A 144,179-nucleotide genomic window follows, 5' to 3' on the forward strand; every position below is an offset into this window, starting at 1 on the left:
TGATTATAATAATATTGTGCCAAGCGGGACGGAACGGAGACAGACGTCAGGGTATCGGGGAATACGGGTTTAATTACAGGTAAGGCAGGCAAAACGCAGACTGACAATACAATGACCGGACTGGGGAAACAAACTGAAATGCAGACGAAATACAGAGAACTAATGACAACAACCAGAAACAGCTGATCACACGGGGATTCCACATGGGGTTAACGAGGGGGCGTGGCACACGGAAGGAGCTGACGATCTGGGCAGGACACATTATTTGGATACATTTATTTTCTTACTTTACAAATTACTGTTTTGGTAAATGTGCTTAGATGTGTTTAGTACAGTATATGCTCTTCTTGTTTTATCCAGTTCATTTTGTGTTTAAATGGTAAAAAAAAAAAAAAAACTATTTTGTGTAATTTTTGGGGGCTGGGAACCAATTAATTGGTTTTCCATTATTTCTTATGGAGGAAATTTGATCACAACTCGAACTTTTTAGTATTCGATCCGTAGTTCTGAACGGATTAAATTAGAGTTCTGAGGTACCACTGTGTGTGTATATATATACAGTATATATATATATATATGTGTGTGTGTGTGTGTGTGTGTGTGTGTGTGTCATCAATTTATTGTGTCTGCCACATAACACCAATAATATGAAAAATAGCAATCGCGACAAAATAATGCCACGCTTCTTGGAGTGGTGAACAGATGAACTTTTAGCTATGACACTGCATTTTGTGAAAGACGCTCCATCTGTAATTACATTGGTATATATACACACACAGTGGTACTTCAGAACTCCAACTTAATTGTTCAGAACTCCGGATCGAATCCTAAAAAGTTCGAGTTGTGATCGAATTTTCCCCATAAGAAATAATGGAAAACCAATTAATTGGTTCCTGGCCCCAAAACATTACATCTAAATATGTTTTTTTTTTTAGCCTTTAAACACAAAATGAACCAGATAAAACAAGAAGAGCATATACTGTACTAAACACATCTAAGCACATTTATCAAAACAGTAATTTGTAAAGTAAGAAAATAAATGTATCCAAACAATGTGTCCTGCCCCGATCGTCCACTCCTTCCGTGTGCCACGCCCCCTCGTCAACCCCGTGTGGAATCCCCGTGTGATCAGCTGTTTCTGGTTGTTGCCATTAGTCCTCTGTATTTTGTCTGTGTTTCAGTTTGTTTCCCCAGTCCGGTCATTGTATTGTCAGTCTGCGTTTTGCCTGCCTTACCTGTAATTAAACCCCGTATTCCCGATACCCTGATGTCTGCGTCTTTGTCTCCGTTTCGTCCCTGGTCGGCAGGAGATTATTATAATCAAATGTATTAATGGTTTATTATTAATATTAAAATAATGAATAAGAAATCTTTATTTTTAAATGTATTTTATTATATAATAATAATTACTGTTACTGTCTATCATTGTCTAAATATATTTTTACTGTCTAAATATATGTATTCAGCTAGTGTAAACATGCACGATGCTATCACAGGGAATGCGAGGCTGAGACTGAAGCTTTACCCTACGACTTTTAAGAAATTCGAGTTCTAATGAGTTTGAGAACTGAGGTTCCACTGTGTGTGTGTGTGTGTGTATATATATATATATATACACATACACACACACACACACACACACACACACAGTGGTGTGTGTGTGTGTGTGTGATTATTATATGTTTATAATATTTGTACCCGACTGGCTGTGAAAGTAGTTTGTTAGTTGCTGCGCATGGCTCGCCGTCAGTCTGACCAATCAGCACTGGAACCACTGTATAGTTCCAACTACGGAAGTCCCAACTAACTAACGTGGCTCTAACTACTTGTGGTACGACGGTTTTGGGAAACAGCCATTGTTCGGATGTTGGTTAGTTTGAACTACCACAGTACGATGCACCGTTAATGCTAACTTCCGTCGTTGTTTTTGAAACGCAGGACATATTGTTTTTTTAACTTTACACATTGTTTGGATACATTTGTTTTCTTACTTTTTCAAATTACTGTTTTGATAAATGTGCTTAGATGTGTTCAGTACAGTATATGCTCTTCTTTTTTTATCCGGTTCATTTTGTGTTTAAATGTAAAAAAAACATATTTAGGTGTAATTCTTTGGTGCTGGGAACCAATTGGCTTTCCATTAGGCTATTTGTTATGGGGAAAATTCGATCACAACTCGAACTTTTTAGGATTCGATCCGGAGTTTTGAACGGATTAAATTCGACTTCTGAGATACCACTGTATTTATAAAAAGGCATAACACATTATAACTATGGTTATTATTCATTATGAATGCTCTATGAAGCTCACATCTATCGTGCACTGTAAATACATTCACAATGCATTGTAATGACTTATACTGACCGCTATTCTTCTGTAATTTACTTTTGAGATCATTACTTTTTTTTTTTTGGATATTTGGGATCCAGAGAAATAGGATAAACCCATTGGATGTGGTCTGGATTTGTTTGTCTGCACAATTAAGCTAATTTAATCGTCAGTTTATGTTGTGTTAGAATAGAATAGAATAGAATAGAATAGAATTTCGTTATTGACATTGTACTGGTGTATAAAACGAAATTCAAGGGCACTAACTAAGCGGAGCTCTTAATAAAGTACACAGTAAAATGAACAAATAGGCTATACAGTATTTGTGTATCTTTTCACTTGAGTATAATTTATATAATGTTAACTTGAGTGTTGACTGAGTTTTTTTAACGTAGGCCTAATGTTCAGCTGAGTAGCAAATTGTATTAATAGACTAACATTAATAGTTAAGGGTATACCTTGATAACTTTTGTTAAATTAAGTAAATAAAGATTGAGTTAAGACTTACCTTTTGCACACGGCTAAACTTGTGAATGAGCGCACAGTTGTAGCCCGTCGCGAAGGCAATTAATCAGGTATGTCGTTTTAATTTATTTTTAACTCGATCACTTATGATCTTATACATCTTGCAATATATATATATATATATTGGAATTGTATTAATCTGTGTTTCAGTTGCAACGTATTTACTTGACTGCACAGAGGGATGCTTATAGTAGAAATTTTGAGTTCTATTGCAAAAGAAAGAAGAAAACATCCATTGCGGCTGCAGATATGTGTAACTCGGATAGAAACTATCGTACTGTTCCACCCCGCTGCGGAGAGCTCGAGACATACCCGCCGCTTCCTCCGCCACTGTCCCCAGTGTCTACGCATGTGCCACCAGAGGCACGTGTGAAACATCTACAGACCGAGGAGGGTAGGTTAGGAAATAAAGATCCCAATAAAATAAGAACGATATAAATAAACATTGTAAAGATGTCTCGTAAACTGCATGTCGCTTTCCAAATTTCTGTCAGCGTGCGGTTATGTCTATAATAAACCACGCATAAAACATTAGTTTAAAGGCACATGATATATACAATTGAGGATGCCAGTCATGCCAACTCATTTGGCATGATATGATCATTATGGAACTTTATAATTTTGCCTATACTGTATGGATAAACTACGATTAGGCTTAAATGTGATAGTAATAATACGACCTTATCATTGTTTTCAGAATGATGCAGCGACCTGGCCTTTGTATGGAAATGATTAGGTATTATTTAACTGGAGAAATAACGACTATGTTTCCTTTCTAGCAGATCCGGGGGTCGGCGAGCAGTTGCTCAATCGAATGGAAGGCAAACCTATGGTAGAGAAGACAGAATTTCCAAAGCTACCAAACGTAGAGAATTCAGTGAGGCTTATATGGCTTTACTGTTATACACCAATTTACGACACAGACAAAATCTCAGCGGTGCATGCACGTTTTATACTTAAAATGTAGTTGAACTTGTACTTAAGCAGTACCGGTCCTAGCCGATGTGGCGCCCTAGGCGAGCATCACTGCAGGCGTCCCCCGGCCGAGGCATAGTTGAATTGCCTAGCAAATCGGCGCCCGTCAGAAACTGGAGCCCTTGGCCATATGTTACCTATACGGTTTACCGCTCCTGTACTTAAGTATACATACGTTGTTCATTTATTGTGCATGATAAAAATCTTTGGGTACTTAGGTAGGCTAATTGTTCTGCATGAGATATTTGTTGTAGACTTCACTGATTATGAGCAACAGTAAAATGATACATCGTATAGGCACAGCATATGAGAAGACAGCAGGATTGAATCACTAAAAAGTATTTATTCAATTAACCGCAAGCTCAAGTGTCCGTGTCACCACTTATGGAACCACTTTTATTACCAATGAAACGTTTTTTCCCCCCAACTTTTCCCAAACGCCTTTACGATAATGAATCAAAACCGATTCATGTGAGTTTTAGTTGAATTATGCCTGTATGCCACCTCCAGGATTTTAGTTGTTACTACATTGTTAGCTATTTATTTAGGAAGGAAATTTTATTTTTTTTTGTTTATTTTTATTTGTTTAATGACAGGCTTTTGTCAGAAACGGGACTATCTGCTTTGAATGACGTGTTTAGGAAAATTACATTCAAAGGCACAGGACACGAGGCAAGTCATATCTGAATGAAGAGAAACAGCAAATACTGGAGATGGGATTTTTGATTTATACAAAACATTTGAAGCGCGTAGGATAGTAAAGCTTTCACAGTTTAAACTATACGACATGCTCCTACCTAATTGGAACCGATGCAGTCAGTTTACTTTATGTATAACTCACTTGTTATATACGAAGCAACATCGAGAGGTAGATCTCTGGAAACAGGACGTTTTAACCAGCTGTTTCACCAGATATGGAAGACAGGGTGTTGGTCATCGGAAGCAACAGGTGCGATTCACAACCGATCAGTCAGAAATCGCGATATATACTGTTGATGCAATATGTACGCTGTAAATTATTGATTTTTTTGGCACCCTATGAGCTCCATCACCTTGAAATGCCGTCCACTTGGTTCGCGGGTGCTTCAAAGAGAGACATTCAGCAAGAAATTTTGTTTGGCGAACGTAGCGCCACCTTGTGTCCGTCAGTCACATTACAACGACACGTTTTCAGTTTGTCCAGTTTAGAGGCGTATTACGTATCAATCGGTCATGCCCTCAGTCGCTGATCCCTTGGTTCAGTGTAGTGTACTACATAATACTATGGATGGATGCTGTACACTTAAACGGAACAAGTCCCCTAGTGCGTAACCAAGCATGTATTAGAAGTTATGAACGTGAAATAATCCGTTGAGACCTTGTCGCAGCCGGCTGTGCATTAAACTTCCTATGCAAAAAAAGAGGTGAAACCTGTGGCCTGTACTACGAAGCGGGGTTACTGCCTTATCGGGGTAACTTGTCGGATTTAAGTTCATAGTACAGGCCACTGCTCAGCTGATGCCAAAATAAAAGTAACCTCACGTGGTTTTATGGGATTACAGAAAGCCCCAGAACTGGCTTAAAATAGTGCTCTGTTGGATAGTGTGATAATTTTACATCTCTGTGGTGCGTTGAGGCTTAGCACATAATAACCAGAGGTCAGTTTTAGCAAAGACCGTATGACACACAGGGGCTAATAGAGGCGTATTATTAAGTCATTTATTATCTGTAAAGGATGTTTGTGTCACCGGTAACACTGTATTGTTGTCACTAACCCTAAAGTGGATTAGTTTATATATAGCACATCTGTATGATAGTACAGATTAGCTGATAGATGTGTTGAATATGCAGTGCTCATGGGAGGTGGGACCAAGACATCTGTTTTGGTTAGTCCCACCTCCTCTAGTTGCTTGGACCCACCTCCTCTACAATCTGACTGGCTGTCTCTCTGAACCAATCATTTTTCCTTCTGCCCTCCGAACATTTTTGTGTAAGTAAAACTCTCACAAGCATATGCAGTGCATATATCCAGAAATGCAAACTTCCATCCATTTTCCACCTGCTTATACAGGGCAGGGTTGCACAAGGAAACGGAAGGGATGCCACTCCATTGCGGAGCACACACACAATGACACTTTATGGGCAAATCAGGGACGTCATGTAATCTAACTGGACTTCTTTTTAACAGTATTATCCAGAAGCTTCCATGCTGTCCAAATACGAAGATGCATTTGATCAGTAAAAAGTTGCTTGTATTTAACTGCTGTCAGAGAAATGTTACACATTCTGGCACAGTTTACTTTTGAATGTACTATGTGGTAGAATGAACTTCATTGGGTGTCTTCAAATGATAACTAAAGACCTACATCTTTTGGAAGTACTTGGATTAGCTTTCCAGTATTATATTCTTATTTTAAAAACTGCATTACTTTTCGACAGAGTTTTTAGACTGATGGTATCCTTAGCCCGGTTTCTATTGAACCAGGATCAAAATGTATTCACCGATGCGACTTCTAAGCACTGCCAGATGCCGTAAATGTAAATGTAAAATATTGAAATGTTTAAATGTGTAAATTAATATGTAATATGCAAATGAATGCAGATATTTGGCCAATCAAAGCTAAATTGGGAGAGACTTCATGGAAACATGGCTATAGCGCATAACCCAGTCAAGCTCTTCCTTTAGGAAGTGGACCTTGAAGTGCTTCTGGAGGGTCTCCAGGGCTGGTCAGGTGAAATCTTCCCCCACCTTGATTTTGAGGATCTGGTTGCAAACTTAGAGCAGTTTGGAGACCCGTACAGAATCCAAGTGTCGCTTTTTCCTGTTCTTTCTTAGCCATGTTGTAATGTAATACATCATGTGGTTATCGGTGGTGGCTAATGATCTGCGTTTGTTATCAAGGAAACTTACCATCTAAGTTCCTTAGCTTCTCTATTGCACCTTTGATCTAGATAGACACTCTGTTTGGTCTCTGTTTAATGTCTAGCAACCTATTCTGGAAATATTATAGACCTTCAAGCGTTTATTGAATGAAAGTGTATGCTACATAAGAATCACAATAGAGCCTTAATATTATTGTTAGTCATTGATTTTGTCATGACTTGCTGCGGACATGTCGAGCAGGGAACCACCATAGGTCCATAGGTACTAGGGAAACTCGGGTTTATTGGGGAGAAACAGCACAAACGGGAAGGACTGGCAGCAACGACGAAGGACGTTAATGACAGGACAGGGGAAACATACTCTAACGTGGACTGAAATACATAGGACTAATTGGAAATAACAGAAAACAGCTGGTGACATTGGGATTTGACTCGAGGTTAACGAGGGGGGCGTGGCACATGGGAGGATCGGACGGGCAGGGTGTAACAGGTTTAAGGGTTAAAAGGGGACACTGCTTTCTGCAGTGAAAGTTATTTGTCCTGGTCCAAAATTTCAGGTCACAATTTTGTTATAACATTTATGGGATCCCTTATCATACTAAGTCTGTGATGATTGTTTAAAGATTTTACAGTTACATAATTAGAAATTAGAGTTTATTAGTGCATATACATTTTTGTGTATAATTTCAAAATTAGTCAAAATATAAAATGCAAGTTCAACAAGTACAGCCAGGATGGAAATCAAACCTGCAGCCTTGGAGATGTGGCACCACAATGTTCCCAATGAGCCACCAAGCCACTCTGCTGCATTTGCATTGACAGCAGATCTTTCAGAAAATTAGAATATAGATGAGTAGCAATGTGTTTATTGTACTTCTATTGTACTTAAGTGCATTTTTTCTTTCATTTTGTCTTATTGGTTATTGTTTCTTGACTCATAGACTTGTTTGAAGGCGGGGTCCAATCACATGCAGGCAGGACGTGATGAGTGCCCAGAAACAGGTGAGTGGAGCCTCTTCCACTGGGTGGAGCCACAAAAGTGCTGGGAAAATCTTAACCACCAGGGGCAGTGCTCTGTTACTTGGTTTGTCAACACACACCAGACCGGCGAATGACATGTGACTGAGGTTTATTTTTCCAAATTAATACATTTAAAATGAAGATTTTAACTGTTTTGAAGACTTAAAAGTGGATTATATTGCACTTCTGTATCAAAAGGTTAGCATTACATGTAGCAAAAGAATACATAATTTATGTCTTGGATCAATAAAGTTAATCTTAAAACAAATTACATTCATGTAGCTTTCAACCTTATTTTGATGTTCTTTGTTATTCTTTTTATAATAATGCTTTGTATAAGAAAGAAAAAAAATTAACTTGTATATAATATGGTTGCACTGCTTGATGTTGTTATCCTGTTGGTTTGTTTCAGTTTTATTCTAAAACACTGAGAAGTAATGTTCATGAGAAATATTAGATTTTTATAATTTTTTAAAGAGTAATAAATCACAGTGGCATGAGGCCATTAAAGTAGGTGTAATCTAATCATAATCTTTTATGTCTCAAAAGAAAATTTACAATTTTTATATTTTAATATACAGTCTCACTATATACATTAATTCATTTCACAGTTACTGTTAATTATAAGTATTAACTGAAGAAATGGAACAGAACAGTGAAATGCTATTAGAAGGCAAGGACACAAAGAGCTTATCATACATATGAGGATGGTTTTTCCTTTTCTAACAGATAGTGGTGCTGAGTCTGATGCTGGCAGAGTAGAGCACCTCATTTAAGGTGTGAGTTGCCTTCTTTCCTTTGATTTTACCCTCCAACTTGGACAGCACTTACCACAGCACCTCCACCACAACTGCAGCTGTTGTGATCATTTTCTCTCTTTCATGACAGTTGTCTGCTTATGGATGACAAGTCCCCTCAACAAGAAAACTCTGGCCTGGAAATGAGGATGAAGGCATAGCACACTGGCTGTTTCTGAGCTGGGGCCGAGTCATTTAACTCATCTTCCAACAAGACATTTCCTCTGTAATGTATTTAGAAAGAGAAAACTCATCCCAAATGTATTACTAAAATTAGAGTTACATAAACATTTAATATACAGTGGTGTGAAAAACTATTTGCCCCTTCCTGATTTCTTATTGTTTTGCATGTGTGTCACACAAAATGTTTCTGATCATCAAAAACCGTTACCTATTAGTCAAAGATAACACAAGTAAACACAAAATGCAGTTCTTAAATGAAGGTTTTTATTATTCAGGGAGAAAAAATATCCAAACCTACATGGCCCTGTGTGAAAAAGTAATTGCCCCCTGAACCTAATAACTGGTTGGGCCACCCTTAGCAGCAATAACTGCAATCAAGCGTTTGCGATAACTTGCAACGAGTCTTCTACAGCGCTCTGGAGGAATTTTGGCCCACTCATCTTTGCAGAATTGTTGTAATTCAGCTTTATTTGAGGGTTTTCTAGCATGAACCGCCTTTTTAAGGTCATGCCACAGCATCTCAATAGGATTCAGGTCAGGACTTTGACTAGGCCACTCCAAAGTCTTCATTTTGTTTTTCTTCAGCCATTCAGAGGTGGATTTGCTGGTGTGTTTTGGGTCATTGTCCTGCTGCAGCACCCAAGATCGCTTCAGCTTGAGTTGACGAACTTGAGTTGACTAATAGGTAACGGTTTTTGATGATCAGAAACATTTTGTGTGACACACATGCAAAAGAATAAGAAATCAGGAAGGGGGCAAATAGTTTTTCACACCACTGTAGTTTCAAGTAGGTATTGTCATAATAGTATATTTGTTTGTTTATTTTTTTTTATTTTTTTTATAAAGAGTCTTAAATAAACAATACATTTCCATATCTTGATTGAGCAAATGGTTTCAACAGTCAAGGTCATTGATGTAGTAAGTATGTGATCCCTCATATTTAGTAACTAGGTGGAGCTTCTTGTCAGTAACTTCAACCAAAACTGATTCAGTTCACGTGTATTTTTAGGATGTCTTGCTTAAATAGCCTTTCAGATCACACCGCAGCATTTCAGTGTCACTGAGGTCAGGACTCTGACCACTGGAATCAGAATTTCTTCTGTCTGAGCCGCTCTGGTGTTGATTTACTCCTGTGTTTCAGATCATTGTCATGCCGTAAGACGCAGCTTCTTTTGTGTTTTAGCTGTAGAAATTTCTGATACATCTTGGAATCCATTGGGCCCTCAATGGTTGCAAGTCATCCAGGCCCTGAGGCAGCATCATGCTTTCATTCTTCCATTTGTGAATCTGCCTGACTGTGGACTAAAGTTCTTGTCATTATTCACAGAATTTCTTTGGGAAGAACAGCTAACTAAAATTGTGTTTGTTTCATCCATCCATCCATCCATCCATCCATTTCCTGTACCCGCTTATCCTAGTCAGGGTTGTGGGGGGTCTGGAGCCTTTGTTTTTTTTTTTTATTATTTTCATTTTTGGTATGGCAGGGTTGACCAAATCCACACCTGAACTGAATGGAACAACTGGCTTATTTTCTGTAGGTCATTATCCCAGAGGTTCATGTACTTTTTCCATCAATGACCTTGATTGTTTAACGAAGATATGTAATACTTGTGGTTTGTTAAATAAGACTGTCTGTGATAAGACTGTGATGAGGTCAGATCATTTTATAAGTAATTTATATAGAAATCCAGATTATTTAAATGTGGCCACAAATGTAATTTGTAACTGTAATGTGTTTGTAGTACATTTAAGACATAATTTTAATTTTGATAAGTTGCATTTCATCTGTTTTTCTGCACATTTGTATCATTAAAAAGTAAGTTCATTTGTTTCACGCAAATTTCCTTCACTCCCACTAGAACAGGAGTGTCAAACTTCAGTCCTGGAGGGCCAGAGCCCTGCACATTTTTGGGTTTCCCCTCATTTAACACACCTGATTCACCTCCTTGTGCTAATTACCACACAGCTCTTGAGCTGAATTATTTGTGGTGGAACAGGGAAAGAACTAAGTTACACAGAGCTCCGGCCCCGCAGGACTGGAGTTTGACACCCCTGCACTAGATAATTTTTAACTTTATTGGCTGTGAAAAGGCGGCGCGTTTGAAAACTCTCTGGGGTTCTAAGGAAATTTGAATACTAGATGGCGCCAAAATCCACAAATTACTTACGCAGGACACTTTTTGTCCTCGAAGTTCTGAAGGAGATGCTTTTCCTAACTGGATTTCACACTCACATCACTCAGTTATTTATTATATCGATTCGTATAGTTAAAAGTACCATATTTTATACTCTTAGTATATTTTTTAGAACTTTACTCAAAATAGCTTTACTCTATTTTGTACTTGTTTAATTGTAAGACCGGTTAAGATTTATTATCGACAATTCGCTATTATCAAAATTAAAATGTATCATCAACAAATTAAAAATTTACTATGATAAACATTTTTCGAATACATTTTAAAAATCGATGTTTATGTTGCTTTTTTCAGTTAACGTGATGCCCGCTCTGATTGGCTGAGAACTCGATGAGGTCACAGCGAGAGTCGCTCGTGGGTTCTTGTGTTGGGGCAAATTGCTGCTCACCATCGTTCACTTGTTGGGGTGTGTGAGATGCAAAACTCAACGCAACTTGACTAAGTGGTATCAACCTCTCTTAGACTCGAACGTTTTTTCACCTTTTGTTGGCGGATGCGTGTCAGTTCCGCATTAGTAAGAATATCACAGGTGTGAGATCCCACGGGAAAACTTTTTCCCCTCATGATCATATGTGGATGAACTTCAAATTGCTAAAAGTGCCGTAGACAGTGGATCCATGAGCCTGAAGAGGATTCAGACCCTTGCATGAACTAGGTAAATGTTTATAATTATTTTCTCTGCACGTTTGGTATTTGCTTTTTTGTCCATACCGATGCAATGCGATGAAAGAAAATAAACAACAATTAACATGCAAATTCCTGTAACTTTTCCCGAGCTGTATAATTAAGTTAACTGTTTTTGCAATTGCAAACGATCAAAGAAGAGAAAATAAAAACAATTAGAAACAAAAGACGTATTTAACGGTAAAAACTATTCCTAGAAAATAAAATTGACGTTGTTACATGCACGATAAAACGCGTCAGACGTACCGCTGTTTAACAAAATCTATTTTGGAATATTTTTTACGTAATGTAATATTGTGTTATGTTTAAAAATATCGTTTGCCATGTGCCGTAAATTTTACAGTGAATCTTAAAAAGCATGTTACCATGACCGTATCCTGTGTTATATTTGACTGGGTTCATGTCTGATATGACACTCTTTCTCCAACTTTTACCAACTGAACTGAAATTCACTCCAGTGAAAATGTAACTGCATTAGTTAAGGTGTAAAAGGAAACTTTAGTACCATGTTGTCTTCAAAGAACAGCAGTGATTCGTCGTGAAATGCATATCTCTGTTGAACTCCATACATTGGTATGATATGTGGTGTTAATGGTATGTCACTTGCCACTACCGAATTTCTCCCATGTTTAAACACCAAAGCAAAAAATCTCAGTGAAAGAGCTAAACAAAACTATTCATCCTCCAGTCCGTCACACTGATGCCCCCCACAGGCTGTAGCGAGACAGAATAGTAAAAAACAAATCTATAGTAAACACTGTTCACTAAACCGCAAAGACTAGAAGGAAAACCTATTCAAAAATGACCCAAAATACAGAGTGAAAGGCATGGCTGTTTGATGAAAGTCGTCTTGCTGACGGCACTAAAATGTTTTAACTGAATAAAATCGAGAGTGTGAGGAAAGAAGTGGACTTGACGTATATGTGAGATTTGAAAGGAGGGAGCACATGGAGGTTTGAGAAAGAGCGTGACGGCTCATTAATCAAAGCCGTGTCGGCGCGGGCCGCGGACAGGACGGTCTCTCCGAGGTCGTCTCCTTGCCAGTGTCCTCAGGCAGCGACGGGACAGAGAAAGGCAGCCTTTTTTGGAGTTGGGGCTGCCTCTGCTGCCATTGTTCCTCTGCCTCTGTCATGTGACACTTGAAGGCTAAAGGGCTGGAGCTCTAAACACTGACAAAAAAAAAAAAACACTTTTCACCCCAGTCTGCTGTCTGAGTGGACAGGGACTTCGGTCACTTGATGAAGGAATTGGGTGAACTGGTGCATAAGACCATTGGCTAGTTCATTTTTAAATAGTATTTTTAAATAGATATTTTGCCCGTGTTTTTCTTTACACCTTCATTAGCTGTTTGTACATTTAGTATATTTTGCTAGGACGTTTGAGGCCAGCAAGGTTCTACATGACTGCTGATGGGACACAAGTTGGATGTCCCTGTTTTTTGGGCATTACACTTACTTCTTAGGCAAACATTCACTGATGGGGGGGGTCTGCCTCCAGCAGGTTCCGTCTGTGGTATGGAAAGCTTAGTTGGTTTGCCTCTAACCCTCAAACCGGGGCCCTCGGAATTTCCGATGGAACATGCTGGAAAGCAGGCCATTCAGTGGAGGTGTCAGTCATGGTGGCGTTTTCGGAACTGGGAGACTGTGGCTGTGTTATTATTGTGATATACCCCTGATTGTTTTTGGGAGTGGCAAGCAGCCCCAGATGGTAGCAGTAAAACATTATTTCTCATTATAATTAAAGGGTTAGCGATGGACACGGCATGCACAGAACCGACGGATAAAAATAAGCGAGACTGTCGCAGATGTTTCAGCATTTCTATGTGGCCCATTTTCTAAAAAACCAATGCGCTTTGGTGCTGTTCCCTCATTGCCTACTGAGCATGTGCGAGAACTTCAGAGTAGGTCTGCACATTAGTAAGGATATCACAGTAGATTTGAGTAGATTTAGAGTGGAATTGCTTTAGTCAAAAGCAATGTATCTAATAAAGGCACAGAGATCTCTCCTCAGTGTGGACCCCGTCCAGAGGGACTGTCTTGCGTCTCTTCTTGGGTGCAGCTGTATGTGAAGATATAGGAGCCAGAGAGACTCACTAAAGATAATGTGCTCTCTGGCTCCCCTAGGGGCTGATCCAGAGCCATGCTCTGATTGACAGCGCCTCCTGTTTCTGTTCCTTGGCTGGGCAGAGGATGAAGGCGAGGTGTTCTGTGAGAGGGTTTTGGGAAGGTGTTGGGACCCTAGAAGGTTTGAGTTGGCCTGGTCAGTCATGTCTAGTACCATGGGGCCAAGCACGTTCGTGCTGCCACCCCCACCCCCCCCAACGGCTTCCCCCGCCGGCTGGGCATCTGCAGATGTTGTCCAAAGAGCCAGTTTGGGATTTCAGATGCAGTGGAGATGGTATGACTAATGGAGGAGTGGATTTCCTCAGATCTTCTTCTGGTAGTCGCTGGCATACCTTGTGACCCTGTTAAGGAGATGATGCCAGCCACACCCTCCCAACAAGCAAACGGCGTTCAGTAAATCACTGCGGTGAGCGAGTCTGCAGCCTGTTTGCCTGGGATTTCAAGTAAGAACATAAGAACATAAGAACATAAGAACTATACAAACGAGAGGAGGCCATTCGGCCCATCGAGCTCGCTTGGGGAGAACTTAACTAATAGCTCAGAGTTGTTAAAATCTTATCTAGCTCTGATTTAAAGGAACCCAAGGATTCAGCTTGCACTACGTTATCAGGAAGACTATTCCATACTCTGACTACACGCTGTGTAAAGAAGTGCTTCCTTAAATCCAGTTTGAAATGTTCTCCCGCTAATTTCCACCTATGGCCACGAGTTCTTGTATTTGAACTAATGCTGAAGTAACTATTCGGTTGAACAGCATCCAAACCTGTTAGAATCTTATAGACCTGGATCATGTCCCCCCTCAGTCTCCTTTGCTTGAGGCTGAACAGATTTAGCTCAAATAACCTTTCCTCGTATGACATTCCTCTAAGACCAGGAATCATTCTTGTGGCCCTACGCTGCACCTTTTCTAAGGCCGCTATGTCCTTTTTAAGATATGGTGACCAAACCTGTACACAATATTCTAGGTGAGGTCTCACCAAGGAATTGTATAATCTTAGCATTACCTCCCTTGACTTAAACTCCACACACCTGGAGATGTACCCCAACATCCTATTGGCCTTTTTTATTGCTTCCCCACACTGGCGAGAATGAGACATGGAAGCATCAACATACACACCAAGGTCTTTCTCATAATCAGCTACCTTTATTTCAGTAGGTCCCATAAAATACCTGTACTTTATATTTCTGCTCCCTACATGGAGTACCTTACATTTGTCTATGTTAAATTTCATCTGCCAGGTGTCAGCCCAGTCACTAATTAAATTAAGATCCCGCTGTAGCTGCTGAGCCGCTAGTTCAGTATCTGCTACACCACCCACCTTGGTGTCATCTGCAAATTTCACCAGTTTACTGTATATATTGGTGTCTATATCATTTATGTAAATTAGGAACAAAAGTGGTCCTAAAATTGAACCCTGCGGTACCCCACTATGAACGCAGGCCCACTGTGACATCGAGCCTCTTATAACTACTCGCTGCTTCCTATCCGTTAACCAGTTATCAATCCAAGTCGCTACAGTTCCTAAAATACCTGTCGCTTTGAGTTTAAGTGAGAGCCTCTTGTGGGGAACAACATCAAAAGCCTTTTGGAAATCTAAATAGATGACATCATAGGCCTTCTTATCATCAACTTCCCGAGTAGCTTCCTCAAAAAACTCCAACAGATTTGTTAAACAGGATCTACCTCTCCTAAATCCATGCTGGCTATCCCTCAAAATGTTATTTGAGTCCAGGTAATCTACCATTTTCTCTTTGATTATAGCCTCCATAACTTTACCAGTTATACAAGTTAGACTGATTGGCCTATAGTTTGACAAATTACTTCTATCCCCTTTTTTGAAAATGGGCGTTATGTTGGCATGCTTCCAATCAGAAGGTACCACACCTTCAGATAAGGATTTTTGAAACAGTAATGTTAAGGGTCGGCAAATAATATCCCTCATCTCTTTTAACACTATAGGTAAGATGCCATCAGGGCCCTGTGATTTATTTATTTTGAGCTTAGCTAGGCTTTGCAAAACATCAGCTTCAGTTATATATATATTAGTTATAGACGATGTTGAATTAGTAATAAGAACTGGTAAGTTACTAGTGTCCTCGACAGTGAATACCCGTGCAAAACTATCATTGAACTCATTTACTATGTCAATGTCGTTTTCAATTATAAGACCCTTACTATCCTGCAGATTAGTAATTTCAGCTTTTAGAGCTCTTTTAGAGTTAAAATACTGGAAGAAACTTTTAACGTCATCCTTAGCCTCCAATGCGATCTTCCTTTCGACATTCCTTTTAGCTCGTCTAATGTCATTTTTTAATTCAGCCTGTAGATTTAGATACTCTTGCTTTATTATGTCATCATCAGTTTTTTTCCATCTCTGGAACAAAGCCCTTTTCCTCCTTACTTTATACTTTATGTCCCTATTAAACCACCTAGGTTGCAATTTCCTAGATTTATTCTTGCTAGAAACAGGTATGAAGTCCTCTTGTACTTGCAATAATGTGCTTTTAAAAAATTCCCATGCCTCTTCAACAGTTTTGTTATTTAACTCCATCCAGTTCACGGTTTCTAGTTTTAATCTCATACAATTGAAGTTAGCCTTCCTAACATTATATATTTTTGATTTGGACTTTGCTCTTCGGGCACTAAACTTAACCTCAAATTTAACCATGTTATGATCGCTACTGTCAAGTGGTTCTAAAACATCTAATTTACCAATCCTGTCCTGGTTATTAGACAAAACAAGATCAAGAATGGCATCTCCCCTGGTAGGGGTGTTAACAAACTGAGTAAAAAAACAATCCTGTACTAATTCCACCATCTCAAGTTCATTTTCAGAAGAGCCAGCAACAATGTCCCACTGTATCCCCGGTAGATTAAAATCACCCATAACTACCACATCATTTTTATTGCTCATAATCCTAATATCACTGTATAACAATCTGCTTTCCTCAGCAGCTACATTGGGTGCTCTGTAACAAACACCGACAATTAGGCTATTTGAGTTTGTAGCATCTAATTTTACCCATATAGCTTCCGTACTTTTACTTATATCAGTAAGCTCCCTTGCCTGCAAGATTTCCTTTACATATACTGCAACACCACCTCCCTTCTTACCTATACGGTCTTTACGGAACAATGTGTAACCATCCATATTATATTCTTGTCCATCCTTATCACTCAACCACGTTTCAGTTATTGCTATAATATCATAAGAGTCCGATGAGATAAGAGCCTCTAAATCATGAATTTTATTCCTAATACTCCTGGCGTTTAAATACAGACAACAAAGGGTAGGCTTATTACAGTGCCTATTTATAATATGATTTTTGTGGGCTTTCCGTTTCACCCCAGTTACACACTTAACTAACCTCCCTGCCCCCCCAGTCCCTAGTTTAAACATTCCTCAACTACTCTACAAATACGCCTTCCCAGTACACTGGTTCCCCTCCGGTTCAGATGCAACCCATCCGGCTTGAACAGGTCCCACCTGTTCCAGAAGGTCCTCCAGTGCCCCATAAACCTAAACCCCTCTTTCCTACACCATCCTTTTAGCCACGCATTTAATCTCCTTATCTCAGCTAACTTAGCCTCACTTGCGCGTGGCACGGGGAGTATTTCGGAAAATACCACCATGGACGTTCTGCTTCTAAGCTTATTGGCGACTTCTATAAATTTATCCTGCAGAACAGCCCTTCTACCCTTGCCTATGTCGTTGGTGCCAACATGCACCACGACAACTGGATCCACCCCAGCTGGGGCCAAAAGCTTGTCCACACGATCTGGAAGGTCTCCTACCTGGGCACCAGGCAGGCAAGACACCGTACGGGACCCTCTATCACGCGTGCACACATAACTGTCTACTCCCCTAATAATTGAATCCCCCACTACCACAACCTCCCTCTTTCTGGGGGGAGGGGGCTCCTCAGTGCCCAAGGGCCCACCTGCTTCCCCAGTCCCTTCCGGCTCTAAAGCTGGAAGCACCTGAAACCTGTTAGACACAGACACCTCAGGTGATGCCGCCTCTGTAACGTGTGTACGCCTTTTCCTGCGTCTACGACCTACGGTCACCCAGCTCTCTCGACCTCTCTGCTCTTCATTCTCCCTCCCCCCCGTTAGTGGCGTACACACCGTCTCCCTAAACGGCGTATCAACTAGCTCATCTAACTCACTGTTGCATTGGATGCGAGCCAGTTGCTCCTCAAGGTCGCGAACCTTGACCATGAGTGAGTCCACTAGCTTACATCGCTCGCAGATGAAGTCCGACTGGACACTAACGTCCAGAAGGGCAAACATCTTGCAAACGCAACACTGAGCTGGCCCCATAATTAACTAACTCACTATGACCCCGTACTCCCAGCCCAGTAAATTTATATAGTGTATTTAACTATAAAGATTAATTTGCGTAACAATAAATGCAGTAACGTGCGGAGTACACTAAAATAAGTTATTACTTGTGTTAAAACGGAACTTAATTATTATTTTATTAAAAATTTTAAACCTGATAAACTTACTACTACTTACCAGAAGAACTTCTGCCTGAACCAAGTATGAACTAAAAACAAGGCGAAATCGAAGTTGCTCTTGGGAGGTCGAAAAACCACAAAAACCCCCTCACAGCAGGCTACTGCCGGAGCGGGAAAAAAGTGGAAAATGTCCTCCCGGCCCCGACTGGCGACCGAGCGAAGCTCAGGAGCAACTGTCCTTTTCCGACGCTTGGTAGCGATACCGACGTTAGATGTTATTAGTTATAATCGCCCCGCGGGTGTTTGTTACGGAGTTTAAACGCGGACAGAAAAACGCCGCGCACGCGACACCCGCAGCTCTCTGTCGGTAATAATCGCGCTGTTGATTAACAGACAGGACAGACAAGCACTCACGCTGACCGAAATAAGAACAATAAATAGAAATAAACAGCCACCCACGTAAACAGGTAAAGCACACAAACACTCAAAACACTCCAAAAAAACAATCCCAAACAATCGCTGCAGCTCAACACCACTCTCTCGCAGCAATCCCAGCAATCCTCGCAGCAATCCCAGCAATCCCAATAAAGCGGACTGACTCACTGCTAATATTCCATCGTATTGCTAAAATGACGTTGATTCTGTCAATTACGTTTGAAGGGTACGGACAAGAGACAGATGATTTACAGCATTTACTGTTGTTTATGTACATTAACATTTAAATTCTAGCAAAAAACACTGGGCCGATACAGTATATAATAGCATCTGTGTCAGATACTTTATTTTAAAAACCTGCAGTCTTTTTTCTAGTTTTATCCTTCGGAGATGCCATTTAAATTGAGTGTTGGGATGGTAACATGTGTAGCCCCACACAAGTGATGTCATCATAAATCCTTAATTCTTCTCTTTAAGGAACAGGATTTAATGGCGTGGCATGTATAGTATGAGACATATGAGCAAAATCAGAATGTTCTCTATAGGACAAAAATGAATTGCTGAAATTCAGGAAGTTATTGAAGCTTTTGATTTATTCATATATTTCATTTCAATCAATACCTTTTTCTGCTTCGTCCACAAAATGTTGCTAATATACAAATATTACTGATACACAAAAAACATGCACCTAAAGAAATGCTGGTCCTAGACCTGTTATGGGGGTTTCTTAAGCCTGCATGGTGTGACCACACTGCTGCACAGACCCACTGCCTCCGCTCTGATTCGCCTTGAGAGCTTCTCCAAGAGAGTGTAACGCTAGACGAGGGAATCCTTACTTTGTTCCCCACATCAAAAGGAAGTTATAAAATATTAGGCCTGAATCACCAATCAAGCCAAACACTAGGCTGTCTCTCTCTTTATACCTCTGCCAAAGATTGCTGGGGAAAAAAAAACCTTCCCTGTAGGACGATCTGCCTCTGTGACCACATCCAACAGTGAGCAAAAAAAAAACAACAACAACAAAGTGTGACTCTAATGTTCAGTAGCAATAATCCCATGACTCATTTCATAACATCAACATTTGCAGCCCAGATATAAAGTTACCTAATTAAATGTCAAAATGTCATGTGTCTTGACTGAGCCTCGAACTGGGAGGCTTTTTTTTTTCCCGTCACGTGTGTTAGCTAAACCTGGTCAGTGGCTGAAGAGATTCCAGTTGCAATAGATCGTACGGTGCTCCACCCTGTTACATATTGTTCTATAAGGGCGCTTTGCCTGAGAAGGCTGCACCCCGGGGGACTGGCATGCTAACATGCAACCGAGGAAACACCCCGGAGTCACGCTAGATTATACGGGCCAGACGCGTGCCAGCATAGTGTGGCAGATGTCGGCTCAGACTCATGGAAAGTGCCCACTAAATTGGCAGGGCTTGGCCGGCATCCGAAAAGGGACTGGATGTTTTAATATCTGGTCGTTTTACTTGTCATGTTCCTTTGGATGAAGACCACCTGACCCTGATTATTGACAGTACCATGTATGGGTAGCATGCAGAGAATTGGGAGTCTCCACTCACATCCTGGTTTTAGTAAGAGTTTTTCCAAATGGTCTGACATCAATGTCACACCCCAGAATAAGAACTGTCTTCCTTTCTCACCCAGAAATTCGGTCTCATTCCCGTTACGGTCACACCTCTCATCCCAAAAGACCCTCATAGAAATTAAATGTGCTTATGCTCTTCTATTACAACAGTCCATTATAAAACAGGCCTGATTCAACTCTTTAAATGCTAATAGGTCTTTAAATGGTTGGGGGAGTCTGATAGCTCCCTGGGTTTTTTTGCAGACTCTTTGTTGTGGGTGGATATATTTCTTTGTTCTTTTTTTGAATAGTAACTATGCAAAACCGGGTTGTAATAAATACTCTGTCAGAGAGAAGGAGTCCCATGATATCACACAATATGCCCAGTATATTTATGTATCCTGTTACTCTTTTTTGAAATCGTATTTTTCTCTAGACTGGAAGCAGTAAGTATATGACAGGCGTGCTGCTATCTGCTGTGCCACCAGCTTTGGCCCAGCTGACTGGCGTGAGATTTACAATTTGACACACTCATTTAGATGTATGTTACAGTTTTATTAACTTGTAAATACTCTGTAAGCTTTGCAAACTACCCCAATGCTTTTGATGCAGATAATTTTAGTTGTATAATTGAATAATATAAATTTCCCTGTAATATTCCTCGCGTGAACGCGAGAGTCTGAAAGCGTGAGTTGGCAGCCCTGTATCTGTGGGAGGCCAGTATGGTGAAACTTCTCTATTGAACATGACAAATGCACAGTGCTTTACATCCAAAAAAAACCCCAGGATAAAGGGTACCTTTCATCCCAGATTGTTCCTGCCCGGAGGCGTCCTGTGACGCAGGGTGAGCATGAGCCTGGGGTAAGGGGGGGCACCGGGGACGCCATTATGACTCCGTCCCAGTGACGAGAGTCGACATAAGGACGCGTGTGAGATGTGGAAGCAGGGCGATAAGTGTTTACAGCAGGGATTCACGTGGAGGTTTTGCAGAGAGGCCACCTGTCTTACTGGCCAGCTGCACACAGAAATCCCCTGCCGGCCCCACTGTCGCCACCTTCAGTTCATTGTGATGCACTGTATCGCCTTGTCATCAGCACATAACTCTGACGGCTTGCAGCCTGTAACCTTGTTGCAATTTTTAATACAGATTTGTCATTTAATTCTCATATGCGCACAACATGCTTCTTACAGCTTAGAAACATTGCTAAACAGTTTTTTTTCTAACCTTAAGCTCTCAGTGCGCATTGATCACACACTGTTTGTGCATTAAAAAATCGCAACTAATAGGAGTAAATATGACCACAATGCACCTATTCTGATGTTTCTCACTGGCATCCAGTTAAATACAGGACAGACTATATAATTGTTCTGCGTCCTGACCCTGCACTAAAGGGTCAGGCCCCCACTAACCTAACAGAACTGATCAATGTGTATGAATCCAGAATGTTCACTGAGAGCAGAGAATGCGGACCTTCCTGCCCTTCCTCTCATAAATAAAATGAGAGCTGGTGGCTGAGCCTTTGGCTACAGGGCTCCTGGTCTGTGGAACAGTCTGCCAGCGTGCCTAAGCAATGCCCCCTTGCTCTCTGTATTTATATACAGTCTGAAGACCGACTACTTTGGCTTAACTTGCTGTAAATAAAGCCACGTGCGCTGCTGTACGCGCTGCTGTACACGCTGCTGTGTTTCTGCGTGTTTCTGCTTTTGCTATTAACCTGTGAGCCTTTCGTTAAACTTAGACATTGACTAAGTTTATGCCATGGAGGTAACAGAGCACAGGCAGGGCTACTGGCCAGTAGAGGTATGCAGGCTGGTCTGCAGAGGGCTGAAGAGAGAGTTGACCTGTAGATGGTGATGATACACAGACAGGGTGCATACAGATGATGGCACCATATGAACCTACTAGCCTGTTTATTGCCCACATACCTAAGAAGGGTTGGGCAGCCTTTTGGCTTTGGGTCCCCAGAGGTTTTCCATAAAACCCTGGAGTTTTGTTACCTCTCCTCCATTGTCTTCTGGCTCTCACATTCTCAGAAAAAAAGGGTAAAATTGTATACCTTTGCTTGTCACTGGGGCTGTACCCTTTTAGTTGTACCTTTTAAGGTACAGAAATTGACTCTGAGGAACATTCCAAAGGTACAGACAGCTTTCAATGGTACAGAAATCTTCCTCATAGTCCATTACCTACAGCTAGGGTACGATTGGCAGACACTTGAAGGTACAGCCCCAGTGACAAGCAAAGGTACCATTTTTTGTGTATTCACTGTCCATTTGGAATGCTGTTACCCTAAACTGTAGCACATCAGGAAGTGCCAGTGCTTAAGTGCTTTGGGCCAAACATGCTGCGAAAGGTATTATACAAACATAAATTCAATCAGTTGAATTGAAAAATGGGGGAACTGGAAGATTAATTTCATCAGATTATGTTCTCCAACTTGGCATATATCTGCCGGAAGAGTGAGTGGGATTTGTTCCTTTTCTTCCTGTATGCTGTAGAGGTTTTGTGTGAAGAGCAAATTAGCACAGACTTTTTTTATTTCGGGTCGCTGTTCTGGTAAGTAAACAGAAGCAAAACTCCCCGGGGAAGGAGGCACTTAGGCAGTCTGGTTCTGGGCAGTGGGGCAGAACCCCGTGACTCCACTTGGGGGGACGGCCATTTCCGCTGGGCACCGGGCCCCGGGCCCTGGCTGAGAGAGCCATGCGAGGAGACCTTCTCGGGGTGCTGATAGGATTGCGGCTCCCCCTCTCTCACCGGCCAGCCATCCGCCATTCAGCCGCCCCCATTCTGTTTGAATAAACCGGCTCAAAGCACAAGCCCTGCCATTTTGTTAATAACATTTCCAGAGTCTGCCCCTCGACATTCTCTGCGGGGTATGCATGCAAATGAGCAGAGGAAGCGGAGGATTGTTTTGATTGGTCCGAGCAGGAAACTGGCAAACGAGGCAGCCAACCTGCAACTCCAATCACAGCCCCAGCATTAACCTTTTGCGGAGGACTTGATCTCGAAAGCAGACAAACCCGGGCCGTTGTGACGCCAGCCGTGCGTGTGTGTGTCTCTTTAAGGCTGCAGGTTCTCCCATGGTTATGTATATGTTGGTAGGGTTCCCCCCCCCCCCCCCCAAAAAAATGACCGAACCTGTCTGAACGGAGCAGCAGAATAGGTTAAGCCCATTTCCCAAAGCGACCCGAACCGGCCCTGGCATATTTTCGCGCGGCGATGAAAGGAGCCATGCTTCGGAGGCGGAATCCGGAGGTCTGAATGACCTGCTCCTGCTGGGCCCCAGCGAGCCAATACAATTTACAGAACTGCAGTGAAGATAGCAGACGGCATTCAGGCTCTCTGTGAACTTCCCCGCTTCTCATTAGAGATGCAAAGTGTGCATGACCCAGAATGTGGAATTCACCAATCCGCCGGTATCTAAAAGGAATATATGTTTTTTTCGATATAAATAAAATGTGATATCAGATGGAACTTCTCCTGCACTTACAGCAAAATATACTGGGATGGAAATGAAGTTTTCACAACCAAGACATTTACAGCAAGGTGCCAAACCGAACGGCACATTAGAGAGGTTCTGGTGACTCCTGTGTGGATAATGAAAATCAGTTATTGTTGAGAACAGTTGTCTGTCTGAGCAGGGGAATGGGGTGGGGGGGGGGCACACGTGTGTAAGGAAACAGCACACTCTGGGGCTGGCCCCCCTGGCACATTTGGAGGGACTTCAGTCGGGGCCAGAGCAGGGGTCCGGTCTGCAAATGGAGTCGACGGCCGAGTGTGGTCTATCAAAGCTCTGCGGTCGCCCATAATCCCTCACAGGACCCCCCTCCCCCGTGTGTAGGGGCTGTTTCACAGTCACAGCAGCCCCCTTGTCTGAGCAGCACAGCAGTTGTCGGTGACTTTGCCATGCAGCTGTGCTCCAGTTAGCCCAGTGAAATCGGAACCCGGGGTCCCGGTGCCCCCATTGACCGCCCGCGCGGCCGCCAGCGGCAGCAGCCTGCCTCCCTCCTCTTCCGCCCCGACTCGTGTTTCCCGAGGTCACAGCATTGGGACGGTGACGGCTTTGTGGCAGATCCTTTGAGGGAGGGTGCTGTAGACCGGGGCGCCACTAGAAATTTTGGAGCCCATTAAGGCATATCATATTGGGCCTCCAGCCCAGACAAATCCAATTATGTCACTCTTGGGCTCTTGGAATCATGCTAATTTTCCACCACTTAACCTTGTCCCTGGCTGTAGACACACACACACACACACACACACGTTTGTACTCATAACTTTGTGGGGACTCTCCATTCATTTTTCTGGGACAAACCCTAATCCCAACAATGACATCCTTAACCCCTACCCAGCCCGAACCTTAACCATAAGTAACCAAAGAAAATACAAGGCTTCTACCATTAGTTTTGATCACAGTCACAATATATTTTATAAAATTGGTCCCCACAACATCAAAATACCAGGTTTTTATCACATTGTGGGTTTTTGATTTGTTGTCCGTGACACAGAAAAACCATATTTACATGCAAATTTGCATGTGAAATCGGCAAAACAATTTCCTTTAGTTGTTATGCTTTGCATCTCCAAGTTTGTCCTATACGTGTTGAGAAAGTACTAGACACCTAGTGCTATGTTTGAGAAGCCATCGAGGGGAAAATGTCTGAACTGTTTCCCTAGGATGTATGAGTAATACTTGTTGGAAAGATCCCATGTTTTGTCTTCCAAGCAGCGCCGAGAATATTACGGAGATCCCACTTGCATGGCGCTCACATCAGTCACAGGTCACTGGTTCATAGTCCCACTGCTCAGCGAAAGATCTTCCAACATCTGTCAAGCCATCACCGCTCTTTTTGGTCCTTATGCAGGAACACAGCCCAGAGGCTGAGCTGGTGACGTGCAGAATTAACAACGTTTATGGTTCCAGCAGGGACAGAAGAATTTTGGCAGGAAGCACCGACTGCAATGATAGACCAAGAATCAATACAATCAGAATTTCTGCTGAAAAACGTCCAACATCTACAATGATTTGGCTGTATACTGATTTCATAGTTACAATGTTTAATTCTAGAGCTTAGGTCTCAGTAAAATCTTGGCTGACTGGGTTCCTGCTTGCCAGACCCTACCATGGCTAAGGTGCCAGATTAGTACAAAATGATGTGATACTTCACTTTACATTAATTTATTTTAGAAGATACTTTTCTCTGAAGCAATGACAAGGAGCTATCAAGGAGCCAAGCAGATATAAGTGCAGATAGGCACAGATGAGTGCCCAGTGACAGCTGCATTACATGAACAATAACTATACAAAACACTGCAGCTCCTATCATCAGAAAAACCATATAAGGAAGTAACACCAAAAGAATCTGGTAGGATCTAAATCTAAGTGTAAAATACAACAGAACATGCAGTAGTGCCAAGTGAAATCTTATTGACGGAGCAGTCAACGAAAACTGTGAGTTGGTGAGAGTTAGTGTTAGGGTGAGGTTAGCTGAAGTGTTCCTAGAGCAGATGGGTCCTATCTTTCTTGAAGAACGGTCTTGAAGATCGGATGTGATAGAGTGGGTTGTTCCACTATGGAGGAACCACGCATGAACCACATCTAGTATGACACTTTAATGCCGTAGAATGAGAAGGCAGTATCTGTTGGCTGATCATAATGGGCAAGATGGAATATGGCTCCTGGTAAATGACTTGATCTAGGTAGGTGTCATTCCTTAAAGCTCTGAAGCGAAGCACCAAAGACCTCTAGCGTGATGAGAGGTTTAGCATGAGAGTGTTTCGGCTGCATTCTGATTCCTCTGCAGTGATTTCACAGCACATACGGGCAGCCCTGCCAGTAAAGACTTATTTCTCATGATATTTGTCTTGATTTTCTCTTCTGTTTCTCTTAACATGCAGTTGAAAAAAATAAACATTTCAGGTTATCTTAAAAAATAGACTGGGTGGGTTGTCAGTTTGTCTGATCTCCAGTAAGCAGTCTGAAAGTTATTTCTTATTAGTTGCTTATAGAAAAATTTAGACCACAGTTATTTTGCTGTGTTTTTTGGAAAAAACAAACAAACAAAAATACTTCAGGAGGTGCTATCAACATTTATGCATTTTTAGGGTCACAACACTGCAACATTTAGTGAATAATAGCTTATAACGACCAACTGGTCTTATCGAAATGGCTTTGCAGTAGAATTAACAGAATGGCCATGAGACATAATTGGCAATGTTGATTTATCAGTGTCTGAGAGATTGACGTGTGTGATGGTGCTGTAAATATTCTACATCAACATTAGTAGAGTCCCTCACAGTCACAGAACAAACTCACTGACCTTCTTTGTGCTACATACTGGCCATAGGCAGTGATGTAAATTTTGTCTTGATCCAAGCACAGACAAAAATAAGCTTTTTGGAAATCGAACGTTAATAATGTCAGGAATCTGCATTCAGCAGGATGGTGCACCCACCGTTTCCACATACCTCCAGGGCTGAGGGTTCCAGCCCTGCCCTGTATGCGTCGAATCTGCACATTGTCCCCGTGTTGCATGACATTCTTCCTGCGATCGCAAGGCATGCAGTTAGGTAAAGTGGCACCTCTAAATTGCTCAGAGTGTTAAGCTGCGTGTTCTGCGACGGGCTGGCGTTCTGCCTGGGCTGCTCTCCTGCCTCGTGTCCCACACAGCTTGGCATCAGCTCCAGACCCCCCGTGACCCTGTATTGGGTAAGTGTCTGGATGATGGATGAGCTGAATTTTTATTGTAGGTCTAGTATTTATCTAGATAAAAGAATAATACAAATATATGAATTTTAATCAATTTGATTTGGTTTAAAATGTTTAGACTGCCTGTATTTTGGTTGGGTTACAGCAGAACTTTTTGGCCTAGTTAAGACTCCGTGCCTTACTACACAGCGAGAAAAATGAAACAGTTTGCGGTATGTTTGTATTGGGTCATGTGTCCCAACAAAACCAAGTGTAGTTTTTGTCAAACCACTGAAGTCAAGCATGTCTTTATGAAATTATTTAGAGTAAGCAATGTTCTACCAGCAAATGTGCCAACGTACTGTAGATGTAACAAAGACTGATGTCAGTACCAGTTCAGAGAGCATAAATCATATTAAAAAAAAATGCTGATTCCCTTCCCCCGGCCTTTATAATTATATACAGAGACATTTCAGGTCCAGGACCAGACCAACATCTACAATGACTTAGCTATGCACTGATTTTATAGTTACAATGTTTAATTATAGAGCTGATGTCTCAGTAATATCTTGGCTCACTGTCACTCTTTATACCCAACTGGATGGTCGAAAAAAAATCTTGGTCTGGATTTTTACTTTCTGGACCTGAAATGTCCATCTCTGATTATTTACAGTGTATAACAATGTAAACAGCAGTTCTGACTGCCCAGCATCTATATGTGCTTCATATTTTAATGACATGGGTCTATCCAGAATGTCATAGAAAATGAAGGTACTGTGGATGTCAGTTTTAAATGTGTGGCACAGTAGTGTATTAAAAGCTACACAGCACCTGGAGAAAGTTTTGTTTGCCTTACCATGGTTATAGAATGTATTCTAGGTGCTTGGTCAGAGAATATGGCAATCCATTATTGCATCAATATGTCAGTTACAGGAAATGGTGCCTGAAATGGGGAAGAGGGAAAGAGAGGATGGCAGAAGATAACAGAGAACAGGAACCAAAAAGCCCAGAGTATGGAGAAAATAAATCTCTGCAGGTCCGAGGTCATGTGGTCGCCCAGCCCCTCCCCCCACATTGATAAAAGCACAGTGTAAGGGCCAAAATAAAACAGCTAAAATTGTTAATGACAATTTCATATTAATTTTTGCCCACTTTTACCTAAGTTACAAATATATAAATACACTAAGAAGTTTGCATTTGGAATGAGATTGTATTGACATGATGTCACGGTTCAGTTGGGAGTACGTTACTGTAGGAGCAGCACAATTTCTCAACTGTGCACTTGGCAATGTAACTTTAAGTTTTTAAGTAAACAGTTTAAAAGAATCTTGCTTTATCCTGTCGTTCGTGTTATTCAAGAGTCTGCTCGTCCGACAAGTGGTACAAGGGGGGCTTAAAAAGGTGTGACTATATAGAGTGTAAAGCGCGGTCATTTATGAATGGTAAGAAACAGCAGAAAAGCCAATCCCAATAGTGCAGGTATCCTTAATGGTGGTGGCGGGGGTAGGAGAGGCAGCGATTCAGAATAATGAACTGGAGACCGTATTGGATTTGCACTCTTTTAGATGGCAAACACTTGTTTTTGTCATGGGCTGTAAAGTTTACCTTGGGAACCCCGCCCCCCCACCAGTGATACGTGATCACATTAGCAACTAAGAGCCAAGGATCATGGAGGATTTTTAATATCTTTCTCGCTTCCACTTGAATAGAGCATAAACCGGATGATGATGATACTGACATTTGTTCAATTTATGGTGCATTTCTCCAGACCACTTGTGACATCTCCACAGACCCCAAGTTGGAGATCCTGAGTTAGAGGGTCCGTCAGGGACATTGTGTTTTTATTTCAATTTGCCGTTTGGCGTATAGTGATTAAGCGGCAGGACCCAAACATGGGGTCTAATGCTGGTCCGCTGTAGCGTCAGGAAGTCTGGGGAAGGGGGTAAGTCCAACTGCTGGGCTGTGAGCTCCGCAGTGTGAGGAAGCGGTCTGGTCACTATGTCGGACAAATTGGTCATGTGGGACACAAATGGGATGCAGCCCCGTAACCTAAGTGGAAAGAGGAGCTCAGAAAGGGCTCTGTGAGTCAGACTAAACAGCCAGACTGCCTTGATGACTTGCCTGGCACCCTCACCCATTGTTGGCCTGCCGTCCGATTCCCGCACACCCGCCTGTCAATCAAAGGGGAGGCGGGCAAGGGGGCAGAGCCCCCTCCCCAAGTCACCCTTCTATACTTTCTGAAATGTTGCTGTTTTTTTTTTTTTTTTTTTTTGGAAAGTCCTGTACTGGAAATGGTTAATTTGAACAAAAACAACAATGTCAAACTTCACACAAAAGAAAGCCTGAGCTTTTGTGCAGTTTGGTTTAGGTTCATTTTGGGCATTTCACACCCAGACTTTTAAACTCCCTACAGAGCAGCCACCTGGCGTAATTAAAGCGATTGATTGTGATGGCCCATGTCATTTGCCTTTGGCGCCATTTACTTATGGAGACCGCTTCAGCGCCATTGAAAATCTGAAGCCTGTCTGAAAATCTGAAGGTTGTGTCAGAGCGCAGGCTGAGAGCTCCTGACGTGCCTCATGGACGGCTCCAGCTGTCTCCGGCGCTTGCCGCTGCCTTTCTGCATTGCCTCTGGAGCCCCCTGCCCTGAGTTGAGCTGTGTGAACTGGCAGCTGGCACCGGTCCTGGACTGTGTGCTCACCACAATGCCCCCCCCCCTCCCCAAACCCTTTTCAGTCTCTGCTTCTCATTCAGACAGGACAGTGAGTGATTCTGGCCTCCCAGATGTTGGGATTGTAACCCTGTTCTATAAGCCTTTGTATCTTTTTGGGTGGTAAATAAGTCAAATGTAGGGAAAGATATTCCCGCTTAAATCTGCAGATGTTTGCTGTTTTCGAACAACATGCACAACGCGGTTCCAATGTCACCCCTTGTCAAGAAACCCCTCCACTAATCATCTGGTTAGTTGCATGCGTTTGGCTGCCTCAGACTCAGTCGATCCAGATGCCAGTTTGGGTTTATCTAGTTGCTAAAAATGCTGACTCATTAGGCTCGGTGTGTATGTGTCGGGGTGCGGAGGTGGAATATATACCAAGAGTAATCTGCTACTTGCTGTGGAAATGGTGCCTGTGATGTTCTGCGAGATGTCCTGCAAGGGTTGCCAGTTATTTTTCAGTTCAAATGGCTCTTCAAATTGAGGTGTGGGCAGCGGTATGGGGTTTAGAGAGCTGGGTAAAAATACGGTAATATGCTTACCTTATGTATGTGAAATTATCATATATGTCGCATTAGCCCAAATCAGCTCAAATCGTTATGGCTGCAACATTAACTGTACTACAGACGGCAAATAAATGAGAAGTTTTCAACGTTTGATAATCCCAGAGAAAATGTGATTAATTTCTTGGAAGGTAAGCATGTCTTCTTATCGCTAGTCAGGCTTTGTGATCAGATATTGTTCAGCAGGGGGAACCGTAATTTGAGAATTTGCTCTGCACGACCTTTGGAGAGCCAATAATTATATTGGGTAAAAAAAAAGCCATTTTTGGGAACTACCACACAGACTGCCCACCAAGGGGGAGCTGGGGATGAATGACAAACAAAGGCGAGGTCTCGCCAAGGCCTGTGGCCAATGCAGCTTCTTCAAATGCGAAATCCACACAATGCTATTTGAGCTGTCAGCTGGCAGCTCCCAGATCCCAGCTCGGGTTACCGAGGAAGTTTCGCCCATTCCCAAGGGTCCCGTGTAGCTTGAAGGTTTCCTGAGCAGCGCCGACCGCGCCCCAGCCACACCTCCACAGCATGAACTGGGAATGCTGCTTGTGGCAAGTTCTTAAACTCATCCTACAGCTTTTTTTTTTGTTTTTTTTTTTTTTGCATGTGGAGAAGTCGTATTTACATACCTGTGAAAGGGATTAGAGTGGGAAGCTGCTGCAGTTTGAAACAAGTGATTTTTACTGGGGTGAAGGTGGAACCTTTGCATAAATCAGCCTCTGATATCTGCCAGTTTCCTATGCAGGAAGAGAATACCAGCATTTATGACAAATTGAAAAGTGCAGCATTTTTACATTCCTGCTGCTACCGGAACTAGTGATCGACCTAAATACAAACCTGCAGCACAGACTGCGCTCTATCGTTGCACAAAGTTGCCTTTAATCCTGATTAATCAGGAGTATCTAAGTCTACAGATTGAGTTAAAAAATAACATTAGACTCTCTAAGAGGAAAGTAGAAAGAAAAATTGCATTGGAGGCTAAGGATGACAATAAAAGGTTCCAATATTTTAACTCCAAAAGAGCTCTAAAAGCTGAAATCACTAATTTGCAGGGTATTAAGGGCCTTATAATTGAAAATGAAATTGATATAGTAAATGAGTTTAATGATTATTTTACATGGGTGTTCAGAGTAGAGAACTTACCACCATTTAGTACAGCGTTGTCTATGACCAATATATGTATAACTGAGGCTGATGTGGTACTAAGCCTAGCTAAGCTCAAAATAAATAAATCGCAGGGCCCTGATGGCATCTTACCTATAGTTTTAAAAGAGATGAGGGATATTATTAGCCAACCTTTAAATTTAACATTCCAGAAATCGTTATCTGCAGCAAGTAGTTATTAGAGGCACAATGTCACAGTGGGCCTGCGTTCATAGTGGGGTACCGCAGGGTTCAATTTTAGGACCACTATTGTTCTTAATTTACATTAATGATATTGACACCAATACATACAGTAAACTGGTTAAATTTGCAGACGACACCAAGGTGGGTGGTGTAGCAGATACTGATCTAGCAGCACAGAGGCTACAATGGGATCTGAATTTAATTAGCGATGGGGCTGATACCTGGCAGATGAAATTTAACATAGATCAATGTAAGGTACTCCATGCAGGGAGCAGAAATATAAAGTGCAGATATTTTATGGGTTCCACTGAAATAAAGATTCTGATTACGAGAAAGATCTCGGTGTGTATGTTGATGCTTCCATGTCCCACTCTCGCCAGTGTGGGGAAGCAATAAAAAAGGCCAATAGAATGTTGGGTTACATCTCTAGGTGTGTGGAGTTTAAGTCAAGGGAGGTGATGCTACGATTATATAATTCCTTGGTAAGACCCCACCTAGAATATTGTGTGCAGGTTTGGTCACCATACCTTAAGAAGGACATTGCTGCCTTGGAAAGGGTGCAACATAGGGCTACAAGAATGATTCCTGGTCTTAGAGGAATGTCTTATGAGGAGAGGTTAGCTGAGCTGAATCTGTTCAGCCTCCCGCAGATGAGATTAAGGGGGGACATGATCCAGGTATATAAGATTCTTACAGGTCTGGATGCTGTTCAGCCAAATGGCTATTTCAATATTAGTTTAAATACTAGAACTCGTGGCCATAGGTGGAAATTAGCGGGAGAACATTTCAAACTGAATTTGAGGAAGCACTTCATTACACAGCGTGTAGTTAGAGTATGGAATAGTCTTCCTGTTAGTGTAGTGCAAGCTAAAACCCTGGGTTCCTTTAAATCAGAGCTAGATAAGATTTTAACAACTGAGCTATTAAGTTCTCCCCAGACGAGCTTGATGGACCGAATGGCCTCCTCTCGTTTGTAAATTTATGTTCTTAATATGTTACAGTACAACATACATATAAAGCCATCAACAGGAAAAGAAATAAGCTAAACTGTGTCTTTCTTATTGTACTGAGACAAATCACATCAAAACTGAAACAGCGTCGCATAGTGGTAGCAAAGAGAAGGGCAGCTTCAGATCAAGTGCACCTGATTAGATTGAGACACAAAGTTGGGCTTTTAATAAGGATTTTTTGGAGAGGTGGGGAGAGTATGTAAGGTTCGTAGAGATGGGGGTGTGGTAGGTGGGGGGGGGGGGGGGGGGGGGTGACAGAGCAGCAGCATCTAATTTATTGTGTTTTATAGATATGCTAGTGTTTCCCATTGCACTGCCTGACGCTTTATGCCAATAAAATACAAATGATGTCAGTTTGCAGTGTTGGGGAAGTTACTCACAAAAGTAATCCATTACAGACAGAGGTGGACAGTACAACTAGTACAAATCCAGACCAAGGTTTTGTTTCAACTAACTGGCTGAGTACTCTGTGACTGTGACTCTTTATACTCAATGGGTTGGTTGAAACAAAACCTTGGTCTGGATTTGTATTTTCTGGGCCTGAACTTTTCACCTCTGTCTGTGATGGATTACTTTTGCAAGTGACTTCCCCCACACCGTCAGTATGTAGGGCAACACGGAGGCTTGGGGGGAGCAGTGTTGCTGACAGCTGCAGGACTAGGTGTGTGGAGTGTTTCCCTCGTGTTGCTTGGGTTTCATGCTCCAGTCCAAGTGAATTGCCTATGGTGTGTCTTATGATGGACTGGTGTCCCACCTGGGCTGTTTCCTACCCTGGGCTGTCTGGAATAATGTCCAGCCCCCCCCCCCCCCCTCCACACACACACACACACACACACCTCACCATACTGGAGAACTGGTTGCAAGATGGATGGACGTGTTTACACGGAAGTGGCTAACAAGCTGGCTTTCTAAACTGAGCTGTTTGACGAACGTTAAATGTCTTTTTTTGTTAATGTAAAACAGATCCCTGTGACCTCTGTTGGCCGTTAACAGAAGCTGTATGCGTGGTTTATTGAATTACGTTTGTTAGCAAACACGAACAGAAACAAAATCGATGACCAGCTGAGTGTAATTCGGTTTCTTTAAAAAGTAAACAAGGCCAGAAGATGATTGCATTTTTTGCCCGGGCTGCCGCACGCTTTCGGTGTGGCGTCACGCCAGGAGACCGTGATTTATGCCAGAATGAGAGGAAGCAGGAAAAACTGCCCATCAAACAAGCAATTGTTTTAACAGACTTCGGTGTTTTCATGGGTGTCTAAGGGGCCCTGTTATGTTGTCAGTCGCTCTATGCTTCTGTGGGTTACGCGCTGTCAGGCAAGTTGAGATTTATGGTTAATCTGCTTGGTTGTGTTTGTCTATGCACCTCACCTGTTTCAGGCTGATGTCCAGGGACTGAAACAAGTGGGCACTTGTGTGCCTGTTTATCACCTGTTTGCCTGGTGTGTTGTTTTTAAAACAAATGTGTATTTTTTTTTCGCCTGAGTTTAAAAACTTCTTATGAATGGAATATGTGCTCAGCCAACATCTTTGCTTGGGGTCTGATTTTCAGAATGATAAACACTCACTAGGTGACAGAAGTCATTTATGAGTTGTTAGTATTCATTTCATCTTCTACATTAACATAAAATATGAAATTCTCATCACATACCCTTTTGTGCACTGATTGTAATGCAGTGACCTTTATGACCATCTTTTTTTAAAGCAGTGACCGGTGACAACGGCTGTGTCATTCAGCTTGCTGTTCCCCTCTCTGGATACTCTGGATGCCTTTTTGCTGCAATTATGAAGCGTGTTGAGAGTCTCGTTATCTCTGTGATGGCGTCTTTCGACACCACCAGACAAGGGCGCTGTCAGAGCTGATGACGGGCACATTGTCACCTGTGACCTTCGTAGCTCTCCGTTTCGTGTAGCGAGTGCCTTTCCTGTCAGGGACCTGAACCAATAACCTTTTTGGCCACTGGCACTTTCAGAATCAGAATCAGAATCAGAATACCTTTTTATCCCAGAGGAAATTGCTTGTAATTACAGACTGCACAGTACACAACACAAAAGGATAAGAATAGACAGTCCACAGCTGTACATATGACAATTTCTAACTAAGAATAAATACATTGGAAAATTGGGGACAGTAATAAGTGGGTGAATATAACCATAAATACAGTACTATGGTGAAACATGTACAAAATTTACAAATAAAATACCACACGTAGAAAGATAATTAAATAGATATTGATTAAAATAGGAGGTATTGCACATGTACCCTGAGTGATTTAGCGGTTGAACCATCCCTGGGGTTTTTCTCAAAACTTTCTGAGCTTAATATGTGCTGTACTTGCCCGTCCAGTGTCAGGGAGTGGCATACCTGTCAGCATTGCTGTGGTGGTGCCATGTGGATGGAACGGCGTGTGTAAATGTGTTGTGGGTCCTCCCTGTAATGAGGACACTAGCTGTCCCTCAGGTCTCCAATGGCTCTGTGTTGCAGGTGCTGTAATTCTGCGGAGAACAATGATCGCGGCCCGCTGTCACTTTGGGCTCGTCCTGATGGGCTGCCTGATGAGGGCCACCTCTTCCCTCAACCAAGACGATCCCAACGTCTGCAGCCACTGGGAAAGGTGGGGACCTGGGAATTCTTCAGAAGGGATCATCTGCTGTTTTTTTCCCATTCCGTTTCATTCAGGTTGCAAGTCCTACATATGTTAGTGGCCAAAACTGTGGAAATACCTAGCATTTTTGGCAGTACGCTTTAAAAATTCCTACCGGAATATTGCCGGTGATGTCTATAAACAATCAAAGATTGTTTACAAATATCATACAGTGGATGATTATATACTGTACGTAACTGCGGTAACTGGAATAAAGTTCTGCAATCTCTAAAAATTGGAAGTGTTTCCACATTTTGGCCACTGGTTTAGAACACAGCTTTACTATGCATGTAAATACAAGGCTGACTTAGAGATCTGTAATCCTACTAACACTGGCCAACTCAGCCTGCAACTGCCATCTTAGTCCTATTGCTGTTGCATGCTACAGTACACTTATGGATTTTAATGCACATTTCTTTTTAATGGTGTTTACACATCGGTCAGATTGTGTTAAGACACTTATTTACACAAGAAGCAGAACATATGCCGCCCCAGTTCAGACCCCTGTATTGTAAAGTTTCTTCAGTTGAGCTGTTAGCTGTAGATTGTGGTAGTGAAATATGGACATAAACACAGTAGTTTCTTGCAGCTCATTGTGGGTATTTTGAAATCCCTGAAGCTGCCACTCGGAAAACATACAAAGTTTTAATCTGCAAAATATTTCCTGTACTAAATAAAGGCACAGCTAGAAAATCCATTAAAGCGCTTTCAGAAGAACAAAGCGGGGGCTGCTTTCCCAGCTAGATTCACTTTCAGCAGATAATGTGTGAAAACAGCTGCGGCTCTTAACGGGCCGTGGAGGGGGCGGGGGTCTCGGCGCGGTGGGAGGGGGGGGCGGAGGCTCTGTGTGGCAGCTCCGTACCTGCCCATCATGGAGACCCCGCCCCCTCGCATCCTTACATTTCAATCGGGTTCACGCACAACAACTGCTACAGTTGGTGTGTTTACATCATTAGTCCGATATCCCCACCCCCCTCCATCTCAACCCCCCCCCCAACCTCCACTTTCCCTTACTACTGTTTTTCCTGACAACTGAGAAGCTGCACCTCTATCGGAAAACCAAACATTTGTGTTTTCCAAGTTAGACCTGAAACTATTCAATGACTTCATTAAATTGCCATAGCAATCAGAGATGTAGCACTTCTCAATATTTTTAAAAGCAATTCCAGCTGTCTTTTTAGAAGAACTTTCTTAATCTAATTTTAATTCTAGCTGCTGAAAATTCACTGCAAAATAATTACTGATATAAACTTCTTGTGACCTTTAGATGGTATGTAAACTGTAAACCAGGGCAAGACGAATACTCATAAACACCAATTGTGATGAAGGGTTTAAAAAAAAAAAGTACTTGATCTTTAATCCCCTCGATGGCGCCCTAGCGGCCGGCATGTCAAGCCACTTAAGGGTCCCATCATTAGGCCCTTGTGGCTGAGTGAATCATGAGTGAATGGCTTACGGCCCAGCCCACCCTGATCCCCCCCCGCTTCTCCTTTTCCAGCTACTCCGTGACGGTGCAGGAGTCCTACGCCCACCCCTTCGACCAAATTTATTACACCAGTTGCACGGACATCCTCAACTGGTTCAAGTGCACGCGGCACAGGTAAGAGGACCGGCAAACATGGCAGGGAGGAGGGCTTGGGGTTCAGAAAACACGGTCACCCTAGAAACACACACAAGACACGCACATCTAGAGGTTAGAGCAAAACTTGGGTGTCCATGCCATCCATAGCATTTTTCATGGGGTTAAGGACTTTGCTCCAGGGCTCAGCGGAGATGTGGCTACGCTTCTAAGCACGAGATTTGAACCAGCAACCCTCTGACCACAGGCACTGTGGCCTAACCTGCTGAAGCACACGTCAGTGGACCACCTCGTCCACGAAGTAATGCACTGAATTTCAGAAGTAGATTCTGAGTTCTGCATAGCTGAAACTAGCCTCTTGTTTCACTCTGTCTGTTGATGTGTGACTGTCTAGGGTGAGCTACAGGGCGGCATATCGCCGGGGAGAGAAGACCATGTACCGCCGGAAGTCCCAGTGCTGCCCCGGCTTCTATGAGAACCTGGAGATGTGTGTCCGTGAGTATCCTTGTCGCGGTGTGCACACAGGCCCTGGATGTTTTATGTCACCTCCTCGATGGAGGATATCACCCTATGCAGTGACCATCTTTAAAAGTCTGTTCGATATTATTTCTGTGTTGTGCTGGGAGTGGTTGGGAGTGGTCTTCCCAGAACGCATTGTGTCAATGAGGACAGTGCCCCGTTCACCCATTAGAGATGATGTGGGCCTGCGTGAGTCACATGACCACGTTTTGGTGATTGCCGAGAGCAGGTGCCGGGGGTCCCAATGGGTGTGGAGCTCACACTAGGTTCCAGTGTTGAGGAACAGGTGTGCTGCAGACTGATAGCAGAAGATCCCGACCCAGAGTCCGGTTCCTCAGTGGGGCTTATTGTTCGACGCAGAACACATGCAGTTCTCACATTTGTTTGTGGATCACTCCCAACCAAAACAATCCTTCAATTCAACTAAAAAACAGCTTGCGTCAGGTCATCTGTATTTACTATTACCAGCAAGTTATTGGTTGTCACGATAAATTCACTGGCCTGAACTTATCTTTAGGCCTACCCCTTAGTATAAAGTGCTAAATAATTTGTTGTTCAATGAAACGGATGTGTTCATTGAAGGATTGAGAGCACTCCTTATCTCTGATTAATCGACTTTTATATGAGTGGTTGTGAAACCACTTGGATACAACAATTCTTTCTTTAGCTCCTTTGAAGGCCCTGTCTTGAGCTCCCATCACATGAGTCTTCTGCGTATTTCCAATTTCCTCCAAGCTAACAGAAGCGCTGTCTGATATTTTTGCCTTATCTTAAATGTCAGCCACCTAACCATGAAATATGATGAGTTGTGCCCCCTGTAAATTTCAGATCAGTTTGGTGAATGGTGTATTTTGATTTTGAAACCTTTCCCTTTGTGTGCTGAGGGTAGGGGTAAAGGAGGGGCGGGGGACAGTATCACTGCTCACGAGATGATGTCCTTAAAAATCCAAATTTTAAAATGTTTGCTCCTAGGTAGACTTTAAAGTGCACCATAAGGTTGCTGGTTTAGATCCTTAAACCTTTGACAAAACTATGTTTTAAGCAGAATTATAGATGCGGATGGTATAGCATCCCGTTAATCCATAACTCTTTGGTCAAGATATTGGGCGCCAATAGAGAACATGAACGAGGCGGCTTGGTTAGGTGCCGAGCAAATATGTCTTAGTTAATAATTACCACCTAGATCATAAAATAATATTACCATGTGGAAATTCCCCCCATTGTGTTTTACTGTTTTGCTCTTAAACAACAGGCATTTGGTTGATTCACACTTAACCCATTTCAAGGGAGGGAGGGGGGGGGGGGGTGTGTTTAACATCCCCAAGTTTGTGTGGATTGACCAGTGCTATTGGAGTCTGATAAATAAAAGGTAATTGACGTCTGTCACAATTTTAAGGTGGTTTTCTAAAATGCCCTTAATTAGATTCTGATTCCAATTTGAGGAATTATCTTTCGTTTCATTCTCATTCAGAGATGTAGGGTGTTCCCTTGCTGTGCCCCCCTCCCTCCCCCCCTTACTCTGAGTGTGAGGCTCATTTTGCCTGAGAAATCCCCCCCCCCCCCCCCGACTGAGTAGCGTTTGTAAGACAAAATGAAATCTGACCTCACTTTCCCTTGTTTTCTTTCCTCCACTGTGACCCCCCCCCCCCTGTTCCCCCGGCCCACCAGCCCACTGCGCCGAGAAATGCGTCCACGGTCGCTGCGTGGCCCCCAACACCTGTCAGTGTGAGCCAGGCTGGGGGGGGGCAAACTGCTCCAGCGGTAAGTCCTCCAGCTGTGGCCGTCCATCTCGCGGCCGTGTCCCCGTCCTCCGCTGGGACGGCCCCACCGCCGGTGTCCTCCCAGCAGGCCATTCACTGATCACGTGAAAGGAGATGACATTCCACTAGCTTCTGTGTTTTATGTTCTGAGATTTTCTCAGTTAAAATTGGTAGCTTGTGACTATTTGAGAGCACGTAAAGGTCTGTCTTTGTCTTTTACACAATGTTATGCTGTGTGCACTGTTACTAGCAACCCCCCCTCACCCCACTGTCATACATACAGTACCACAGTGACACACACCCAACGTGAGCAGAATAAAACAGATAAACCATAATGGGGTCTGAACTCGGGCGGCATATGTTCTTAATTGTCAGTGATCCAGCATCGGTGTAGCGCAGATGTGTTGCATGGCCAACAAACTGATGAGATGGTGGGCCTGTAACTTGCCTGTAACTTGCCTGTAACTTGCCAGATTTAAGGTAGTCTGGGCTAAATAGACCTTAGTTTCATCAACTTACATTTAGCCCAGACTACCTTAAATCTGGCAAGTTATCTGGCTAAGCAAGAAATCCTGCTTTGTGAAACAGACCCGGTGTGGTGTTAGCACGATAAATATGGATGTAAATATACAGTCCCATAAACTTGGTGTCCACTCCCCTGATTGGACCTGAGGGCTGTGTTCGGGTAACCCCCCCTCTTTGATTTCCCTGAGGATCCCGCCGCCGTCTGAAGTGAGTTTATCTCACCACGTCGAGGTAAGATAAACTTTTAGGCAAACAGGGCAGAGGCCATGGCCTCTGGGAAGCCCTGGTTATTGTTGTGTCTGGGATAGCGGCCTCAAGGGGGAGTGACTCGCCGGGTAGGTCCCCCTGACTGGGAGGGATCAGACCTGCGTGGATGTCGCTAATCTGGCAGGGTTCAACAGTAAGGTGATCTTTTTTGGCGCAGCCTGCTAGCCGCATGTTTCTCTTCGTGCTTTTCTGCCATTGCGAGTCCTGCTAGTCGGCGTTTATTTATACGCCATAAACTGTGAAATGCCTTCTGCATTGTGACGCCTTGCTCCTTCAATCCGAGTGTCATTCAATATACGTGAGAACCTGCCAGTTTGTGTGTAGTACTAGACGTGTATTTTTACAAAACAACAGAAGACATCACTGAAGCTATTTCTAATAAAACTGCTCTAGTGTTTTTATGTATTCCTGCAGAAGTAATCATTTGATTCTGTCCTCCAGGAAATAAAAAATGACAGGAGGATATTTGATGGGAAATTTGTAGCGAGGAGTCAGAGATGCACGTTTTGAGGTCATTTTGAGGCAGGTCTATTTGATGAGAATGGAGAATCTAACCTAACTACAGTCCTGTTAAAAAATGCTAGCAAACGGCAATACAAATATAAATATTCACATTTAAGATAGATAGATAGATCTTTAGTGTTACTATTACAGAAACAGTGAAAAACAGTTTAGCAGCTCTCAGTTTAGCAGCATAAGTAATAAAGAAGAGATAAGAACAACACACAAAAAGAGACAGCCATCCTATTACAGTATGAGTGTCTGAGTACAATGTGTACAATATGTCAATCGAGGTAGTGTGTGCTTAATGCCCTAAGCATAGAGTTGCATAGAACAGGGTTTCTCAACCTGGTCCTACGCAATTGGGAGAGAGCAAAAACGTGGACCGTCTGGTGGTCCCCGAGGACTGGGTTGAGAAACCTTGGCATAGAAGACAGTCATGCCATAACAATGGGCATGCAGGAGACCCTGCTCAGCCGAGAGTGATCCCTGAGTTGCGTATGTCATTTGGTTTGAAGACCTGGAACATTGAACAATTGAAGTAAATTAGCTTAGCACGTATTAGCTTAGCGTGTATTACCTTAGCGTGAATTAGCTTAGCGTGTATTATTTTAGAGTGTATTAGCTTAGCGTGAATTAGCTTAGTGTGAATTAGCGTAGCACAATGGGCGATGCTGGATACCTGACCTGTTAAGCTGTTTAGTGTTTATTAAATGTAAATCTGAGTGAGTTTACATTTTCTCTTGGGTGGGGCATTCTTATTTTGACTGAGGGTTATTTTTTTTCCCCCTGACTGCTCCTGTTTCATTTTGCAAAGGGAGGTCCTGTTCACCAGGCCTCAAGAGTAATATGACTGTTCATTTCCTCCAAGGCCTGAATGCTCATTGTCGCCTCCCTTTTACGGGTCAAAGAAGCTGGACAATGTGTTTGAGGATCATTTCAGGTCTAAGAAAAGGAGCGAACAAAGTCTCAGATTCTTTGCCTGGTTCTTTGCCTGGGTATGTAGGCGGGAAGCGGGGGAGGAAACGACCCAGGAGTGTGACACATCTCATTTTAATGTGAGCTTCAGCGGGTGGGTGAAGGGGGCGGAGCTTTTCGAGCAGGAGTCCTCTGCTACTTTAGATATTAGAATGCTAAACTTGGGGGGGGGGGGGGGGGTTTGATCAAATGTGGTCTGAGAGTCATCATCACGGTCTGCAGCTCGATGGTTATGTCACTAGTGACATGGCGCCTGTCTGCAGTGCTGGTCAGGCTCCGTGGTTTCGCCCTGGCGTGGGACCATCCGGCCACAGAGACATCTTTAAAATTAACGCCGTCGCCAGCTGTCGCCAGGATCCTGTTTCCGATGACGACCCCCGGCACTTGCCGAGCCTCCTCCCCTGTTAGAAGCAGGACGTTACTGCTTTCCTGGGATCGGCATGGGGCCCCTGTGTCTGCCTCCAGCACGATACGGCTGATCCCTTTGCCGGATTGTGTGAATTCGGGGGCCTGGGTTGCATTTTATGCCCCTGTTGGCCTGGGCAGAGAGGGTTCGAGTGAGGGACAGGTGGGCCTCACTGCAGAGACTGGATTTGCACCCAGGCGGTGATGGTCTGGGTCTCACTCAGACATCACGGTTCAGCCTCTGCCTTTGGTCGTCCTTGTAGACGAGACCCTTGCTTTGCAACTCGTGTTAGACTTGCACACACTCGCCTGTTTCTAGAGCGGTTCCAGTTAAGCACTCTGTGTTCAGCTGCTTGGTCCTGGTAACCAGTCAATCCACATGAACCCATTGCCTTTTTAGTAACAAGCCGGTTTAACACATCCAGTCATCAGACTCCCTCTCCACTTTCAAGAAACATCTCTGGGTTATGCAAGACCCATCTTTTGCAGAAATTCCTCCACTAGCCTGATGCCTCTCTGTGTTTCCTGAATGTTGTTATGCTGCATTCTGAATAGTCTTATTAGGTTCTTGGTTTGTTAGAAGCTGTTGTGTAGCTCCTGCTCCAAAACTTCTTATACTTGTACCTGGGCATTCATTGGAAGCTCAGCCTTAACTGCACTTATGCCTAGTCGACTATGACAGCATGTATGTGTGTAATGTGCAATTTACCTCACTTTCACATCACTTTGCACAAATGTGTCTACTAAATATGTAAATGTGACATGTTGACTCTTGTGAGCTAGGAAATCATGAGGAACGTTTTCCAGCAGATTGTGAAGAGGTGTGAGGAACCCTTTGCAACATAGTCCTTTTCATCCATCCATCCATCAACCCTTTGTATCCAATCATTACTACTTATCTAGTACAGGGTGTGAGTAGGCTTGGAATCTATCCAAGGAAGTACAGGGGTTGAGTCAGGCTACACCTGTGAGTGGAAGTCAGTCCAGGGTTAAACCACAACTAAACAGCATTAAAGTAGACGACCGTAATGATTTTCATGCCTTGGCAGTGCCGTGTGTGTCTACTGCAGTGACGGCTGTTGATTGAAAATAATTTGTTTGGTGGAGAGTTAAGTTTTTAGGAACCATACAATGAACCTAAATAAAACATCAGTTCTAAAATACCAGCTTTGTAACAACCGTGAAATTGAACAGTGAATCACAGGGCACTAATGACATTTGAAAGCTGGTGCTCTACACATTTTTGTGAAATCTTTAACAGGGTCTGTTCCCCTGCCGAATATAAGATGCAGTCTGAGAAGCTCTGCTTTGATGGACTTTACCAGCTCGAGTTCCTGGAAGCACACATACACAGACCTGTACTCATATCTTTGTGGGGACCATCCATTCATTTCTATGGGCAAAACCCTAATCCCAACAATGACATCCTTAACCCCTACCCAGCCCGAACCTTAAACATAAGTAACCAAACAAAATACAAGACTTTTGGCATTTTTAGTTGTTTGATTGCAGTCACAGATTTTTATAAAATTGAATTTGTACGTATGGGGACCGAATAAATGGTCTCCACAATGTGAAAATAACAGGTTTTTATCACATTGTGGGGACATTTGTTGTACCTGGACCATACGCACACACACACATACATATGCACACGCATACACATGCAAAAGCACACACATGCACACACACATGCACACGCATACACACACACACATATGTGCATGCACACATGCACGCACGCATACACACAAACACGCATACACATGCATACGTACACACACATGCATACGCACACACACATGCATACGCACACACACATGCATACGCACACACACACGCATACGCACACACACATGCATACGCACACACATGCATACGCACACACATGCATACGCACATTCGCTTGCTGACAAATAAAGACAAGCAACGTTCCAAAAGCATCATTCAGATGCTGCTGCTATAGACACTCGCCCTGCCCTAATGGCCGGAACTCAGGCGAAAACCTCTGCTTTCCCATGATCCTCTGGGGATTCCATGTGTCAGTGCGGGTGATAACAAATGAATGGAAAAGGCCTGGTTGCCCCCTCCCTGTGTCGGCAGCTGATTGAGCACCAACCGGGACCTGACAGCTGCCCAGCGGAATGACGGAATTTTTTGTGAAATAACTCGCACTTTCCTTCCCATGGCTCTGGCCGATCCCGTCTGAGGCCTTGCCGAGTCCAGCTGTGTCGTCCCACGTTCCCCTCTGTATTCCCGAAGCCACACCCATCCAGCTCTGCCCGATTTAATCCCGCTGGCCGCTGAGTACTGTCCATCCCTCTCCCTCCAGCTGCCCCCCCCCCAGAGCCCCACCTCTGACACCCACCGCAAACATCGCAGACGATGAGCTGAAGGTCACGTTCAGGGAGCCTTACACGAAACAGATGCTTCCCTCACGATCAGGCCTTGGGAATATTTATAAACATGGAATGATTTTGGAACTTCACAGACTATTTTAATGCGGGTTTTAAAATTTGAGTTATATACGAATGATAGACCCAGATGCCGTGTCATTCCCTTTTCACAGATTCCCACATTTAATTGCACACCCCTCCCCTTACGTGATAACTTTTGTGAGTATGGGCCTGTGTAACGTGTATTCCCCTTTCAGTTTAGTCCACTGGGATCAGGTCCTTTTCCCTGCCTGACCTATATTCATGCATGTTATGCTGAAACAGCGAAAGGTCACTGATTTTGATCACACACTGTAATTTTAAGATTCTTGCCACCGTGACATTCTGGCAGATGGGTTCATCATTGTTCCAAAGACATTAAATGGAAAAAAAAAAACGGTAAAATAAAAATGTTTTCCTTGTCTTGGAGAGTGCAAGAAGAGTAGTAAAGTGGCCGGTCGGTCTGCATTCATTTATTTTGTTTCATTCTGTTTAAATTTTGTTTATTTAGCCTATATTCTCCCGCAATTCAGGGAAAAAATATTATTATCACTTTTTTACATAAATTAAGTGTTGGGATGGTAATGGTATATGCTTGTCCTCCCTCCCCCCCTTAAAACCCTGACTGTCTTCTTTAAGGCACAATAGGACTTCATAGAGTCCAATTTCATGTTCAGTTCAATTCAGTTAATTTATCTTTTACAACAGAGTTGTCCCAAGGCACATGCATTTATGTATAGGAGAGGTATGAGCAAAAACATTACGTTCTCTACAGTGGAGGAAAACTAATTGCTGAGTCTCAAGAGGTTATGAAATCTTTAAGTCTATAACCTGGTTCAGGTGTGCAGTTATTCTCATGACTTTTTTGTGTTAATTGTTTGCTGATCTGCGTTTTGAAGCCATAGATCAGACAGCTTGCATTGTGACATCACTGCAAGACAATGGCCAAAGACTCCCTTCATCTTGCATTTCTGTAGATTAATGGAAAGGCCTTTGTTGAGGATGCCGTGTTTAAGGTTAGCCTGTCTAGTGCTCTGCACGGGAGATTAAACCTCAATAGGGTGAGTCTTTTAAGGGTTATGTGGTCAAAACGGCACATGATGTGTTGATTCAAAATGTAGTCTTGAACAATGAGAGGCAAAGCAGAGATGAGTAGCAGGACCCACGTACCTGGATTGCTGTCTATCTCGTTTTTCTCAGCTCAGCTGTGAGTTATGCTGAGTGACTGAACGAAGGGGAACAGTTGGTCAGAGGACTGCATGGCGAGAGGCCGCAGGCCCATTCCCAGTCTCTGTTATTTAGGTCAGGTTCCACAAAAGGTACCGATGATGGGGGCCAGGGGCACTCACTGCCTGCCTGTTCTTAGTCTGCTTGATATTCATCTCGAGTGCATGGAGATGCTCCCCGTACTTTATTTTTAACCAGGGTGCAGGTATGCAGGGGTCTGTCCTGTGTGAGGGAAAAAATAAAGCTTTTAAACTGAGGGACAGCCAGGAGTGCAGCTTGGATGCAGCTGGGACACAATCAGTATGCAGGCAGGGTTCAGGTAGAATTCAGGCAGAACGCAACTGGGAAGCATTCAGAATGCAGGCAGGACGCAGACGGGATGCAGGCGGGATGCAGCTGGGACACATTGAGAATGCAGGCGGGATGCAGCTGGTATGAATTCAGGATGCAGGCAGGACACATACTGAATGAAGCTGCGATGCATTCATGATGTAGGCAGGACACAGACTGGACGCAGCTGCGACACATTCAGGATACAGGCAGGACGCAAACGGGACGCAGGCGAGACACAGTTGGTACGCATTCAGGATGCAGGCAGGACGCAGATTGGACGCAGCTGCGACATTCATGATGTAGGCAGGGCGCAGATGGGACACATTCAGGATGCAGGCAGGATACAGAGGGGATGCAGGAGGGACACAGTCGGGATGTAGCTGGAATGCATTCAGGCTGCAGGCAGGACGCAGACGGCACGCAGCCGGGATGCATTTGGGATGCAGCCGGGACGAATTTGTGACTCAGCCGGGGTCCATCAAAGTTCTGCTGCCGTTCGCGCTCCTATTGTGTGTCCCGCCCACCACATGAGTGTCACATTGCAGAGTTCAGAGCGGGGTGGGGGAACAGCGGCCACACCGCCCTCCCTTCCTCCCATCCAACAGAGAAGTAATTAATTTGCTCCCATCTGAGAGCAGCCCGCGGGCCCTGGGCGCAGCTCGCTGGCGCCTGCTACACGCCGGGATGTGCCCACCAGCGGCGCACACGCCTGGGGTACCAAGTCACGGTCTGGAGTGACACAGCCGGTCCTGCTGCCACACCGAGGCCACCACAGTAGCTGAGGGTTTTCTGATGGGGACGCGTGTGATCCAGTTTTCTGGCATGGCCGATTTGCTAACCATATTTGTATGTTGTTGTATGTATTTGTAAATACTGTAATCAGACATGACTACCTTTGGATGTCATCTTAAAGCCCTAACTGTCCTCTTTAAGGAACTACAGGACTAATAGAGTGGCATTTATAGTATGAAATATGAGCAAAAACATTATGTCCTACCCAGAGGTCAACAATGAATTGCTGGACATTTCGCTTAGCTGTTGGGCCACTTTCCCGGTTAGTGGTGCAGAAGAACTGGGCCCTTCCTGGCACGGGAGCCCAGAACCTTCCGTTTATGAGAGAGCCGATGGCGCCTGTCGATTAAAAGTGACTAAATGAGGGAGTGGGGGGGGGCACGGAGGTACAGCTGGGCACCGTGACGTTAGCGGGCGCGACCCCCGTGTTGCCCGGCGGATGACGTGACAGGCGAGGCAGGCGCGCAAGCGGATTAGCGGCCTCCTCTCATTACGGCGCCCCGGCTGTAATCGCGGCCGCGGTTACCCCTGTGATACCAGCCCACCTTTACTGCCGCGCCACTTGTGTGACGGGGGAAGCTGCCAGTTAATCTGCACCAGATGCGTTTTACTACAGGCGGGTTTTACACCATGGCCCAGCTGTTAGACGCTGTCCTCAGAACATCCAGAGCTAAGCTACCTAGATCAGTGGTTCTCAACCTTTTTGCACCGCGACCCAATTTTTACTGTGCCAGCTCAGTCGCCACCCTATATTAAGTATAGGTCTTAATTAACGCTGTGATCAAGCGCGCAGTGCACTCTGCAATTTACACCAATCAATGCCTGTCGCACAAATCTGATTGGATGTGCCAGTGAATTTTAAATTAAGCATCTGTGTGGCTTCCTCAATTGGTTGAGGGTTCACTAGTTTTGTGCTAAGCATTTGCAGACCCAAAACCATGTTTATATCGGTTAATTCTAGGACTGGGACTGGGAAATCTGATCGTGGATCAGCATAGGAGCTTGCTGGTTTTCTAACTCCGCCTCATAACCCTTTCAGAACTTGCCGTGACCCATGCTGCTCTAGATGACAGTCTTCCAATTAGATGATGGGTTTTTAGTGGTTTTCTGTCTCTTGTTAGTGTCGATTGTTTGCAGGGGTGTACTGGATGGTAAATACCGGTTACGCACCTACACACCTTAATTACAAAACAGCATTTTTTTCTTCTCCTTATAACTGTTAACCCCCCTATAATAAGGTTGAAAATAGTAAACAGACCAAGTGCTTCTTCGTTTTTAGTTTTATTTATTTTTATTGTTCGTTAATTAGTTATCATCGAATACCATAGCCTGCAGAGAGACTTTGTTTCCAATGAAGCTAGCTGGCTAATAGAAATATGTTGGTGATGATGATGATGATGATTTTGGTTTCAGTGGTAGTGCAGCTCTCCATAGATGTTAATTAGTTTATCTGCCTTTCTGTTATGGGACATAAGGGTGTATAGTCAGAGTTGGGTCATTCAAATCCAGAGAGTAAAAGTCCAGACCGGGATTTTGTTTCAACCAACCAGCTGAGTACCCTGTGACTGTGACTCTTTATACTCAACTGCTTGGTTGAAACAAAATCTTGGTCTGAACCTGAATTACCCAACTCTGTGCATAGTTTATCCACCATTTTTTTACCACTGCACCACTGATTATTTGTACACAAAAATAATCAAGATAAATGATGTTCCACATAGAAAATTACCCATAATTGCATCATGTGATCAGTTTTTAAATCACGTGTTATTATTGTAAATAAGAACTTTGATGTGTGTTTGTCTCAGGGATTGTATTGGTGGTCTGTGCATGTTTGTGCGATGACTGACGCCGCACGGTGCCTCTGTAAAACACCTTTTTGTCCCCATTCATTTGGGGTTGAACACTATGTTCCCAGGCTGCTGATTACACAGCTTTACACAAAGTCTCTTCTAACTGTGGGAACATTGCAGTTAAAGAGGGCTCACTTTTTGCCGAAAACCTCAGCTTATATAAGCTAAAGGAGGGTTTCCTCAATGTAAACGTTATTTTCTTTCATATTTTTCCATAAATAATTTTGGTGGGGGGTGCGTGGGGAGGTAGTTTACATGGAAACACACATTATAAAAGATGAAAAACATGAGTAAAGTTGAGGTCAGGAGGGCAGGGGCGGGGACGTGTGTGTCAGAGCCCGGGGGGGGGGGGAGCCTCCACAGCGATCAGAATGCCCTCCAATAATCCATCCAATGCTTTGGCAGGCACTATTTTTGCACACTTATTTGGAACACTGTCGTTTTCCACAGGGGTGTTGCTGCTTGTGTTGCCTCAGTGTGTTATTACCTCTGCGGCGTAAGTGTTTGGTGATTGGCAGCAGTACACAGTGGTGAAGGGGTGGGCAGGGCAGCCTTTTTTGATCAGGATATTGGTGGCACGCCCCAGCTTGCTGTAAACAGCTGGCAGTGGACTCGTGTTTGGGTTACCCGCGGGGCCTGCCATGACCGAGGATGCAGAGGAACGGCACACGTGTGCCCGTAGGTGCCAGTGACACAGGACACATGGGCAATTAGGACTGTCCTGACAGTAATCTGCATAATTGGTGTGCCTGCCCTCAGCACGTCTTTATAATACAAGGCAAACTGCACAGGAAGTCATGAATCCCAAGATTCTCTTGTGTGGCTCTGCTGGTGTTGGTGATTGGTGTTTCTCAATACCACGAATGCAAAGATCGTACTTGTGGTCTTGGCATGACTAGTCTCCTGTGTCCTTGATATTTGGGGTGGAGCAAGAACGACATTCGGAGATTTTTACCATCCTGTGTATTTCTGTTGCTGAACATTGGAATCGATCTTCGACAATAGAAGATGACGTAAAATGGGTGCACAAGAACACAAGTATGTTCAAGTACACATATTGAGTCATACCCCTGGGGAGGTGGACAGTAACCCATCATACTCACTGACTCTGCTTCAATGGCCTAGAGGGACCCAGTCGAGCTGTTGGGTGATTAATGTCCCCTGGCCTCAGCCTGAACCCCCTCGCTCTCCCCTGATTTCCTGACTGACGGTTGACCCTCTCTCCACTTCCTCCCATCAGCGTGCGACAGCAGGCACTGGGGGCCCCACTGCAGCAACAGGTGCCAGTGCAAGAATGGCGCTCTATGCAACCCCATCACGGGCTCCTGCTTGTGTGTGCCGGGCTACCGCGGATGGCGCTGCGAGGAGCGCTGTGAGCCGGGCTCCTACGGCAGCGGCTGCCAGCAGCACTGCCAGTGCCAGAACGGGGCTACTTGCAACCATGTGACGGGGGAGTGCCGCTGCCCACCGGGCTATACCGGAGCCTTGTGAGTCCATTACCTTGCTAATGGTGGCAGCTAACAACACTGGTTAACAGCAGAAGCTAATGGTGCTGGCTAACAGTGTCAGCTAACAGCTGAAGCTAATGGTGCTGGCTAACTGCGTCAGCTAACAGTGCCAGTTAGTGATGCTGGCTGACAGCAGAAGTAAATTGTGCCGGTTAACTGCAGCGGCTAACAGTGCCGGCTTACAGCGGAAGTTGACAATGCCGGCTATATGCGGTAGCTAGCAGTGCCATTTAACAGTGCTGGCCAATACAGCAGCGGCTTATAGCACCGGTTAACAGCAGAAGCTAACAGTGCTGGCTAACAATGCTGGCTAACAGTGCCGGCTAACAGTGCCGGCTAACCAAAACCCATCCAGGCCTCCTGCACACAAACTGCAGGAAAACCCTGCTTGATAGTAAATATAATAAATATTTGAGCCATCACAATTCTCAATTTTATTTGAATATGTTTTTTAAGTGGTCATCATTATTTCTCTTGAAAGATGAAACAGAAAAACACAATTAAACCTAACAGTTATAAAAAAAAAAGCTGTGCAGAACAACAATAACAACAACATAACAATAACATTTGCTCACACGAGAGGATTTAAGCCTGTCACTGTACCTTTCTCCTGTAACTGACAGTACACATCCCGTTTCTTTGTGATAATCATGCTTTTGAGCTGGTGGTGCGATGTTTGTAGAGGTCAGACCTGCACCGTTACTCATAAGAATAAGCAGGACACCATACAGGACTTTGTGTCACATGACATGGACTCTGATTCACCCTTCTCCCTCTCTCACTCCCAGTTGCGAGGAGCTGTGTCCACCAGGCAAACATGGACAACAGTGTGAGGAGCACTGTCCCTGCCAGAATGGGGGTGTGTGCCACCACGTGACTGGGGAGTGTACCTGCCCCCCAGGGTGGATGGTAGGGCCCCCCCCCCACGCACTCCTCCACATATGACCTGCTTTCCGTTACCGATGATGGTGAAATCACTTGAGTGATAAACACAAATAAGAACTCCTCGTAGTGCCTCTTTGCCCTTACATTCTTGCCCTCATTTTCATTGTGCCGTCATGAATGCTCTGGATACTATCACATTTCTGTCACACGTATTTGCTTTTTTTTTGTCCTGTGTTATGTTTTCGCCCCTCTGGCAAATCCGGGTGAAAGCAGCATTTGGATGTAGAGACACAAGGGCTCATTGTCCAAACTGCAGTCTGTCTTCCTGGCCTTTTTTGCAGTGTTTGCTTCTGTGCGACGGCTCACCCACATGGCTTCTCCGTCTCCGCAGGGCGCCGTGTGCGGGCAGCCGTGCCCGGAGGGTCGCTACGGGAGGAACTGCACGCAGGAATGCCAGTGTCACAACGGGGGCATGTGCATGTCGTCCACGGGGCAGTGCCAGTGCAGCCCCGGCTACATCGGGGAGAGGTGAGTCAGGGCCCTGCAGTGACAGAACTCAGCCAACAGGTGGGGCAGTCGTTAAGGCCTTGTACTTTTGACCTATGGGTGGCCTGCTTAAGTCACAACATGGGATTCGTTGTTGTACCCCATTCCTGTTAGTCGTCCCAAAAAAATTTCCGTTGTGACATCCTTCTGGACATAAGCCTCTGGCTCCACAGCTGTCTATTATGATGACGCAGAGATGGAAATACAGTAGAATATAAATTTTCTCAGACAATAGCAAAATTAAATTAGCACAAAAAATCTATGGTTAGGAGTTAGAAAAGTTTCCCTTAAGTGCGTTAAAAACTTTGGCGGAACAGTGATTACTGTGGATGTGATTATGTAATGCACGATGATTAAATTATCGAGTGAAATTTCAGTGCTGTCCTGTGATCAATATACATATAAAGAACAAGAATTGCTGAAATGTTCGTGATAAGGAGGCAGGCGAGATTTCAGGCATTAGCAGTGCTGTCGATGGTAGCTCTCCCTATGCGGGGAAACACTGGACTTTTGACCTGAATACTTGAATGAAATGTGAACAGGCCGACAGCGTGAAGGAAAAGCAAGAGAACAGATCGATTCCCCTCCCAGAATGGCAGCAAGGTCACAAGCTCTCATTATTTGGTGAAGCCAACTGTTCTTAATAGGGATCTGTGCTGTAAATAATAATCACAGCGCTGTCATCGGGACACGCTCTCCCCTCCCGCTTCTGCCAAAACAGAACAGGGATAATGTGGGTGTGAAGCATCTGCAGGTCGACACCTCACGTGCAAACAAAACAAAACTGCCAGCTTGTGCTGAATATATTTGCATTTATTTAGTAGATGTCTTCGTCCAGAGCGACGTGTTTTTTTAATTTGAGAAAATCGCATCAGCCAGTCCCTAAAGTAACTGGGGGCCAAGGGCCTTGCTCAGGAACTCAGTGGTGAAATCACTTTTTCAACCTTGGGATTTGGACCAGCAACCTTCCGATGACAGGCACAGTGCCCTAAGTCGATGAGCCATAATACTATAAATTGCAAAATGTGACGCAATGCTGCATAGTCACAATGTATAAGTGGCAGATTCAATAAATATGCCCACAGAGTGTCTACAGAATAGTTCCATCCATCCATCCATCCATCCATTTTCTGAAACTGCTTGTCCTATTCAGGGTCGTGGGGGGTCCGGTGCCGATCCCGGAGGCTACAGGCGCAAGGCAGAGAAGGGGAGCCGCCTATTGCAGGGCACAGTGACACACCATTCACACCATTTTCACACCATTAATCTGCCAGGCACCTTTCTGGATTATAGGGACACCCAGCTGCTGCCTAAACGCATTATGTCGCTCCTTCATTTAGTCGCAGTATAGCAGCGACGCTCCCTCCTGCAAGTGGATGCAATGTAAACTGCATTGCTGCAACCGCTGAGGACAGCGTGACCCTAACCCTCACGGTGACAGTAGTGTGATGACGAGTCGCGAACTGAGAGCACAGGGAACAGGATTTGATCACCTTTGCCCCGCCTGGGTCTGTGACACAGCCTTTATCGTGCGCTTTTATGGATTTTACATGACATTATCTTACTTAGTGCATTAAAGTTACCACAGCATGTAGACTGGTGTTATGTACAGTCAGTCCTGCTACAATGCAGTGAGTGGCCCAGTGGGCTAAGTCTCTGTGACTGTGATCAGAAGGTTGTTGGTTTGAGCCCCAGCCTTGGCAGCACAGTCACATATCTGTGGGCCTTTAAACAAAGCCCTTAACCTCCAGCTCTCGGGGTTCACCACACATGGGCTGACCCTGCACTGTGACCCCCAAGCTGCGGACAGCAAGATGGGATCGGCAAAGAGAATCATTCCAATATACCTGTTCTTGGCAAATAAAGCTTGTTTTTGTTTAATGAGACTGATATGTTTAGATTTTTAGAATATAAGACTTTGACCTGTGCAATGTGTGGATGTACAACAAGTTTGATAGCTGTGCCTGTCTTCAAATAGTGTTTCTGGTTTGCGTTGAAGCACCAGTAGTGCTTTCTCTCCAACTGAAGATCCCGCAAATACAAATGTGACATCAGTAACACCTGATCCATAGTGCAATATCACGTGTTGTAGCAGTACTGACTGTAGCCAGATTTCTCTCTGGGTGTGAATCCGGTGCGCTAGAGTCGTAACTCATAATGGATGAGCTGGCTAGTGCTTATGACTGAGAGGAAAAAATCCCAAAAGTATAGACCCCCCCACCCCACCCCACCCCCCATCCAGCCTACAGGCCTGTCATTTGATTTAATGAGAGCAAACCCAGATTGACACAGTAAACAGCGTGGTGGTGAGGCTGACTCCAGAATTAGCCTGTGTTTGCCCCCCTCCCCCACATGTAATCCTGTTGGTTGGAGGGGTACAGCATGAGGCTGGACCAGGCTCCTTTGGGGGAGGGGCGTTTAAAACAAACAAAATCCACAAGGACTGTCTAGTACTTGTATCAGGCACAAGAAACAACTGCCATTTTTAATCAGCATCCTTGATGAGCAGTACAAGGGAGCACAAAGCCCCCCCAGCTGACAGTGTTTCTGTTATAAGCAGAGTCCTTAAGAGACATTCCAGTCACGATATGATGAAGTACCGTTCCCAAGGCTGTGAAGACTCCGCGGAGCTGCGCGTTTAATTAAATGCTTAACTGGACTTTCCATGCACAGGAGTCAACGAGAAGCTTCCAGGATCCCTGCCAGCTGTTTTGTGCGAGTGCTTAAAGAATAATAAAGTTAATTATCAGTATTATAAGTTCATATGAAGGCAGAGAGGACAAAGTATAGCAGAAAGAGTCACCCCCCCCCCTAAAAAAAAATGAGACAGCTGTGAGATGTCTGGCAGAGGAGCAGGAAATCACTGAAAATATCCTGGGGTGAAAACGCGACCAGCAGACCGTGGACAGCTTCCAGGTCGGGCCAGAGGATGCGTCCCGTGGTCTGCAGCAGATCAGGCCGCAGCCCACTGGAATGGCCCCAGAGGCCTCCCCGCCTCCCCCCCTGGATACCACACCATGGTCCTCGGCGTAACCGTAATTCTTGAATAGCAGGGCTGGAATCTTCGGAGGGACACTGCTGCTGTCCTGTTGAGTAACCTGCTGTCCTCAGCTGGTTTGTCTCAGTTGGCATTAAAGTGACTCCCAATTTGCTGTCTGATATGAATTACGGATTGAACACTTCAGACTGATATTACCCATATATATATGTTGTTGTTTTGGATGGTTTTAAATGCTGATCAGGACTGTGTCTCTAAAGCAGATCCAGTGCTGACAGTGACCCCCCCTACAGGGGCGCAGGGGTCGGTGCTTGTCACAGTGTGCGAGGAAACGGGCCGATGTTTCGGCACACCCCAGCTGCTTGGCCTGGTGGCTTCCGGCAGGCTGGGACGTCAGCCCAGTGGCCCATAATTACCAGAATCAGGAGGAGCGTGCACCATATACTTATCCAGCCAATGAACCTACAAGAATAGAAATACAAGTGTGCTTTTATGAGTTAATAAGGGCTTCTGGAAGCGCAGACGTCACAGCTGACTCTGGCTAGGCCAGGCCGCCATGTCTGGCCACACCCGCTGGGTTGGAAAATAGTCAAGGCGCAGCCCAGTGTGGTGAGACGGCAGAGCAGAGCGTGCAGAACGTGAGACTGGGGGTGGATCTGCACCGGCAGCACCTGTCCAGCAGGGTGTGTCGTTGGCCGGCGACCGAGGGTCACATTATCTGTACTAATCCTGAAAGAAGCCATTTTCACATTCGAGGCAAGAGATTAAACAGCCATTAAGGTCATAGGTGAGACACTGCTGACTGGCAGCCAGCCAAACTTGGACTGGCTCGCTGTCATTCAGGTGACAGATTGGAGAAGATGACAACAAGTGATGCAGATTTACACTTTTCCAGTTGTACTGATTCTTTCAGATGCCTTTGCATCATTAAACCAGTTGCTGGTGAAAGAGAGGGTATTCCGATTGTGAATGAACTGAACGATGAATCACTCATTGAATGAACTAAACAATTAATCACTCACTGAATGAACTGAACAATGACTCACTCACTGAATGACTGAACAAACTGAACAATTAATCACTCATCGAACAAACTGAAGAATGAATCACTCACTGAATTAACTGAACAATGCCTCACTGGCTGAATGAACTGAACAAACGGAACAATAAATCAGTCATCAAATGAGCTGAACATACGGGAACATTTCGTGCTTAAATATCTCCTCCGAAAAGCATGAATTGTTCTTGAACTAGAGTCGCTTCATAGTAACCATGTAGGTTTCACAGTATAAGCTGTCAGGTTTCTTCGCGTTTCTGATCTTTCTCCCCATTATATAGGCGGACAGCTTCGGGGGCTGTTAGGTATCAGGCCACATTCTGGGCTTGCTGTGACCGACATGTGGCAGCAAGGTGGTGTGCGGGGGGGTGGACTGGGCCCCGGATCTGGCTCCTGAGTGTGACGCGGAAGGTGTGGCCTGGGGCGGGAAGCGACACGGTGCTGCGACGGGGCCCCATCTGTTCGCGCGGCACTCGGAGGGGGTGAGCGAGTGGGAATAAGCAGATAGCATGACGACCGTCAGCGTCCCTGGAACCCAAGGATGGGAGAACCAACTGTGCCTTCATCAGAACTGCAAAGTGAAGCCAGGTCTGCCCAGTACCAGGTCCTTACTGAGATACTGCTCAATTACAGCAGCTCTGTCACCAGGAATGGGCAACAATCCCAGCAAAATACTGAGAGACGCTTGCGGACAGCTACCCTAAGCGTTTGATACAAGTTAAGCAATTGAAAGGCAATATCACCATATAGTAACAAAGTGTTTTTGAATTTTTGATCCACTGTAAATCTGGCATAGTGACTAAAAGCAGGTAGATTTGTGGAGTGCGGGGTGCTGGAGGTAGAATTTGCCGGGAATGGCGCTACCGGGCGGCGCTAAGATTTACCGACCTGGTGGGACAGGGTTGTCGTGGTACAAGTTCTTGACAGCAAATTTTATCGCCGCTGGATAGCGAAATGACAGATTTCTGGGACATCTTCTGCGGGGGTCAGGGAGCTGCTGTCAATTTGAGGGAGACTCCCGGACTTCCGGTGGGATGTCTGAGTGTAGCTGCCAGGCGATACGGTAGCAGGACGCTTCAGAATAATCCAGCAAGGTCACACAGCCTTACCAGGGACGTGAAAGCGGCATGTTTGGTGACACTCTGCTCCCTCGGTCCCCCTCGCCTCCCAGGTGCCAGGAGGAGTGCCCCGTCGGCACCTACGGTGTGGCCTGCAGCCAGACTTGCCTCTGTGCCAATGGCGCCAAGTGCTACCACATCAGCGGGGCGTGCCAATGTGAGGCAGGCTACACCGGGGGGCGCTGCGAGGTGCGCCTCTGTCCCGACGGCATCTACGGCCTCAAGTGTGATCGCCACTGCCCCTGCCACGCCCACAACACCCTCAGGTGAGACAGCGCCCCCTACTGGAGGCATTATCAGCATGCAGCTGTACATTTTTAATCTGCCATATTTCTATGTATTTAATATATTCTGTTGACTTTGTACTAATCAGAATTAAGACATTTTAATGTTGTTAGTGTTCGTTTTCATCAGTTAATATGATGCAATGATATACACTCACCTAAAGGATTATTAGGAACACCTGTTCAATTTCTCATTAATGCAATTATCTAATCAACCAATCACATAGCAGTTGCTTCAATGCATTTAGGGGTGTGGTCCTGGTCAAGACAATCTCCTGAACTCCAAACTGAATGTCAGAATGGGAAAGAAAGGTGATTTAAGCAATTTTGAGCGTGGCATGGTTGTTGGTGTCAGACGGGCCGGTCTGAGTATTTCACAATCTGCTCAGTTACTGGGATTTTCACGCACAACCATTTCTAGAGTTTACAAAGAATGGTGTGCAAAGGGAAAAACATCCAGTATGCGGCAGTCCTGTGGGCGAAAATGCCTTGTTGATGCTAGAGGTCAGAGGAGAATGGGCCGACTGATTCAAGCTGATAGAAGAGCAACTTTGACTGAAATAACCACTCGTTACAACCGAGGTATGCAGCAAAGCATTTGTGAAGCCACAACACGCACAACCTTGAGGCGGATGGGCTACAACAGCAGAAGACCCCACCGGGTACCACTCATCTCCACTACAAATAGGAAAAAGAGGCTACAATTTGCACGAGCTCACCAAAATTGGACAGTTGAAGACTGGAAAAATGTTGCCTGGTCTGATGAGTCTCGATTTCTGTTGAGACATTCAAATGGTAGAGTCAGAATTTGGCGTAAACAGAATGAGAACATGGATCCATCATGCCTTGTTACCACTGTGCAGGCTGGTGGTGGTGGTGTAATGGTGTGGGGGATGTTTTCTTGGCACACTTTAGGCCCCTTAGTGCCAATTGGGCATCGTTTAAATGCCACGGCCTACCTGAGCATTGTTTCTGACCATGTCCATCCCTTTATGACCACCATGTACCCATCCTCTGATGGCTACTTCCAGCAGGATAATGCACCATGTCACAAAGCTTGAATCATTTCAAATTGGTTTCTTGAACATGACAATGAGTTCACTGTACTAAAATGGCCCCACAGTCACCAGATCTCAACCCAATAGAGCATCTTTGGGATGTGGTGGAACGGGAGCTTCGTGCCCTCGATGTGCATCCCACAAATCTCCATCAACTGCAAGATACTATCCTATCAATATGGGCCAACATTTCTAAAGAATGCTTTCAGCACCTTGTTGAATCAATGCCACGTAGAATTAAGGCAGTTCTGAAGGCGAAAGGGGGTCAAACACCGTATTAGTATGGTGTTCCTAATAATCCTTTAGGTGAGTGTATAATATCATTATAATTATAATTAATGTTTCCATTAAAAGGGATTATATATTCTTCATTGAAAACTTATGATAAATAAGTTTGATTCAAATATCTAATAGTTAAATTGAAAATAGTAAAATATAAACACAACAAAAACGCGAAGTCACTGAAGCTCAGTAAAATTGACATTAATTTTTATGCGACCTCACACAGCACAGTTGCCCTAAGCCACTTAACAAGAGTTCAGTTCAGTTATATAATTATATAATTCATCATCAGAAAACGGTTTTGTTATGCGAGCCCTAAACACAAGGGAGCGTGACTGATAACGCTGAGAAGAGTCACAGCTGTAAAAGCCAGTGTCACCAGCGGCAGCTGCTGTGGCCGCACACCAAAGGCCCGTTTGGACAGTGCAGCCCGGCCGTGTCCTCGGGTCACACAGCTGCCATTGTGGCCCAGACCACACGGCACAGCTGACGGAGGGGTGCGTGTCACACGCGCGTGCGTGCAGACAGCTGGGGGGCCCGTGCCTCAACGGGGCCGCTGTTTCAGGTGAAGGCAGCTGCCACATTCCGCAGCCTCACTCTCACACCACAGACTGAGGCTCTGCCAGAGACTCCCTCCACAGGTGGATAGTTCAGGTCCAGGAAGTAAAAATCCAGACCGAGATTTTGTTTCAGCCAACCAGTATAAAGAGGCTCTCAGGGGGGGCATTTTGACGCAGTGGTTAGCAGCTCAAGTCGCCGTCATGGCTCCATGTGTGTGGAGTTTGCATGTTCGTCCCGTGTCATTGTGGGCTTTCCCCCAGCTACTCCAATGTCCCCCCACAGTGGAAAAACATGCTGAGGCTAATTGGAGTGAATGAATGAGTGAATGGTGTTGGTGAGCTCTGTGTGAGTGAATGGTGGTGAGCCCGGCGTGAGTGAATGGTGGTGGTGAGCCCTGCGTGTGTGAATGGTGGTGGTGAGCCCTGCGTGAGTGAATGGTGGTGGTGAGCCCTGCGTGTGTGAATGGTGAGCCCTGCGTGAGTGAATGGTGTTGGTGAGCCCTGCGTGAGTGAATGGTGTTGGTGAGCCCTGCGTGAGTGAATGGTGGTGGTGAGCCCTGTGTGAGTGAATGGTGGTGGTGAGCCCTGCGTGAGTGAATGGTGTTGGTGAGCTCTGTGTGAGTGAATGGTGGTGAGCCCGGCGTGAGTGAATGGTGGTGGTGAGCCCTGCGTGAGTGAATGGTGGTGGTGAGCCCTGTGTGAGTGAATGGTGCTGGTGAGCCCTGCGTGAGTGAATGGTGCTGGTGAGCCCTGCGTGAGTGAATGGTGGTGGTGAGCCCTGCGTGAGTGAATGGTGGTGGTGAGCCCTGCGTGAGTGAATGGTGGTGGTGAGCCCTGCGTGAGTGAATGGTGGTGGTGAGCCCTGCGTGAGTGAATGGTGGTGGTGAGCCCTGTGTCTCGGTGGATTACAGTCAGGTCTTTTGGGACAGTTTCCATCATGCTTAGACTCTGTGGCCTGATACCTAACACTGCAACCCTGACCAGGATAAGTGGTTAGAACAGGGTTCCTCAAACTATGGCTCCAGCCATTTAACTGGCCCTTTAACCAGCATCAGTGATGCATATAGTCTGGGCCGCTACACATTGTTTCAAAGTAATATGCATTGATGTGTAATGAAAAATGCAGCAAACGCAAGCAAATGTGGCCAGTTTCTGTAGAAACATTCAAAATCACTCAAACTGCTACATAATGGCATAAATGCGTATCTGTTATTCAGACCTCCTGCCTCTCCCAGAAATTGACAGCAGCTTCCTGACTGATGTGCAATATCCCAAAAATCTGTTGTTCCCAGAGAGAACTTTTATTACCACAATCTGTGTCCCATCTGTTTGGCAAATTTTACCTCCTCCCGCCCCCCCCCCCACACACTTGGAGAGTGTCTGATTTTTAATACGTCATACTGTGGAGTCCGGAATTTTAAAAGGAAGTACTCTTCTGGGTTATACCCAAATCTCAGACGCCATGCGCTCAAAATGACAACTTTTTGGTAGCATGTACATCTGTAATCAGACCTTTTCGAGATTGAAACATCTCAGATCTCCAGCCAGATTTAGACTCACTGACATACACTTGCATCACCTATTTCACAGTGACAGACATGGTACCTTGTCAGTCAAAAGCAAGCCCACAGCTGAAAATAACTGAAATAATGCTGTGCATGGTTGGTTAAAAATCTTTATTTTACATAATGCTTTATTTAGTCTTGTATTTGATTAAAAAAAAAACAATAAATTTGTGGTAAATCAAAAATAACGGTCAGTAACGTGTGGAACTAGTGTCCATAGAAAGGTAACATTGATTTTTTTCTTTTTCACCCACTGTCTGACCCCCTGAACGTTTGAACATCCTTTGGCTAAAAGTTTGTGGACCCCTGAGGTAGAGGATGGCTAGATTGCTGGGTGGGTGGATGGATAGACGGTTGGGTTCCCCTTTCAGGTGTAGAAAACAGCAGGCCCATTTTCTCGGTTGCTTGTGTGTGTAAAGCATATTTTTTCTTTGCCATGGAATTTTAGAAATCCTAGAAGTGTCTTTATGTGGGATGGGCATGTGTCCGTCTATCTGAAGCTGATGTCAGAAAGGAGGTGAATCCAGCATATTGCTGACGTTCTAAAACACCAGCAACTGCACGTGTGACACGTTCTGTATTTGTCCTCTATAACTGGTCCAAAAAAACCCAACCTTTTCTCTTATCCGTTTTGGTTTGATGCATGTGAAGTTGGTGTCCCCACAAACCTGTGAGGAGTGACAGACATGAAGAGGGTTTCTGCAGCCCAGGGGGGCTTCCCACGGCGATTCGGGTCCCTTTTAAGCACCTGCCTCTTCTCTCCCCCTCCCCCCAGTTGCCACCCCATGTCTGGCGAGTGTACCTGCCGGCCCGGCTGGTCGGGGCTCTACTGCAACGAGACGTGCGCCCCGGGCTTTTTTGGGGAGTCCTGTCAGCAGGTGTGCCAGTGCCAGAACGGGGCAGACTGCCACAGCGTCAGCGGCGAGTGCGTCTGTGCCCCGGGATTCAAGGTAACGTGCTGGGCACGGTGACCCCGACCGCACGGTGACCCCGACCGCACGGTGGCCCCGACCGCACGGTGGCCCCGACCGCACGGCCTGATGCAGGACACACACTGTCCCTACGCCGTCCTGCTGGACATGGGGTTGTAAATCAGGCCCATTTGTCCGGTGTGTGTCGTGATGAGGGCTTGCCGTTCCGGCCACAGCCGGCTCACAGCAGGGCCCAAACTTCCTTAGCGTTTTGTTGAGGCTCATGCTGGGTAGAGGTGATTTCGGAGACAGACTTTTAAATGCTTCCTCTATCAGCAACATTCCCACTGCAGGGATCCAGCAGCCTAACTTCCCCTTACCCTGACTGGGGGGGGCGGGGGGTGATTGCTGTCAAACCCACAATGAGTGATATGACCCTTCCATGGACTTGATACTATGATACACTCAAGCATTTCTGTGCAATGACACTACACCCAGTGAGGTGCCCCCAGTATTTAATTTGGCTTCATTCACAACAATAAATAGATCTTTGGATTTAAATTATTAACTTGTGCCCCCCCCCCCTGCTATCATGCCCCATTGTCTATAACTCACTGTAGACTTGTAATTATCTATCTATCTATCTATCTGTCTGTCTGTCTGTCTGTCTGTCTGTATATATATGATGTTGATAGTCGGCTCTGTGTGGCTGCAGGGTGCCGACTGCTCCACGCCATGCCCGGCAGGGACCCACGGGGTGAACTGCTCCTCGCCCTGCAGCTGTAAGAACGACGCTGTCTGCTCTCCGGTGGATGGTTCCTGCGCCTGCAAAGCAGGTGTGTATCTGGGGGATCGTCTGGGGGACAGCCAGCATCTTCCCTGAGCAGCGGCAAGACGTCGACATTAAGGCAGTGGCGATGGGGGGGATGAGAAGCTAAGAAAGCTCAGGGCTGCAGAGGCTCACCTTTTACACTGGTGAGCTTTTAGATAAACCTGAAAAGATAAAGCTGAAGCTCTGCATCCAAGCCGGAAGCACTCTGAAAATGGCTGCATAGGCTGATTCTATTCTCAAAACAGGATTATTATTTTTTACAGAAACACAATGCAATTGTTTTAGTTCATACCCAATTCTAGATTATCTGCACATCGACAGATACTGATGAAACATTTGCTTCAGGATTTAATCAGGTTTAATTGAGATGAACCTGCAGAAAATCCCAAACTTTCAGAAACGCTTCTTAATGGGGGTAAAACCTCCATCCGCATGCGGGGCAGCGTGTGACTCAGTGGGCTAAGCCGTGTGCCTGTAATCACAAGGTCGCTGGTCTACTTGAGCAAGACCCTCATCCCCCAGCTCCCTGGGCGCCGCTACACGGACAGCTTGCTCTACAAAGAGCAAGTTGAGGGAGGCGTAAAAAGAATTTCCCCACGGGGATTAATAAAAGTGTCAATTTTAAACCAACGCCAGTGTCAGGACAAGAGGCCAGAAAGCTTAAAGTGTTTATTAGCTTAGCCATTTAGCTTAGTGCTGAACAGGCCTGTACAGGTGACACAGTGAGGTGCCAGAGGGGGGTGTTTCATACCCCAGGGTTGTGGGTTCGAATCTGGCTTCAGCTTCCTCCTACAATCCACCCCCCCAGAGGACAGTGGTGTGAGAGTGTCCCCCATGACAGACTGGCATCCCGTCCAGTGTGTACCCTGTTTGGGCCGATGCCCTCTTGCAATAGACAGTTTTTGAAATGAGTTGGCTGGACACAGCTAGCTATTTAAGAGGGGCACCCCATGTATCTTCCTCTGGATATAAGTCTTATTAGGTTCTTGCTTTGTTTGTTGGTGTGTCTCTTGCTCCAGTACTGCTTTCTTTCACTGGAAGCTCAGTGTAGCACTTATGCCTAGTCGACACAACAGCACATATGTTTATAATGGGCAATTTGCTGTATCACTTTGACAAAAGGTCCAACAGCTGGATACCTCTGTTGATCACAGGCCAAAATCCATGTTTCCTGTTGAGGAACAGCTGGTCTGATGTTCCCCTGTTTTCTCTGTTGTGGATGTTCAGGTTGGCATGGTGTAGACTGTTCCATTAACTGCCCCAGCGGCACCTGGGGTCTGGGCTGCAACCTGACGTGCCGCTGCGGTGACGGCGGGGCCTGCGACGCGCTCAGCGGCACATGCACATGCGCACCCGGGTGGAGAGGCGAGAAATGCGACTTCCACTGTGAGGTGAGGCACAGGCAGCGGTGATGTGGCCAAATGCTCTTAGTCAGTTCTGAAAACAAACCTTCTGGCTTTTGGTGACCTGTCAGGATGCTGTGCTTGTGTTTGGAAGGTTGCTGGCTCAAGACCTAGACATGGCAGACTGATTTTCTCGCTGGGTTCTTGAGCAAAGCCTTTAACCCACAACTGCTCCAGAGAATGTCTGAACCTGCTCCCTCAAAAATGTGTGTTGCTTAGGATCAAAGTGTCTGCTGAATAAAAAAGAATGTAAGATGCATTGGGATTGCTAGTGCCAATTAGCTGGGGACCTACCCAAACTACCTTTGTTTAAGCCTCTAACAAGCACATTGATGTTTGGATTAACAGGGGCCAGAATTCCTTTGGTCCACTGTTGTACTAATTGCCCGCCTAATCTGCTTTCCTCTAAAATCTTTGGAATTGGAAAGTCAGGAAACTCAAGTTTACTGTGCTATAGTTGTACCGTGATTGGAAAGCAGAGATTCTCGGTATGTGATTACAGCATCGTAATGGATCAGCAGAAGGTTATTAAAGAGGTGACAACAAACGCCCCAGACAAATATGACAAGCACAAAGTAATCACTGTATTATTACAGAATTTGCATAATTGCATTGTAATGTGGGGGAATCACTGCTCCCTAGTGAATACTTATTTCTTTATGCAAAGGAATCACTGTCATTTTAATAAGGCCAGAGACAGTGAAGCATTCTGGGAAATGTACAGCATGGAATGTGAGCCATACTGTGAATTTCTAGGAAGGGAAGTATGGAATGGACTGCAAGCAGGAGTGTGACTGCAGCCACGCCGAAGGGTGTCACCCTGCCACTGGGTACTGCCACTGCCAGGCGGGCTGGACAGGTGAGTGAGCGGCAGAGGGCGGAGTCCACATCACCGGCTCTGTGGCCAGGACCTTGGGCAGACAGACATGCTTAAGATTCTGGAACATTCACACTACTGTGTATCTTACCAGCCTGGAATTAGTGGAATTTGTCCATCCACCCATCCATCCATTTTCTGAAAGCGCTTATCCTATTCAGGGTCACGGGAGGTCCAGAGCCTATCCCGGAGGCTACGGGCGGGAGGCAGGCAACAACCCAGGGCACACACACACACACACACACACACACACACACACACACACACACACACACACACACACACACACACACACACACACCATTCACTCACATAAGCGGAATTTATCCTTGTGGGATTTATGGCGCTACTAAGTAGAGTCTTTATGGCGTTTGGATCACTTAAGCACGTGGATTGTTTGCTTTACTTCAGAATCACTCAAAAGTGTTTTGGCCATTTCTATGAAAAAACTTAGAAAGATGGACATTTAAATTTAGCTACAGAGCAGCAAACGTGAACATTGTGTTCACCATCAGTAAATCCCTGTCATCTATGGCACAGCTTGTTAAAGGCTCAGAACATCATTAAACAAACTGCTCCTTTACACGTGTTGATAAACCACCTCATCAGAGTGACTTTAGGGCAGGGGTCCCCAACCACCGGGCCACGGCGAACGGATAACAGAGGCTGTTTTACTTTGGAAAACACTTCCATCTGTGGCTTATAGGTGGCGATAAGGCAACACACTTGGTGATTACAGTAAAATTCCATTATAGTGAACTTGTTTATAACGGAATATCGTCTATAACGGACGAGGTACGCTAGTCCCGGCCGTGTGCCTTTAAGAACATGCAGAAAAAGCATCGGATATAGCGGACTTGCATATAACAGAATTTCGCTTATAACGGACAAACAATTCGGTCCAATGGGCCGCTTTTGGCTGTAGTTTTGTTGCATTTGTTTACAGTTGGATGTTGTTTTTGATACAAAGGCCTGCAATGATGCCTCTTCCCTTGTAAACTGGAAGTCAGTTGCTTCACTGTCTTCTGTGGGTTATTTCAGAGTTATCTGCCTTATCATGCAAGGTAATTAGGCATCAAAGTCAATGGGCTCAAATGAAATATAAACACCAATTGGTTTTCTATTCTTTCTTTTCATTTTTTCTTTTCATGTCATTCTTTACAAACTGGAAGAAAATGCCTTTATGCCAGGGGTATTCAACTAAAATTTAAAGAGGTCCAGTTAGAGAAAAATTCTTGAAGCAAAGGTCCGGAAGATCATAATGTCTGACTATTTAATAGTGTGATATATATTTAAGTAGCCTATTAGTTGCATCAACATTGTATGTAATCAGTACCTGACTGTCAATCAAATTAATTCAGTACAATTCAAAAACGTTTTGACATTATTTATTGTCACGTGACATAGAACTTCGGCCAGCTGGCTGGAGTGAGATTTTCAATTCGAGATGTCTGCACACATGTAACAGTTCTTACCTTGTAAATAGTCTGCTTTTGTATTTAACCGTGTAAATACACTTTTGTTAATTTTAGGTTTTATAATGGAATAATATAGATTTGCCGTAAGATTTCTAGCATGAGTCTGAAAGCGTGTCATGCCAGATGCTTGAGATTTGGCAACCCTGAAAACGTACATTTTTTGTTTCACATGAGTTTATTTATATAACAGATAACATTACTTTATACATATGTTAAAATGCAGAAGCTTCAACGAACATGTAATCAACAATAAACTACGTCTATTTATCCAATGTGTTATATAATACATATTGTATTTGAAAACTTTTCAGCGTTACGATTTCAGGAGAGCGTAGCCACTCTGTTAGGAACATTACGCTTTTTGTTTGCGGGTGTTAGCTTCGCTGCTGCTATTAACACTAATGGCACATTAGCGCAGACAAAGGCTGCATACGCCGAACTATATGTCTTGCTTGGCGGTCAAAGGCGTTTGACGTTCATTGGCGTGGGAAATGCCGGTTCTACTGCTAAACCACTACTAAAAGACTACAAACGCTGCGCCGGTTAAAATAAAAGCGCCCCGTCAGGTTTTAAATAATAACTAAATGTTTTGGCTGTCAGTCCGGGTCCGTATGGGACAGCTTCTGGGTCCGGACCCGGACCGCGGTCCGCCTGTTAGTGACCGCTGCTTTATGCCATTAGCAAAATGCCAGCCTGTAGTCCCTTGATAATATCACAATTCCCAGCCCACGTCCATCACAAATCAGTAGTCCCGCCTTTATTACATGTTTTCACACGTCATATCACATCACATTATTTCCCATCATGCTGATATTTCTTCACTTTCCTTTGGGATCATTAAAAGTTCTATGTATCTGTCTGTGTGTGTGTCTGTTCTAAACTTGCAGATCCAACAGCGACACTATACTGCGCTATAATTAAGAGTGAATGGCCATTTAAAAACGGAGGTAGAGGACCTCACTGATTGAGGCAGATTTCTTTAAAACGCTCCAGCACTTGGATGCTTCCTTTAGTGAGTCTTAGCTTCGAATGGGCACAATTACCATATACCATTAGTAACCGCAAAGGAAGGCCCTGTCTTCCAGAGTAAATACACCGATAGCCCAATCCCATCAGCCCCACAGGCAGCTTTGATTTGGCTCTAGTCGCAGGTTAGCCTGGGATGCGCTGGTGAGTTTGTCCCACTCCGGTCCAGATGCGGCCAGAATACCGATGGCTCCACACAAGGCACCGGGCCTCGGAATACCGCGGCATTTCTCTAGACCTCCTTAAGTGGAGTTTATCGCCAGCATTCCGCCGTCGCCTAGCAACGCGCGCAGCCTTTCAAAGGGCCCTTTGTCCCGCATCCTGGCACGGCGCTCCATCACAATGCCGCTTATTGGCTAACAGAGGGCCAAAACGGCGCAGTGAGACGGCGGCTAACTTTTAATAAAGAGGCGGAATTATATGGTTTAAGGCGTGGGGCCGCTTAAATGCTAGATGACTGTCAGTCAGAGGGAACGATTCCTTGTGGTGCTGCTGTAGGTATCGTAACTGTTCAGAGTCAGCGGCGCTCAAGTACATTTTCAGCGATTCTCCCACGAGTCACCCGCTTTGTTTCCACCTCAATGGGAAAGTGTAACTGAGAAAAGCAGAACACTTTCAATTGTGTCTAATCTCCACATCGAAAATACCCCCCAACCGCAAAAGAATTCTAGGACCACAGCGTCCCCAAAGATGTCTCAGTATTCTTTGTATGAATGTTCCGAAAATGTTTTTACTTCGGTATATAGGAGTAATTCTTGTCCTGGAGTCAATAAATCTAATGCTTAATACTTCTCCTTCAGGGTCTGTTGATAAACATTTCTCATGTTTGACTGTGCAATGTGTCTTCCCATATTAATATTCCATATCAAATTGATAACAGGGCATGGGAACAATGTAGCCACACAGACAGTGGTCTACCGCCTGCCAGATTTCCTAGGCAAAGTAAATCGCATTACTCATTTCTCACAGAGTGTTACCCGAAAAGAAAAGGAATCGTTTTGAGAAGGCAGTCGAATTACTGACTTGATTTAACACTATAATGAGAGAGGAAAATCATTAAGAATCATTACTTAAACATAATGCGTATTTAAAATAGATTTTTCATTTTATCTTTAAAAACAAAAAACAAGAAGGGAATGAATTAATGGCGTGTGATTCTGCTAGCTCGTGTTACGTGCGGCACAGAACACTCTCCACTTTGGCTTTAATGCCCGGTTGAGCCAGATAAGGCCGATTTTGACACCTACTGGATTAGATCAGCTCTGCACATTGACATTCTCTGGCCAGCGTCTGGTATACAAGCCACGGCAGTCAGGAAACGTATCATGCTAATGAGCGGATTAGGCGTTCCGGTGAGTCTCCCTGTAGCCACTCAAGCTTGTTGCCTTTTCAGGATCAATGATTTTTTTAGAGCAAAAGAACAAGCATGTGATTTAAATAAATTTTTCTGTATTTTTCCTTAATCTTCTTGCCTTTTGTTCCACATTTTTGCAATGGAATGAGACTATTGTGCTGACCTAGTTCTCCTTCAAGGGAGATTAGATCAAGAAAGGGTCTTAAGACTTTTTAACTATATCATTTAGTCTGCTGAAAGGAGGACATTATTCACTACATATAGCTTTAGTAAAGTGTTTTTTTCCCTTCTTTTTATGTTTAGGGTTCGTGCCTGTAAAAAACAGAATTCAATGCTGATAAACAAATAATTAGTTTGGTTTTATGGCACAGAACATGCTGGTGTTAGAATTAGTCTGTGCTTCTCTAGTTTCTTAGAAGGATTTCAGATGAAGTTTCAAATGGACGTTTGGACAATTGAAGTTGTCCACTAGTATGTAGCTGTAACCAGTAGAAGTACAGATAATCTATTGCTGAAGTAGTGCAGAGTATCAAACTAACAGACAATCGATTGGGGTCTGCTGGTTTCAGCTGTACTTTCCACAGTAATCAAGCCAGTAAAATGCCTATATGTACCCGGTCAGTTAATTGAGGATATATTGCATTCTGGGTAATTATGCAGTACCTGTGCCACACAGTTGTGTATACATTAGTGCAATGTACCGTGGTATTAATGGAATGCCAAGAAAGGTGTTATAAACTACTTTACATCTATATATCCAGTGTTAATTCTGATTGTTTCTGTTTGTTTATGGGTGATTAAACATGCAGCACATATGGACTGGATCTGACCTGATTGGCTGCTTGCTTGTCTTCCCAGGAATCCATTGTGACAGTGTCTGCACTGAGGGCCGCTGGGGCCTCAACTGCACGCTACCCTGTAACTGCAAGAATGGGGCATCCTGCTCCCCTGACGAGGGCACGTGCGAGTGTGCCCCCGGGTACCGGGGAGCCATCTGCCAGCGTAGTGAGTGCACCTTGGCACCGTTGTCGGCCATACCCAAAACACCGCCTGCCAATCGTTCATCCTCTCAGGGCTCCACTTTCCTGCTGCAGCAGCTCACCAACAGTCAGCATGACAAAATAGTGTCAAATTTAATGCCTTCAGCAGTCAGGTAACAAGTCAATGAGCACAGCCACAGAGAGACAGCTACCCTGAATGATCCTGGGACACTCATTAGGACGCAATAGTCATCTTTCTCTGCCCTTCTTCTATTTAATTTCCCATTAAAGTCACATTCAACTAATTGAATTATTCGATTAATTATTTTTATAGCACTCTTTCCAGGACAGTTGATCCTAGATGGCTGAAAATAGAGTGTAATGACAGTGTTATTAACAGACTCAAATTAAAGTTACAGCTGCACACTCAAATAATTAAAATCAATAAAGCAGTTAATCAATTAGCCTATATTTGAACGCTGCTGTCAGCCCCTTCCGCAGCAGATCGGGATCGTTGCCGTTGGTGACCACGGGACGTGAAGGTATCGGCTGTAAGCTCATCCCATGTTTCCATTCCTGCAGTCTGCTCACCTGGGTTCTTCGGCCATCGCTGCAGCCAGGCGTGTCCGCAGTGTGTGCACAGCAATGGCCCCTGCCACCACGTGACGGGCCAGTGTGACTGCCTGCCAGGCTTCAAGGGAGCCCTCTGCAATGAAGGTATGATGGTGTAATTCTCTGGTGATACAGCAGGTGGCGAGGTACTTAAGGAACTAGACATTTTACGTTACAGAAGACAGGTGCAAAAGTGCATGCGATGAAGCAGCTTCAGCTAAAATTATTTCAGTTATTACCATCAGAAGGATATTACAGAGTTCCTCTGGCCCGCAAGATTACATATAAAAAGTTGTTCATTCCCTCAGGCATTGGTGCACTAAATGCTTCAAAATGAGTATTCTTATTGACTTTGTGACTTTTATTGGTTGTTTTTCTTACTTGTTGTGTTGTTTGATGATGTGTTATATATGAGTGTTTTTAGATGAAGAGGAATTTCAGTGTCTTTGTAAAAGACAATAAAGTTTTCTTGAATCTTCAAAGCACTGGTCAAACAAATAGAGAGTGAAAGGGTAGCAACTTTGCATGTTCAGAAGCCAAAGTGGCGGAGGTTCTGCAGGGTGTGATCACAGTGGAGCTTTGTGTCCTCTGTTTACCCTGCAGTGTGTCCCAGTGGCCGATTCGGGAAGAACTGCGCGGGGCTGTGCACCTGCACCAACAACGGCACCTGTAACCCCATTGACGGCTCCTGTCAGTGCTATCCCGGCTGGATAGGCAGCGACTGCTCCCAGCGTGAGTGCTGTGCCCCTAACAGGGGAGCCGTATTCATTACATCAGCCTCTCACTGCTTCTTGTTACACATTTCCTTTGAGGGCTTGTATTTCTTACAGCAAAGGCTGCCCTTTCATACTTGCTGCAGAAAGGGGTCACTCAGATGATAATACAGTCTCCCAGGGAATGATCATAGCTGTTGTGTAAGGGGGGGGGGTGTCACGGGGGCCTGTTGTCTTCTGTTGACTGTGAAATTAATTGCTGTATTTCACACTGCTAATTTATTTCAGAGACTGTTCTTCACTTATGATCAGTACAAAAAATACTCTATAGATTATTATAAAATAAATTATAGATGAATTAACTAGAAATTAATCTTGCAGTAATGAGCCTGTGCTCAGTGGAAGAAGCTAATCCCTCTGTCTCAATTTTTGTTTAATTAAGGAAGAAAATAAATATTCACTTCTGTTTCTGCAATGGTGACAAATGTGCAATTAGGAATCTGTTTGAGTCTCCACACGCGCACAAAAATCTGAGCAACGCCATATTACTTAATCATCTTGTGACACTGTTTCAAATACAGAAATCAGTGTGACTTATTAAAAGGGCTTTAAATCCCCTTTGCACCATGAGCCCTCAGCTTCCGCTTCGGCAGTTCTCAGTGACCTCTGACCCTAGAGCCTGTCAGCCAATCATGACTCAGGGGCTGACTTACTGTACACACACTGTGGCATGTTGACCACTGACCCCATGGGACCTTTGACTTCATCAAATATAGAGTGAGCTAGAATGCTCTTCAACACATAGGAAAAGATTCTTAAAATCACATGCAAGCTGGGAGATTTTGATTTTGTCAGGTTTGAAACTTAATTGTGATACTATTGGCCATAATAACTATATAATAATTATTATTATTACCATTGTTGTTATTATTGACACTACTATTACTACTACTAATAATAATAATAGTAATAGACAAAAATACTTATTAGGTACCAAAAAAATGGATCATAGATGGAAATCACACAATCTGTCCTTATATAAACACATGTTGAACATGTTGAAGAATCATGGGAATTGTCTTATTCACAGTAGCTTTATGAAGCAATGTCTAAAGATTGGTTTTGCCGCCCCCTGCTGACGGAGTACATTTCAACGCGTGAACAACCTTGCCAAAGGCTCGTGAAAAACACTGCGTAGGCGTTTCTCCTTTAATGCCGTTAAAAAGGTCATCATAGTTCAGTTACCCTCATTGAAAAAAATGGGAAAATTGCAGCAATTAAAATATTTATAGTGGGTATCTTGTCTGCCTATTTTACTGCGTAGTAGGTATGCTTGTTTAGGCTAGTGATTCGTGTTATGAGTTATATTTTTTATTGGTAGTTTTGACCTGAAGAATATCAGGCGCTACTTAGTTCATCTATGCTGCTCATAGCTACTCAACAGTCGATGAGGTCATGTCACCCTCCCAATGCCCATCTTAAGCATGATGGCACACACAGTGCCAGTGTGGGAGGCTCCCAGTGAGACGACGTGTTGTTTTGCAGCCTGTCCGCCAGGCCAGTGGGGCCCCAACTGCATCCACACCTGCAACTGCCACAACGGGGCCTTCTGCAGTGCCTACGACGGCGAGTGCAAGTGCACCGCAGGCTGGACCGGCCTCTACTGCACGCAGCGTGAGTCCCCCGCTCGGCCTCCTCTACTTGGTTGTCATGGTGATGCAGTGACAGGTGTAGATGCAGCAGACAGTCACCCTCGAGGTGTTTGCGGGTGTGGGGGCCCTCACTGCGACGCTGCTTTGCAGGCTGCCCGCTGGGCTTCTACGGGAAGGACTGCTCCCAGATCTGCCAGTGTCAGAACGGGGCCGACTGCGACCACATCTCAGGCCAGTGCACCTGCCGCACAGGCTTCATGGGAAGACACTGCGAGCAGAGTGAGTATGCAGCAGGGGCTTATGGGTAATCAGGACAATGCTAATGGACGTACACTGAGGCACCCTTAAACTGTCACCCTGTTAAGGGTGGCGGCCTTGCTTACCCAAAGCGCAGGGGTAATATACCCTTTGGGATGGTGTTAGATTAATGAACGGCTCTTTATACTCCTAAAACTGTGTCTCATTGGAGGAAGCTTGAATACTGTTTACCAAGTTAATTAAGCCAAAGTATCTTCATTGTCATCTTCAGCTGTATGATCCTTGGGTCATACGCTGTGATGAAATTACAATCACGTCATAGTGCAAGAAAACAGCAATACACAGAATATAAATATGAATATGAAAGGCATTTAAACACTGACAATCTGGCAGTTTAAACACAACATGCTGAGATAAGGCCATAAGACACTGACATAAGACAATTTAAAAGTGGGTAAAATTTTATGTGTGTGTGTGTGTGTGTGTGTGTGTGTGTGTGTGTGTGTGTGTGTGTGTGTATATATATATATATATATATATATATATATATATATATATATATATATATATGTAAAGTTTATATAGTTGTGATGATATCATATTAGGCATGAGTTGTATGGACAAGATCGTGCAATAACAGATTAATTAATAAGCTTATTAAAATGTCTTCACTTAGCAAAATCCAGATGTTTCCTACATGCTCATGGTCATCCGTCACACTCAGCTGGAGCCCGTAATCATGTCAGGAATTAATTCTCTTGAGCCTTCTTCCTAACGCTATTCCTGGCCGCTGGCTTCAGAATGCCCCCCTGGCTCCTACGGCTACGGATGCCGTCAGGTCTGCGAGTGCCTCAACAACTCCACCTGCGACCACATGACCGGCACCTGCTACTGCAACCCAGGCTGGAAGGGCGCCAGGTGTGACCAAGGTGAGGACACCCTGTCATCCCCCCAGCCACTGACAGCATCAAAGCAGCTGTCGGCAGGATGTTGGCTGTTTCTGTGCTTGATAGTTGGAGTGGGTCCATATACTCTAATCCTCCGTGAAGAGCAGACACATTTAGGGGTGGATCTATTAGCCTTTGTGTTTAAGGTCCTTATTATTATTAAGCCGATTGAAAAAGTGTCACATATAGATTAGATTAGATAGCTATTTTCTTACACTTTACCCGTTCAGAGGCAGAGATGTATTTTGATGGAAACGCTTTAGGCTAACGGCCTAATGCAGGTGGAGACGTGTTCAAAGCTGGGCAGTGTTATTACTGGGCACTCATCTCTTTAAAACATGTCCCATCGGTTCCACTTAAGGTGGAGATTCTGGGTTTCTGCCGGGTGTGGGACCTGAATCTACAACCATATGCTTTCTAAGTCACCTGCTCATGTGCCCTAGCTTAAAAAGACCTGTAGACCATGAGTGACAGGCGTTCTCCCACCCCCCCCCACAGCTGGTGTGATCATCGCAGGCAACCTCAACAGCCTGACCAGCACCGTGGTCCTAGCCGACTCCTACCAGATAGGAGCCATAGCCGGAATCGTGGTCCTGGTGGTCCTGGTCCTCTTCCTCCTGGTCCTCTTCGTCATCTACAGGAGGAAACAGAAGGGAAAGGAGCCCACCATGCCAGCCGTCACCTACACACCGGCCGTGCGTGTCATGAACACAGACTATGCTGGCGCAGGTACGCACTGCCCTCGACACGCTTCACTGTGCTTCCAGTGTAGCCATAATTTGATTGATTTATTGATTCATCGTTTGATTGCGTTGTTATTGATTAATTGAACATAGTGCTAACCGGTGCCCCGTAACCCCACAGAGACCCTACCACAGACTGGTGAGGCACACCCAAACAGCAACTACTTCTCAAATCCAAGCTATCACACACTGACCCAGTGTACCAGTCCCCCACACATCAACAACATCCCCTATGGGAAGGTGAGGCGTGTGACACGTGCAGAGTGTTTGACAGGGGACAAGGGTTTCCCTTGCGGTCGAGAGCTTGATCTCATCAGAGGTCATCAACAGGCAAAGAACAACCAGCTGTTTGTGAACCTGAAGAACGTGGACCACAGGAAGCGGCCGCCGTCGGTGGAGCACACGGGCACCCTGCCGGCGGACTGGAAGCAGGGAGGATGCTTCAACGAGCTGGGTACGGCCGTGTGCACACTGCTGCCACTGACAGCACGGGTCCCTCTGTCAGGCAGTACACCTTTCATATTGTCCATTCTATTCGGGCTGAGCAGCAGAACTGGGAGAACCTAAGCGTTAAAACCCCCAGTGGGGCGGGATTGCCTCATACTGCCAATCACTGCTTGATTTAACCCAGTGGGATCCAATTAAGTAACCAAATGGAAGTGGGCTTTGCGCTTGTTTTCTGACATAACATAATCCTTCCCACTAAGGCTTTCAAAGCCTTATTTTCTCCTACTTCATCACTTACTCGGCACATTTATCCAGTGCAACTTAACATCCAACCGAATGCTCATCTGCATAGCAATGCAGGTTAGTGCTGGTTTCTAACCACTGCACAGCCGAGGTCTTGCATTTCTCGCATTTTTTTCCTGGCAGTTAATGAGAACTGAAACTCTCTGCAAAGGACCCTAGAAAGGCTGAGAATTTGTCGAACCCAGGAATCAAATCCTTGTCCTCTTGCTCTGGAGGATGGTGCTGATTCCATGACTTTTTTTATTCCATTTTTTTTATTGAGTGCCCAGAAAGTAGACGGTAGCAGAAATATTTATGAGGGAGTCATTGTAGAATTGAGCCTTTCAAGCAGACTGTGTCAAGCTCACCAGCCAGGGGTCCTTCAGGATCGAGAGTTTAATATCTGTGTGTTTTCAGGTTCATTTAACAGTGAGTTACTGTCTTCTGCGTGGTCATATCTGACCGCAGCAAACGTAGTTCATTATTGAACAACTTGTTCTGTTGTAGCACTAGGTTTGATAGTGGAAATGCTGATAAGAAATGACCCAGTTGTGGATTACAGCTGTTACAGTTGTTTGTTCTCACATAGCTGTAGATGGAGAAAAATTGTCCAATGCAACAAAATAAAGCTGACCTCATGTTTGTTAAAAACAGACTGAAACAGACTTAGAAGTCTCATCAGTGAATATATTCTGATACCGGTTCAATACAACCCAGCTAAGAATACTATCACTCTAAAAAAAACTCTGTTGGCAAGAAATACATATTTTTTTTAATAATAAGAGCATAATCCTGGAAGTGCTGATCCAAGTCCTTCCGAAAGAGGTTTTTAGTGTTTACGTGTAGAGTTGCATGTCATTCTCCAAGTACTCTGGTTGTCTCCCAGAATCCACAGACATGTGGACTGCGACTCAGATTTACCCAGAGTCTGTGTGGGTGTGTGGTTGCCTTGCCATGGACTGCGTCCAGTGTTTACCCCACCCTTTGTACCCTTTGATGCCAGGGATAAACTCCAGAACACCCCCCCCCCCATAGATAAATATACATCATAGGTCATTCTTTGGATTTTGTGGGTTTCCCCATAATTTTAACACAAATAAAAATGAACTTGGGTAAAATGGTTTGTTAGAAATACCTTTCCTTCTTTTTTATAGGAGCTTTTGGAGTTGACAGACGCTATATGGGAAAATCCCTTAGAGGTAATGATGTGATATTTATGATCCTTTTAAATATTTAGATTAAAAGCCCTCATTCTGGTGTCTGGAGTGCAGACTGTGAGTGACATGTTTGTTGCTGTCCCCCGGCCATCTCTGCCCTAGACCTGGTGAAGGGGACCCCCTACCATGCCAGTTCCTGTTCCCTGAACAGCTCCGAGAACCCCTACGCCACCATCAAGGACCCGCCCCTCTTGCTGCCCAAGAACACGGAGTGCGGCTACGTGGAGATGAAGTCGCCAGTCCGGCGGGACTCGCCCTACGCGGAGATCCACGGCTCCAGCCCCGCCAACAAGAACGTGTATGAAGTCGGTGAGGGGCATGACAGCTTACTTACCAAGCCATTACAATCCTAGTAAAGGACTCAACGCAGCAGTGTCTGAAAAGATCACTAACGATGCTGCTCCTCTGGGCAGTCATGGCTTTTTTATAGTCGTGAAATATAATTGGTTTAAAAATTAAAACTGTTAATTTTTTTTTATTTCCCCTAGAACCTACAGTGAATGTTGGCCATTCAGTCAGCAACAATAACGGACCCCTCGGCCAGGACCCGTACGACTTACCAAAGAACAGCCACATCCCCTGTCATTACGATCTCCTGCCCACACGGGACAGCCCTCCCTCACTGCACAAGGAGCTGGGCGAATGAGCTGTCAGAGACTCTAAGGGACCATGTGACTCCGCCCCGGCCACGTGCCGTTTCCCCGCTCCGCTTCCTCACATCCCCTTCACCAGTATGCTGTTTGTTCTGATTCGTATTTACTTTCACTGTAATCATTCTAAATTGTGCTTGTCCGAGTTCTTCTTTTATTTGACATTCAGATAAATCTCTGAGTCTTAAGTTCTTCCAGACGCTATCGTCTTATACAAACATGTTTCATCAGTGGTTCAGCGACGAGTAACGTGGGTTGAGATTGGAGTCTGGTTTTGTATTTTAATGGTTGTTTTCAGCATGCAGCTTCCTAAATGACCAGATAACAGTTATTAGGGTGAACAGATAATCCATGTCATCCCGGACACCTTGAGCTACTTCAGGTTTTACAAACTACCTTAAAACCGAAAGGCTCCTGCGTTTGCCTAAATTGTTCAGTTCTTCTTGTGATTTGACTGGTTTGTTTCCTTGACTGAAAGACTCATCCAGCTGTTGCACATTAACATGATTATAGGAGACTGACCAATCAGCACACAACAAGAACTCGGTGCTTGAGTGAAATCCAGGTCCTTTTAATTGAAATGGTAGGTTACAAATCCTGTCCTAGCTCAAGGTGTCCAGGATGACATGGGTTATCTGGTCACCCTAACAGTTATGCTTCAAACACAGACTTCATCAACATGACACCTAACTGGGTATATGGAACAAAAAAAATCATGGAAGGATGGATGAATGGATGGATGGACGGATATTTAAATCATTCCACTCATTATGCATATCACTTGAGTCTTCTATAATATACAGATATGAAACAAATTTCTATTTTTTTATGGAGGAATAACCATTGGCAGTATTATACAATTGGCCAATCGATACGATTACAAGGTGTAGTCGCTTTAGTGTTTTTTGAAAGTGGAGTGGATAATAGTACTGTACTGAAACATCTGAAATAATTTTACATCACTTATTTCTTGTTATTATCGAAGATGCTTAATATTGCTAATCTGTAAATTGTCAATCAGTACTAAGGATAACCAAAGTGCCATAGTAACCTTCAGTGTCTGATTTATTAAAAATTCACATTGCAGGTAGAAATGTATAGAAGGACCAAGGCCCCACTGCACACCTGAGTGAGCTGTCAGCAATTTTTAAATCAGTGCAGCAGCTTGTTAAAATTTTGCCACATGTCTTTATTTGTTCCTTAAACGATTAAATGTCTGCCACAGCACAGGGGTGTCAGATCTGGGAATATTTATCCCTGATGCAGGTTCTCTGACAAAGGATTAAAAATGAAGCATATTAACTTCAGATGATATAACCCAGGACCCTCCAGATATGGCCCACGATTCCAAATCCAGGCCATGTTTTCAGTTCTCCCAGGTAGTTAATTAGTGATTCTGATTGACCAGAGGCTTCACATCTGGCTCACAGGTAAAGGAAGGCTGGAAAACCAGCCGGGCTCAGCCCTAGAGGACCGTGATTTGAATAGCCCTGATATAACCAATACAGACCAAAAGTACGTCTCTGCAATGAAATAACAGCACTATTTAACACCCCTACACCCACTCTGATATTTTACAAAAAAAAAAAATACTGAGTTAAATCCATGCTTAAGCTGGTCTTTTGCATCAAAGAAAGAAAAAACATTTTGGAAACCATGATTAGATAGATACGAAAATGCTTACTTCATTGACTTTTTTTAACAATTTAAATATCTGTATGTATTATTTTGGAAGTTATTTTCATTTCTACTGAATGACACAAGGACAGTCACTAGTGTTGAACTATTCTGAGCCACGTGTGAGAAACCATTGTACAAACACTGTATATAGCTGTAAATCACTTTAAAACATAAGTGATGTGTGGTGTTGACATGTAAACATGACAAAATGCTCTGTTTTCCCTGTGTGATGCAGCATAGTGTGGATGGTAGGTGAGTTTTGCACCCTAAACTTTGCTGTCAGAGGTTCATTTAGCATATGCAGAAAAAATGTATTATGTTTTACTTAATTCCTAAATTCTTTTTTTACAAATTACCTGTAGACGATGATACAATTGTATATTAAATGTTTTTATTATTATTTTTGATCACAATTTAGGCAAATATAATTCTTTTTTAGCTTCAAAATTGTAAAATGTGCATATGGGAAAATAAAAAAGATATCCATTGGATTGTATTATAAATACAACGGCAATATGTATGTATGTGTATATAATTTGCAGTGTAGCTCATTTTGGTTTCTAAGGTTTCTTTTCATTTGTAAGGGTACTTAAAAATTGCACACTCAGTTCAACCTCTGTCCCCAAAGAAGTCTGAAGACAGTGAAATTTCCTTATGACACTATCTTTTACACATACTATAAATTGCTTTTTGTTGCTGTAGATTACCTGTATGCGCCAGAGCCTTTCAATAAAATGACCTCTCTGTTCACCTCCGCGTCAGTATGACAGGATGCATCGTTTGGTAAACTGAAATGAGATTTTGCTAACGGTGATATCAAAATTTATAAACTTCACAATTAAATTATTTGCAATCTAGTGTAAAACTTAATTGAATTGTTACAGTGCCAGCATTTTTAACTATCCGTGCCTACTAGCTATTAACATTTTGTACTGTACATTTCCTGTCAAAGATATCAGTTTTTATCATTGTTTTTATAATCGCACCGTTATTCACATAGATAATGTAATATTTTAAATTATTTAAAATGTATTTTTAATGTTCCCATCTAATCTCTTGTTGTAACTTTTGTATTCAACGGGACAATTGGTATACACAAGCTAGCTGTTATAATTTTAATGTAAAGCATTTTAGCACTGCCGCTGCTCAGTTGGTGCGTTTTCTGCGACCGAAGAATAGCAAGTAAAGTAACGTGGTATATGCGGGCTACATAAATCAAATCAATGTATACAAAGCCGCACAGGCAATACACTATTTTGTTTTGGGCAGCTTTGATTAAGCTACACAAAGTCGGCAGCCCTTTTACGCAAAATACGTAAATCAAGCAAATATCGTAAGGTACGGGAATGATCAATTTCCGTAGGTTGCCCAAATCGTGTAAGTAGCATTAATTTCAATCGCGTCTGTTCTTCAATTGCGTTTCAGACGTAGCCTTTCATTTTAGGCACACAGCAATAACTTATACAATCATGTAATATTAATATATATGATGTATTTATATGTGTCCTTCTGTTGTGTAATTGTAGCATTAATTATATTTGGTTCAGTATAACTAAGTATTTTTTCATCCCACACCTGTAATCAGTGCAATGTTTTATGAAATCTCTAGAAATTCGATATGTCATTTGAATGGCTATTCTAACTACTTTACACTGTTTCTTATTTCCCTGTTCTGTTTCCATCTCAGTGTTTAATCTTCACTGTGAGGCTTTTGTGGGCTTCTTGCCTTAAAAAGCTCGAAGTTTAAAATTGCAACATGTTGAACATGACATTAATGTGGTTAAAAAGTAAAATATTATCTTTTGTCAATGATTCAAAGTATTTTTTGTCACAAGAACCAAGTTCTTACTGGTGTGTTAACCCACAGGCTCATAACATATGCACAGAAATAAAATGACACCACAGTGGTACAGGATGAGGTTAGATTAAGTGCCTGTAGCAGCACTAGATTATGTAACAGTTAGAAAACTGACCCTGAATCTTGATGTCTGGGTGTTTATGGTCTTGAGCTGCTCGCCAGAGGGGAGAAGGGGGAACAGAGCCAGTGCAGGATGACTGGCGTCCTTTATGTGTTTTTCATGCATGGCTCTTCTGCTGCCACAAGTAGACCTCATCACCTCCATCTGCAGAGTCCCTTCAGGAAACATCTTAGGACTCATCTCTTCCAGAAAACTCCCCTGCAGCTCTCTGTCTTGCCAGCATTGGCTGCTAATTTGAGGCTGCAATAGTTAGCAGTCAAGTGATCAGATTTCAATTCTCAGTGTGACATTTTTCCTGATTTTCTAGGTCAGCTTTGAGGTGCTGTGTCCCACGGCAGGTTAGAGATCTCTGCCTATATCCAGAAGGCCATGGGTTTGAATGTCATGGCCAGCAAAATGATCATATCACTGTCAGGCCCTTAAGTAAAGCCCTTAGCCCTATAACTTCTCAATGACCCCAAGCATTCTGTGAGCATTTACATCACTCTGAGTAAAAGTCTCTGATACACTATATTGTCAAAAGTATTGGGACACCCCTCCAAATCATTGAATTCAAGTGTTTCTATCACTTCCATAGCCACATGTGTATAAAATCTAGCACCTAGGCATGCAGACTCCTTCTGCAAACATTTGCGAAAGAATGGGTCACTCTCAGGAGCTCAATGAATTCAAGCGTGGTACCGTGATAGGAAGCCACCTGTGAAATAAGTCCATTTGTGAATTTTCCTTGCTACTAAATATTCAATGGTCAACTGTTAGTGGTATTATAACAAAGTGGAAGCAATTGGGAACAACAGCAACTCAGTCACAAAGTGATAGGCCATGTAAAATCACAGAGCAGGGACAACGCATGCTGAGGCGCGCAGTGTGCAGAAGTCGCCAACTGTCTGCAGAACTAGCTACAGACCTCCAAACTTCATGTGGCCTTCAGATTAGCTCAAGAGCAGTGCGTAGAGAACTTCATGGAATGAAGCCTTACATCACCAAGTGCAATGAAAAGTGTTAGATGCAGTGGAGTAAAGCACGCTGCCATTGGACTCTAGAGTAGTGGAGACGTGTTTTCTGGAGTGACGAATCACGCTTCTCTGTCTGGCAATCCGACGGACGAGTCTGGGTTTGGCAGTTGCCAGGAGAACGGTACTTGCCTGACTGCATTGTGCCAAGTGTAAAGTTTGGTGGAGGGGGGATTATGGTGTGGAGCTGTTTTTCAGGGGTTGGGCTTGGCCCCTTAGTTCCAGTGAAAGGAACTCTTAATGCTGCAGCATTCAAAGCCATTTCGGACATTTTCATGCTCCCAACTTTGTGGGAACAGTTTGGGGATGGACATGACTGTGCCCCAGTGTACAAAACAAGGTCCATAAGGACATCGATGTGCGAGTCTGGTGTGGAGGAACTTGACTGGCCTGCACAGAGCCCTGACCTCCACCCGATATGACACCTTTGGGATGAATTAGAGCGGAGACTGTGAGCCAGGCCTTCTCGTCCCACATCAGTGCATGACCTCACAAATTCTCTCCTGGAAGAATGGTCAAAAATTCCCATAAACACACTCCTAAACCTTGTGGACAGCCTTCCCAGAAGACTTGAAGCAGTTATACAGTACTGTAGCTGCAAAGGGTGAGCCAACTCCATATTAAAGCTTATGCATTAAGAACGGGATGTCATTAAAGTTCATGTGTGTGTAAAGGCAGGTGTCCCAATGCTTTTGGAAATATGGTGTACATTAATAAATGTAATACAATGGCATCACTTAGCACATCTGGATGTTGTGCTACCATTTAGACTGTGCTCTCTTTGTGCTGTTTATTTAAATGGCATTTCCAGTAATATGTTCTAAGGTTTTTTGTGTAGATCTAGCAACATTTGACCCAAGGTTGGCTCCTTGACAGCTGTGAGTTTGTAGGGTAATTCACTTTGGACAGTGCCTGCTAAATAAATGTAAATGTTACATAATGTTAAGTGGTTTTGTTCATGTATGCTTTTGAATAATATTACCAATATGCACACCCGCTTTTTTTTTTTTTTTTTTTTTAGAAGAAATCATTCATTTGTATGGTTAAGTGCTGAAAAATTAAAAACATATACATATAATCAGGTATATTTGTTTTAAAATAAATACGTAGTAGTTTCCTGTTGTTTTATTTATTTGCATATGTTACCTATGCGTCCTCTTGTACAACAAAAACATGTCGTTAGGTTAACTGGACTGACTAAATTACCACATATATATGCGCCTTGCGAGGGACTAGCATCCTGTCTAGGGTGTACCCCAACCCTGCGCCCAGCACTGCTTGGTATAGGCTCCAAACCCACCTGCAACTCAGCGCAGAATAAGCGGCTGGTAGACGGCTGCATAAATAAGTAGCCATCATTACTACTGACTGCGCTACTCTAAGGACGAGAAAGAATCGTATCTTTTTGGAAGTAAAAGCAGAAATATCAGTATAAATAAATTCTAAATTCAGTCTACAGTTCAGTAACGAGTTATTAGCCAAAAACCGAGCGGAGGCGCCCCCGAGGACACCGGCAAACATGCGTGGGGGAATCCTGCTGAGGGCCGCCCCCTTTCGCGTTAGTAAGACGTGGCAATTCTTTGCGTCATCGCATCGCGGCCATTTTCCACACTTTTTAGTGTTTGGGTCTCCCCTCCCTGGCACCGAAAAATCGCATTACTTTCCGATTGATTTCCCCGTCTTTCTGCAGCTTCCAGGGCATTGAGGATAAAGGTAGGATTGCGTTTCGTTCGTGGATTTGCAGAATACACCCACCGGCCGATTGTCACCGGGGCTGAACGCGATATCTGGCCCATATACTACATCTGACTGAACCATCAGTGGGCGCATAACTTGCAGAACAATGTAAAGTCGCATAGCATTAAGTTACAATGGCTCTATAGACTTTACAGTTGCATCCCTTTATATGCTGCGGAGGAGGTTGAGGTTCGGCCTGACACGTGGGACGGCGCAGTAATGTAACGCCGGATATCTTGCTTATAAAACACAAGCGCTGCTCACCGGCACTGCTAGGGTTACTTAGAAATGGTTGCTAGTGCAGTACGCCTTAATAATGGAATGTAATAATGTGCAATCGGTTTACACATGCACCTGAAAACATAGCTCTGGTTGACGGTGGTGTCCAGCTCCGGAACGGAGATGGTCCGGGAAGACGTGGCACCACGGCCTGCTACAGCAACAAGTATTTGTACCAGAGCAGCATAAATGTTTAAAACGTAGAGCCAGAATTACATCTCAATCATGCGTGCAACTTTACTAGATTTTTCTTTAAAATTCAGAATGGTGTTAAAGGGCTTATTAATGAAGTTGTACTGAAATTGCTTAGGGGAGTTTGTTTAATGCACCCCACTTGGTTGATTTGGTAAATTTTGAAACTCGGTTTTAGTTTTGTGAGGTTTGGTTGTATCGTTTGACTAATAGAGAGTACAGGAAGTGCTTGGTTTCTGGTTACACAAAACAACTGGTTTGTAAGAAATACTGTCATATCCTCCTGAGACCCGACCTATTCATTTATGTCCATTTTAGTGGGCATTGCATTTTTGCATTTATTTTTTCATTGATGTTGGGAAACGTATTTATTCTTGTTGTGCACTAAAGAGGACATGCTGTGAAATTAAAATAAGAATAAATTTGAAAAAATCTAAATTGAAAGATGTCTTATTTCCTCCAAAGACAAATAACCTACAATTGAAGGACACTTTTTTCCTTGGGTCTCAGGAGGATATAATGGTCTGTCTGGATAGGTTTTTAAGGTATTGCAATAGATAAATTGAAGTTTCATTAAAATTAAATTGTAATCCTGCTGTCCACAGTGGGCACCATCCATCCATCCATTATTGTGACCGCTTAATCCCCACTGGGGTCGTGGGGGGCCCAGAGCCTATCCTGGGAACAACGGGCGCAGGCGGGAACCAACCCTGAGCGGGCACCGACACACCGCAGGGTGCGCACACTCACCCAGGCACACGCACACTCACCCAGGCACACGCACACTCACCCAGGCACACGCACACTCACCCAGGCACACGCACACTCGCACGACTACAGGGCCAATTTAGACATGCCAATCAGCCTACCCTGCACGCCTTTGGGCTGTGGGAGGAAACTGGAACCCCCGGTGAAAACCCACGCAAACACGGGGAGAGCGTGTGAACTCCACACAGAAAAGACCCGGGTTCGAACCCAGAACCTTCTTGCTGTGAGGCAGTAGTGCTAACCACCAGTGAATACTTAATTACTGCCCAACACTGCATTTTCACTGTTAAATGTATTTATGGTTGGTATGTAGAGAAGATGATGGAAGAGAGTGGAATTGAGACGACGCCCCCCACTACGCCCTCTCCCCCACCCAGCATGGCGGCACTGAGCTCACCACCCATGTCCATTGGTAAGAAAAGTCAATCGAATTAACAACACAACTTATTGTATGTACTTAAATCTGACAATTTTTAAAGCTGGAGACACTGAGTGTGTAACATCGGATTAGGCCTCCGTGAATGGGATCAGAAGGTTGCTGGTTCAAATCCCATACTGGGCAGAATATTCACTTTGGCTTTGGGCCCTTGAGCAAAGCCCTTAACTAGTTGGAAAAAAAAAATATTCCTGCAGCACCGCATGGACAGCTGACCCTACGCTCAGACCCCAAGTTTCACTCTTTTGTGTGTGTGTCTCAGAGAGCAAGATGGGATATGAAAAAACTAACATATTCTAATGTACCTGTACTCATAGTTGTGCAAATGACAAGTAAAGCATCATTTACTTAAAATACCTCTAAAAATGAAGTACTTACTGGTGGTGAGACTTCCTGTCACCAGTGTGGATATAAGCTTCAGCTTTATTGAGGGCTACCTGAAAATGACCTGAGATTAAGCCCCTGTGTTTAGTGATGGTTTGGGTCCTTTTCTTTGTAAAAGTCTCAGTCTATGTCTGTCGTTTCCCTTCCAGGTCTGTCTAGTCCCCTGACCCATCCTAGTACAACCGGACAGCCTCCCTTCACCCCCCAGGGATTCTCCACACCGGTCCCGCCCATCATGTCCGCACCGGTCCCGCCCATCATGTCCGCACCGGTCCCGCCCATCATGTCCGCACCGGTCCCGCCCATCAGGTCGTCGGCTCCGCCCCCCTTTGGCAGCCCTGTGGGTGCCGTATCTCCTGGCTCACACGTCCCGCCGCCCGTTGGAGTTCCCTTCGCTGGGCCCCCTTCGACTTTTTCCTCCACGTTGCCGCCCCTGAGTGGCCCCTCCCTGCCGGGCCCTGTCATGTCGGCTTCACCTACTGGCCCCCCCACCTCCGGCTTCATGGGCGGAGCCTATGACATCACACGGGGTCATGCTGGGCGGGCACCACAGACGCCGCTCATGCCCAGCTTCTCTACCGCCCCGCCTCCCCCTGGTGAGTCCCCGATCATACTCCCCCCCCCCCCCCCCGATTTAAAGGGCAGGATGTGGCCCAGAATCGGACTCCCCTGGCTCAGTGCCTTCCCACGTTCCCTGTTATTTTTCTTCGATGGTTCAGGCAATTTGTCCCAAAACCCCCCATTAACTGTGGGTCTGTCAGCTGGCCTGATCTGGCCTGGAGATCGAAGACTGCCTGTTTTAGGCAGGTCATGCCCCCACATCTGCGCTCCCCCCTCGTACCCCCGGCCCGTCACGCCAAGCCCTGGAGGAGGTCTCCATATGCATCGCATTCATTATCATTATGTGCTCTTGAACATTGAAATAAGGGGCAGTTTTTAAATAATCATTAAAATCTTTCTGCCCAGATGATGTGAACCCCATCATCTTGTACTCGTCGATGTCATCGGTTGGCCTGGAAACGAGCCTGATATTCTCTGCGTTAAACCTGCGTGTCTGATCCACCAGCGGCGTCGAGATGAGCTGCAACGTTTTATTGATTTTAAAGAAGACATTATAGATTATGGCTGCCCCCTCCCCCCCCCACACGCCTCACTCTCTGAATACCATTTATATTACAATTTACTGTCTGCTGAAGTCTTTCGAACCTTAAAAACATCAGAATCGGCTGAAGGTCATTTCCGTTCTCTGTCGGTGTCTATCTGCATTTTTATGGACCTAGCTTTAATTGCTTTTTGAAATGTGTCCTTTTTATAATTTTATAATTAGTCTGGGGACATTCCTGTCGGTTAGGGGCCTCGTTTTTATCAATCGCTAGGGCCCTGCGGCCGCTGGGGCCTGACAGAGGCTTTTTCTCTAAGGTCCAGCTCGTGTGGCCTCCTGACCGCTCAGGTGAAATGGCTGCGCTCTGCTGACCCCAGGAAGTTTCTGTCCTGCTCAGTTGAGTTGTTAAGTTCACATTGGGTGGCATCTGTTGTGTAGGGTGATCTGGGCAAACCTGGCGAGGAAGATAAATTCTCTTTTTGTCTTTGTTGTAATTGCCAATACTTGTTGCTTGTTGCAAGGCAGCTTTTTGATTCCAGTGTTGAAGTGGACGGTGTAAATGTAAACAGTGTCAAGGAGGAGAGTTTGCGTGATATGATATCATAGGTGAACAGCTGGTGAGATGTGAGTTTTCTTGGTGATGCCGTCGCTCGTATTTTGTTGAGGAGGCTCCCTCAAAGTCAAGCTCGTCATTGGCCGCGGAGTAGGTCGACAGGATGCTGGCCAAAGCTGACAGGCTGCCGGGTTTCTTTCCATCAAGGGGTCGTGACCAATCCGATGGTGCAGCAGACTGTGATGCCGCCGGGCCTGGAGGCCGACTCGCCCATCACATTCCCCGAGGACAATGAGGACCTCCGGCCAGTAGAGGGGGCCAATCCGGGCGGAATCTGGGGCTTCATCAAGGTGGGTGAGAGCATAGCGTTGGGCGTTGAGGGACGTCGTGGTGATGCCTCTGGAGCTTCCCGGCTGGTACCAGGCATTTCGGCTCCAATGCTCGTCGGGTCGGGCCGCTCAAATTGAACGAAAAGCTCGCTGAACAGCTGCCAGCACATTTGTTCTGGAGCGTAATTGGCTTCCGGTACCGTCTCCCAGGAATGCTGCACCGTTTCCAGTGGTTTCCAGCACGGAACGTGCTGTTCGTCCTCCTATTAAGAGTGCTAATGGTCTGGCTGGGTGCCACGAGACTTGGCGAGGCGGCTTGTGTGTGTGTGTGTGTGTGTGTGTGGGGGGGGGGGCATTCTTGGTCTGTTTTCCTCCCATTTCCTGTTCTAATTCCTCATGGCTGATGGAATAGTGGAAGTACAGCTACAGATCAGTCCCTGATTGTTTTTTGCGTTGACTGTAGACCAGGCTAAATGCTGAAGCCTCAGTGCCATTAGCTACAGTTTGGTAATAAATTATTGGCTTGTGGCTCAGTTGCTCATTAAAAGCCGATTGGAGGAATCCATACAGGGGTGTGTCTTAGACGGGCTGTGTGCGGCCAATGGCTGCAGCCCTGTCATGTGTTGAGCCTCCTCCCTAGTGGAACTTATCACCGGTGCCAAGTTCATTCAGGTTTCACTCATATTAACTTCAGATTAACGTGAAATGTTGACACTCTCTCTCTCTCTCACACACACACACACACACACACGCACACACACACACACACACACAAAGGAATTAACTAAAATGGACATTAGCAGATAAGCCCTGGTGGTTTCCTTGAACTGAAGAAGCGTCCTGTGATTGTTTTATATCTCTCGTAGCCAGTACAGGTTTCCCCTGCTATCCGGAAGTATAGCATTTCTGTGAAACTATTCAAAAGCAGAAATAGTGTAAAGCGGTTACCATTAATTTATATGATGAAAATATTTTGTGTTCCCAGCCCGAAGAAATAACCTACCAAATCATACCAAGTAACACATATAACCGAAAATAAATTAAGATATAGCTAAAGCAGGAATGATAGGATAAATACACAGGTAGGTATAATGCGTCTACGGTGTAGTTTCACTTACCAGAATGAATATATTCATGTGTCACTGTTTATCATAATGAAGTATTGTGTATGTGCAGTGCTTTTATATGACACAGTAGGTTTGTTTACAGCCGCATCACCACAAACACATAATACGTTGCGCTATATCATAATGACGGCTGCGATGCCGCTAGGAGATAGGAATTTTTCAGCTCCATTATAAAGTTATCAAACTACCATCGTGTATGCAGTCTGTCATTATGCGACGCATGGCTGTGTATCATTGGCTTGCTGATAAACACTGAACACTGTTTTTGGGCTTTTCTTTTTCCCATAAAGGCATTAATCCTCTTCGGATTTCTTTTGGAATAGCGAGTAGAGCTAATATAGGTCTTTCCTAAAAGCAAAGTTGGGTATACAACTACTCAAATTTAGGTTTCTAAGGTTACAGCACCTTATGAAATCACTCTACAGGGCGTCTGATGTTTGGCTTTCAGCTGTGAACTGCATGTTCATGTCCTATAGTTGCGCCGTGGTCCCGCTCACTTCGGTGTCAGTGCTCTGCATTTTTTCCCATGATCCTTGTGTGTGGGTGTGTGGGTGTCTCCTTCGATCAGGGCGTGGCAGGGAATCCCATGGTGAAGACAGTCCTGAATAAAACCAAGCATTCGGTGGAGTCCATGATCACCACGCTGGACCCCGGCATGGCGCCATATATCAGTAAGTGACTCCAGCGCCACCTGATGACCTAGGACAGACTGACAAGCAAGCATGTGGAAAAAGATACTGGAATATATTTGCATGTTTCTGATTTTTTTTTGATGTGAATGCGAATCCTGTAAGCTTGATGTGGAATCAGGTTCAACATAAAACATGATGAAGTTTTTCAGTCGAAGTGTATAACGATCTTCTGGTTTGGCAGTGAGGGACAGTAGGGCTGTTCCTCCATTGTCAACAAGGAGGTAGACAGGCTGTTGTGGCTCAGGATCAGTTTCAGTGTCTCAACCTTCAATGTAATAGTTTCTGGGAATAGTGTTGCTGTACTTGGGCATTAAGGGGTTAAAGTGTAGTCTCGCTGGGTTGATTTATGGTGACCTTAACGTGGTCGTTGGTCATGTGCCGATACTGTTGATATAATTACAGTATGAAGTGATTAACAGTGAATAAATGCCTTTTTTCTGAAAAACATGCCTGTTATCCTAATTAATATACGAGTTTGACACAACAGCGGATGTGAATAATTACCTTTTTATATTGTATGCATGTCTCTTAGATTAATCTCCCGATAGGGTAAGGCGTGTTAAGTGCATTGTCAATAAAAAGGTGATTTGTTGAATCAGATCAGCGGATGCCCTGCCCGTGGGGAGGGGGTGTGTCTCCATGAGCGCCGAGGGAGGCGGGTGTCGCGTCGGGTTTGTGTGTGTGTGTGTGACCAAAATCTCCCCCCCCCCCCCCCAAAAACCAGAATCCGGCGGCGACCTAGACATCGTGGTGACCTCTGATAAGGAGGTTAAGGTGGCAGCTGTGCGGGACGCCTTTCAGGAGGTGTTTGGACTCGCCATGGTGACGGGGGAGGCCGGTCAGTCCAACATCGCCCCCCAGCCTGTGGGCTATGCGGCCGGGGTTAAGGTGAGACGTCCTCCCACCCAGTTGGTCAGCTCACCATTTAAACTAATACTGAAAATGTTCTGGTATGGGAAATTTTTATAGGGCTTCATAGGGAAACAAACAAGGTAAATTCCTCTTAAAAAGCTCTCATGAGCCTTTCCTGAAGGTTTGGGAGGCAGTTTGGCCAAAGTACGTGTATGAAATTAAGAAGCTTCAGAAGATGTGTAGAATAATCCAAGTTGCTATAGTTCAGTTTTAATATTTCATGGCAGTCATTCCTCATGCACACATTTATCGGCAAGATGGAAAATGTGTGCTCGACGCAGAATAATCGCAACCTTGAGAAGCACGTCGAATGAGCGTTTTTAATTGTGTATACTGGAAATGTATCTGCTGTTTTTGTGATAATGCAGTTATTCTAGTCAGTGTAACGTGAATGGAAATGTGAAGGGAATAATATAAGTGAGGTAATGGATCGTTTGGCTGCACGAAATTTCAGGCTGATTCTTATGTAAATTCCAGATTAATTACTGCAGGCTTTTTTGCAGCGTGTTGGCGTTCGGGTGCAGTCTGAGGTTGCGGGGTGTGTTTACTCATGGGGTGGGGGGGTTCAGGAAGGGATGACCGTGCTGGGGTGACCGCAATGTGTCCATGTGTCTCCAGGGAGCTCAGGAACGGATTGACAGTCTCAGGCGGTCGGGCGTCATCCACGAGAAGCAGCCTGTTGTCTCTGTGGAAAACTTCATTGCCGAGCTCTTTCCTGACAAGTAAGCCCCCCCCCACCTCGATTAACACCCACCATCATCGCCCCCCCCCCCCCCCCCCCAGCATGGACGTTCTTCAAAACGACCATCTCGTCTCCCCGCCTGGCTCAGCTGTTACTGCTGCCCAAGGTGACCCAGAAGGCAAAGTGGCTTGTCCCTCCCACCAGCCGAATCTCACCCCCCTCCCCCACCCCCCCCAGCATGTCCGGCCGGCGCCCGCCGAAGGTTGCAAGCGCACAGGCAGAAATAAATATCGACTTTATTCCGCCCGGCCCCGCTTGGGGCAATGGGAGGCAAGCGAATTGCATTTAGCCCCAGTGGATGTCAGAAATGAGTGATGTTGTTATGGCGATACAGTGGAGGGGCTGCACTAAGATCGTGCCGAGGGGGGGCTCACTGCCCCCGCCTTTCTGATGATACTGGGTTTGCTCTGTTGCACTATGTCTCTGTCTACTGCCACATTTGCTTCTAAGTATATGAAATTCCTGTCAGGTTAATGCGCTGAAGGAGGGTCTGCTTCCTGTTCCCCAGAAGAACATAAATCCCTGTATGAGCTACTGTAGGATGGCTGTCCCTTAACAGGCGACGCCGGAATGCATCTCTTAGCAACAGTTGTGGGCTGGAGAGCGCCCCCTAGTGTCCCGTGGCCACCTGTGAGGCTGGGAAGGACTTCGGTGATCAGCCGTTCTCACTGGGTGCCGCCTAGTGAACGATAAGCCTCCCTTTAGCTGGCATAAATAGCTGTTATTATTCAACAGTAATTTGTCAATGTCATTGTTGTAAATCCCCACTGTTATTATTTTAATTTCTTATTCCGCTTGAACACCCCCCCCCTCCCCTCCATCATCTGAAATTATAAATCTGCGTGAAGCCCCCCCCCCCCTCCCAAATCACCTGTGCGACGGTATTACGGTCCCCGCTCTCTGGATCGCAGAGCGGGCTGCCAGCCCAGCACCGCCAGTATGAAATCTTAATTTGGTATTTTCTTCGCTGTCACATTTACGGTCGCGCCTGATAGGAGCTTATAGCGGGCACTGGGTGCGGGTGCCGCCGTCTCCGTGCCGGAGTGTCACCAGGAGTTATTTAATGTGCCAGTGTTAAACGCGAGACGGGTGGGAATTAGGGCCGGCTTATCTCCCAGCAGCAGTCCCTAAACTCCAGCGAGGACCTGGTGGTACCGCATGCGGTGCAGGTAGATGCGGCTGAATTAGCCATCTGACTCTCCCTGGGTGGGGCTTGGGGGCGAGGAGCTTGGTGCAAATGCAAAAGTTTTGCTGGAGTCTGCTCACCTGTATAGCATGGCTCCGGGTTCGAGGATTGTGTCAAGTAGCTAGTGTTGAGGAGAGTGGCATTTTGATTTGCAGGCTTTTCACTTACAGCTGTCCTGATTTATTTCTTTATTTAAAAAAAAAATTAAATCATTAACCCTATGGACGTTAGACATACCTCCTCCTTTTTCATTGGTTTATAATGGATCACATGACATTATGGGTGTGGCCTTTTGTTTCTACAACCCTCCTGCACCTTTCTGTAAACTGTAATAAACACTTGATTAAAAAGTCTTCCCAGTTCATAAGGCAGTGATTTAATGCCTACTGTGCTATGCAGCTATGCGATTAACTTTTTCTGAAACGTAATGGCTTTTGTTTCTGTTTTCATATTGAGAAGCATTAATCAGCTCTGAATGATGCCATTATTCTTTGCGTTGAGTTGTTTTTTTGCGCCTAAAAAAAGTGAAGTGAAACTTTAGTAGGAAAGTCCATGAGGAGAAAACGCCAAAAATGTCTGATCACACCTTTGTAACCATGGGGGAACCTCAGCTGCCTGTGCTTACTGTGTATATTTACGTGTTACAAAGGGAAGGATTCAGAGACTACAGTGTGTGGCACAAAAATCCAGGCCACATTTGAAGCGCGTCCCACTTGTGTGACGGGTCTGATGTCCCCAGAGTTCTGTCCTCACTGTGTCTCCTTCTGACCAGGTGGTTTGACATCGGCTGCCTGATACTTGAGGACCCGGCAAACGGGATCCACATAGAGAGCTTCACCCAGGCCACGCCGGTGGCCCTGGAGCACGTTCAACAGGTAAGGGGCCCCACTGAGGCAGCTCGCCTAACCCTGCCGGGCCAGAACCCCGGATGCCGACCCGGCCCAGATGTGCATATCTTAAATCACACCAGAAACAGTTGCCACCAGCGACCCCGTCGGCGCTATGACAACGGAGCTGCCCAGATATTAAAGCCTATTGTGGCTATAGGCCTTATTGTCTTTTTCACATCTGGCACGATTTATTTCCATAAACTGAGTCTCATAGTAGCTGAAGAATGCTCCAGGGGGTGAATGACAGCCTGCTCTCTGACCCTAGGCTTCATTCTGACCTGTGTGTGTGTGTTTGAAAGTAGGAAAGATGTGATATATAAAAGGTAAAGTACTTGTATTTGTGCAAAAGGCAAATAAAGCATCATTTCATTTCAGCGTATGAAATGTCTCTATTAATTGCCTTGGCGTGCTGAGCTCGGGATTAAAAACCTGCAGAGGGGAAACGTTTTTGACAAACGAGCTTCTGTTTGTTCTCGTCCTCGTCGGATAGCAGCAGGTGTGGGTCGGTCTTTGTGCTGTAATGAAACGCTTTGTCATTCCTCTCCCATTTCATCCATCCCCTTTAAAACGCCAAAAGATACTGAAAAAACAAAGTAATAAAACCTTCAGACAGCTGAAAATAGGCTGCCCTCCGCTGGCAAACGCAGTGAAACCATTAGCGAATTGTCAACTAAAGAGAACACATTTTTAAAGCAGATACTATTATTTACTATTGTTACGTTATATGTAAAATTACACCCATGGGATTTCCATCCATCCATTATCTATACCGCTTTATTCATCTGGGTCACGGGGAAGCTGGAGCCAATCCCAGCATCATCGGGCGAGAGGCGGGGTACACCCTGGGCGGGTCGCCAGTCCACCACAGGGCCAACACAGACAAACAGTCACACACACTCGCATTCACACCTAAGGGCAATTTAGAGTAGCCCGTTGACTTAAGCTGCATGTCTTTGGACTGTGGGAGGAAACCCACAAACTCCACACAGAAAGGCACCCTGGGTGACCCAGGGATCGAACCCAGGACTTTCTTGCTGTGAGGCGACAGTGCTAACCACTGTATCTCATATTTCTTGAGTCGGCTTTGTTTGTGGTTATTGCTGTATTTACTGGCTATTAGAAAGGACTGTAACATTACACTCACCCTGTTTTATTAGATTATAAATGTTGTCCAAATCACAATATTAGAGGTAGATTTATAGAGGCATTTTTAGCCATAGCGACATACTTTCTTGAGAAAGCAGTGTCTGCCGACTTTGGGGCTAATGGCCTCGTTCAGGGGCCCAACACTGAAAACACTCTGACTCTGGGATTTGAACCAGCGACCTTCTGATCATAGGTGCAGTGTCCTAACTCGCTGACCCACATGCTGCCACGGTAGACGCTTTGGATCATTGAGCTAATACCTTGAGGTGGTTTCCGTAGTTTTGTTAATGACGATAGATCATTGTTGCCCCCCCCTCCACAGGCACAGTCTCTCACACCGCCGGACTACAGCCTGCGCTGGTCGGGCCTCCTGGTGACGGTTGGCGAGATTCTGGAGCGCAGCATCCCTCACGTGAACCGGACCGACTGGCACATGGCCTTCACCGGCATGTCCCGTCGGCAAATGATCCACAGCGCCGCCAAGGCCTTGGCTGGCATGTATAAACAGCGCCTGCCCCCCAGGACCGTGTGAGAGTGCCATCTAGTGGTGACCCCCACCCCCCACGGGTGGAGGAGATTTGGGCGGGGGGGTTTAAACCCAGCCCCCTCCCATCTGTTCAGCGCCGGCAAGCCAAATGTACAGGTCTTTGTGTTTTTAATGACGAGCGAACCATGGAGTACCAGAAAATTCTGGTTGATCAATTTTGAAGTTTTTTCTTTTTTTAAAATTTTTTTAAATCTGCCAAAAATAGAATCTGAAGAAAATCATCCCACCCCTGTGGAAGAATTCATCCTTTTCCATGAGTGTGCCCCCATGAGGACAAGACTTGAGATGTTTTCTTTGTGTCCTGTTTTCGATAACAGACTCTCCTGAGAAAATAGTTGTTACACTTCCACTGTTGTGTACTTGTGGTCATGATCTATGATACAAAATATCAGCTCAGAGAATGATTGGGGGTGGGGGGCTGGAGGGGGATGTCAGATTGTCAGAGGGGAATGACTCTCTGGGTTACTATTTGCGTTCCGGAACGTGACTCTGCTCCGTACAGTCGCAATTTTTTTCAAAGAGCACAAAAGATTTTACGCATAGATGTTTTTAAAAATATCTTTTCAAAAAAATAATTTTTGTTGAAAAATAATAATTGTACGACGTCTAAGCAGAGGGTCCAGTTCCTGTCAGCAGATAATTCTTTATTTGCGGTATCTAGTTTTCCACTTGGCCTGTGTGCTTCCTTTGGGGGGCTGAAAAGGAAAAGGTTCAGTGTTTGGATGTCTAATCAGGGAAAAGTCCATTTGTGTCATTATTCCTGTACCTTTCTAGGATATGCCATAAATTTATACAGCTCGCATAAAATTCATTAGGTATAATTTTTATGAGAAACCTCAGTCAAAAACTTGTGACAGATCAGTTAGTTGGTGATTAACACAGGGTGTGAATTGCGAGAACATGGCCGATAATCAACGCAAAGTATGAGCTGTTATATATTAATTGTATAGTGTGCAAAATGTACAGATTTGTGGCCAGCTCATCTTATTTTAATGTTAAACCTGTTCAGTGCTAGCAGACCCATCCGGGTCCGAGGTCAGTGTCCTCCTTAAATATTAATTCTGTGCCCAGCCTGCTTAACCTTTAACGCATTACACTGTCAACTTTTTTTAGGAGTATATTATGGAAGAATGTCAAAGTTCACCCCCCCCCAAAGAGTATTTTACTGCCAGTATTTCTGCATTCACATTTCCCTTTGGTTGAAAGGGGGTGGTGGTGGTGGAACGTGGTGTCCTTGCTATTTGCTATGCAGTCCATCCCCAAGCACTCGTCCCCAGGGCCACACCCATAGAGAACTGTACAGAGGAGATGTGATGGTCAGCAGTGTGCAGTGTGCAGTGTGCAGTGTGCTCTTGTATAGGTGTGAGCTCCTGTAGGATGCAGTGAACTAATGGAGTCTCTCAATCCTCAGATCTGTATCATCTTTAAATGCTCTTCAAACCAGATCCATATCCAAAAGGTGGAAACATTTAACCAGGGACTGTTTGGTTGTATTAGCAGGATCTTTATTTTTTCCAAGACACGTAATTATTAAATGAAGAGATTTAGCTTGTTTTGGCCAAATTATCTTTAAGACCATAAGCAAACACACAACATATTTTCCAACATCTTCTCTGATACAGAATTCCACATTGTATGCCGGTCGTACACACTCCTTCCTCATTTAACTTCGTTAGACAAAAACAAACCATAGCGTGATTGCAGAAAAATGCTATAATTGCAGTACTGTGAATGACCTCTGGGTTTGCCAGTCTAATGTACAATAAATAACTGATTTATAAATCATTTGATTAGCTAGTAAACTGCCAGCACTCTGTAACAAACTCATTCTGTTGGGTACCTGTTTGTTTACCTCATACATAGCTTAAGAGCTGAGCTTGACTTCCCTTTGCCTTTCCTCATTGGGAGAGTAAAATCACTGTTTGCTCCTCTTCGTGTTTGTTCTTTGTTCTCTGGTTTGCTTCCTACTGTCGTGAGACTCCTCCCGATCATCAGCCGCTTCCACATATCGCAAAGTGTCACTTCTTGTATTAAAAGCAGGTGTTTTGGGAACAGATCATCCGGCAGTGTCAAAAATTTTGACTATTTTCAGTTGGAAGATTCATACAGTTTGCTCTTACCTGGAAAGAATATAAATAGCCTTATTGTCAGAAAGTGTGAATTTTTATGTTTTTGCTTAGATTTTTATATATCTTGCCTTTTTATACTGTGGAATTGTCCTTAACTAACAGACTAAAATGTGAATAGTCTTTACTTCTTTCCATTTAAATTTTTTACTTTTTTATACTCCTGTGCAGATAATTGGATATCGGAGTGGATGGATAAAGCACAATGTCAATTTCTAATGCTAATATTACTTACTAATCATAACACTCTGGCAGTCTTACTTTGCTGAGACTTGCAGCAGTACACAGCGCATTTACGTTTGAGTTTACGGTAGTTGGAGTAGATGTGTTTGTATCTTCAGAGGAGTCCGCCAAACCTTCTGGATCCGCTGCCTCGCTGGATGTTTCTGCTGTAAGTGCGACTAGAAACATTAAGATGACTTTCTGACGTCCTTAGAAACTGCACTTGTCATTCCAATTTTCACTGAAAATGAAAGTTGTCCTGCCTTTTTGTATCGGACTGGATTTGGTCTGTACGTTTTCAGGTGTCTGGTCTGTACCTCCCAAGATTCTGAGGTTCATTCCCAGTTACATTTTAAGTTAATGCTTAAGTTCAACAATAACACTAACAATCAAACAATTATGTCTCAATTACAGATTACAAAAACAATGCTTCAGAAATAACCCTTATTTTGCGACTTTAGCAGGTAGAAGTATCTTTTAAGGATGCTTGAAGGTATGCCAGGCTTAAATCACCAATCCCAGAACATCCACTTCACCAGGAGTGTAGCTGCTGAAGGTGAGTGTTGTGTTCCCTACAGAGCTTGGATTGCTATCAATGGAGGAAGAATCCCTAAAATCCAGAGGTGGAAATTTCAGGTCCAGAGAGTACAAATCCAGACCAAGATTTTGTTTCAACCAACCAGCTGAGAATAAAGAGTCACAGTCACAGAGTACATAACTGATTGGGTGAAACAAAATCTTAGTCTGGATTTGTACACTCTGGACCTGAAATCTCCACCTCTGCTAAAATCACAAGGAGAACAGGAAAGGAAGCAGTGGTTACATTTTCAGGAAGGGCTTCGCATGTATGGTAACTGTCCGTAGTCTGGGGATGTTATGAGCTACAGGCTTAGGTTCCTCTTGGGTGGGGTGGGGTGGGGTGGGGTGGGGTCCTCACCCTGAAAGGAACATACCGTGGGAGGAGTCAGCGGCACCCCCACGTCTGGCGATTCGCGCACAGATGCTCTCCATCAGCATAAGGATATGGGTTTTGTTTTTCTATCGGTGGGTAATTGACAGTATTGAAACAATGCATTGCTCCCCATTTCAGACACCGCTGAATGACTGGTGGGGAATGTTCCCTGGATTTTATGGGTGCGGGTTCCTCCAAAAGCAGCTATTTAAATTCATGAGGTAATTCCCTCTGGTATTAAGCAAATTGAATGCAGTCGATATTTGTCAGTATGCACTGTATGCTGATATAGTTTATTATATAGTGGGTTCCTGTGTGGATATCGCGATTCCTAGCTCTCTGCAATTTAAACTGATTTGAGGCCTCTGGAGGAATCTTGCAAATGCCACAGAAATTAAGTTTGATTTTGTGTTCCTGCGCCATATTAAAGAAATTGAGATGACGGCTATATAATGCTCATTGTACTGTTCCCCCCCCCCCCATGTGTGGTACAAATATTTTTAGAAGCACAAATTGATGAGTCATTCCTCCGTTTTCTCACCTAAGATCAGAGTCTTTGACGCCATCTCAAATTGCTACTCTGCACCAAATGAATGCCAGTTGATGTGAGCCAGAAAAACACAATAAACACATGTGATAACGCCCCAACACGACTGGACACTCTCATCCCGCACAGTCATGCACGCCACGCCCACCTCATGTAAACAAACACTCCTGTAGCGTTCAGAACTGAAATACATTCACTCGAAGCTTCCGATACGGCATCATAGGGGGCTTTCTGTGGGGGTGGGGAGGGAACCTCTGCAGAATATTAACACTGGCTTGCGCATCGTTGATGGTGCGGCGGTGAGTTTGGCAGAGTGGCGGGAACCTGTTCTTAACATCGCCATGGAAACGGCACTGGGAAATAGGGCCGGTTACACAGACCATCAGTGGCATTGCAGAGGTCTCAGGCGATGCTTCGCGGGAGAGGAAGCGAACAGCTCGCCCCGCCGCCGACACCCATTACAGAGACGCATTAGACCCATTACTTATTATCCGTCCTGCTACTTCTAAAATATGGCAAATCACACCACATCCAATTTCAATGCATTTAGCAGTGATTGCATGGGTGAAGTAAACAATGCCTAATTAAATGTGGCAAGGAGCATTAAACACGATTTAAATGGAATGTATAATGTTACTTAACTCTTTTAAAAGCTCTTCCTGCTATGTTAGAATCACTATAGTTCACATGGTTACCAGGTGTACCTATGTAACATAGTGCCTTTTTGTCATTTTTATTGAGGTGACAGACACCTTGACTTGGGCGGGGGGCTGGCATGGTGGTGCAGTGCTTAGTAGTGTTGCCTTACACTTACAGGACCAGTGATCGAGTCTCTGCAAAGGCTCCATGTGTGTGGAGTCTGTATGTTCTCCCCATGTTGTTGTGGGGTTTCCTCTAGGTACTACAATCCCCCCACCCATCCACAAACATGCTGAGGTTAACTGCAATAAGGGAATTACCCGTAGATGTGAGTATGCCCTGCAGTGGGTGGGTGACCCATCCTGGGTTGCTTCTGCCTTGTGACCAATGGCTTCAGACAGCATCCCTGAATAGGACCAGCAGTAACAGAAAATGAAAATGAATGAATCTTGACCTTTCACAACAAAAAACCATCTCAAAAACCATTCTGTACACGCATCCCCCTGTTGAGTACTCATCTGACATTTCCCCAGTTGCTGGAGAAAGAAACAGTTACATGACTCTATTAAAGAAAGAAAAATAACAACCTGTTAATCTATACTCTTGCCAACATAAGGAAAAAGAAAACATTGTGCTACTATAATAGTTTAACACATTAAAGTTGGCTATTATAGTTCACCTGCATTATTGAAATGATTTAGCACCTGCAGAGGACGTTGGTCAATTAGTGAAATGCTTCTATATTGTGACTCGAAGCTAATGGGTAATTTAAAAAGAGGATCAGGACGATTTGGGGAAAAATCCCAACAAATCTCCATTCACATAATAAGAGCGGGGAGACGACGTCGTTGGAGCGCAGCCCAGTGAATTCCACGCAGTAGTTACAAATTATTTTTATGTGACGCCGTACCCTTGAAGTACTTACCTAGCGTGAACTGTTTGAGTGATAAAGCAGCTTTTTAAAGAGGGGAAACTGGACGGTGCATGAATAATCCTTCCATCTTCCAGACTGCTTCTCCAGGTGCAATGACATGCAAAGCAGTTTGAATGAAGCCATCCAATACAGAAGCAGCCGAGACCTACCTAATGTTCCTGATCACCAATTGGTTTAACCAGGTTTGATTTCTATGATGGTCTCATTTCTCCCGCGACACTGAAAACGTACCAAAGATCTTTGTAGTTCAACTGCTGCGGTATGCTTTACCAGTCCCTATATTGCACATAAGTATTGAGACTCCTGGCTATTTCAAGAACTTTTATGACAATCTATTCCAAATCCACAGGCATCAATATGGGTTTAGTCCCCCCTTTGCAGCTATAACAGCTGCCATCCTTCTGGGAAGACTTTCCACAAGACTTTGGAGTGTGTGGGAATTTTTGCCCATTCATACAAAAGAGCATCTGTGAGGTCGGGCACTGATGTTGGATGGGAAAGCCTGGCTCCGTTCTAGCTCATCCCGAAGGTGTTTAATGGGGTTGAGGTCAGTCTCAATCAAGTTTTTCCACACTAAACTCACACAGCCATGTCTTTATGGACCTTGCTTTGTGCACTGGGACACAGGCATGCCGGAACAGAAAAAGACCTTCCTCAAACTATTCCCACAAAGTCTGAAGCATAGAATTGTGCTAAATGTCTTGGTATGCTGAAGAATTAAGAGTTCCCTTCACTGGAAATAAGGGGCCAAGCCCAACCCCTGAAAGACACCCCCATACCATTATCCCTTTTCCGTTCCCACCCCTCCTCCAGGCAGGTAACGTTCTCCTGGCATCTGCCAAACCCAGACTCATCCATCAGACTGCCAGACAGAGAAGTGTGATTCGTCACTCCACAGAACACATTTCCACTGCTCCAGAGTCCAGTGGCGACATGTTTTACACCACTCCACTGGACGCCTGGCGATGTGAGGCTTGCATGCAGATGCTTGGCCATGAAAGCCCATTCCATGAAGCTCCCGTTGTTCAGGGGTTAATGCAAGAGGAAGTTTGGATCTATGCCGTTGCTGAGTCAACTAAACATTGGCAACTTTGACACACTATGCGCCTCAGCACTCGGCAATCGTGCTCTGTTACATGGTCCACCACTTCACGGTTGAGTTTTCGTTCTTCCTAGACACTCAGTAATACAACTTACAGTTGACTGGAATATCTGGCAGGGAAGAAATTTCATGAACTGATTTATTGCAATGGTGGCACCCTTTAAGAGTACTATGATTGAATTCACTGAGCTCTTCAGAAAAGCCCATTCTTTCACAAGTGTTTGTAAACCTGACTGCGTGGCTGGGTGCTTGATATTATACACATGTGGCTATGAGTCTGAATGAAACACCTGAATTCAATGATTAAAGATGTGTGTCCCAATACTCAGAGATACATCAAATACATCAAAAGGTATCTTGTTACAAATTACAAATACTTGCTCATCAAATGTAACAGAATAAAATACAAAATATTGGTATGAGAAAATGTATTTCATTAAAATATAAGTAATTTGGTAATTTGAAAATACTAAAGTCCATGTAAAATATTAACGGTACGTGACAAATATGTGTACCATTACACCCTTTGTAATGTGTAATATTTACAAAATTTGCAGCTTGCCCTAACTTTAAATAGAATAATTTGTGATTTGCATGTGTTATAGTGTTAACATTAGGAATGTAATGCATGTTCAACAGGCTGCACCTGTGAGGGGGATATAGCAGGTCCAGAAGACGGAACCGCGATACCAGATCGGGAACATTTGCATCTCAGTTTCAGAACTGCTATTTATCCCTGGGGAACCCAGACCATCTTATGATTATAGGACAAATATGTCCATTGGCTAAAATGATCATACAGGCCCATTGAACTCAAAAACAGGTGTTTTGTGAAAATAACCCTTACCCAGTCCATGTTATGAATGTGCCATATACGACCCCACTGGACTGTTCATGCTGTTCCGACTTGTTAATTTCACCTATGAAATAAGGACAGAAAAGAAGGAAAAAACTAATCTTTGCAACATTCTCATTTTCAAGATACATTTATTGAGTTTTCCTTTTCATCATTCACCATGTGCTGGCAATAAAACACATGCTTCAAATATGCCAACCCATCAAGAAACAGGTCAAGTGAACAGACCTGCAAAAAGGTGCACTACACACAGAGAGTTTACCTGTGGTGGCTTGTAAGGTCTGCTGCACCACCAGTATTCCCTCTGTTTTTGTCTGAGGCTGATGTTGAGCACATGGAACATGATCACCACAGTTGCCAGGAAAGTTTCAAAACATCCAAAACCTAGCTGTACATGTTCTATAACATCTAAACATTATAACTGATGATGCAAAATTTCTGCTACTTACCTATTCACAGCTTGACAGGTGAATCTTTGCAGCATGTACAGCAAAAACCTCAAAACGCGTTGGTAGCCATATTTATTGTGGAAAACAATCTGGTTAATTCAGTCAGTAATCGCTAAATGTCACTGTTACTGGGTCATATATGATACAATGGGCTGTAAAGCAAAAAAAAAATTCTTAACTTTGATGAGTGGGTTGAATGTAAGGCAGAAATAAAAGGAAGGGTCATATATGACCCCATGGGTTCCCCAGGCCTATTGTCCCGCAGATTTGGTGGTGATTGCTGACAGGGTTGCATGTGCACGTGCAAGGAGTCACACCAATGCTTTCTTAAATCATCATAATGCGTTAATTCCCTGTTTTGCCCCACAGTAGGGTACTGAACATGCGCAAAGTCAAACAAGAAACTGATTTTTATTTAGATTTACGCTAAAAAAAAAAAAAAAAAACACATATCATATATATAAATATGTGGCTGTGACACATATAATATGCAACATCAAATTCAAGAATTGGTTCTCCCTTTTACACAGGTTCAGAGGTTATAAAGACGCCTATGTTTAGCTGATAGACATTAATTTCTTCCTTAGGAACAAAAATACCTAGCTTGATTTATTGCTAATGAAGTCTTCCATATGTGGCAAACCACAAGATGCCACTGCCTGAGCTTGCTTGCTGAAATTAACTAGAATGGCACTAGCAGGCTAGCAAGTTAATTCACAGGTTTGCTAATTGCTCATTTTTCTGTCCTATTATGACATTCAGTGATATCTGATAGGATATTTTACGGCATACTTCACCTTAAGGCAATTTACAGTAAGAACCAAAGCATCTGCTTCCCTTGGATTACTGGTCATGGGAAAACAAAGTTCACAAGGAACAAGACGGGCCCAACAGGACGTGTCACGTGATTAATTCGCATCTAGCCGAAGGCGGTGATACTTGAAATACTATGATACTATATTTGTGATACTATATTTGAAAGTCTGTAAGCCTGGTAATGAAGGTTCACAAAATGACAGAAAATAAATAAGTAAAATGTCATCGTTTATTAAGTATTTTAAATATTTTAATGCATACTGAGGTGTCGATGAGCCAAGCCCCTGTCGGTCATAATTTGCATGTGTCCCAGCGTGCCGTGTGCCGTAAATGGCCCCTGTCTATGTCATATAAATGACATAGATAGTCTGCCCTATGCCTTGTGTTCCTGTGTAATTTCGCGCTCGATCTCCGCATGTTTAACTGCGTGTAAATTACCCACCATGTGTGGTTTCCTCTGTTTGTACAGTGACCTCACCTCTGCTTTTCCTTGATGCAGATCATTTGGTCGTATGCTTTTGTATTATTTGTTGTTACTCTTGTTAAAGATGCCTTTGAGCTTTGCCGTTATCTGGAGTCTAAGTTGGGTGAATACCTCAATATATATGATATTTTTCCATCCAACGAAATCCAAATTAGAAAATAGTCAACTGTAGTTACATACGTATTCTAATATATTTATACTGCACATCTCTACTAATTCTTTGTCCTCACGATGAGTAGAATTAAAATAAACTGTATGTACTCACACTCATTTCCAAAATCAATCGTGTTTTGTTTTAATCTCATAGATGATAAATATAAATGTTATATATATTAAATATTTCAAAAGCAATGGTACCTATGGAGTGAGTCAAGAATTACTTCAAGATCACATAGAGAGCTTTGCCAGGGGGGCCGTAAACTGAGCCCCAATTAGTCACTGCTGTCATAGATTCATTTTATGTTTCGCGGAGGCGGTTTCACAGTCCTCGCTTGTTAAACCGAGACTTTAACAAACACTTGGGTCCAAATTGATCTGAAAGAAGAACAGAAGGTTACTCGTTCCCCAATTAAGTCTTTGTTTTAGATTTTTGGTTTGAGCCTTTAATTCACCTTCTCTTTGTATCATTTTCCCTGGACACAAAGATGACGTGAAACCAGCCATCAGAAACAAAACATTAGAGTAATTGTTTACAGCCGTGATCTTCCTACATGGAAACGTGCTACTTTTCGGTAATACTGGCCATTAATCTGATATTTATGGGCTTATTAAAAATGCAGTTTTTATGTTTTTGGGGAAATTAGAGCTTATCCTTGACCAGCAGCCGATAGATTCTTATATAAGGTCTTTTCTCAACACGTCTTGAAGACGCTTTCCTTTGGGTCTAATTAGTAGGCCTACCAGTGGCTGTGTCCATTTGAGATCTTCAACACCTGAGCAGCAGAGATTTTCCTCCAGTCTAGTGCATGTATTTGTTAGCCTCAAAGCTCCTGGAAAAAATAATATGGTCTTGACAGATCCAGTGCTTCCAGAAGGAGGTGTTTCATCTCGCAGGGCACCTTGGATGTTACCAAAAGGAGTCGCAGCGCACGGCTTGATGGCAATTCCGGTCTGTACCAGGAACTTAGAAAGATGGCATTACGCACATCAGAATCTGTTCCTTGGAGAGCCGCAGTTAAGGAGGGTGATGAAATAGTACTTACGGATGATACTGCAGTTGTCTGGTTTTTATGCCTAAGAAGTCTACCATCAACCTCATCCTGCCACTGAAGGTTCTTATCAAGCGCAAATGTGAATATTGTCAGAGTTTCTTTGCAGCCTTTGTTGACTTTGTTTGACCTAGTTGATTGAGCTGCCCTGTGACCGGACTGTACACTGGTACTGTGAGTGCTGCTCAGAGTTGAGGCAGAACCTCTGCGTTCTTCCCAGTTGATTCTGGGGTTCGTCAGGGGTGTGTTCTTGTTCCTACTCTGTTAATTGTTTGCACGGACTGGGTGTTGGGCAGAGTCGTGGGGTCCAGCAGTTGTGGGGAATCTGTGGGTGAAGAAAGATTCACCAATCTTTACTTTGCTGATGATTCTGTGATCTTCGCGGAGTCAGTGAAGGCTCTGTTCAGGGCTCTCGAAAGACTGAGCAAGGAGTCTGAGTGTCTAGGCTTGTGAGTGTCCTGGATAAAAAAAAAAGTTAGTAAACGGATTAGGAGAGCAAGGGGAACCATGAGATCGCCAGATAGGGCTGGGTGGTGCTCCCAAAATCTTTGTAAGACGATGGATGTAAGGGTGTGGCAACACGCTGTACCAGTGCCTGCTCCCCAACCTGAGCTAACCAGTGGCCTGTACTACGAAGCAGAGTTACTGACTTATCAGGGTAACTTGTCGGATTTAAGGTACTACAGTTTAAATGGACTTTATATTTGTTTACGTACATTTTGCCCAGACTACCTTAAATCCGACAAGTTACCCCGATAAGCCAGTAACCCTGCTTCATAGAACAAGCCACTGATCAGGAAGCTGAAAGCTACCAGTCAGTCTCAAAGCTATCAGACTCCCATGGGTTATTTGCGAAGATGTGTCATTGCCGTCACCTCTGGATCCCTCCTGCCAGAAAAGCTCACCTCTCAGAGTCTTTCACGTCTACAGTAAACATCTGCTGTTTTTACGGGGTCATTACATGCAGTCGTGTTTTATCAATGGTGTGCAGCGACAAGAAGTTTAAAAATAGCTTGCAAAAATTAGACTGATGTTTTTTTGTCGTTATGGTTTGTTTTGTTTTTGAATGTAAAGTTATCCCTATGTATATCTGCCAATTGGCAATGTGTCACTGACATTTTATTGACTGATTGATGCACTTTGGCATAATGGGATTCTATTTCGGGTAAATGATGATTTAATTATTGTCTATGTTTATTTATGATTGAATGTCCTACAAAGTTAGCTTATCACCCCAGTCAAGGGTTGTGCTGTGACCCTGAAAATACAACACAATTAACTTTAAAATCTCGTCTTTTTGAACAGATTAAAATTAAATCAATATATTATTTTTAAACCTAAGTTCTCCAATAAATAAGCACTCAATATAAACAACCATCAAACTCCTAGACGTTGTCTAAACACCAAGTGTCTCATGGAGTCTTCTAGCCAAGGGTTATCCAGAGCAGCCTGTTCACCAGTTGACCATTACAAATCGGTTGATGAAAATCAGTCACTGTTTAGATGGGTGAAGATTCTGCTGAACGCTGCTGTAAACACCTTGAAAACCTTTCCCTGTGCTCTCAGTGCACTGTGAAGTACGGCTCCCACTTCATCCAGGGTTATTGCTGCGCAGTTATTACCCACCAATTTTGCTAATGTAGGTAAAGTAAATTGCCTTCAAGAGGGATGCTCCGGCCATTCAAGCTGCCTGTCGCGCCCGGGCCAGCAGCACCTATTTAATTCTGCACATAGCGCGCCCCGCGGCACTTTATGGCGTGCGAGGTCGTTATTTTCCGCGGAGGACGGAGGCGTCCGTCCCCATTACACGCTGATTCACAGTTGATTATTAATAGGCGGTCCGGGGAGGTAAGAGACAGTTACACGCAGAGTGCCTGCACGGGTTGGGATTGGGGTGGGCGAACCGCCGACACCTCGACCTTCAGGTGATGGTGAGGGGGGGGGGGGGGGGGGGGGGGGGTCGTCGATCGGTCTTGTCTCGGTAACTGTGACTCAGCATTGTAAACAAACCGATACCGCCATTGTAATCGTGAATATTCAGGAGCGGTGCTCGTAACAATTTTTCATTTTCGTGCCACACATTAGCGTGCACAGTTACAATGATAAAGCTTTAAAAAATCCTTAAGTCCGTCGGTTTTGGTTATCTCTTAGATCCATCCACACACTAAAGCAGAAGTGCATCGCAGAATTAAATGGCTGCTTTCTGGCAACGGTTCTGACTCAGCCCCCGGTCAAACAGACACATTCGCACAACTATGAATATTTCATGGGAAGGCCTGCATGGGACTACAGCTTTTGTTTTAGACAGCGACTGGAGCTCCTACAAATAAACCTGGACACAAAGCAATAAGTTGTAATGTGTTGTTTTTGCGCCACAAGAGATTACAGTCGAATTGAGAAGTCCCTTCATATTGCATCTTATGGAGTTCCTTGGGATGACAACTCACAAATAATCAATAGGTACTCGCAATTTTATTTTTCCTGTGTTAACCCATATATTTACTTAAAGTGACATGGCAACACAGATGCGAAATACGATATGGTCAACTAAACACTGGTTGCAGAGTCCAGGATGTAGACATCCTTATAATCCTGCCGTATGCCCCCCCCCCCCCCCCACACACACACACACACACACACGTACACACACACCGCATTTGTCAAAGATCAGAATACAGGACTGAACAAAATCGCAACGTTTCCTACCCTCCCCCAACTAATGCTTCAAATCGAAGCCGGATTAGTGGGAATTTTGCACTTAAACGATTAAACGAGCAGTGGAAGTTTGAAGATGATTTAGAACCCATTTCCAGATGGGGGGTGGGGTTAGGACCTTGGTAGCCGATGCTAGTAGAGATTACGGTGTTATATTGCGGTAATTACAGCAGTGCCTCAAAGCGAGATCTCTGGCTTACTTGTAGGCTCCTGGTGAGTAACATATCATTTAACGGTGGTTGTTCAGGATTCTGTGCGGAACTCGCTCAGAGTAATTAAATGTGGTGTGAGTTTCACAGTCACTTCAATATCCTTGCTTCACCTTGCCTTTACTTCCTCAACTTCATTAAAAGGCTTGGGCTGTTTAAGAGGCTAAACTAGGAGCTCTTCTCGCGGTCGCTCCCTTCTTATTCTATGAAATGTCAAATGAATAGCTATCTGATCTCTTCCCTAAAATGTGAAAAGACAGCTTCTGGGCTTGTTCCAGGGCTTTCGTCAAATGCATAAAACGGGAAATCGAATTTTTTTTTCGTGCCCTGCCATTGTAGACGAGGTCGAGAGTCCACTTTTAGATGGGGAGTCGAGGTGGGGGGTGGGATAAAAATATGTTAATCCGATTGAGTGGGGACGAGAGCCTTGAGTGGGCAATGACAATGGCAATGTGCCTTTTGTGAAAAGTGCAATCAAAAGCTCGCAGTTTCCGCAAGCTCAAGCAGGACTCAGCGCTCTCTATTTTCGCTGGCAGACCTTCCCATTAGCGCCCCCCTCCCCCTTAATTTTCCAGGAGGGGTGGAGAGCCCGGTAAGGGTAAGCGAGTCGCCGTCGATCTCCCTGCAGTCTGGAGGCCTTTTAACGCCCGAGCGTCGGCGGTGGAAAGGACTGACAAGGTCTATGCCCGCCGCTGCAGATAAGGGCGCTTCGGCCGGGGGCTAAGAGGAAAAATGTGTTTGCCGGCTGTCGCCCAGATGTGCTGACGCTTGTTCTTCACGGGATAAAACTGAAATCGCGTGTCTCACCCCTACACTGGCTGCGGGGGGAATTAAAGCGCTATTCCCACCGGAGGAGAAGCAGGACCTTCGGCAAGATTCCGTCTGAAGCGAAGAGAAACTGTCTGTCTTTTAGGAGACATAAACAAAACAACACTGATTATGAGAATTAATTATGAACCATCATTTCTCCCTTATCTTATGATAGTTTCTGATGACTTGTAGTATTAGTCATTATTCTGTGGAAAACGTAAGATCGATCTGCTTGCCAAATTTAATAAGAATCGTGAATATGTTATTTAGTCATAGGTTAGTATAGGTTAAAGTAAAATATAAATAAAAGGCTGTGTCCCGTTTTGATCGCAATCGATCTCCCGAATAACTAACAAATAACTAATAAAACGACTTATTTATCCTCCAGTGTTTTGGCGTGGCGGTGTAGTTTCTATGAAAATTATGTTAGAAATTTAACTTACAAACTTTTTGCGTCTCCCATGTTTTTTAGCATTAAGGTCCCAGTTCCTGTTGCAAAACTTCCAAATCAACACAGCCCAGGTACCTGTAAACCGGCACCAGGTTCCGGAACGTCGGTGTGGAAGCGCCTATAGTAATGCAATTTGCTGCAAGTGAGGACATTTAGACAGGCGCAGCATACCGCTAATACATTTATCGCTCTAAACTTCTATCAGACATCTGTGCGTGCGAGTGGCTTAGCCAGCATTCACTGCTCACTGCGTTTTCAGTTATGTCTGCTGGATTGTTCGCCCCGGGTGCTTTTTATAGTCATGATGAATTTATGAGAAATTGGGGTTCATTACAAACAACGGACAACTATTATTTTCTAACAGTACCAAATATACTTATAATGGGATACTATTATGTTTTTAACAGGATGATTTTTATTACACAGATATAATGACCTGGGAAAATATATTGCGTTTTTCTTTTAAGTTTGGTAAAAAAAAAAAACTTGGAAAAACGTGTTGCATAGCAACTAAGACGAGCAACTTAAAAATGTTTCCGGCAATGCAGGTTGCTGTAATATTACAGAATGTGAGTTCTTTATGCACGACTCTGCCCATTGCTGGGCGGTGTGTGCAATGCGATGATTCCCAAGGTGACGACACCATTAACGCACCACAGAATGAAGTTTAATAATTCATTTCAGATGTTTAATATGTATAATAGAGAGTTGCTGTTCTCTACCATGGTATAAAGAGTCAGCCTCTCCTGGCTGTTTTATTTTTGGTGGCTGAAGAGGATTGGTGGGGGTTGGGGGAGGCAGCACCTGGTCACGTGCGTGTACTAAAAAGACAACTAAAGAAGTAATGACGCCATTATTCATCAGCCTTGTGTTGTCAGCTGCTAGGGAAAACTCAGCAGACTTACAGGGCAGGGAAAAGCACAGGACTAGGCTTCAGGGGCGAAGGAACTGGGGAGGAAGCCAATATTTAATTTGGCTTCATTCTTCTTTCCCAATAAACAGACCTTTGTATTTAAATTATTAAGTTGTGCCCCCCCCCCCTCCCCCAAACTCTCTCCTACGCCATTGATTGCAATCACTTTTAACACTAAGGGCCAGCCACCAATTTAGCACATAAATAATATAGTAAATAAGCTTCAAATGTGAAAATAGTGCCGGGGGTGAGCATGACCGCCTCGCACCCTGGGACTGGGCCTCGAGTCTCTCCCCTGCCTCTAATTGTGCGGCGTTTGTATGCTCTCCCTGATGGACTGGCACCCCCTCCTGGGTTATTCCCTGTATTGCCCCCCCCCCTGCTTTGGATTAGTGGGTTATCCATAATAATTTAATATAACAATAATATAGCAAATATGTAAATTACCTGTAAAATATGCTGATAATAGAATATCAGCATTAAAAGTTTGACTCATTTGCTTAGGTGGATAGGTTAACCTCTGTGCCTAAGCAGAAGATCATTGAGTATTCAGGCCGTGCAGTTTGATACAGCCCATGTGGTAATAATAGGCATTACTTCATCAATAATTCCGAGGCAGGCTGGCTGGGGACAGCCCTGGGCTTCCTTTGCCAGTGGCACCCGGGGGCCTCGCACTGTCTGCCCTCGACGAAAACAAGTCAGCCAAGCGCAGCCAGCCGATGAGGAAGGAGGGTGACAGTGCTGCCCTTCGGGGTCCGTGTGGGGCCCCGGGTGGAAGAATCGACCGTGTCCTCTGCCCTCAGTAACAACTCCATCCAGCACCTGTGTTTCCATAGCCAAAGTCACCGTTAAGTGCTTTTCAATTTAATGTGTAATTTCTTGGTGAAGAAAGAGTTGCATGTAATGATTTCCTCAGTAGGGTAGTTGGGAGCTGGGGGTTTGCGGGGGGGGGAGGAGTGCATGGAATCCCACAGTGCACCCCCGCCCCGACCATACACTCAGGTCCTCTCCTGTCCCTGTCACCGGCTGAGCTTTATGTACTGTGACAGCGCGACAATCAGGGTGACAGCAGGCGAAATCACCCGCTATGGTCGTAATGTCAGCACAAGCTCATTTATACAAGGGTCATTTTAGAGGCGGTTTATTCGCAGAGATAAAGGAGAAATATCAATGTAATGGCAGCACATTGCCTTCACCTCTCTGTTCTTTTATTCTCGCATCGTGGAGCCAAAATGGACCACAGATGTTGTTTGGTCTAATGATTAGGAAGTTGGGAAAACTTTGTTACATTTTACTGATAATTTAAATCCCATTCAATAGCCTTCTCTGTAGGCATACCATATGTGATATACAGTAGAGTGAAAAGTCTGGACTCACTGTGAATTATTAGTTTTTTTTAAAGAAGATAACGACCCTAAGATCATCTCAAGGTTGTGTCCTATAAGTATTATCTTGTGAAGAAGGAAAGAGATGGAGTGCTGCGACAGAACACCTGGCCCCCACAATCCCCCTGACCTAAACCCTGCAGCTAGTTTGGGATGACTTGGATCGAAGAGTAAGAACTTGTGGAAACTCCTTCAGGACTGTTGGAGAATCATTCCAGGTGGCTACATCTGGAAGCTGCTTGAAAGAATGCCAAGAGTCTGCAATGCTGTCATCGACACAAAAGGGGGCTGAGACCTGAGAAAATGTTCAGAGGCTGCACACTTCTCTTGGTTGTTGCAATATTCAATATGTCCATTGCCTCTAGGCCTTTTACTATAAGGTGAATAACACAGCTAAAACAGTGAGAAATGCATTAAAAGTAGGTGTGTCCAGACTTACCTGGCAGGGCAGATACCATGATCACCCAGCGTTCGCCGGTTTGAGCCCCAGCCTCGGCAGAACAGTCACATGTCCATGGGCCCTTGAAGAAGACCCTTAACCCCCAGCTCCAGGGGCACTGCATGTTGGCTGACCCCGTGCTGTGACCCCCAATCTATGGAGAGTAAGATGGGGCAGGCGAAGAGAAGCATTACAATGTTCTTATGCAAATGGAAAATAAAGAATTTATGATTTTGATTGGTACTATATATTTGTCCAATGCAGTCTCAGTTAAACTTCCATTGATGTAAGAGAGTCATTGTAAAAATACTGATTGTAGCACTTTTGATTGTTTGAGGCAAAACGGTACCATTAGGAAGATGTTTACAGGTTCAATGACACACGTTTATATCAGAATCTGCATATAAAAGGGATCTGTTTAAAGTGTGGTTATTTCCACTACATTTGTTATATATTTTAGTGAATAAAATTATTTTTTTCTTCAACAGAGTCTCTCCTGCTATAACAATTTTTTTTTTTTTTTAGGGGTGGTCAAGACAAGACATGATAGCGAGCAATTGTGCATTAAAATGCAATAAATTAGTAAAATATAATAGAGCAGTGGTCACCAGCTGGCAGATCCTGGGCCACATCCAGAATCAACACAACTGAATCCAGACTGCATGATCAATCCCCCTCCCTGCCTCGATCAGCCAATTTTATGATAGGGGACCCCCCCTTCAGCATGTTTTTTTTGACGCAGTCGACCTTGGCTTTGCGTCACTGATGGAATTTGGCCCTCAGGGAAGAACAGTTGGGGGGGCTCTGGTATAGACGGCCAGCAGTGGTGGAATGGTGTACTGAGACGGTATGTGGTACTGTGATTGGCTGAGGCTTGCCACGCCCCCCACGTCACACCAGAAGTTTAGCTAAAAGTTTTAGACGGGAATGCCGCTTGTTCGGTACAAACGAGCCCCGCCGCCGATCCCCAACAAGATGAGAGCTCTGCTCTTTATTAATCGCCCAGATTCTGTTCCTGGCCTTATCGTGTGCCAGCTGTCCTGTATCTGTCCGCGTTTACAGCTGGCACGCCACCGCTGCTTGTGCCGCTACCACTAGAGGGGTGGCGGTAACCCCAGGATCCCGCCTGGCGGGCAGCGGGACCGGACAGCAGGGCACACCTCAGAGACCGTCCCCCTGGACTCCTTCCAATACAATTTCTGAACAGATCTGTGTCTGTCGGCGGGGGGGGGGCGAGCAGGTGGCGGGAGTTTGTCGGCAAAGTCGGAGTGTCGTTTAGATGTCATCTGCTAACTTTTTTCTTTTTTTTCTTTTATTCTACAGCCTGGGGCGGTGTGGTGGCGCAGTGGTTACCGCTGCTGCCTCACATCAAGAAGGTCCTGGGTTCAGTCCTGGGTTCTTTCTGTGTGGAGTTCGGACGCTCTCCCCGTTTCTGCCGGGGGCTCTGGTCTCCTCCTCCAGTCCAAAAGTGCGCAGGACAGGTTGATTGGCAAGTCTAAATCGGCCCTTTAATTGTGTGTGTGCCCTGCGGTGTGTTGGTGGTTGCCCAGGGTTGGTTCCCACCTAGGCCCCATGTTCCTGGGATAGGCTCTGGTCCCCCCCCCCCATGACCTCATTTGGGATTACAGGGTTACAGTGATGGATAGATGGCTGGATCTACAGCCTGTTTCTGACACTGTGTGAGATGCTGCTCTCTGAGGAGGCTCCACCCACCGACACACCCCCCCCCCCCCCGCACAAACCAGAACTCTCCCCACCAAACCACCTTCTTCATTCAAATAGGGGCTCAGTGTCAAGAAGGTGCCTGTACCAGCCACCAGAGTAGCCGAAAGCAGGCCCAACCCCCCCCCCATCCCCACCCAATGGGAGAAGTGGTCTTCCCTGGCTCTCCACTTAGCATTCTAAGATGGACTGGCCCTGTGACCCTGAGCTGTGTGTGCTCCCCCCAGGGGCTGGTATCATGCTGCTCGGCACCAGAGATGCCCTAATAGCCTATGTCCTTACGGCAATTCAGGCTCAAACGTGGCTTCCATTAAAATTGCAGCTCGATGACACCCGATACTTCACAAAACATCAATCCACTGTGGCAGTCTATATACACATGTGCACAGAAATATGCATGCATGAATTACCTTCAGAATAATCTGATTGTAATATAAATATATACAAAATGTATTCCGAATGGGGCATCTTTGCCCCAAACAATCAAACGGGCTGCAATCAGTACTTTTTCAATGACTTTGTCACAGCAACGTAAGTGTGACTGACAATTCATTGGATGCATATGTGTTGGTCATGACTCTGGACTTGCCTGCGTTTAATGCGTTTGTCTTTGTGGTACTTACCTTATAGTAAAAAGCCTCGAGGCGATGAACATATCAAATACTGCAATGAAGAGAAGCATTCAACATCTCAAAACGTTCTCAGATTTCAGGCTCTGCTAAATAGCCCCCTGCAGACTCCTGGCATCCTTTCCACCAGCTTCCAGATGTAGCCACCTGGAATGCTTCTCCAACAGTCCTGAAGGAATCTCCACAAGTTCTGGGCATAAGTCAGCTATCTTCCTCTTACTCTTCAGTCCAAGTCATCCCAAACCAGCTCTGCTGGGTTTAGGTCAGGGGGATTGTGGGGGCCAGGTCATCTTTCCTTGTTCACACATTAATACTTACCACACAACCTTGTGGTGTAGGGTGGTTATGTTGAAAAACTGCTGATGTGTCCAGAATTTTGACTAGTATTGTGTGTTGTTTTATATAAAACAATAATGTCCCGTTCAAATAATTCTTGTATACTTAAGCAATAAATCTAGTATTTACAAATACATTGTAATACAACAATTTTTTTTTTATTGTACCGTGTTAGGTGACAAGCACAGAAAAAAATAGTGTTAATTGTTCCTAAATCGTGAATTTAACCAGTATTGTTTCCTAAACCTGCTTGTTTTATTTATTTATTTGCTATTGATTTCTTGTTCTTTTTATAGCAGCCAGGCACCAGAATAACACAAAATCACAAATATTATACAAATATGAGACCAGAAGAAATATCTGGTAACCTTTGTTAAAAGAGGTCCCCCACCACATCCATTTTCATCACAGGCTTATCCAATTAGGTCTGCATTGATCTCACAGCTATTCTGAGAAGCGCGGAGAGTAAAGGAGGGCACACCCTAGAAAGGACGCCGAACAGCACCCAGACACGCGCGCACACACACACACGCGCCCGCTATGATGACAACAAGGGCGACTGGGTGTCACCAGCACACCTGTAAGGCACCAGGCTGTAGTAGGATGTCTTCAGTTTACAGTAGGTACTGTCAAGGACCTGGAGGAAATCCCTGGCGGACACGGAGCGGAGCAGGCGGACACCGCACGGACAGATCGGGGTCTGCATTCGGACCGACAACCCTGACGCCGGGAGGTGACGATGTTACCGATGATCCACCTGCTGCCCTTCGGAGCGCGTACTGCGCATCCAGATCCGCTATTACAAATAAATTGCTGCCACATTTTTACGCACTATGAAATGTAGGACGTACCACTGAATAATCATTTTTAGGGGAATCCCTTCAGTAAAGCAACTGAAAATATGCCATACTGTATATATATATCTGACCTTATTCTCAATTAGGCTATTACAATATTCTGTAAAACGTATCCAGGTTTGTCACATACTAAGCCCTATATATTATTATTTGAGATTTGGCGCACGCAGCATTTTAAACAATAATTAACAAGCGATGAAAATAAGCGTTATAAGGACGAGAATAATTTCTTGCTTTACTCTAATGTCTTCAAGAAATAACTGGCAAAACCGTTTTCCCTGACGTGCATCTCCCTCCTGCCATTAGATCAATATGAGAGAGATGCTGAAAAAAACGGCATCAAAAAACAGGTTGCAGAAGGAATTTTTTGAGCAAACGGGAGAGGCGCCTCCTCGACTCCGGTGGGGGTAGGGGGCGGGGGGGATGCCCGGTGTTCCCAACTCCAGTCTCTCGCTGCCGGCTTTGCAGCTGCGGCTTGCCGTGAAGGTCCACGCTGGAGCAGCGTGCCCCGGGCAGCCCGGGTACCCCCTTTCCGCTCTTTAAATATAACGTCCGATCCGACTTGTTCGTCGTGCACAGTGTTGCTCGCCGTCGACAGTTTGCAACTGCAGCTGTTTTGCCTAGCGTTATATTTTTCCCCATTTTTTCCCCCGTTTGCTGTATTCTATGCTGATACTGAAGGGGTGAAAGGAGAAGGTAGAATGGGCGAAACCTCGAGCTTTGCTCTCTAACTCTGGAAATGGATCCGTCTTTCTCGCAGGGAGACAAAGGTATAAGCTGTGCCGTTTTCCACCCGGTTTATAGGTGTTACGGATTATTTTATGACAGCACCGCCGTTGCAGTGTCCCGTATCCGAGAGCGACATTGCATGTGACAGTGCGGCGTGTGTGCAGGCTCCTCGGCTTAATGCACTTGTTGAGTGAAAATGGGAATTGCCTTGCGTTTAAGGTACTGTGGACTCCTGCATCCTAACATGGCTTCATTTGCAAATGGGATAATATTATAGGTTATATTACGGGGTTTTAACGTGCAGGGTCGAAACGAATTAATGTGTTTAAAGCGATGCTAGAATCGAGGTAGGAGAGGTGAGTTTCTCTGCTACGTGGTCATGAAGCTTTTCAAGCGTAAAAATGTTACAACTTAGAATGTACCTGTAATTTTCCGTAATGATTAGTTGTTTATGAAAAGAAACGTGCAAAGATTAAAATGGTGAATCTCAAAAGGACACTGTATTTTATACTCAGCATATTGCAGATTTAATAGATTTGTGTTAGTTCTGTAAATGCCTCACATTTGAATGTGATCTCTGGTTCATCAGTACTTTTTACTAGAAAATTATGTATTGCTTATACATAATATACATTTTTGTATATGAATGAATACAGTATATATATGTGTGTGTGTGTGTGTGTAAAGACGGCAATGCAGTCTCAGATTCTCAGATTTAATTTCTGCATTTCGTTAGACACATACTGTGTTTATGGTCATGAGTTTCATGGATATTCATTCATTAACCAATTATGTACAAAAGCAAACATATCGGGACTGAAACGCCTAAGTTTCCTTCAGCAGTTGTAGCCAGTGTTTGCGCCTGACAGTGTTTTTGCAGCTCAGGATGAGCTCACCCTCTCTCAGATGTTCAGTTTGTACAGACTGCATATCAGGAAGAAACAGGAAAACTCCAAGACATACTTTGCCCTTGGAATGATGGGTGCCATTTTTTTCTTTTTTTTCTTTTTGAGTCGTCTGAAATCTGAGGTAATGAGTGGGGACGGTTTTGTTAATCACCCTCCACCTTTTCAGGGGTGCTTGCGTGCTCATACATATTATGCAGAAGGTTTTATGCAAATAAGCTGGAAGACTGTATGTCAGATGATGACAAGAACATCGTTTCATGGGGGGGGTGAAAGACAGGAAGACGAAAGGGGGGAGGGATATGAGCTGGGGTTCGAGAGGAAGACAGGAGGAGTTTTAGTACAATGTGTTGGAACCAGAAACTTTGCATGATAATTTTTTTTTAAAAAACACAGATGTATACTTTGTGGGTCAGATTAAAAAATCGCCTCATTTCTTGTGGCTGTATGCAAAAATATGTTGATAGCTCACTGTGGCAATTGTTTCTCTAAGTGCTCAGGGTAAATAAATTACTGTTAACCCTTTACTGCATTGCATAGTGGACATTAGATAAGTTAAGACACAAGCAGCTTGTGGTAATGATATTGTAGATGTTCCTGTGTTTTAAAGGGGAGTTGAGCTTAGTTGATTGCAGGCCTGTTGTGTTTTGGGTATTGTATGTGTCTAGCAATTCTGGCATTCGTTCTTGAGGTTTTGCAACAGTCTCGCCTTGTACCCAGCTACCGCGCCTCCTTGGTCCTCACTGCGGCATGCATGCGGTCGCATGATGTGGATGCCTGTCAGTGTCTCTGTGTGGCAGAAGCTGCACATGCATCCCTGCACATCCAGTGACAGCCCCACGATGGGATCAATGAGATGGCTTGCGAATTTGCAAATTAGAGAGCAGAAATCCCCCCCCCCCAAAAAAAAAAACGCACAATCCCTAACATTCCTCACGTTTACATGTGTTAGGAATCCACCAAGCAAGGACATGCTTAATTTGCACGTCGTTGGTGGATCTGTGCAATTCCCAGTGTGACTTTTGTCAAGGGCTACTCTTTAACACTCTGTAGTGTCAAGGATTTATGGAAAATTGATCTGGATATTTCTGTAATTTAAATATTATGATGTAGGAACAGCTGAGAACCAGCTGACAGAACAGTAGTATGTCTGTCAGGCAGTTTTGCCGAGGCCAAAATATACTGAAGTTTTGCGGAGCACATAAATTTCACTGGCCATAGACCCCCATTACAAACAGGAACAAAAACGTCTCCCGGTGATGTGGAAGCGTTATTTCTCTATTTCAATTTTTTCAATAAACGAAGTGCCGGTTCCCCGTGCCAGTAATACAATTTCCTTTCAGCATGTCGGATGTTGTCTTGAGAGCAAAATGAACCTAATCTGCTCTTGAGGTAAAATTTACTGTACAGCTGCATCAGAAATCCAATGTAACATACTCCAATTTACTTCGTACAAAGTGTTAAAGTGTTTTCACCTACCAGCACTATGATAGTGAAAGAATTTGGTTTGTTGCCAGATGTATGTGGGTTCAGGTCTTAGTGTCTTAAGAATGAAGCTTTTAGCTTTGAAACTCCATTGTTAAGGCTAAACTTTATAAATCTACCAATCGGAAATGTACAGGTCACTATAAGGTATGTTGATAGACTGCAGGATTGTAAGGATTATGATCTGATCGATTTGTTATTTTTCTGACTTTTTTCATTTTATTAATTCCTTTTAGCAAATTTCATTGTGTCTAACACAGATTTTAGCATAGCATGAACTGAGCCTACTACTGTATGTAACATTGCAGTGCTCACTACTGAGGAATGATCTAGAAAACAGACATGACTAGGGATTCCGCCTGATTCGGGATAACACATTGGATGGTAAAAAATGATCTTTTGATTGGACAGCAGGGCAGAGATGTTCACGCATGGAACGGGATTTTATCACCGGTCGTAATTTTTCCTAATTACGATCGCCTGATTACATCCCCAGCTCCACATGCGAAGCCGACAGGCCTGCACTTCGCTCGATATGCCTGCTGTCACCCGCCCGCTTCCTGTCACTGTATGAGGGCCACGGGCATCACTGATTAATGTAACCGCCTGGAGAAGAGCGATGTTCGCAGCCCCGGGCCCCGGGGCCCCAGGGCCACGCCCCGTTACACTGTAGGAGCCCAGATGATGGCAGAGCTGGCTGCAGGGCCAGGAGAGGGTGGGCGACCGATTGCCTGTGCCGAGACTGGCATAGGGTTATATTCCCTGGGCATCCTGGCCCCAGACGTCACTCACAGGAAGGAGGATGTGGAGCCAGGATCCTCACACAGCAGCCAAATACGCAATCGATTGCGTAAGCCGTTTTCCGGAAATTTCCCATGCAAATAAATAGACGTAACTAACAACTAAATATGCTAAGATAGTCATCACATTTATTAACAGGTATATATGAAAATCTTAAGGTCTGTGCTACATTTTAACTGATGTAATGTTGACATGACGAAATATATGAAATGGTTGAGTTTAATAATAGTTATACTGATGTTGTGAACGTGAAAACTGTTGCCTTTGAAATGAAATCACAGTGCACTGGTCTGTGCAGTCTCCTGACTGTATAAAGCATAGACACTAATTTTAATTATTTTCTAGCATCCTTGTGGCCCTTAGTTATATAGAATAAACTTCCATGACCATGGTCTGTCTGTCTGTCTGTCAGTCAGTCAGTCTGTGTCAGTCAGTTCTACATCCTCCTTATACATCACAATCAGGAATCCATTCAGCAGAGAAAACCCTGACTCCGATGGACCAGAAGAAATAGGAAAGGCCAAAACCACAGTGTGGAGGCCATACAGATTGGAGGCATATCGATCAGGACACTAAGCCATGTTTTTATTTTTCAATCCCTTACGAGGTTGCTAATTTGGTGAGGCGCAGGGAGATCACTAATGGCGGTAGGCGTTTGACACACTGCGTGTTGCAATTTGATGTGCAGTGAGTCATGGAGTCGCAACTCTTGTGTCTGTTGTAGTTTCTGTACCAATCCAAAGTCCGTGGGTATTTCTCAGTATGCGTACTTGACTGTACTTATGTTCTCATGTGTGCGTTTTCCATCATCTTCCATTGCCGAAGACCGGTTCCAATAATAAGAACAGAAGTACAGAGGACAGTAAAAGTCCCTGGATGTTGTTCTTGCCCAGCCTCAAATATCAAGGATACATCGGTTGCATCTTTGCCAAACGAGACTAATCCCATGATTCATTGCACCCCAAGATCATTCTTGGGAGGCAGGTTAGCAAGACCAGTCTTGCTAAGACTCAAAGTACAATCTTTTAGTTCTTGATATTGAGAAACACCTCATTTTTTTGGCTGTGTGCTAGTGATTCCAGTGTGACGCTCGTGTCTCATTGGTTACCCACAATCCCCTTCAACACGAGTGAATGGCTTGTTTGTTCGGCTGGTTGGTTGACCACGGCGCATGGTCCCCCTTACAGACCCAAGAGCAGGACCGCACAAATGCCCATAACTGTCAAACTGAAGTGTGTGTCCCAAAAGGATGTTGTATATTAATATAGATCCAGCTCCAGTCTTTTAAAACACAGAGCTCTGCCTTCTCAGATGATTAATACCGTGCAACACAATCTAATAAACCATAATCAGGTCCTAACTTGGACATCTTATGTTATTTTTTATTAATTATCCACCAGAGCCGTTCCACCCTCCTGGTGAATCATTAATAAAAAAGAACGTAAGCCGTCCGAGTTCATAACCAATTATTGTTCCTTTACATTAATATACCTCAAAACATACTAATCTGTAATTCGGAAGCTTTGCCTGTCAAATTATCCTCGTATATTAGGTGTAAAAACTCAGGTCATTAAATAAGGCATTATTTATCTTTCAATGTAATCAGTAGAAGCCAAGACTGCTATCTGTTTTCTGCCGTATTTCTGAATAATTTCACACAGACCGATATGGAAGAACAGCAACAGAATGGTATGCTGACAGTGCAAACAATATCGCACCCCGATCTAAAGATGGGGATTGGAGATACTAAAAGATGCCTGGAATGTTCTGCAGCCACGGAGGTCAAACTGATACATTGTTATTACATCTGGCCCGTTTTTCCTGAGCGGTTTCGGGAATCCTGCTTTCATGTAAAACACACCTTGTCCTGAGAACAATTTACATTTCCACTACCAGGGTAGAAATGAACCGTATTAATTAAGCACCGCCGATCATACAAAGAATTCTTAAATCGACCAGACGGATGTAAACTGTACCCTGGACTCCTGTTATTTTGCTTAATTATCAGTACCGTAATGGTAAGCTGGCACTGATTAATTTCCCTGTATTCAAATGTGAACAATGAGGTGAATATTCACCTTGAATGGAATAATTATCCTTTTGGACAAATGCTCTGAAATTATATTAGGACAACAAGGGGTAAAAATTTGACGTTGCAATTTGTCATGTTAGGTCTATTACAGTATGGATATTAGTGGGGCGTTTATTACCATTATTTTTCTGTTTTTGTGACATTGCTTGGTTTAGTTCACAGATCATTGGTGCGATACCAGATTAGTCTGTGGACATCTTTATATGGAATGGAAACATAGAATATTTCATGGGATGTAAAACTACAAACAAGTGAAACATACAAGCTTTTTTTACAGAGTGGTTTGTTTGTTTGTTTGTGTGTGTGGATTAGGTTTATATTACATGGTGGTGTCCAAATGTCCCCCACCATGTAATAAAATCCTGTTTTTTTGAAGTTGTGGTCACCATTTTTCAGGTCCCCACAAAGATTTGTGAATGTAATCAAAAAAGTTAAAATAGGGGGGTTAGTAGGGGTTAGGGAAGCCATGTTGTGATTAGAGTTTTCCCCATAGAAATGAATGGAGAGTCCCTATAAAGATATAATTACAAACCTGTGTGTGTGTGTGTTTGTTAGAGAGCGATAGGCAGGGAGAAAATGGGATGGTCTGATCTAAGAAGAGACAGAAGCTGATGTAAGTCTGCAAGTCTGATGCCAGTACAGTATCTCGTACAGTTACTGACCGTCAATTTGAATGAACTCAACTGTGAATGCTTTAGAAATCATGACAGATCAAAACAGTCTGGCAGCCTCCAGTATTTCAAGCTGCATATTGTATTATAAGGCCCATAATTCCTAGGTACAAACATTTGAAAATGTATGATACAGTGTTTATAGAAAATTGTTTTTTTTTTAACTGTTGTTGCTTCCAGTTGCCTATCACTGGTGCGTAAGATGTCTCTGTCTGCTTCCACTGAGAGATGAAATGTGTGTATGGGCCTGGTGAAGAGCAGATTTTATCACATTCCCGGCAGCGTGTCAGTGTTCTGGAACATTCTTTGTGGTTCCTCTCTCTGGTTAATGCCGTAGCTAAACAAGAACAGGTGGCTTTCTTGACTCACACCTGCAGCATCGCGGGTTCGAGATTGGCTCCTGATCTGTGAGTGTGCAGAGTTTGTATGTCCTTCGTGGGTCTCTCTGCATCTCCTCCTGACTCTCGTTCGTTTGTGTCTGCTTTACATTGGACTGTCGTTCCATCCAGGCTGTGATTCAGAACCTGCTCTGGGTCACAATGACCTTCTGCAGTAAATGGCTGTTTAAAATTAAAGCAAATATGTCTCACATCAAATAAGTTATATTCTGATTCAAACTCGAATGGTAAAATAAAAATGTGAAAGGTGAGTATTAAACAGTCTTGGGTCCTGAACACCGAGAACATATACATCAACGCCTCCTCACACTTTTATATGATTGTTTTGTTTATATATTAGAAAAGTAACCCAGCTGCAGGGAATGACGTCATCATTATTGTCTTACTGGTAAATACGGAAGCCATGTTCGATAGCTAAATATGTCACCCATCTGTACACAGACAAATGCAGCCGAGACTGACCTTTGCTGTAGTGATTCTGCAAAGTGAACGCTTGTCCTGGCCATCGTGGAGTTACCGCCCTGTATCTGAGGTCTTGCCTGTCTGCTTGCAGACCCTGAAAGGCTCAGGAGACATAGCGATGGCCAAAGTCCACACCCTCCCTCTGAAACTGCACTGCTCTCTGAATTAACTGCCCTCGATTCTCCTTCCCACAGAAGTCAACCCTAAACAATGGCTCTTTAACATCCCAGGATGTGATTAAAAACATATTTTATCTCTGCACTTAATTAATCTCCAACAGTTTCCAGCCAGTTGCTCTTTGCAAAATACAAGTGCTCTCTAACAGAGAACAAAAATCACGTTGGACTATAAATATCAGAGAAACTGTAGCCAGAGAAATCAGGGTATTAGCACGGTCTGCTGTGGTGATGACTTTCACATGACTTGTAAGGAATAAATGGTGTCAGAGGAAATTGTTTTTGTAGAATATTGATATGTGAGGTTTACTTTAATAAGTTAACAGTGATGTGCAAATTTATGCCAGACTCTTATAATCAAATGAGATACACTTGAAGACAATGTTGTCTGGGAAGTCAGACTGACAAACAGAAAACTGAGAATCCAGCAAAGGCAGAGATGCTCAGCAAACCAAAAAAAATAAAGAAAATAGATTTAAAAGAGGGTCGTCAAACACAGAAACACTTTAGGCTCTGTTAATGATCAGCAGGCTATAGGACCCAGCAGCCACTAGTAGCTGGGTGTGTCTCTTTTGAGGGGTGGAGCTTGGGACAGCCCAAAAAATCAAGGTCGAATTTGGCTGACAAACTTGGCTACGACGAGAACACCATCCATTAGCGCAGCTGGGAATCACCAGGGGCTGAAATTACGTGCCAAAAGTCCAGGTTGACGATTTAAGTAAGAATAAAGACACAATTTCCTGTGGAGTGGTAGAGATATCATGTCTCCGGGGCTCCCAGATTAACCCTGTCCACCTCTAGTGTTCTCTGAAACAAAGTCCAGCTCGTAAGACTGCTCACCTTAAAGGCACAGACTGCAGATAATTCTCCTGTACATCTCTCCTGCCTTTATTCATAACCGGGGACGTAGCTAAGGTCATAACAGACATTTTGTAGTACTCACACTTAAAAGCATTCACCTTCCGTGTCGTGTCTGTTTATCATCTACCGCACGTTTAATGGCCCATAATCACAAATGCCCCCCCCCCCCATCTCACACACTGTCCATCTCAGCATGTATTAAAACTTCCATCATTTCTGCAGTTACCAGTAAAGCCAGACAATACTCAAAATGCGTTAATTTTACTGTGGCTGGGTAGTGGTGATTCTAGACCATTGCAACTGGGGGTGTCAGACTGGGGTTAGTTATTCTGTTAGGGGGGGCAGATACACTTGACCTTAATGTCCTCCTAATATTACATACACTAGATTGCCAGCATTAAGAAGCAAAAGACAGTTTTGAAAACCGATAAGTTACTTATGCAATGCTTTACAGTTACATTTTACAGTTTTTACAAATATGTAACTCACTGCTTCCACAAGCTTGGTAATTTTTTCCTGTCATTACCTTTGCTTTTCATCCGCTGAAGCACCTTGACCACCCAGCTCACCTGCGTTAAGATTCCATCAAGAAAATGCGCTTACGTTTTGTTTCGCCTGTTCCTAGCACACAAAATTTTAGCCCACATATATAAACATAAATAATAATAATAGTAATAATAGTATATTTATTTCAGACCCAAGTAGCATATGTATTAAGGGGGCCGGGGGGGAGGAGGGGAGGGTCATACTGTCAGGGGGATACTGCCCCCCCCCCCCAGAACTGCCCCTGTCCCTGGGAATTGCTTAGGGATGTTTGCTTTGAGTCTTTCCTTATTTGTATTCAGTAATTGTTTTTTGTACTGGCCACTGCATCCTCAGGGCCTGCTAAAATGCATATTTAGTAGGATAACTTGTTGGTAAAAGTAATTGAAAACATTGAATCCATTACAAAAGCTACAGTTTGGTCCATAAGTATTTGGACAATGATACAATTCAATGATACAATCTCGTAATTTTGTCAGTACATCACCACAACGGATCTGAAACTAAGCAATCTAGACGGGATTGAGGTGTAGACTTTCAGCTTTAATTCAAGGGGTTTAACAAAAATGTGATGTCAGCCGTTTAGCAGTTGCAGTCATTTTTATATACAATTCCCCCATTTTCAGGGTCTTAAAAGAACTTTGGCAAATTAACTATATCTTGACTATAACAGGGGCAGCATTGTGGTGCAAAGGTTAGCACTGTCGCTTCACACCTCTGGGACCTGGATTCAAGTCTCTGCTAGAGTTCCATGTGTGTGGAGTTTGCATGATCTCCCTGTATCGTCATAGGGTTTCCTCTGGTTTCCCCCCACAGTCCAAAAACATGCTGAGGCTAATTGGAGTTGCCAAATTGCACACGGATGTGGGAGTGAATGGTGTGAGTGTGCCCTGCGATGGGTTGGCACCTATCCTGGGTTGTGCCCCGTGATGGGTTGGCATCCATCCTGGGTTGTGCCCTGTGATGGGTTGGCACCCATCCTGGGTTGTGCCCTGCCTTGTGCTTGTAGGCTCCAGACCCCCCACAACCCTGAATAGGATGAGTGGTTTCAGAAAATGTATGGATGACTATAATGATCACTTTTAATACTTGGTTGAAAAGCCTTTGCAGCCAATGATGGTCTGAGGTCTAGAAGCCATGCATACCATCAACTGCTCCGAAATGCCTGGTCTGGCCCTTACTGCTGCTGCCTTCAGTTGCTGCTTGTTCATTGGTCTTTCTGCCTTACAAGTTTTGTCTTCAGCAAATGTTATTCATCTTCACTTGGGTTGAGATCAGGTGACTGACTCTGCCATTGAAGAATATTCCACTTTGAATAGCTCACGGGTTGCTTTTGCATTCTGTTTTGGGTGAGTGTTCATCGGCACTGAGTAGTACTGTCCTATCAGCTTTGCAGCATTTGCAGAATCTGAGCAGATAGTAGAGCCTCGTACACTCCGGAATACATCCTGGTGCTTCTGTCAGCAGTCATATCATCAATAAACCCCAGTGACCCAGTTCCATTGGCAGCCACACATGCCATGTCATATCACTGCCTCTACCATGTTTTATAGATGATGGGGTACGCTGTGGATCGCAAGCCATTCCTACTCTCTCCATACTCTGTTCATCTGTACAAGGATATTTTCTCCAGACCTGGGTGAGCTTCTTAGATGTTTTCTGGTGATGTTTAATCTGGCCTTCATATTCTTGAGGCTTACCAGCAATAACAGGCAATAATGTAATAACTGCCAATATCATAATATGTTTTTCATTCTTAATGTAATAAAAAGTCAATAATACAATAACTTACCAATGACGTAATTATTAAATAAAATTTCTGAATCAAAAATATAATAATTGTTTGTGCATAATGCTGGTCATTACATCATTGGTGTTGCAGCCAATAATGTAATAGCATTTTAAAATGATCACATTATTGCCAGGGTCCTGCCCCCCCACACTGCTCCCCGGGCTCTGAATTAGCGGCCAACTGCTGTGTCACGATATCACATACGGGTTAAATGCAGAGGACATATTTTGTTGTTGTGCACTGTGTGCTGCGGGGTGTCACCAATGACAATTAATCACTTTCAGCAGCTTCCAACTGTAAACTCGAAGTCCATAACAGTTACCTGTTCAATTGTTAATAAAATTATGAGGGAATAGCCCCACAATTGGCCATGAAACATCTTGTTTGCCAATTGTCCAATTACTTTTGAGTCCTTAAAAATGAGGGGACTATATACACAAATGGCTGTGATTTCAAACTGTGGTGTTATACAAAGCCAGAATTGTGATAAATGGGTCACTGTCCAAATCCTTATGAACAAAAACTGCATAACCTGTCCAGTGAAAGGGAGTAAAAATTTAAATTTCACTTTCCCTTATCACAACCTCGACAGTGGTCAGTGTAACATGGTGATCTAATCAACATATGTGCTTATATGTGCTTATAAATTTTAGAAAATAATCACCTCTGAAATGCACCCTACAAACACAAATATGTATACAAAATTATACAGAATAATATTTTAGTGCAGCTGTTGATTAAAGATTCTTAGAAAGTTCACTTCTTTTAAAAGTTTTTCGGTGCCATGTTGTTTTTGAGTGCTTTTGCTCAGGGATGTTAATTTTGCCTGATTCTTTATTCACATCTGCTCACTTGTTTTTATAGCTTTCTGTCTGACTGGTTTTCAGAGTCGGGTCACCAATTAGTCACAGGTCATTTAGAGATGGGCGATTTTTATCGAGCTGTCCAACCTAAGGAGACGTTATGGTCTACATGTCATTGTCCAGATAGCCAAAGCGAGAGAGCTGCAGTGTGAATCGCATTTGTTATTATGAGTAGCCAGGCCAGTACTGTATAGCATTTAGCTATTTGTTTGCTTGCTTGTCTCGTAGTAAATGCTCTAATCCAGACAGTGTGAAAAAGAACGTCCAATACAAACAGGACGGTTTGTATAGCGGAGGCCAAAAGTCATACCAAGTGGATGCTTGCTGTCAGAGACTGTATGCGCACATAGTTGTTCCAGGTAAGTATTATTAAATAAAATTATGCTTCGTTTGCATAAGTACAGGTACATTAGAATGCTTCTTTGTGTATATCTCATCTTACCCTTCTTTGACACACACACACACACACACAGTTGAGAGAATAGCCTGGGGTCCCTTCACAGGGTCAGGCCATTTATCCAGCCCCCTAGAGCATTTTTGTTGTGGGGGTGTTAAGGACTAAGGCCCCAACGGATATATGGCTATTTTACCCAGGATGGGATTCCAATGGCCGTGATTCTGATTATACGCATTGAGACCCAACTCACTGACTCTCTCACAGTGTTACTTGATTACTATTTTTGTGCATATGTATAGGCCCACGGCTTCTACTTACTAGTACATTCGTTCTAGTAATGTGACTATAAAAGTGATTTGATTTATGGCATTGTTATTAGTATTAGCACATAGCTGAACGCGCGAATTGCTGCTCTGCAGCAGCTAGACTCAGAAACGGGCTGCTGAGCCAGATTCGTGCGTCAGCCGCAGAGCTGTTTACGATGATGTCAGAGAGAGAAGCACGACACGGCCACTAAGACCGCTGTGGGTTCGACTCGGGGTCCCGGCAGGGGCCGCCTCCGCTGCAGTTACGCTGTAGCTCGCAGATGGCGATGCACCAGGGCTCCGGAGCAGCTCCACCAGAGGAGGCGCCCTTCCCAGGGTCAGGGTCCCAGGGTTCCACCGCTCGAGGCCGAGTCAGGCGTGGCACGGCGCCATCGCGACCGGGAGCAATTCGGTGGCGGCCAGAGGTCGCTGGCGTCGTCCCACCATGCGGGAGGTGGATTTAATCTGACCGTTTTACCCCGGCTGGGCCGGGGAGCTCCTGTCGACCCTTCCGTAGTGAGGCACAGGCCGCTCCCCCTGTAGCATGCGGCGGCAGCGGGTCGTGGGTGGGGCGGACGGACATGAGGCGGCCTGGTCCGCCATGGATTTGGAAGTGGGCTTGAGTTAACGCTTGAAGAACAATAGTGAGAGGCAGCTCACACCTGTGTGTGTGTGTATATATATATATATATATGTATAAACACAAGAGTTAGTTGTATTTTAATGATATGGCATTAATTCAGCAGTTAATTGGAGTTTATCATCGGTTTCTGCACAGATTAATTTCGTATGTTCAAAAACACTCAGAATGCCACATTTACATATTTCATGCCCCGCGGTGCCGCTTTGGCAAAACGCTGACGGGGAAGCATTCACTCGTATGTTTAAAAATAATAATCACATGATAAATTACAGTTACTAGCTCGTATTTGTGAGGGCGCCTTTTCATTTTGTGTTTAGATATTGTGTTTATTTTGAGTTATTCCCCTTTGTTTAAGTGATTTAGAATTTTAAAACGGCCAAAAGTGTGGCAGAAGCAGCAGATGGTCTTAGGGGGCGCCTTCCCGCCGCCCGGGACCGTGCCGTTAAAACGACACAGCAGTGCGCGCCACCGATACGGCGGTGAATTAATTAGATTTTTTTCTTTCCGGTGCGTGGTCCGGAGTATTAATTAGATCCGCATGTGTGAAACGGGAGCAGATCCATGGCTTCGCGACAGCGCCCCCCGCTGTGCGTTGGAGGAACCCTGAGGAATAATTACCGCCGCCCCAATGGACGTGCGGTGCACCGTCACCACGGCGCTAATTCTCTCCTCCTCACAGCCGGTGCTTCAGGCCACCTCCCCTCCCCCAAGCACTCCCAGCTTTGCTTACATATGCTGCATATTTTATTTTAATTAACTCCTTATATAGGTAAGCTGACTGGTACATCTGCCAGTATTTAACCATAACCTCATATAAGTATATATACTTATAAGGTATGCATCTATGTATTCATCTGCATTTATAAGGACTTCATTATGCTCTGTTTGAATATCCTGACCTGAAACAATTATGCTGTTTAATAACATACTTCTTAATATTGGCTCCAGCACAGCATCTGTACGGTCTTTGGTTTCAGGATGCAGTGAATCCCGAAGATAACACTATAAAGGCTGTGAGCACCAGTGTAGTGTCTGTACGGCTCTGATCTTTAACAAACTGCACACTCCACCCAGCTGTATTAAGACAATAAACTGCAGCGATTGCCTTATTAGCTTGACCTTCTGTCAGTTCCCTACCAAGACGACCCCAAGTGAGTGGATTCGCTGTGTCACCGGCAAGGTGTAATGGAGTTTAAGCCAGCTGAAGTGGTCAAGGTGGCGAATGGTCAATGATAGAATTATTACACAGCATTTTCTTGGGTACTACCAATGTGTGATTAATGATAATAAGCAGTATTTTTGTCATAAGTAGCATTTGTTTCACTAAGAGTTCTCCCAGCAAAGGTCTGTATGTTTTCCTGCCATTGCCTATATCCTTCCTAAATGAACCTGCAGTTCTCTGCATCTGATCTCTTGAGCATTGCTGATGAAATCACAGAGGATGCTGAACAAACAAGAACAGAAGCTTTCAAAGCCTTCCTGACGGAACTGCCTGCAAAACACGTGATTTAGGCAGTCGGTTTTACTATCATATCAATGATCATCTGTTATTATCCAGCTATTGAGTCAAATGTCTATGTTTAATGTCTGTTGCACATTGCTGTGAGCCAAAGAATCTTCATCACGCACCCAATTTATTCAAGCCTTTGCATCAGTAAAATAAAACATCAATCTTCCAACTGCTTATCCGGTACAGGTTCCTGGGGGGCCTGGAGTCTATCCCAGACAGCATAGAACACAAGGCAGGGATACATCTTATCCTAGATAGGGTGCCAGTCTATTGCATGGCACACAACCATAATTGCACACAAAATGGGCAACTGTTCACGTAACTGCATGACTTTGGACTGTGGGAGGTAGCCAGAATACCTGGCAGAACATCACACAACTCAGGGAGAATATGCAAACTTTACACACAAATTCAAGGTAGGATTCGAATCCCGGACTCCTAAACAGCAGCACCCACCAAGCCATTACAGCCTCCTGAAGGAAACTGTAAGATAAATCGGAAACTTATTATTTATATTATTACGCAAATAATGTAACAACCAGCACCACAATGAAATATACACACTATTATTCCCCCCAAGAGGGAGAGGCTTGATAAATCTGGCCGAGTTATTTGTGAAGCACCGCAGTTGCAACTTCATCTGCATTGCAAATACATGCACAAATATTCACTTTCTGTGGCTTGTGCCACCATAGATAACAAGAGAGATCAGATGGTAAAGGACCTGAATCACCAAAGCACTCTTGTAGAATATATGAACACTTGTTGTCTGGTGTGATAAAGCTTTGACGTACACTAAGGACTCAAAATAACCAAGAGAAGTAAATAGGCCTGTATAGTTTTTAGTGGCATAATTAGGATTCCTCCCAGTGTAAAGCATTTGACTGCCCAATTTTATGAAATCTGTATTGCTTGTTTGGTGTTCTTGTTGTGGCATAAAATAGAATTAATTTTTCTATGTCACATATAATTATCATTCAAAGAGGTAGACAGAAGTAACATCATCCACTTGTTACATGATAAGATACATATATAGGTGGCAGAAGTAATATTTATTTGTTACATTTTTTTTTTAATCTATAAAAATGCAAGGGAGGTGATCCGTTTACACTCTGTTTTCAACAGCATGGATCAGTAGTGCTGCCTTTTTTTTGACTATGCCCTGAATCAGCTTTGACGTCCCCCTGTCACAACCCAACAGCTCATCTGTCACGGAGCTAATTTCCGCAGTGGTGGCCCAGCCACATGATTTGTTGGGGTCTGCTGTTGACAAGGGCCGCGGACGACACGGCTCGGTAAATCAGCGTATTTGCCAGTCGGCGTTTAGGGCTTGGGACTCTCCTGGCTCACAGAACAAATGAGAATAAAGCTCTTCTCCGTACGGTGCAGTAATGCTGATTAACAGCGGACTGTAGCGCCTGTCGGTGCTGTGTTCTGCTGGGCGAACAACACTACCCCGTATCATTTTCATGTCCATCTTTATGCAATATGTTATTTTATAAGAATGGAAAGGTATGCTATTTATATTTTCAAACACAGTGCTATAATCTCTGCATGCAGCCCGTGTACCGTGCAGTTAGAGAAATTGAGGCTGATGTATGCCTTGTTGTTACAGCCCATCAAAATCCTATGCAGGGCTAGTGAGGCGACTGTGAAATTGAATGACTCTTTGGGGCTTCAAAATCCCCGCTGGGTAAAATTTCCTTGACTAGGGTACTTTGCCCGAGCAGTTCTTGGAAACTTTGCCGGTCGGATCTCGTCAATTACTCTAATGAAGGTGCTAAGTGTCAAACGCTTGTCATTTTTTACTTCAAAGCCCAAATTAATGTTATAGTTTTTGGGTGTACGATCTGTTCTTTTTACTTCCCTGGTCACTTTCCTGATTGGTACTTTGGTATAAAAAGGTGTCAGTTTTCTCCATGAATATAACCTAGGCTGACTGATTGCAAAATCTGCAGGGTTTATGCACAAGAAGTTTCCTTTAACTAATGGCTAGGAAGACTGAAAAGTAAATTCTGATTGGGTGGTGCCTAATTGAGCGTTCATTCCTATTCGCTGTTTACCTCTGTTTGCAGACAATGAGATCCATTTGGATGAGTTGGGGCAGGGCAGAGTGAGGATGAGAGAGCCTGGTCTTTGGGACCACCCTCTGCAGATCTCTTGGATGATGGAGGGGGAACCCTTCACCTCGACACTGCTGCAGGCGGGGGGCTCCGTGGCCGATGCCGGCATGACGTTGGAGCAGAAGACCACCTTTGCCTTCGTCATCTTCCTCTTCATCTTCCTGGGCATCCTGATCGTGCGCTGCTTCCGCATCCTCCTGGACCCCTACCGTAGCATGCCCACTTCCACCTGGGCGGATGGACTGGACGGGCTGGAGAAGGGCCAATTTGACTACACCCTGGCATGACCCCCATGGCGAGAGCTAGGGGGCCATGCTGGGAATTGGCGGCCGGTGGGGTTTGTCCACACTCGGTATTGTTTACATCAGACGGCGGGAAAAGCTGGCATCTGCTCTGAACTTACATCACTGTGGTCTCCCTCGGCGCTGCTGGGAGAGTCTCCTAGTCCTTACAGGGTAGTCTTTCTGTTTCTCCCTAATACCTCACGGTGTGTTCAGCGATGCTACATGAAGTCATGACGCTACGTGAAGTCCCGCTGCTCTAGATACCCCCATCTCCAAACTCGAGAACATCTTAAATGACGCACCGATGTAGGCAAGGGTGGATAGATGGAGAACCTTGTGGCCGAACCACATCGGTGGCTGCGAAGTTGCACATAAGCGCCAAGGGATTTCGGTTCGCTGATCCAAATCGGACTTCAGTTCCGACCTGCCTTTTCTGGACCTGTCAGCGATGGTGGAAACCGACAGATGGTTTTACGTCGCTTGCTGTTGGAATCATGATGTACGTTTAAGAACCTATGGCACAATTTGGGAGTTACTGTACATGTAGAAGCTTATCACATGGAAGCAGGGTAAATGAAAACAGTGTATTATCTGCACCGTGGGAGGTTTTTTGGGAGGGCAACTGTAGCTAAAAAAAATCAGCTTATTAGTCAATTAGCACCTGCAATTTAGCCTAACATGAAGCTTGAATCAGATGCAAAAGTACGTTATACCTTAGCCTTAAAGGCAACTACCAATCTTGTGCTAATAGTACTGTTTTATTCATTCTAATGGTCTGTGAAACTGTTTTATTTTACCTCACCTTTAAGGGTCTTAGTTAAGGCTCTAGATCTGCCCTTAAAGGCAGCCAACCGGAAAAGCATTAGTAGAAACTGCAAATGTGTTCTCACCTCCGCACGTCGTCATGTGCTCCATCTGCACTTGTGATAGACTGTTACGAGCCTCGAGACACAAAAACCTGAGCTAGTCACGCAGCTCCCGGCCTTGACGAAGAGTCCAGCGTCGTTGGCCGTTTCAGTAGCTATTGCGGCCACGGGCTGGTGCTTCGTGGGCCCGAGTCCCTGTGGATGTTGTTCAAGTCCGCCTTAATCATTCTGCTCGTGTAGGAGTGTTACGGTCCATTAGTCGGTTCAGCCAGTAAACCAGGGAGATCGGATCAGCTGAATGCCACATCACCCGCCCCCGTTTTATAATGTGCGATTAGCTCATTGAAAGGTAGTTGCATCCTAAGCAAAGAAGTGCTGAGACATGCTTTCTTTTTACGTTACAGTATACGTTACGTTATGTGTAGGCAGAATCCCTAATATCCATTATTCATTAAAGTTTAGCTGTATAGCTCATCCAGACCAGAACTATCCTTTTTTTCCCCTTTTGTTTTCTAAAGACGAGGTCATACCTTTATTTTTAGCCTATCATGCTCTTGCACTATTACGATGACTTAAAATAACCACAGAAGATGCACTCCCCTTGACAGGGATGTGAAGGACCGTCGTAAATGGAGTCTGACAGCACTTGGAAGACAGAGGTCATGAAGGGTGAGCATGAAGATGCTAATAGGCTGTTAGCGCGACCACACTGCTGGTGGTCACACAGAGAATGTCCGGCTTGTTTACGTGACAGGCTTGTGCGTTAAGCGCAGCCGAGACTGTTTTGCACTCATCGTGGCACTGTAGATCACGCTGTGATGGAAGCCGTCCACCTGTTTTGTGGTGAACATGAGCACGGAGCGTTGTGGTGTGATGCAGTGTCCTGGGGCGTTTGCTCCAGTGCTCTAAAGCTTCCAGTGTTTTTTTTTTTTTTTGTCAAGAGATTAATGATTTTGAGCACAATCTCCTTGTTGGAAGTCAGAAAAAGAGGAAAACAAACAATAAAGTGGGGGGAAATCTGACAATGGCCTATATCGCTAAATGGCTACCAGTGCAGGAAATCAGATAAGAATGGAAGAGAGAGCGTTTGTGAGCCACACATCACTTCGTCATGCCTGTCAGTTATCAGTCAAGGTGGCTTTTGTAGGCTGTGCAACAAAAATAAAATCCCAAAGAGCAGTCATACCACCGGTGCCAATCCACGCCCCCGCAGATTAATTGAGTAGACGCGCAAACCTTAGGTACTGCCATCAGATTTGGACTGGAATGGGATTTATACAGCCACTGATTTGCTTTAAACTGTGACTGCAGAGATTGTTATATGACCTGCCAACTGTTCAAGGACTAAACCTTCTCATTGCCATGAACGAAGGAAATTGCCTTTAAGTGCTGTGAAGTACTACTCATTTAGTAGATGAAATTAGGTAACGTAATGGGACACCAGTAGATGAATGACACCATGATATCTGAAGGTTTCATAGTGATTTAACTACAGTACAATCAAAGATGTAATAGATACCACCTTGTAAATCTTAACCATTTTCTGTATTAAGAATAAAGTAAAATAAATCATTTCAAAGTCAAACTGAGCTTGTCACTGCTAAGATTGATTGTGCTGTGAATTGTCCTGTAAGGAAGTACAATATTATATTATTTGTTATTAGATGAATATCTTTTATGAATGAATGGTTTTTATATTTTTGATTGGTTTACTTAATAGATATGAAGAACAAGTAGATGTGTGACAAGTTTTATGTGTTGATTTAACGTCATGGTAGTTTTAACTATTTCAGTTTTCCTTTTTACCCCTGACATCTGTCATTTTCTTCTGAGAGATTAGAGATTATACAGAAAAAAATTATTATTACAGAAATTAATTTTCATAAGATGGCATTTGACTCGTATCATTCAAATATTAGCTATAGTTTGACATTTAGTTTGATATTTTGATATCTGATGTTTATAATACACTTCCTTGCCATTTGAATTTATATCAGCAGATACTTAAGAGTCAATGACTGGATCATGATTACAGCTCAGCAACATTATGCAGCAATAAAGTCAACTTAGTACCTGAGTCTACTGAATGGGCAAGATTCATTGGGTTTGAATTGTCAAAGAGTAGTTCAGGGAGCATGAGGAATCATTTTCACATATGACTTTGTCACCACAGAGTTGTGACCTTAACCTCATTGAAGGTCTCTGGGATGTGCTGAAGGAGGCTTTATGGAGTGCTTCAACTCACTTGTCAATACAGGATCTCTGTGAGAAATTAAAGGGTGAGAGGTTGTATAAGCTTGTGGAAACAATGCCATGATAAATGTGTGCCAAACTTTTTTTTTTGAGTCTATAACTAATATAACCGAAGATGTAAAATGGGACTTCATGGAATTGGTCATTGGTTACAGAAATATTCTCATTTCACCTATGATTAAAGGAAACACAAATTAACTTTCATATTGATCTTGCAATTGCGATGATAAGGGGACACATTTCCAAATATAAACGATAATGGCAAAGGGATAGAAAGTGGTTATGAACCATTTTCATAAAGCTAATTACTGCATAGACTTAGCTATGTAATAAAGATGTTTCATAAATGCTGTGAGCCTACAGGTGACCAGGCCATCAGAACTATGACCTTCTGAGTTCCAGTGACATGATCATCATCCCCTGTGCATGTCAGTAAGACAGCAAATAAAAACTTAGCTGGATCTAGATGGACTTTTGCCTTGATAAGGTCTTTGTAGGGTCAACGGGGTAGAATGTTGGGAGAAGTTGTAGAACACATGACACCTAGCAGGATGCAGATGAATACACCTCCACTGATGTAATCATCTTCATTTTGTGTTGAGTCATACAGGTTTTTATTTGCATTGTAGGGGCTGTTGAGGCCTTTTTTGTTTGTTTTGGTGACCCTAAAGCGGCCTTGAATTTGCTGCCCGGTGCTTGTGTCCTGCCCTTCTGGCTGACCTCTGCCCCAACAACATCATGCGTTTAGTAGAGAATATAGGCAAACAGCACCACCTAGAGGACTGGGGTTTGGCTTCCTAATGCAGTTGTGAATTTTTAAGGGAAGTCTTCGCGACAAGGACAAAAGGAGAATGTAGAGAAGTGCACTGTGATGGTCCCACAGCTTCTGGCAGCAGAAGAGCCTGAGGGAGAAGGAGCCAGTGAAGAGAATGAGCAGTGTAGTGGGATGAATATGAGTACTTAAGTTCAGAACCAGTTCCATGCACAGTGCAGCGAAAATGGGACACGGCTGGAATGCAAGGTGAGAATAGCTTTCGATCCGATTGTGGCTCCTAATGCTTCTTTTGGACGGTTTTTGAGCACCTGTTGGCATCTCTGTCTGGCGTGTCAATGTCATCAGAGAACTGGGAGTCCTCAAGAAATTCCTCAGCCTTCCCAAGATGATCTACTAAGGAATTCAGAATATTAATGGTAACCTGGGTCCTGAGAGGCCAGAAGACCTCGATTTGGGCAAAGTTTCTTGCACCATCTGGGGAGCTGACCCTACAGTTAGCCACAATATAATTAGAATTGCTAAATTACTCCATTGCTAAATTAATACATTAAAATAGTAGGTAATAAATACACTGGGATATAATGTATTATATACATATTTAGAGACAATTTGTATGGCACAGATTATTAAGACGTTAGATCGTTCTGTTTTGGGAGATCATTGAGGTTGCCTGGCAAAGAGCCAGTGGATAATTAAGTATGGATTTGGCAACCAGACAAGACATGGTTCCCAGACACTGAAATCCATAATATATATATATATATATATATATATATATATATACGTATGGTATTTATATAATAAAATACATTGAGGAATCTATGATTGTAATGCCCTTATAGTATGAAGAAGCCATCTACAGTGTCCTCAGTACTTTGACTATTTGCTTTAAGTAGAGTTGTGAATTTAAGTAATATCCAGAATGTTTGTGGCATGTTCTCACCAATTCGAGTTCATAAAGTAAGCAGTAGAATAGAGAGTTAATATCTTAAATCACCATTACTGTCAGTTCCTTGCAGGTGATACTTCTCACATAATCATACCTGCAGGCAACACCTCCTGAAGATGTTTTCTCTGCCTGCTGCAGAAATAGTGCTGGAAATGTCACATATCACGTGTTTGCAGAATGTGATTCTCACTTTGAATTCCCTGCTCTCCCATTAGCAGTCTATGCAGTGCCTGTATGGTTGGGGGAGTATAATTTCTCTACCAACGGCTGCGTCCCTCACAGGAGACTGATGCCCACACCGAGGAACTGTAATGGGTGTAGAGCACATCTCTGGAATTAAATTTCTACAGTTCAGGTGACTTTGTAATAATGCTGGCATACGGGGATGGCTTCAGTGGGTATTGTGGTGACCTTTGATAACCCTCAGCTAAGCTAAACAAGTCTGATGATGTCACAGGAAATACACTGTAAGATTAAAACACATGGAACTTTGGGGAGTTCAGCTGTGACTTTGTCAAAGAAAAAGAGTTTGACAATAAAGGACTGAGACAACCGAGGGGGCTGTGGGTCTTCTTCCTTGTCCCGGGTTTCAGTGGAGCCTGCATATTCTGCATTATTCCTCATGAACCAGAGATCTGGGGTAGAGTATCCAGTGTATGGTGGAGCAGTGTTGGTAGCACCTTGCATCAGATGAACACTATTAGAAATGGGTGGAATTACAAAGGACTCATTACATTCTGCCGCACCCTAGTGAAAAGACAATGTTTTAGGAGAAATAATCTTCATCTGCCACATGACCTAAGTTCCACGCATCCATTTAAGGTCCATCTTCTAGGCATTGCTCTTGATGAAGGTTGTGGAAAATGACACAACTTGATTTGCACAATACTAAACACTTTAATTCTGTGCGAGGTGTATCATTACCTTTAAGGTTACCGTCCATCAGAGTAATTGCCTGCTGACTCTTGGTTATTTTGCAATTGAGAATTCCATTTGCTAATACACAAGCGAACTGACACACCTCTGAGCTCACAATCATTAATAAAGAGGCTGTCCTTGGTTTTGAATCAACTCAATGAAACGACCGGTGAGGAGACATCTTGGAAGGACCTCAAAAAGGACAGATTGTGGAACATAAACGGCTCCAGAACAAAGTCACCATGTCCATAGGAAGAGGAAGGGATTCTTGTTGACACAGAAGTAAAGATTTATAATCTGGTCTATGCTATTTTGCTATAGGAATCTTTGATAGACAAGATAAGTTTATCAAGTGTTATACAATATTATGTTAATTTCTCGTGCATCTACTTGAAGATAATTTGTCTTTAGATCTTATTCTTGGTACTGTTAAATGTGACGTTAACAAATGACTTTGCTGATTACATGATTATCATACAGAATGCTGTCATGTCTTCAAACACACTTCAGCAGTTTTTAATCAGGTTTATGGTAAAGTGCATAACAAAATATCATTGAGAGGTAAACCAGATAAAATCTAACTTTGATTGTGAAATTATGTGTAAAATTCTAAAACACCATTGTTTGTGTGAACAATTAATCCGCAGAATGCACCAGAGCTAAGCATGGTGTGCCCCACAGATCACTTTTGGGCCCTGTTTACTTTGTATTGCACTTGGTGACATTACTAGGAAACCTGGTGTTGGCTTCCACTGTTATGCTGATGATACATCACTATATCATCAGTCACAGTTGTCATAGACTGTTTATTAGATGTAAGCAGCAGGGTGGCAAGAAACTTCCTCCTACTAAACCCAGATAACATATAAGTACTAGTACCTGGTCCAAGAGGATGGAATTTCTGTTAATTTTAGCACAGAGGTTAGAAATCGTGAACCATAGTTGACATGTCTTGTCCTTGATGCTTATGGTCTAAATATTGCCAGAACAGCATTGTTCCAAACGCCATTACATTGGCTTCCTGTTCTGTATTGATTTTAAGCTACTATTACTAAAATAAAAAGCTCTGAATAAAGCTCTTATGTCAGATTAGCCGTGTGATCCTTTAAAGATAACATAAGACCTATTTTATTGATTCCAGGGGGAAATTTGGTAAAACACAGCAGAGGACTGTTTCAATCCATCAACCTCTGGGTTACGGGCTCAGCACACATCCACTGCACCAATTCCCTGATGAAACAAAGACACTTTGTTTTGCTCTTAAGAGGCAGATAATCTCTCCCCCAAGTTAGTCACCCCGCTCACTCGCAATCTTCAAATCTAGGCTAAAAGCACACTTGTTTAGTTTAGCTTACAAGGGCGCTAGCTTTCGGTTGCTACTCACCCCCAGCAAGGGTTAAAGCCTGAGGCGTAGTGCTGGATTGGGAGCGGTGTCACCAGCTTGGGATGGACTGTGCCATCGCTGCTGTCACTCTTGGCTCTTGTGTGTCCTCGCTTGTGGGTGGAGTTCTAGCGTTCAGGGGTTCGTCCCTCTCAGTCCAGCTGTCACAGCCGGTTCTGTCTAAGCCTCTTCACTCACCCCGCTGTCTTGCATTTGCATTGTCACTCTCCTGCTCTTCACTTGCTCATGCACCCCCCCATCCCCACCAGGAGGGAACCAGTTGGAGGTGTAGATATAAGGGAGCCCCCTGCCTGTATTATCCCACCTGCCCATCTGCCTACCTACCTGCTCCATAATTTGCCTGAATATACCTCGTGAATTTATGTGCATTTGTAATGCCAGGTCCTAGACAGAAGGGAGAAGAGGACAAGCATCCCTCTGGACTGCATCTGCTGATGTTTCTTCCATCCTCTGAGTGAGTTCTTTCTTGCCCGAAGCTCACTCACTATGAACTTCCGGCCTGGGATGCTGTAAACTGTTTTGTGACAATTGTCCTTGTAAAATGCACTAAACCAGTCATTCTCGACCCATGGGTTTGGATCGTGGCAAGTTCTGAAAGGGTGATGAGGCAGAATTGGAATTGTAAGCATTTTATTTCATGCAAACTCCTATGCTGATCCACGATCAGATTTTCCAACCCCAATCCTTGAATGAACCTATATAAACAGGTCTTGAGTCTGCAAATGCTTTGCGTAAATCTAGTGAACACTCAGCCAATCCAAGAAGCCAAACCAGAGATGCTTAATTTAAAATTCACTGGCACATCCAATCAGATTTGTGCAATACTGATTGGCATAAATTGCAGAGTGCACTGTAAGCTTGATCATAGCATTAATTTAAACCTATACTTCATATAGGGTCACGACTGAGCTAGCATGGTAGAAATTGCACTAAACCCCTATTATTCAAATCACGGTCCTCGAGGTCCGAGCACTGCTGATTTTCCAGCCTTCCTTTATCTGTGAACCAGGTGTAAAGCCTCTGACCAATCAGAACCAGTAATTATTAAACTAACTACCTGGGAGAAGTGAAAACAAAGCCTGGATTTGGAATCGAGGTCCAGATTTGAAGAAGCCTGCACTAAACTATACATAAAGCTGGACTGAACTGAACCTTTTGCTTACATCCCCCCCCCCAAGTACAATGTGTTTGCATGACTTAGTTGCTATGGACAATCCATGAAAACACTGGAAGGTCTCTTGGGCAAACAGGAGAGGCATAATCCCCTGATTATTTAATAACCTCGCTTTAACATCACCCTTTCCTGCTCTTTGTTTGATGCTAGATGAATATTGTGGGTGAAACTTAATAGGGAGGCAAGTTAACAGTGATAATATGATCAGATTCTGTAGTCCTAGGAAGAATTCTGGCTGCAGCCTTCTGAGCCACCTGAAGACTGTTTAAGGACACAAAGATTCATCCAGAAAGAGCATTTCAATAGCCCAGTCTGGAACTTTGAATTTGGAATTCTTTGGCATGGATTAATTACACCAGTTATTTACCAAGAGCAGAAAATATTACTTGCTTTTAGAAAAATAGTAATACACTAATAGATAGATTTCAAGAGCACCAGCGAATAGTCAGACTACTTAGGTGTGCCTTGAGGCTGTTTGGTTAAATAAAAACACTAGGTGGCAGTAGAGCACAATGAATTAACTCAATTCCATTACGCGTTGTAAAAGGTGGCGCTGTTGGCGTAAATAGAATCAATTTCAGGCAATTACTGTTTACATTACAGTGTAATAAATAAAGAAAAGATAAAATAAAAATAAAATAGATTAATGTAAATCATGCATACAGAACTATTGTATGGAGGGCTAAGAGTGCCAAAATTAAATAAATAAATACACCAATAATTAATGAATTAAATGTGTCATGAATTGTTTAAAATGGGAAATATAAAGATAAATTATTACTTAAATGTGTCATGAATTATTTAAAATGGGAAATAAAAATATCGTTAATTAAATGTGCCATGAATTATATCTACCATTAGAAATAAAATCATTATTAATTAATTACATGTGTCATTTATAATTATTTCACTATTTATTTAATTTTGGCACTTTCACCACATCATGAATTAATTTTATCTGTCAGTGTGACCCATCAAAGTCAGTAGGCGGGACAAACAATGATCTATCTGGATCTTGTGCAGCCGATTGTTTTGGTCTGAAGCTGTGTCATTTCCAACATGGCGCTACCAATCATGGACCAGGCCCAATACTGCGCATGTATTCACATTTTGCGGCAGACTGTGATTCAGGGCATGGATGTCGTGTATCATCATTCATTGGTCACGTATTGTGAGATGGGTCATTGATGTTTATATTTATAGTTCAGCCGTCACTTTATTGTGGTATTTAAACCATATTGCTTTGCAGATTGTAATATTTACATCTGTGTGCGCGTTGCTTTTAGTGCCGGTGTTCTGACAAAACATCCTACCTATCGAGACGTGCTATCGAGCCTTTCTGCGCATGTGCAGTTCCACCGTTTTGGGATTAGGGTTAGGTTTTAGGGGTTAGGGTTAGGGTAAGAGTTTTAGGGGGTTTTGGGGGGTTATGGTTAGGGTAAGAGTTAGGGTTAGGGCTATCGATTAGCACTACGGTAGGATGTTTTGATAAAGTAGGACGTTTTGTCAGAACACCGGACAGTAATCTTACACTTTCCCAATTGATATTGCTGAATAGATGCCTTTTCTTTAGAAATCGTAATAAAATTGAGGTGTATATCAATCTTGTGTACCCATATTGCTTATCAAGGGGCTGTGATATATGTACAGCATTTTCTAAAAAAAAAAAAAAGTCACTCCAAAATAATAGTTAAGAACTTTTATTTGCACAACATAAACAATGTTTATGTTGTGCGGTTTGGCCCAAGATAAAACAATCGGTCGTCTGTCAGAAACAAATATAATTTGCTTCATTTAGCACCACAAAACACAGCTGCCATAACTGACAGGAGTGTGTGGTAATTACACTGATACAATTAAGAAAAGAAATGACTAAGGAGAAAAAAGCAGGCTTAGTTTAAATAACTTCACAGCACATCGAACTGGGAGTAGTACATAATGGTAACATTAAAGTAATGTCACCTTTGACTAAAATTGATGGCCATACCCTGTATTTTACGTCGCTCCTTCTGAAGCACATTAGCCATCATTAGGCATTAAAGGCCTATGCGAAATAAAATCTTTTAAAGTCGAAGGACTCCATCATTATCCGGTTAATTCTCTTTCCTCTCGCTGTCGACATTATCATAAAAAATCAACAGACGATGAAATGTGACGCGATGCCATAAAAATAGCACGCCTTCTTCCAGAAGTCGCAAGCGTGCGCATGCGTAGTAGCGGAAGTTACATTTTCGGTAGTGACAGACACCCCTACCTATATCGCTCAATTAAGGCCGTTGCGAAATTCTTCTTCTTCTTGATTATTATAGGTAGCAATGTAAAAACAAATACTGCCATCTATTGTCTCGGAGTATGTTGACGGGTCCCGTACCGATCCATTATCTGGGATCTATTTGTTTTGACTTGCTGTACAGGGTAACCAATCAGATGTTACTCTCGGTTGACGACCCGCAGTGACCCGCCTACTGACTTTGATGGGTCACACTGACAGATAAAATTAATTCATGATGTGGTGAAAGTGCCAAAATTAAATAAATAGTGAAATAATTATAAATGACACGTAATTAATTAATAATGATTTTATTTCTAATGGTAGATATAATTCATGGCACATTTAATTAACGATATTTTTATTTCCCATTTTAAATAATTCATGACACATTTAAGTAATAATTTATCTTTATATTTCCCATTTTAAACAATTCATGACACATTTAATTAATTAATTATTGGTGTATTTATTTATTTAATTTTGGCACTCTTAGCCCTCCATACTATTGCACATAACGGTGATATTTTTTATGATGTAAGCAGATTTTTATTTTATGGTGTATGTGGTATATTTAAATTTTAGTATGAATCAAATCCAGCACTAAGCGAGTTCGACAAATTCATCACAACTGAAATTGTTCATGGTACGCAATGTGTTGTTAATCTGCAGATCATTCTTTGAAGTCGTCTGTTTAATTGTGTTTTTTTTTCTTTCTCGCAGTGCGGAAACGCATCCTGGGAGACAGCCGCAGGAAACGGGATGCGTCGGAATGGCCAGATGTTTCCGTCCGCAATGAGGGCCTGAGGTGGAGACAAAGTCCAGGCGTTTCACACCGGAACGACGCGCAGTTTTAATTCCTAATGACGCAATGAATGGTTGTGGCACTTTAATAAACACGTAGCATTGATCTGCTTTAAATCTTTATACATTTTATACACTGACATTTATTTATATATTGACAAAAATTTATATAGATATATATTGTAAATACAGCAGTTTAAGTTTTACCTTTATCTTGGAAAACGAAAGGTTGTTATATTTAGTGTAAGCCTGTTTAATGTACAACTCAGTTTTCTTCAAGATCAATTCTTCTAGCTGAGCGCCCATCTGGCAACCCTGAGCACCTATGGCAACTAATTATATAAAGTTTTGTCTGTAAAAATACATCTCACAGTAGGGCTGTTCATATAAGCCTATCATGCATATTTTGCACGGTAAAATATGGACTGCACGCAGCTGATTTTAACCGTAAGTTATAAAGGAATAGAGAAAGAGTCAATAGAGAGCCAGAAATGACTGAGGACAGAAACTAGCCTACTTTTAAAGTGACTCCAGTGGGCCGCAGTTGTCTTCTGTCCAACTTTAAACCTGTAATACCCCCACCCACTCTGCATTGCACTGCGCCGTCTGCCTTATAAATATTAATATTCCCGTTCTTAACCCAAAGCACGTCTCGCGTTTCGAATCGGGGGCATCAATGATGTGCGTGATTTATTA

At 44.0% G+C, this 144,179-nt stretch overlaps 3 protein-coding genes across 5 annotated transcripts; all 3 read left to right on the top strand.

Moving 5' to 3' along the window:
- Nucleotides 1-11,241: 11,241 nt before the first annotated feature.
- On the top strand, nucleotides 11,242-80,027 carry megf10 (multiple EGF-like-domains 10). Its single transcript, XM_023845277.2, has 25 exons — nucleotides 11,242-11,540; nucleotides 34,962-35,091; nucleotides 36,620-36,721; nucleotides 37,095-37,195; nucleotides 38,888-38,980; nucleotides 49,536-49,782; nucleotides 50,592-50,712; nucleotides 51,080-51,216; nucleotides 56,461-56,673; nucleotides 60,932-61,106; nucleotides 61,783-61,903; nucleotides 63,127-63,290; nucleotides 64,059-64,161; nucleotides 68,896-69,042; nucleotides 69,600-69,734; nucleotides 70,233-70,361; nucleotides 71,888-72,016; nucleotides 72,145-72,273; nucleotides 73,053-73,181; nucleotides 73,698-73,928; nucleotides 74,064-74,182; nucleotides 74,273-74,396; nucleotides 75,826-75,870; nucleotides 75,991-76,197; nucleotides 76,377-80,027. The coding sequence occupies exons 2-25, from the start codon at nucleotides 34,985-34,987 to the stop codon at nucleotides 76,532-76,534; spliced, it is 3,366 nt and encodes a 1,121-aa protein (XP_023701045.1). The 5' UTR covers nucleotides 11,242-11,540; nucleotides 34,962-34,984; the 3' UTR covers nucleotides 76,535-80,027.
- A 2,753-nt stretch (nucleotides 80,028-82,780) lies between these two features.
- Nucleotides 82,781-96,163, top strand: prrc1 (proline-rich coiled-coil 1). Its single transcript, XM_023845301.2, has 9 exons — nucleotides 82,781-82,923; nucleotides 84,500-84,598; nucleotides 85,156-85,602; nucleotides 86,869-87,011; nucleotides 88,686-88,788; nucleotides 89,534-89,697; nucleotides 90,340-90,443; nucleotides 92,422-92,524; nucleotides 94,008-96,163. The coding sequence occupies exons 2-9, from the start codon at nucleotides 84,505-84,507 to the stop codon at nucleotides 94,215-94,217; spliced, it is 1,368 nt and encodes a 455-aa protein (XP_023701069.1). The 5' UTR covers nucleotides 82,781-82,923; nucleotides 84,500-84,504; the 3' UTR covers nucleotides 94,218-96,163.
- An 18,649-nt stretch (nucleotides 96,164-114,812) lies between these two features.
- Nucleotides 114,813-134,513, top strand: ctxn3 (cortexin 3). Of its 3 annotated transcripts, none has more exons than XM_023845299.1 (2): nucleotides 114,813-114,909; nucleotides 131,742-134,513. In XM_023845299.1, exon 2 carries the CDS (start codon nucleotides 131,786-131,788, stop codon nucleotides 132,074-132,076), a length of 291 nt encoding a protein of 96 aa, XP_023701067.1. In that variant the 5' UTR covers nucleotides 114,813-114,909; nucleotides 131,742-131,785; the 3' UTR covers nucleotides 132,077-134,513. The 3 variants fall into 3 exon arrangements, with proteins under 3 accessions (XP_023701067.1, XP_023701066.1, XP_023701068.1); XM_023845298.1 differs by lacking the exon at nucleotides 114,813-114,909 and adding an exon at nucleotides 115,517-115,803; XM_023845300.1 differs by lacking the exon at nucleotides 114,813-114,909 and adding an exon at nucleotides 115,917-115,981.
- Nucleotides 134,514-144,179: the final 9,666 nt, after the last annotated feature.

This window comes from Paramormyrops kingsleyae, chromosome 7, assembly GCF_048594095.1.
Source record: "Paramormyrops kingsleyae isolate MSU_618 chromosome 7, PKINGS_0.4, whole genome shotgun sequence".
In the NCBI taxonomy this organism is placed as follows: domain Eukaryota; kingdom Metazoa; phylum Chordata; class Actinopteri; order Osteoglossiformes; family Mormyridae; genus Paramormyrops; species Paramormyrops kingsleyae.

Bases quoted from the DNA above. Each gene is read 5' to 3' on its own strand.
- ctxn3 (XM_023845298.1), top strand. From the start codon at position 115,773: ATGGATCCGTCTTTCTCGCAGGGAGACAAAG. The intron at 115,804-131,741 runs GTATAAGCTGTG...CTCTGTTTGCAG, and splicing joins TTTCTCGCAGGGAGACAAAG to ACAATGAGATCCATTTGGAT.
- prrc1 (XM_023845301.2), top strand. From the start codon at position 84,505: ATGATGGAAGAGAGTGGAATTGAGACGACGCCCCCCACTACGCCCTCT. The intron at 85,603-86,868 runs GTGAGTCCCCGA...CTTTCCATCAAG, and splicing joins TACCGCCCCGCCTCCCCCTG to GGGTCGTGACCAATCCGATG. The intron at 89,698-90,339 runs GTGAGACGTCCT...ATGTGTCTCCAG, and splicing joins GCTATGCGGCCGGGGTTAAG to GGAGCTCAGGAACGGATTGA.
- megf10 (XM_023845277.2), top strand. From the start codon at position 34,985: ATGATCGCGGCCCGCTGTCACTTTGGGCTCGTCCTGATGGGCTGCCTG. The intron at 50,713-51,079 runs GTAGGGCCCCCC...CCGTCTCCGCAG, and splicing joins CCTGCCCCCCAGGGTGGATG to GGCGCCGTGTGCGGGCAGCC. The intron at 64,162-68,895 runs GTGAGTGAGCGG...TTGTCTTCCCAG, and splicing joins CTGCCAGGCGGGCTGGACAG to GAATCCATTGTGACAGTGTC.